This window comes from Podarcis melisellensis, assembly GCF_964234715.1.
Source record: "Podarcis melisellensis genome assembly, chromosome: 2".
Taxonomy (NCBI): domain Eukaryota; kingdom Metazoa; phylum Chordata; class Lepidosauria; order Squamata; family Lacertidae; genus Podarcis; species Podarcis melisellensis.
In genome coordinates, this window is record NC_138529.1 from 6,691,138 (window position 1) to 6,832,744 (window position 141,607).

Genomic DNA, 141,607 nt, shown 5'->3' on the forward strand with positions numbered 1-141,607 from the left:
TTGCAACAGCGATACCGCAGGAGGGAACTATGTCATGGGAAAGAGGAGTCACACCTTCCACAGGTGTGCCCTTTCTTAGCTGCTGAGGTGAAAGGTCCCTGGTTTTCATTTTTGCTTTTAACAGTAATGATGGTTTTTGGATCAATTGAAAGGACCAGCTGGTCGGTAATGGGAAAGACTGTGACTACAGGGAGTCACTGTTGCTTTGAACAGACAATACTCAGAATGCTGGACTAGCTAGGCCTTGGAACTGATCCAGCAGGATGAGAAAACAGGCTGACCTGGGGTATGGCAAAGTTAGCTAGTCCACCACAAGTGTGTACTCAGAAGCTCAGGCTGCAACAACTGAACCTCATCCCATAAAACAGCACTCTGGGAGCCTCCCTATGCCCTGTCCCAACCACGGCATCAAGCTCTGAGTTGAGTGACTTCCTCTCGCACTGCGCTGCAAAATCCATCATAGCAGGCCTCCCAAGATTCTGATATCCCTGCCTGTTCCGCTGGATGGCACTATGTAATGTGGATGTAATGGAATAAGTTTTATATGCTGGCATCACTGCCATACATTAGACTATAAGCTTTAAGCTGTGTTCTGCCAACTTCACTGCAGGACCTGCAGCCAACTGTCATACTTATTTCATTGACCACAGAAAACGAGGGAGCCAGATGGGCTCCACAGTGCTAGAGAAGGGATTTAGGAGCAACTGTGTAGATGACGCCTCTCCATCTTGCAATTCTGCAACAAGACTAGGGCCTTGACAGGTGTGTCAAGTCATGTCAACTGGAATCTCAGAAATGTAAAGTTGGAAGGAGTCCCAAGGGTCATTTAGTCCAACCCCATCTCAGCTAAAGCATCCATGACTGATGGTCATCCAGCCTCTGTTTGAAAACCTCCAATAAAGGAGGGTCCACCACCTTCCGAAGAAGACCATTCCACTGTCAAACAGCTTTTGCTGTCACAAAGTTCTTCCTGGTATTTAGTCAGAATCTCTTTTTGTGTGCGCGTAACTTTAATCTATTGTTTTGGGTCCTACCTTCCAGAGAAAGAGAAACAAGTTTGCTCCAGCTTCCATGTGACAGCACTTTAGATATTTGAAAATGGCTATCATCTCTTAGCTTTGTTTCCAAATCCCTTATCTTGGTCACCCTCCTTCACACATCTTCCAGCTTGTCAATAATCAAAACTGCCCAGAACTGGACACAGCACTCCAGGTGTGGTCTGACCAAGGCAGAATAGAGCAGTACTATTGCTTCCATTGAACACGCCCATCCCAAACATTCAGGAATATTAAACGATCCCCCTAACACCACAAGAGGGAATAACAGCCACTGCAAATCCAAACCTCACCAGGAAACGATACATACATAATGGTGGGGTGACCTGTAGTCCTCACTTATTACCAGATCATTCTCAGCCCTTCCTCCAGTAGCATCTCTAGAAATGTATAGGCCTGGTGGGAAATGTGGAATTCCCCCCCCCCCCAGGCCTGCACATCTCTAACCACCACCAAGACTACCTGCATCAGCTCAGGAAGGAAGGCTGTTGAGCAGCAGAGCAGACTTTACACCAACCAGATCCCTGTTCAGTCTCTGATCTGGTGTCAAGAAAAAACACCCAATTCCAGATTCCAGACACAAGGCTTCCTAGTTAGATAGAATTCCTATGAACGATGGCAACCTGCACCCAGTGATGGGCTTTGGGCTCTCAAATTTATGCTAAAATTGGTTCCCTCCCACCTCTCTCGTGCTCTGTTCTACAGCATTGTTGTGGCACACTGGTCACACTACCCTAAAACTGCCTCTGCACCCCCAGTCTTGGTGCTGCTTCAAGTATCGGGACGGAGGGACGGTGAGCAAACTGGGTCAAATCAAGCCTGCCCAGCCCATCCACACAGGTGATACATGCCAGGTGAGCCACCTCATCTACAATCAAACCGCGGGTGAGAGTTGTTTGCATTTTGGACTGACTTGGCTTCTAGCAACACCAGGTGAGAGATGGCAGGTTGGCATGCCATCCCAAATCTTGTCAGGTGAGGAATGGCCCTGAAGAGGCAACCGCCTTAATACATTGGATACTCCTGCCCTTCACTGACCATCTGCCATCCCCCAGCACTATAACACCCCGTGCCTCTTAGAGGCCCCCAAGTTCTTCCTCCACTCAAACACAACCTCCACAAGCAGAAATGCTTTCTAATGCCAGCCCTTCGACAAGCTGAGAAGCCAGCAAACCTCCAAGAATGAAATTAATCATGGTGGCACACAAGAGTTTGTGGTGTGCCATGTTTTTATTGCTATTTTTTTGCTCTGCTTTATGCTGACAGGCACCTTGTGAATCCTTAAGAGTTTAAAGGGGAAAATATGGGAAAACTTCCAATAAACAAAAAATAAAATAAATTTGAACCCGCCAGTGCCCATAACTTTGATACAGGCTGGGTGCGCCCTCTAATGCCTGCTGCACCAACCTGCAGCTACAAATCAAATTGAACTCACAACCAAAGGTGGCACCTCGGGTTGGCTGGCTATTTCAAACCTTTTAACCTATCATTCCGTATAGTTAAAGCTATAAAGGTCTGTATAGTTAAAGCTATGGTTTTCCCAGTAGTGATGTATGGAAGTGAGAGCAGTACCATAAAGAAGGCTGATCACCGAAGAATTGATGGACTGCAAGAAGATCAAACCTCTCCATTCTGAAGGAAATCAGCCCTGAGTGCTCACTGGAAGGACAGATCCTGAAGCTGAGGCTGAGGCTCCAATACTTTGGCCACCTCATGAGAAGAGAAGACTCCCTGGAAAAGACCCTGATGTTGGGAAAGATGGAGGGCCCAAGGAGAAGGGGACGACAGAGGACGAGATGGTTGGACAGTGTTCTCGAAGCTACAAACATGAGTCTGACCAAACTGCGGGAGGCAGTGGAAGACAGGAGGGTTGGCGTGCTCTGGTCCATGGGGTCACGAAGAGCCTGACATGACTAAATGACTAAACAACAACCTATCATTCAAGTCAATTTCAAACATAATTACGAATTCACAATAAAAATCAAACCAGCACGTAGTCAAAGTGGTGATTCAGGTTTGTTTGGCTTTTGCACTGGCTGGTGGGGTGTTTTATTTGGTGGTAGTTGTGGTTTTGCGGGGGGGAGGAGGCAGGGTTGGCCCCATTTTGGCACCTGCGGGAACCATAAAAGGAAACCCCTTCCTTCCCACCGGGGGAAAAGGGGTGAGCGAAGATCCGCATCAGGAACAACGGTGTGAACGCAGGGCGGCGATGCCTCTGCGGGGAGCCGCTCCAGCCAGTTCCTTCGCCGGAAACCCGTCTCCATTCCCTCGCATGAGGGCACGCCTGAGCGAAGTCCCACGTACCCGGCAGAACAACATTTCCCAGTAGCCACCATGGGGGGAAGGCGGCGTTAATCTTCCGTCAAGATGCGAAACGCCCTCTGGGAATTGTAGTTTTCTTACTTACGTTCCGTTTACAACGCACAGGCTGCGTACCCCGAGAAGCTTATTTGCAGGGCGAACAGAGCGCCTTCCGAGTGCGGTGCATGCTGGGATATTTTTTCCCCTCCCTGCCTCGCGGTTTATATGGGAAATGTAGTTCTAAGCCTGGGCACTGAGGCGGGAGGGATAGCCCGAGTGGACTTGCTTTCCCATGATGCTCCGCGGCAAACCCGCTGTTGTGACCGGAATCAGCTTTAGTAAGATGGCGGCGATGTTGGCGGCGCAGTGAGTTGCTGGTAACGTCAGGAAGGGCTACAGGTGAGGCGCACCCGCTTGTCCCCCGCCACCGTCGGTGTTTCCAGCGACTGCAAGTGGGGAAAGCTATCCAAGAAGAAGGGCTGGAGGCAGAAGGGCTGCCGGCTTCAGGTCAGCGGTAGTTGCGGGCGCCTCACGCCGTCGCTTCTCTCGCCTTGGTTTGTTTCCAGACGCTCAGCCCTGACGGGGATGGTGCCAGAATAAACACAGAGGTCTGTGCACCAGGGTTCGTGGGAGGAAGAGACGTTGTTGTTGTTTGTTTGTTTAATTTGTATCCTACTTTTCCTCCCATTTTATCCTCACAACAACCCTGTGAGGTAGGCTAGGCCGAGAGTGTGTGACTTTGCCCCAGGTCACCCAGTGAGCTTCATCACCAAGTGGGGATTTGAACTCTGGCCTCCTAGGATCCAGTCTGGCACTCTAACCCAGGCACAGGCAAACTCTGGCCCTCCAGATGTTTGGGACTACAGTTCCCATCATCCCTAGCTAACAGGACCAGTGGTCAGGGATGATGGGAATTGTAGTCCCAAACACCTGGAGGGCCGGAGTTTAACTATGCCTGCTCTAACCACTCCCCCACATGGGCTCCCATGCAGAGTGGGGCATTCCTAGCCTGACTTGAGCTCCACTGTCTTACCTTCTACAACACCAAACCCCCTCCAGCCCAAAGATCAAGTATCTCCCTCCAGCTTTAGGGAGTGAGCTGGGTGAAAGAATTTGAGAAGAGTGAAGTCTTGATTGTTCTGTTGAGGTTTGTGCAGAAATAACTGTGATTGTCATTGTGCACCACATGCCACTTTTTCCGACATAAAATTTTATTTTATGCTCTATTTTTATGTTAAAATATGTTTTATTTGTTACATTTTATTATATCCCACTTTTCTTCCAAAGAGCTCATAGTAGTATTTCCCCCCTCTCCCAGCTTTTATCTTCACAACCACTCTGTGCATGACTGAGGGGAGATATGATCCCGGGTCTCCCTTTTCTCAGTCAGACACTTTTGCTCCTATACCATACCTGCAGTCATAGAACCAGCATGTGGGTCATCAGCTTTAAGAACTGCATGTTCATGTGAACATGCAGCATGCACCTGATCATGACTTTTTATCATGCCTATATGCAGAAGAACTACATGTTGTTGGACATGATTTTTGTGTGTGTGTGTGCGTGCATGCTTTTTTCCACTACCAGTCTACAGTATATGAATTCAAAACAATTGCTCATTGGCACACTTTAATTTATTTCAGTCTATGTGACATTTATAAATTTGTCCTGATCAATTTTTGGGCTTCCCCTCGAAAAACAGGCCAGCTGTGTTAAAACTGGTAGCAATAGCCTGTTTAATCAGTATTTATTTATTCTAAGAGGACCATGTTGAGAATGAAGTAGAAGGCAATATGCCAAGACTGCCACCTTCTCAAAATAACCTGCCAGCAAATCCTCTTTCAGAGATGCCATCCCCTCCACGGATTCCTTTTTCGTGTCTGAATCAGTAACTGGGAGGGGTTCAGGTGGCATTTCTCTTGGGAATCGGGGGCTCCAACTGTTGGTCCCTCACCAACTTCCACACCTTGAAAACTTTCTAAGGATTTAAAGAATGACATGATATGGTGTATAATGCGAGGAGTGAGATTTCAGATTCTTAATTAAGCTATATCCACAGACAGTTGGGGCAATTCCATACTGAAGCAGGTCTCCAATCCCCCTTCCTTTTCCCAATAACTTCTGTATATTAATACCATCAACAAAACTTTTTTAATCCAGATGGCTGGGGAAACTGTTGAAAAGAGAGAGAGAGATTCTTCACCCCTCAAGGAAGAGCGGAGACGCTCACGTTCAGCTGAACGAGAGCGAGACAGGAAAAGCTCCCCCATCGCAAAGGACAGGAAAAGGCACCGCTCCCGTGAGAGGAGGAGAGGCAGTCGATCAAGATCCCGATCCAGGTCCAAATCGACTGAGAGGTAAGGCCAGATTATAGGTCAATTTGGTTTGCTGCAAGGATGATGAAGTTTAGTCAGCCTTGAGTGTCTTAAGTAAGCAGGGAGTGCTGTTAGCTCCAGCTGTTTTTATTTGGCTATTAGTAGGATTCAACAATCCAGCACTGAACTAGATTTTGGACTCAAACCAACGATTTACCGAGGTAGCATCCAATTTCTCAGAGCAGTTACCTTCAAATGCTTTGGGGGTGCACTTAGTAACAGAGTCACAATCTATTCCCAACAGGAATGGTTCTTACATAAGTTCAAGGACACCCAGTGCATGTCCTTTGTGGACATACTGTTCTGCATTCCTTGTTACACTAGGGCTAGGTAGTCGGTATTGTTGGTTTTGAAATAAAAAATGGGTACAAAGTTTTCCTATACTACACTGATAGAGCTTGGTTTCTAAGACCTGCAAACCTGCATGCTAAACAGATTACAGTGTATCACTTTACTTCATATAACGCATCTGCTTTCTTTGGGGAAGGGAGCTTTGTGAGACTATGCAAGTTATTGATGCCCAACCAATGAAAGTGTTGCTCTGTCCTAATTCTCTCCTGAATTTGAGCTGTGGCTAATCTTTTTTTTTTCTTTCCATTTTTAAGAAAGAAAATTGAGGTTCTTATGATGCTGAATTCAGTGCTCTGTGCCAAATTCAGCGCTTCAGAGGCACTGTTGCAGAGTTACATCCACTCAGTCTTGAGTACATTTATCATCAATTTCTATGCCTTTCTAGGTCTGCTGTACAGATAAACCACAGCTGTACCCTTTATACAAAGGCTGAGTTGATGAGTGGGAGCAAACCATAAAGGGACTATATCTATAGGAGGATGCTAATTTAATTTGGTGGGATTGAACAGTTCCTACAGTTGGTTGGTTGATTTCTATTGATTCAGGTTTCTACTGTCTGATGGAAGGGGTGGCTTGATCTGTGTGCATTGAAATCATTCGCATGTAAACTATTTGTTTGTAGAGAGCGGCGATATAAAGAGCGGGAGCGAGACAAAGAGCGGGAGCGCAGCAAGAAGGACCGGGATCGTGAGAAAGATGGGCACCGGAGGGACAAGGACCGTAAACGGTCCAGGTAAAACACTGTTTCCTAGACAATGAATGCAGTTACTTCTGAGGTGTTGCAGCTGTTGTGGAATATAGCATTGTTTCATGGGTAGCTGGAGTGGAAACATGATGAAAAAGATACCTACAATTTCACCATTTTAGCTTTATGTTTGAATTTAAAGAGAAGTTTCATCTAAATTCTTGGGTTAACAGTTTACTATTACGGGAATTGGGCTCAAGGTACAATGCCTAGGTTGTTGTTGAAAGGGCAGTAGCATCTACAGTTACTATGAGTGACTGGTGCTGAGGATTTGTTCAATAGATTTATTTAGATTTGGATATATTTAAATATTTATAATGGTGAGTAACATACAAAATATAATAAAACAAAGTAGTCCATAAAAATATGACTGAAAACATCAGTGAAACATCAGCAGATACTAGTTGGTTAAAAAGAGAAATTCATATTTCAAAGGCCTGTCTAAATCATTGAAGACATCTAAAAGAAGGGAGGGAAAGTTCCTGCTGAACCTCTACTAGTAGAGAGTTCCACAGGGCAGGGCTTGCCACACTAAAGGAATGGTCCGTCACTGAGGCCAGCTGAACCTGAGGGACTGAAGCTAGACCCACCCAGGGAAATACAGTAACCCCAACTCCTGACTGTTCTATCCCTCTGGCACAGGAGCTCCTCTCCAAGTCGGAACAAAGACTCCAAATCCAGGAAGAACAGAGATTCTCGCAGAGATGATGATGATGATTCATTGTCAAAGAAGGAGAAGGTAACTGCATGTACCTTCTAGACGTCCAGTGCTTGTCAGAACATGTACAGTTTGGGTGGGTGGGTGGGTTTGAATTCCCCACAGCACCCTGATTCTTTTAATTTGAGACCTCTTTTTATTAAAAATTACAAGTCCATGTATATTTTTCAAAGTGTGTTTCTAGGATGGCATAGATAAGAGCCTTTTGTTGGTTGAAAGGCCCTATACTATAAATCTCTGGTATGTTTCAGTTCTCTACTTCTTTATACAGTATTTCTGGAAAGTGCTTACTATGAGATGAAAGGGCAGCTCTTCTCAATTAATCAGGCTACTTAAAAACAGTTTTCTACATTCTCTTTCAACCTTGCTATTTTGGAACTTTATAGCATAGCACTTTTTCCGTACAGCCAAAAGTATAGCTTCAGTGACAGCAATTCCTACTTTCTGGGTTTCTCTCTCCCACCCCACTCACCTCCACCCCTGATTTTAACGTTTACTTATTTTGTTCACAGGCCCAGCCACTTTCTCTGGAGGAGCTTCTGGCCAAGAAGAAAGCTGAGGAAGAGGCTGAAGCCAAGGTAAGAGCATGGGGCATGCCTCCACTTTCTTTTTCCCCACCTACCAATTCCATTTTTGCCTGGGTGAGACCAGCAGGTGGGTGTATTGGATTACAGCAAGCTGTGCTTCCTGGCATCTTCAGCAATTCTTGATGTGGGAAGTACACAGGGTTTCCTTGCACGCTCAACATCTTGCTCTGATTTCTTGCAGCCGAAGTTCCTTTCCAAGGCAGAACGAGAGGCCGAGGCCTTGAAGCGACGGCAGCAGGAGGTGGAGGAGCGGCAGCGGCTCATAGAAGAGGAGAGGAAAAAGAGAAAACATTTCCAAGAAATGGGGAGGAAGATGCTAGGTAAGGATTACCTCCCAGGAGATCGTCAGGTACAGTGGTACCTCGGAAGTTGAACAGAATCTGTTCGACTTCCAAGACGTTCGGAAACCAAGGCACGGCTTCCGATTGGCTGCAGGAAGCTCCTGCAGCCAATCAGAAGCCACATCGGACATTCGGGTTCCAAGGAACATTCACAAACCTGAACACTCACTTCCAGGTTTGTGGCGTTCAGGTGCCAAAACGTTCGACTTGCAAGGCATTCAGGATCCAAGGTGCAACTGTATTCAGCTTCGGGGGCATGATGTGATTCCCTGCTCTGAGCATGTGTCCTGATGCCACATTTCCTGACATTCTGCCATTTACTACAGAAGACCCCCAGGAGAGGGAGCGGCGTGAGCGGAGAGAGCGCATGGAACGAGAGACCAATGGCAATGAAGATGAGGAAGGGCGGCAAAAAATCCGTGAGGAGAAAGATAAGAGTAAGGAACTTCATGCCATCAAGGTAATGCTAGGCCATTTCATTTTCTCTCTGTAAGAAGTATGGAGATGAAGATTAATGGGTTTGAGCAAGGGGACTGGGATAGGAAAGTGTCTTTGATGTGCATCCAAGTGGCTGAAGTTGAATTCATTGATCAATTTAATGCAATCATACCAGTTTTTTGAGTGAATCATCACAGTTTTCTATGTCCTGAAAAATATATTATTGGTGTGGGTTGATTGTCACAGTAGACCCACTCACAAAATCAACCTGACAGTGCCAACGTACTTTCATTCTCCCCAAAAGCCAGCTTTAGAAAATGGTCCATAAAATTGTTTGATCACTTTTCATCACTCATATCTTGTCCTTTACATGACTTCATAACCTTAAGGCTAGGCTACTGTAATGACTTTTCTTTGGGGGTTCCTGAGTTTTTGAAATGTACACCTGAAGAAGAAAGCAACAGCCCAGTTCTTAACAGAAACACGTCTGCAGACACAGCTGTTTGGAGTTTTCAGCACTGGAATAAAAGGCTTTTTCCCCCTTTGCTGTGGCAAAACTGGGCTGCGGCAAATTCTTCCTGCTTATTCTTCCGGCTTTTTCCTGGGTCTTTGTTCCCAAAGTCCAATGATGATACACATGTTTTCTGGGCTGGGAATGAAAAGGATGATCTGGATATGAGCCCAAGTGAGCAAAAAGCTGATTTGGGAACCAATGCAGAGTCTGAACTGTTAGCGAGGGTGTCCCTAGTTCAAAGTGCACTTCTGTCACTACAGGGCCTTAGGGAAACTCTTGTCTTGTCAGCCTCAGGGACTTACCAGAAATATGAGGAATAATAATACTGACCCACCTTACAGGCCTGTTATATATGAAGCGTCTGGAAAACTTAGTAAGAGCAGCATACGTGTTTTTGTAACTTTGATCCAACCGGTGTGTGTATTGGATTATAGCATGCTTTAAGGCAGCAACAATCCTTGTCTCTTCACGGTCAGACTGAATTCTTGCAAAGGGAGGCACCTAGAGTTTCCTTGCAAAGTTCCTTTGTGTTTCATTGGGAAATGTTGCCTTGTTTTTCCTTTGGAAAAGTCTGAGAGGGTATGAACTGAATAAATACCATGTCCCCTTAGGAGCGGTACTTGGGTGGGGTCAAGAAGCGGAGACGTACTCGGCATCTGAATGACCGCAAATTTGTCTTTGAGTGGGATGCTTCCGAAGACACTTCCATTGACTACAATCCCCTGTGAGTATTGCTGTGGGAGGCGGGTTCCGTATGGGATACTACTTCAGAGTAGAGAGACTGGTGTCCGCAGAGCCACATATCTATCCTTGCTCCTGGGAAGAATCTGAAAATCCCATTTCCTCCTTAGCCGGTATAGCTGACACAAATGAACCAGGAATGTTCCCAGCCCTGTGAGAGGAAGATGACTAGAGGTCTGGGATTTGGGATTTGTAGAAAAACTACATCCTTGTACCCTAAAAATACAAATTCTCACATGGCAGTGAGTTGTGCAAATTAGGTAGGGCTTGTGGAAAAAATTGAGATGGGGTTCTGGGAGTTCCTAACCAGATTCTAACCACCTACAGTTTGGAGTGTATACAGTACCATTTGACATTCTGTTCAACAGGTACAAGGAGCGACATCAGGTTCAGCTGCTGGGACGTGGCTTCATTGCTGGCATTGACTTGAAACAGCAGAAGCGGGAGCAGTCGCGTTTTTATGGAGACCTGATGGAGAAGCGGCGCACGCTGGAGGAGAAAGAGCAAGAGGAGTAAGTTACATCCAGGGAGGGAGGGAGGCTGGTGCTGGTGTTGCAAAGTTTATGATGACATTTCCCCATCTGATGAGGGAACAGTAAACTTTTGTGGTTTGGCTGGATGTTGGTGTTCAGGTGGATATGGGAAGACATTCATCACATGTACAGTGGAACCTCAGGTTAAGTACTTAATTCGTTCCGGAGGTCCGTACGTCACCTGAAACTGTTCTTAACCTGAAGCACCACTTTAGCTAATTGGGCCTCCTGCTGCCGCTGCGCCGCTGGAACCCGATTTCTGTTCTCATCCTGAAGCAAAGTTCTTACCTGAAGCACTATTTCTGGGTTAGCAGAGTCTGTAACCTGAAGCGTATGTAACCCGAGGTACCACTGTACAAGGATTGGTGTGTGGTTTTTTTTGTTTTGTTTTTTCAGTTCAACCAACCAAAAGTCTCTGACAGGGAAAGTCACACTCTAAGAGTTCATTGTGAGGAGTGTAAATCATGAAATTGTTCAAATTATATGCATACACAATTAATAGAACAAATCCATTGTTAGTTTTTTTAGCCACACATGCCATTCAGCATCTACAGAAGTAATGAACTGGTTACTTGAGCCAGTTTGTGCTCACCAGTTTTCTTTCCTGGCTAGAGTTTTGTGCCTTTAGCAGTGGGGCTTGCAAAACCTTGCCACAGTGGCAAAAAGTTCTCCTGGCAGTAGTAGGAGGCGGTGGCAGAAGCTGCGGCAGCCTGCCTCAGTGAGGCCTTGCAGGCCGCCACTACTGCTGCTGCCACTGCAAGACCTTGCAGGCAACCATTACTGCCACTGCCATGACAAGGCCTTGCAGGCTGCCACCACTTCTGCACCCTGGCCTTTGCTGATTCTGCTTCTGCTACTGCTGCTGCCCAGCGGGCATGCTGGCAGTCTGGCACTCCCAGATTATTTGTATTCCCTATGACTCATTGCCATACTGTGGATTGTCCTGGATACCACCATTTGGTAAGGTAAAGGTAAAGGTACTCCTGCCCGTACGGGCCAGTCTTGACAGACTCGGGGGTTGCACGCCCATCTCGCTTAAGAGGCCGGGGGCCAGCGCTGTCCGAAGACACTTCCGGGTCACGTGGCCAGCGTGACAAGCTGCATCTGGCGAGCCAGCGCAGCACACGGAAACGCCGTTTACCTTCCCGCTAGTAAGCGGTCCCTATTTATCTACTTGCACCCGGGGGTGCTTTCGAACTGCTAGGTTGGCAGGCGCTGGGACTGAGCAACGGGAGCGCACCCGCCACGGGGATTCGAACCGCCGACCTGACGATCAGCAAGTCCTAGGCGCTGAGGTTTTACCCACAGCGCCACCCGCATCCCCTACCATTTGGTAGCCAAGCCCAAAACTAAAAATCCTGTTTGGATGCATTTTGCCTTGACTGCTGATTAAAGTGACCATGAGGTGATTGATAATATTGTCATTTATCAGTATTAGACCCCTAAGTGGCAGCAGTTGCCAGGACATTGTCATTTTCACCTTTGCGTAGTTCCATGCTTATTTCAGACATTGTGGTAGATTGTGATGTTTTGCTGGTGATAACATTGCAATGTTTAGCTGGGGATACATTGCGAAGTTGAAAACCAGATGTTGCCTAATCCTTGCACATACTGTGGTTCATTGCCAGGTAAAAAATTATGAAACAGTTATCGTGATGTGAACGTCTAACCGGTTTTGGACAATATCTCAATATATCGCCCGGTCCTATTCCTGGCATAGTTAATAGGTTGCAGTAAGCAAAGTTTTGTGCAAATGTAAGAGCTGCCCTCTTCCAGCTTGCTGGAGTTTTTCTTTGCTTTTGTCTTCTCCCATTTTGGCCTGCCTATTCTGACCCTGTTGGGATCTTCCTTCTTCGTAGGGCACGTCTGCGAAAGCTGCGTAAAAAGGAGGCCAAGCAGCGCTGGGATGACAGGCACTGGTCTCAAAAGAAACTGGATGAGATGACAGACAGGGACTGGCGTATCTTCCGGGAGGACTACAGCATCACCACCAAAGGAGGCAAGATCCCCAACCCTATTCGTTCCTGGAAAGACTCTTCGCTGCCCCCTCACATCTTGGAGGTCATTGACAAATGCGGCTACAAGGTGAGATGCAAGTCACTTCATAAAGATGGATTGGCCCTTCTGTTAACCATTGAAACTTCAGTTTATTTTGAGAGACTGTATAGTGTATATTTTAAATCCTGTTTTAAAATATAAAAGTTTATATTTTAAAATGATCATTTTTTAAAAAAATGATCATTTAGTTTATGGGGGTGGGTGTTGTTGAACAGGAACTGAGCATCATGGCATCTGGAGATCAGCTTTGTTCTTGAAAGGACATACTGTTTTGGATGTTGGGGAGGGCTAAGAGTTAGGATTCCTGGTTCTGTTGCTGACTGCCTGAATTCCCTTTGATTCCTCCCAAGAAGTCTAGTGCTTTCCTGAAGGTTTTATGCCCCGTTTTCCACAGGAACCAACTCCTATTCAGCGCCAAGCCATTCCTATTGGTCTGCAGAACCGTGACATCATTGGCGTGGCAGAAACTGGCAGTGGTAAAACAGCTGCCTTCCTTATCCCATTGCTGGTGTGGATCACAACACTTCCCAAGATTGACAGGTGAGGGAGGGAGTGATGAGTGCTGCGGCAGGTTAGGCCACTTTTCGGGGGTGGGGAATGAAATGGACATATGAGGGTCCTGGTTTGGGTCTGGGTCAATGCTCACATGCAAATGATTCTTCAGCCACCACAGTTTGCACTGGTGCTCTCAACAGCTAGGCATTCTTCTGCGAGGGAGTGATATTTATCTAATATCACACATCAAGTACAGTGGTACCTTGGTTCTTGAACTTAATCCTTTCTGGGAGTCCGTTCAACTCCCAAAAATGTTCGAAAACCAAGGCGTGGCTTCCAATTGGCTGCAGGAGCTTCCTGCACTCAGTTGGATGTTTGGCTTCCCAAAAAAAAATCCACAAACCAGAACACTTACTTCAGGGTTTGTGGTGTTTGCCAATTTGTTTGGGAACCAAGGTACCTCTGTAATCTGTTTGGGAAGCCTTTGTAACCCCCCTAATATTTCAGTAAATTTTGGTGGCAAAGCTCAGAATTGTGCTAGTCACTGCTCACCCCTGTTTTTGTGTGTATGTGAGAATGAGTGAGAGGTGGGGAGATGAGGATTTTTCTCCCATGGTAAAGCCATTGCTTCCAGGTGTGCAGCTTTGAGTGAGCAGGACCACAGTCATGGCCTGATAACAAACATAAGAATTGCTTTGCTCACATTGACAAAAAAAGGTCCATCTTTGTCCAGCAATGCTGTTTCCATCAGTGGCTACCCAGAGACTTCTGGGAAGCTCACAAACTAACCATGCTGGAGATAAGCCAAATCACCATGGATAGAAGGCTCCCCGCCCCCGCCCCCCACTCCTGTGTACACTGCAGGGACCTCCTTGCAGCTTTTGTTGTGCTCAGGCTAAATGGCTGGTGTCAACTTATGAACATAGAAAACTGCCTTGTTCGGAGTCAAACCATTGGTCTGCGTACCTCAGCATTGTCTACACTGACTGGCAGTGGCTCTCCAGGGTTTCGGGCAGGTTCCTCTCCCAGCCCTACCTGGAGATGCCAGGGATCGAACCTGGGACCTTCTGCATGCAAGGCATGTGCTGTACCACTAAGCCGGGGGTAGGCAACCTAAGACCCATGGGCCACAAGCGGCCCACGGGGATCGTTTAACCGGTCCACGAGCCACCCCCAAACCGAGCCACCCACTCGGCGAGTCCCCACATGCAGCCCTAAACTGGCACGGTGCAGCGCAGGGACTCACTTCCGCAGTGGTGAAAATTGTGTCTGCACATGTGCAGGCGCCGAAAATCATGTCTGCACAGACGCAGGCACCAGAAACCTTGCTGACCCCTGCACTAAGCGATGACCCTTCCCCAGAAACTGTGGCTTCTAGGTGAGCTTGAAATAATCTGGTTCAGTTGGAACCCATTTACTTCACTGGGTTGACACTTGGGGGGGGGGGCTTGTTTCCTCTTCTCCAAAATAATCGCTTGGCGCTCACCCTTACTTAATTTTGTTTCAGTGGTAGTCACAAATGTATACATTTCTCACAGTCCAATCTAGCAGGTGGAAACCTGGGGCATTCTTTCGTTGGGATCCTGCCTTTGCTGCAAAGTCTCGTAGGCCAGAGAGGGATGGTTTCACCCTGTCTGCTTCAGCTCAGCAGGTGTTTTTTGTTCCCTGCAGGATTGAGGAGTCGGATCAGGGGCCCTATGCCGTCATCCTGGCTCCCACCCGTGAGCTGGCCCAGCAGATTGAGGAAGAGACCATCAAATTTGGAAAGCCCCTGGGCATCCGCACAGTGGCTGTTATTGGTGGCATCTCGCGTGAGGATCAAGGCTTCCGCCTGCGCATGGGTTGTGAGGTGAGAGGGGCACCCTTCTGCTTTAAAGGTTAGGGTGGGTGGTCTGTAAGGGCCACAGCCAATGCTGCAGCTCTGCTGACACAACCAATTTCTCTCTTTAAAAAAAAAAAAAAATTATTAACAGGCCAATCACATCATATTGTTCAAATCACATTAGTTCCAAATTATACAGCCAGATTTTAAAATTTTTTTGGGGGGATACCCATATATCAAGCTCCACATGAGTCCAAAATTCCGGCTAAGACCAGACTTCACTTATTTTACTGCATTAATTGTCAGTCCTTTCCAGTTCAGTCCAGATAGTTCTTTATATATATTTTCTTCATCTTGTTGTTGTCGTACATTCCTTTCTTTGCGATCTCTGATGATTCTCATAAGCAGACTGAAAACTGGTTTTCCTGTGTAGGTTTAGTCCAGGACAGCCCTGTTCGACACCTCCGTAAACAAAATTAATCTTCATTGTCCTTTATTTTTCCAGGCTAGCCGAATAAATCAAATAGATCAGGGGGCTCTGTCAGGTCAAACTTCAGTTTTGTTAGCACGCGCTAATCGGAATCGGCGTCAGGAAGAGCTGACCTCACTGAGGGCTCGTGCCAAGTGTTCTGCACCCCCATCTCTCAGATCAGGGGGTGCATTATGAACACCGCTGGCCAGGCAGCACCCCACCACATCCTGGTGGGGAGGGAAGGCTGCCTACTTCCCATAGCAGCCCCTAAACTACCTCATGTGGGTCAGAGAGATGTTATTGTTGGCATCTTCCAATGCGCCCCCTGGTGGGCCCCCGACACAACCAATTTCTCATCCTGCAATGGAGCTGCTTCTTCCTCTACTGTACCCCCCCTGCACACCCTCAAAATCAGCTCCAGAGGGTAGGGGGAGATGTTAGAGTAGATTTTAGGGGCACACAGTGGGAGGAGAGGAAATGGAAATCCTGTTGTACCAGCAGAACACTCTTGGCATATTGTTGGCTACAACCCTAAATGTTCACTTTGTGCATTAGCACAGTGCTCCTGTGAGTGATAAATGATGACACCCAATCATAGCTTAATATCCTCTTAACTTCATGGCCTGGCTCACCTTCCTTGCCTGGATAGTACATTGGGAAATGTTGCACTGTTTCTTGAGTTCATCAGGGAAGGATGGGGAAAAGTTGTATGGACACAGGTTGCAAGGGTCATTTCCACCTCCATGTATCTGCTCTCTCTCGCTGAATGCCACAGATTGTGATTGCTACACCGGGCCGTCTGATCGACGTTTTGGAGAACCGTTACCTGGTGCTGAGCCGCTGCACCTATGTAGTACTGGATGAGGCTGACCGCATGATTGACATGGGCTTTGAGCCTGATGTGCAAAAGATCCTGGAGCACATACCTGTCACGAACCAGAAACCAGATACGGACGAGGCTGAAGACCCTGAAAAGATGTTGGCCAACTTCGAGTTGGGCAAGCACAAATATCGGCAGGTTAGTGGGGTTTGGATGCCTTGCTGTCACATCTGGTGTATTAACTTGTGAAAAGTAAAGCACTGGGGTTCAAGGCCACCATTGAGTTCCACCCTTTGACCCAAACACCCTTCCTTTAATCTGACCTGGTTAGCAATGTTTTTAAATTCAAATTTTTTTTGAAGGTATGGAGGGTGTGGTTGGTGGCTGCTTGTGGGCAGGGAGATGCTTTTATCTGAAAGCTGTTTCTTAGGAAACCATGTTCATTCCAGAAGGTGGTAGCCCCTAAACAATGGAGCAATGTGCAATGGAGCTTCCCTGTCTGCTCTTCTCTCCCCATATGCCCCCTGTGTCGGTGCCCTGTAAATTTGTTCTGGGGGTTACCTCTATCCTCCAGAGCTGATTTACAGGGTGTGTGGGACGCGGGTGGCACTTGCTGATCAAAAGGTTGGCGGTTCAAATCCCCACGGCAGGGTGAGCTCCCGTCGTTCGGTCCCAGCTCCTGCCCACCTAGCAGTTCGAAAGCACCCTAAAGTGCAAGTAGATAAATAGGGACCTCTTTCTAGCGGGAAGGTAAACGGCATTTCCGTGTGCGGTGCTGGTGCTGGCTCACCAGATGCAGCTTCGTCACGCTGGCCACGTGACCCAAAAGTGTCTTCGGACGGCGCCGGCTAACGGCCTCTAGAGCGAGATGAGCGCACAACCCTAGAGTCTGTCAAGACTGGCCCTTACGGGCAGGGGTACCTTTACTTTTACCTTAGGGAGAGGAGAGGGCCCTGAGACCTCTGGGTATAGGGCTGTATAATAATAATAATAATAATAATAATAATAATAATAATAATAATAGTCCTTGTGCTAATGGAATTGATCACTTGGGTTCCACCCAGAGTTCAGATTCATAGGCACAAAAGGTGAGGCGGTGAAGAGGGTGGTTAATGTTAGTGGCCATTCCCTTTTCCGTGGAACATACTGAGTGCTTGAAAGTGTGCTTTGAGAGGGAGCGAGGCAGAACAAGGAGAACATTTAAGCTTGGGCACCATTCACAGTAGGAAAACCCAACTTACCAGCCAGAAGTGGTAAAATGGTAGGATTAGATGCCCTTTGCAAGGTGAAGGGATCATTGATTTCCTTTATTTCTAGCTAAAATACCGCAAATGGAAGTGTGGAGACTTGTTTTAGCTATGATTGGCTATGATTGGAGGTAACTTTCTTAATAAAAGAGCTCTCTTTGTACATATTCCCTGCAATGTGACATTTGTGAAAATGCACCCTCCCCTTTTCTGCTTAAATTGGAGGAGTTCCATTATGTGGGAGGAGAGGCAGACTGCCTTGCACTCATGCTCTCTCTTTTCTCTCCCCCCCCCCCCGCAGACTGTGATGTTCACAGCCACCATGCCCCCTGCTGTGGAGCGCCTGGCCCGCAGTTACCTGCGCCGCCCAGCAGTGGTCTACATTGGTTCTGCTGGCAAGCCTCATGAGCGTGTGGAGCAGAAGGTCTTCCTCATGTCAGAGTCGGAGAAGAGGTAACCGCTGGTGTGGGAGGTTGCGTCAAGGGGCTTGGTTTGTCTAGGTCAAACGAGGTCACGGAAGCCTTTGAGGTTTGGGCCCTCAGGTGTTGTAGGCATAGAACATAGAACTGTTGTTTGTTTTGATTGGCACAGGGCTCTGTGCTTAAAAAGAGAACCCTTTGCAGAGGCAATTCACATCCATTTTATGCTTTTATCTTCGCTCCTTCCAAATTGTGGCATAAGCACATTTCTGGCTATGAAGTAAAGCCTCAACCCAAACATGGGGCTTCTGCCGTAATGTAATTTCCAGAGATGGGCTACGTGGAGTGAGCCAGCATTCCTCATGACTTGAACCATGAAACAGTTCCCAGATTCCTCAAGCAGAGTGGGTGGAGGTCCAAAGGAACCATGAACCCTCTTGTCGGGAAACTGAAAATACCAATGACTTGAAACGTGTGGAGAGAAACATGGTCTTGCATTTACTGTGGGGTGGGATCAGTGGGTCAGGATAACGACCAGTGCATCCTTTCCTTGGTGGGAGTGCAGAAAAGAGAATGTGGCATGTGGCTTAGAGTTGCAGAGGGACCCCAGAATATCATTCAGTCCAGCCCACCCCCCATATGCTTACTGTCAGCATCGCCCTTGAGCCAGTGCCATGAACTGGACTCATCCACTTCAGCCCCGACTGGGCTAGGCGAGCTGGGTAGCACTTCCAGAGACCACCTTCTGGACAGGAACAGGTCAAAGTGCTGTGGACTCACAGCTTAGAGTTGTGAGCACCGGATTCACTCCAACAAGAAGACAGTCGTCGCACAGCAGAGTCTAGCAGAGTATATAAATGACTCAGAGAGCAGCTCTGTAGAATATCTTCTTTATTCTATCTACAACTACTATACAACTATATACAGAGCTTAATGGGTTCAGCATAAAGAATGCTACACTACACTGAGTGTCTGCAGCTGCTCTTAGCAGCAACCTTATCTCTACACATGATCTCTAACACTCGGTCTCTCTCTCTCCAACACACACACTGACTGACTGACTTGGTGCTGGAGTAGAATAAGTAGAGAGCAGAACACACCTCCTCCTCTCTGGAGAGTCAGCAGAGATCATCAGGAGATTCTTGGATATGGGAGGGGTGAAATCTCCTCACTTACTTGAATCTGGGTGCACCTTTTAGTTACGTGTTACAAGTTCCAGCCCTCCTTTCTGCCAAGGAGCTCAAGACTGTACACATGGCTACCCTTGCCCAGTGTTATTAGTGTTGTTTCTGGATGTCATGGTACTGAACTGTTCCAAATGATAATACAGAGATGAGGCATTTCTTTGGCATGGACAGTTAGAGATGTGTGCCAGAGGGCAGGGGTACAAGGTAACATTTCTGCTGAACCAATTGCATCTTCAGAGCCCACCATCGTGCCTCACCTGTTTGCTTCTCCTCTCCTTTCCCCTGTACAGAAAGAAACTGCTGAACATTTTGGAGCAGGGCTTTGACCCACCCATCATCATCTTTGTGAACCAGAAGAAGGGCTGTGATGTGCTGGCTAAATCCCTGGAGAAGATGGGGGTAAGTGGCAGTCTCAAGAACTGTAAGTTCAAGAACTGCAGGTCCTGTGTCAAAGTCTTTGAGGCCCATGTGAGGTTAGCCAGTCCATCTTTGAGGCTCCCAGAATTGGCGTCCTTGTGTCCTTTGTCAAACTTTGGGAAGATATGTAGGTGTATTCTCTTACACTATCAGCAAATTATCAGAATAATGTGTTGAGCTGTTCAGCTTATGGCAGCTGGTAAGACATTTTCTGGCTGACTGCTGAGCCCTGAATTGGCAGAGTTCAGTGCTCATTCTTGGTCTAGCAGTTGCCATTCCCCCCCACCCCACAAGCCCCTTGCAAGGTAATCAACATCTCTTGGTAGTCACTAGGAATGTCTGGGAATGATGGAGCACTCTGCCCCGGTGTCTCCTTTTGAAACACTTGGCTGTCTTTCTCTCTGGATGAATTGTTGCTTGTTCATTGCCTTCTTGTTACTGTCCTCCTTGCCCAAACAAACATCTGGCTTAATGTAACCGGTTGCTCTCCCATCTCTGCAGTACAATGCCTGTACCCTTCATGGCGGCAAAGGTCAGGAGCAGCGAGAGTTTGCCCTCTCCAACTTGAAGGCTGGTGCCAAGGATATTCTGGTGGCCACAGATGTGGCTGGACGTGGTATCGACATCCATGATGTGTCCATGGTGGTGAACTACGACATGGCCAAGAACATTGAAGGTGAGCTGTCCAGTGCTCTCTGCCTTTCTATAGAGATCTTCTGGGCACCTCCTGGGTCTTAGAACAGAAACCAGTGTGCCTGTGAGGCATGGCTTCACCAATTTGGGCCACCTAACTGGAGAGGCGGGGTGGACGTGGTTGGCATGCTGTGCTGCTGAAGTCACAAAATTGATGTAGGTCCTTCTAATTTCACGTCTGGGAGTTGGCAGTATGTAGTCACAAAGTGCAGAAGTTAGAAAGTCTGGGTCAAATCTTGTCTCTGCTGCTTTGGGCAAGCCCTTCTGCCTCAGCCTCCTCTGCCATATGGAGTTATTAGTGATGGCCTACCTTTTTCTAGGACTGTTGTAAGGATTAATGCGATGTATGAAGTGTTTTGAACACTGAAATTCTATACTAATACTTCATCTTCATTTTCATCTTTAATGACTTATCTGTAATTGTTAAGGGGTGATAGATTCAGGCAGGTAGTCGTGTTGATCTGATGCAGTAGAAATATATTTTTTAAAAATTAAAATTGTCCAGTAGCACCTTAGAGACCAACTAAGTTTGTTCTTGGTATGAGCTTCCGTGTGCGGAGACACACACACACACACACACACATATATATAAAACTATATATAACTATATATAACTATATATAACTATATATAACTATATATATATATATATAACTATATATATATATAACTATATATATATGCTTTCGTAGATTTTCGTAGATTTTCACGGGTACAGGAATGCAGGTTTTGGTGTCCTCGGGTGTCTTCCCGTGTAAAAGTTGGGGTGTCTAGGCGACGTTTCGACGAGGTCTCACTCGTCACTCGTCATCTTCAGGCTGGTGCTTTCGGCTTCTTGTTACTCTGTTCCAGTAACAAGAAGCCGAAAGCACCAGCCTGAAGATGACGAGTGAGACCTCGTCGAAACGTCGCCTAGACACCCCAACTTTTACACGGGAAGACACCCGAGGACACCAAAACTCTATATATATATATATATATATATATATATATATATATATATATATATATATATATATATATATATTTTTTTTCTGTTAAGGAGTGGTCAGTCTCTGTCCTTGACCCTGTAGTATGAGCCATCATTTAGATTTTTCCATCCAGCACCAAAGGTTAGCCACATTTTAACACCTTCCTTCCTCCTTGCTTACAGATTATATTCACCGCATTGGCCGAACAGGACGAGCTGGCAAGAGTGGTGTGGCCATCTCTTTTGTCACCAAGGAGGACTCTGCTGTCTTCTATGACCTTAAGCAGGCTATCCTTGAGAGTCCGGTGTCTTCATGCCCTCCAGAACTGGCCAACCACCCAGATGCACAGCACAAGCCGGGAACCATCCTTACCAAGAAGCGGCGGGAAGAGACTATCTTTGCCTGAGTCCTGTAGGGTTGCTATTCAAGAGGCCCATCTGTGATTGCAGCCAGGGGACACTCTGGGCCACTGCCTGGAGCCTGGAGCAGGCTGAGAGCCTCCTGGTGAAATGGCTCTTTCTGGCCCACTTGCCTAGACCTTAATGAGGCAGTGGCTTTTAATGTGCTTCCCCCCCCCTTCAAACGTAGTAGGTACACCCCTCGAGCCATTGATGTGACGCCCAGCAAAGAATTCAGGACCAAACAATGAAGACTTCAATCTAAAAAGTTAAACTGTCTCCTTGGGAATCCTGAGCTAGACAATTCTCCCTCCTTCCTTTTCCCTGGAGCCTTGCTTTACATTTGAGTTGGGAAGCTGAGCTAGGCTAGGCCTGCAGACTCACCTTGCTGATTTGTGCCACTTGGTGGCTTTAAGCCTGCCACCTCCTCTACTCCATGATCAAGCGAGACTCTGAGGTTTTGTCCCGACTTTTTTGGGGGAGGGGGGAGTGATACAGCTTGTGGCACACAGGCTGGGATGCTGCAGGGCCCTCCTTTCCTTCTCTGGTGAGAACATCACCCTGTTTCCAGTACCATGTATCAGGGTGGTAATTTCATGAGGAAGGGTGGGGTGAATTTCTTAAGAAAACTTGATTTATTCAGAGGTTAGTACTGGCTACTTTCAGTAGAAGGGGACAGGTGATGTACAGAAAGACACTCATATTTTTCAATGATGTTTCTGTGCTTCTATAAATCCATGTGAAATGTTACTCAGGTCTGTCTCTTCCTTTACCCCTCCCTTTTTACAGATGCAAGTTCAAACTGTGTCTCCTCTGTGGAACTTGTATTCCTCTGTGTCCTGCTTCTGTGCCTTTTAAATGTAGCAATTGCCCTTACAAGCTATTTTTGAGACTATGAGCCAGAAGCAAGATAACCAGTTTTGCACTAGTGATATAGTAAATCTTGTGTGTGTGAGGGCAGTAGCAGCATTTGGAACAAAGCAGTGTTTGAAGCATGACAGCTGGAGGTCTAGAATAAAAGGGCAACTTATTTTCGTTAAAAACAAAATGTGTAGAAATTGTTTGTTCTTTATGTCCCTAACCCAAAAGGTTGATGGCATGTTGGACTTAAAACAAACAAAATATTTCTAGCTCAATATCCTCTACACTGCTCTCCAGGGGTTTCAAACAGAAGCCTTTTCTTGTCCTATCTGAAGATGCCTGGGATAAAACCTGGCATGTCTTGATGTCACTGCTGAATGTCTCAGCAACAGTGTGCACAAGTAGATGTTTGAAGAGAAGTGGGACCTTATGTGTGTTGCTGTAAAAGTGAACCATTTGCAGACACCATGAGGCACATGTATTTTTGCAAGGGAGTAGCTCTATGTCTGGTGAGCTGCAGCCCTACACTCCTGTTGCAACCCAGTGGTGGTCGTTTTTGGCAAGAGTGCCCCAAATGAAATTCAACATACAGTGGTATCTCTGGTTGCGAACGGGATCCGTTCCGGAGCCTCGTTCACAACCTGAGCAGAACGCAACCCCCGTGTGCGCGGGTCGCGATTCACCGCTTCTGCACATGCACATGACATCATTTTGAGCATCTGCGTGAGCAGTGAAACCTGAAAGTAACCCATTCTGGTACTTCCGGGTTGTCGTGGGACACAACCTGAAAAGATTTAACCCGAAGCGTCTTTAACCCGAGATATGACTGTAATGTGACTGGACAGCACCCCATTCAATTTGTGTAGCCCTCCATGCTTTGGGGTGACTTTACCTTTATTTGCTGGCCTGCTCCGGATAAGGCAAGAACTGCATGTTGAAAAGCTCCCTTACTCTGCTGCAACTGGAACAAGTGATGCAATATTGCATAATCTGAAATGTAAATTAAGTGCCCAGGGCAAAGAGTATGGATTTTCCACCAATAAATTTGCATTTCCACCAGGAATTGTGATAATGCAGAGATGAAGACATTTATGGTAGAAAGCTGCAGTACTGAGTTCACTAACTACGGAGTCTGGTTCATTGAAAGCAGGAAGGCCTGTCTTACGGATGCTTAGGACTGTACCACATGGACTTTGAGGACAGTGTGTTATTGGACCATCTTTGTTCTCTGGGACTGGGTAGCCACTTCCACAGCTTCATTTGCTAATCTGCAGACTGAATTCTTCAAATGTGCTCTTTAAAAGAGTCCCCACAGCAGGTGCTGGAGTGCAGAGTCCTGAGTGTGTGCATGGGGGGCTTGCAGGGGTGGGTAGGAGAGAAGGTACTTCATGTGATAGTTTATTGTGAGGGGAACTAAATGCTTACACAAATTCCCCTTTTGCTCCTGGTATACATCTCTGAAAACCAGGACACACATACATTGGAAGCAAAAGTGACATGCAGCCATTCACATACCTTGTTTTGCTTGTTGGAGTATTAACACCTGAAATGCGAAAGGACTCTTGATATGCAGACTCAAACCTTCCTTTTGGCTAAAGTGCCCTTTGTGCTGTGCTTCAGGTAGTGCTGACGGAGGGCAGGGTGTATGCTGCTGAATTGGTAGGCTTCAATTTAAGGCTCGGTGGGAAATGCACATTGAATTATCAGCACACGTGTCAAATGTCAACGGCCTCCCTCACCTGCCCAGCTTTTTCACAAGTGACCATCGCTTAATGTGTGTGTGTGCCCTTGTCAAGTCCAGCTACAGCCAACTGAACTTCTATGGGCTGCAGCTAAGCTCTTGAGATTTTCCATTTGATTTATGTGTTTTTCAATACCACATTAACTGCCATAGATTCCCTTAAGGAATCCTTAGGAACGCTGGTTTTGTGTGGCACAGCAGAGAGCCTTAGTTCCAGGGAGAGGAACACTTTTTGTCCTGAGAGCCACATGCACTTCTGTGCAGGCTTCCTGGGCAGCGTGTTGGTGGTGGATGGTGGGGCTGAAGTAAAAAATGTGTGGAGCAACAGATGCAACTTTTCCCCTTGTATGGCAGGCTATGTTCCTGCTCCACAAAAACCAACAGGTGTGTCTCTATTCAGGCAAGCGAGTGGCATCGTTGCAATTCAAAGACACATTCCAGTCTGGCAATGTCCAGCCTGGCAAAAGCAACTCGGGCTGGGTGCCTAGGGAGAGTCCTGAGGCCTGTGAAAGGCTTGCATTTGCCTCCTGGGTCTGAGGTTTCCCCCAACCCTCTCCTGTCCTAGGCTCTGCCTCAAATGCCTAAACAATGCAGCAAAGAGCTGTTAAGCCTCTTTGAAGGTTTTTGCAAGAAGTATCGCGTTTGTGAGTCAACACTGAACACACCTAACCCAGTTCACAGCAGGTCCTACCCACATTGCCTTTAAGAGTGCATAAACCATACAAAACATATTAATTTCTGCTCACTGATTACCCACTGAGCATCACTGTTCTTTACCCGTCATATTCCATTTAAAAAAAGACAAACCAGCCTTGTTTTATAAACAGCAAACGCTTGTTGTTTCAAACCGCTTACAAGTTGTCAGGGAAATAAGTGCTCTCTACAAAAGAATAGTAACAAAGCTCTTGCCATGGCCGACTGACCGGCAATTGCAGGGACAGAACCCGGATATCCCTGGCCCCTGGAGCCGCCTCAGTTCCTCCGGCCAGCCCAGGGCGTAGGACACACACTCAACAACTCCTGATGGTAGCATGCAGTATTTACAGGCTAATTTCTGATAGGTGTGTACGTGGTTTTAAAGGCAGGGAGCTGCCATCCACTGCCCAGTGAAGTGCTGGAGGAGGCTGGAGCAAGGGGAGGCGGGAGGACTGAAGGCAGGTCAGCTGGGCCTTTGGGGTAGGAAGGGGGCTTGTGCATGAGATAGGAAGCAGGAAATGGTGGGATGGGGTTGGCTCTAGCCCTATGCCTCCCTCCTCAAAACAGAATCTGTGAGTGATGCAGGTGGGCATCACTGCCAAGCAGTAATGCTGGCTGGTACTCGCCCACCCCTCCCAGACAGACTATGGAAGATCAAGGCCTCATGCAATTATAGCAGAGAACTCCAGGGAGGCTGAAGAAGAAGAATAAAAAAATTATCACATTGTGGCTTTACAACTGATTGTTATCCCACCAGCTCCTCGACAGAGGAGGGGTGGATGTGCACTGAAAGGAGACGGAGAGTCTCTGTGAGGGGAAGAGGGGGTCCAATGCAAGCAGACGCCTGGACTGTGGCTCTAAGGAGATGCATTGCTCGTTTGTTACAGGTTTCTCTTCTCTGCCAGGGAAAAAGTTGAATATTATATCCCCTGGTCTCCGGAGGCTGCAACTTTTTCAACAATGGAAGGGTGGAAAGGAGTGCTTCATCTTTTCTCCATTGCCTGTTCCCTACTCAAAATTGTACTCTCCTCCCACCTAAAACATGCTTCCTCCACCTGCCCCCCCTCCACCCATCTCCTGTGGATCTGGAACCCCCATCACTGGAAAAGCAGCTGGGAGAGCATTTTTAGTGCAGCCAATTTGCAAATGTTTGCGCAAACCTGCTGTTCCCTATCCAAAATCATACACTCCCAAATCTGCTTTAAATATATATATCTGAAGTGCAGTAGGATTGCAACTTGCACACATTTAACTTGGACGATTGCAGCTTTATGCGCTTGGCAGCTGGCCAGCTGATATCGTACAAATTAAACGCACAAAAGGCAGAAAATGCTTTTAAGCTCTCAGACTTTCTCATTGGGTTCTGAGAAGGTCTTGTGAGATCCTGGACAGCCCCACAAGATCTCGCACCGTCTCCTGAAGGTAAAATTGCTTGCGTGATGGCGTTTCCAGGGGGTTGTTTTGACACAATTTCGGCTTTATGTGCTACCCCCTGGAAATTAACCCGTGTGCAAGACATGATTTTACTATATCAGGACTTTATTACACATGTTTGTGTAAAATGTGCAGTTTACCTCTCAGGTTCCTAGGAATTAGGAGGGCTGCCACTTCACAGAAGCCAAACTGGGAGAAAAGAAGAGGAAGGAATTTGGGGCAGTTCTTATGGTTACTTTGGAGCACGACTTTGCTCATAGTGGCATCAAATCTCATGGTGCTCACAGGAGCAATGTCAGGCAAAGGCCATGTAGGGCTCTCCTATTGGTCTTAGCCACGCCTGTGAGTGATGATGCTGGAAAAAACAAGCATCCCCCCTTTTCAGGAGAATATCTCCAGGTGGAAAAGCCGCTGTGGGGTGGCCTCTATGACTGCATGTGGATGCTGTCTGACATTTCACAACCCATCATTCACCTCTTGGATTATGCCACATTTTTCCACTGCCATGAATGGAAGGGGAGAAAAAGATGGAAGAACTGTTTCTAGACTGCTACTTTAAGCTACAGGTAAGGGAATCACATTGTTGAATACATATATCTCCCTGCATACAGAAACTAAACATGAAGAAGAAGCATCATAATCTAGCCTTCTCCACACTAATTTTCTATATCAGGGAAATTCCTTTCCAATATGTTTAACTATGCAATTCTTCTACCCCTGCAACTTGAAGTGGTTCAGCCCAGGGGGCAGTTAGACACCCCCCCCCCACTGCTGCATATGGCTGTGTGTGATGCATCAAAGCACCTGCACAGTCGCCAATGCCACAAAGCTCAGGTGTCATGACTTCACCCACTGCAACGGCAAATCTGAAAATCTACTCGCAGACCACACCCATTCCCACAGCAGACATTTGCATTCCTCAGCAACCCCAATCATATTACTTCTGAACTGGCCTACAGCAAAGCATGAGAACGACGCCCAAGTCCTTTCAGCAAAATCCCACAATCTTGTCTTTCTGCTTGTAATCCATCTACTCCATCTTACCAGGAAAACCGATCCTGGTGTTGCTCCCTGCTAAGCCTCCTTTGTCCTAACAGTAGCCCTGCTCACCTGGAGTCAGAAAAAATAGAATCACAGCCCTTTCTCCACCCCCTTTTGTGTGCACACACACGCAATTGCCTCTCTCCTAGAGATGCCCGAAGCCCAAATCTCTCCCCCAAAAACAATGGATCTGGGATGAGAAGCTACCAATGGAATTTACCCTGCAAGGACATTATTGTGGCCCTCATTAACCCAAAGCAGAGGTGAGCGAGAGATTCCACCCGTCCTGGGTGTAGGAATCAGGCAGCTGTGGCTGTGTCTGGGGTTCCATGGATAGCACCTGTATACCAGGGCAGGACCTGTATACTGTGGGGCTGAGCTGGGAGGGGAGGAAGAGAGGAAGGCTTAATACCAGGCAATTGACGTGACTCGGGAGGAGAAGGAGGCCCTATCCCGTTTCCCTGGCTGCCCGGCCCAGGGAGGGTCGGGAGGTGCCCGGCCAGGAGGCCTCAGTAGCTGTCCTTAGCCCAGGGCCGGTTGCGCTGCCAGTTCCTCTCGTTGTGGTTGTGCTCTGTCTCGCGCTCCAGGAGGCGGTCCTGGGAGTCGTGGCCGTTGGTGCTGTGGAGGCCGCTGTTGTGGTTGCGGTGAGGCTGGTACAGGTCAGTGTAGGCATCCGAGTATTCTTCCTCCAGGTGCCGGGAGCTGCGCTGAGAGGCCGCCGTCCAAGTCTTGCGGGAGGCATCGCTCGCCTCGTCCGACTGCATCAGGCTGTCATGCTCCACCGGGGAGCGTTCGTTGCCGCGCTCGCCCAGCGAGGCCTGGTTCTGGAGTGGGGAACCATAAAGCGGGTCACAAAAATCACCCAAGGACACAGCGCCGTCTGGGGGCGCATAGCGCATCTGGGCAGGGCCCATGAGACAGTTACAGTCACTCACACTTAAATCCCATTGAAACATTTCAAACTAAAGAAGATTGGAAGAAGTTTAAAGGCTATCTACAGAAACATTGCAAAATTAAGGAATGTTAGAAGGATGCTGGAATGAAGTAATGTGGTTTTAGCAGTAATGTTATAAAGGAGTATGTAAAAACGGGCTGTCAACAGGTGAGAATGTAAAATCATAACATATTAAGATAAATGATTAAGATAAAAACAAAGATGGAAAGGATTTGCTGAATTAACTAATTGAACTAGAATACAAAAAAAGGAGGTGTGAGGAGGTCAAGGAAATAAGTAAATGAAAGATAAGCTATGGAAAAATTGATTTGTTTTTAACTTTTTTATTTTCCAGTTTTTTGTAATTTTTTCTTTTATTATTTATGTTTGTAATTTTTTGAAATGTTAATAAATATTACTTTTTAAAAAAAGAAGAAACATTTCAAACTAAAAATGGCAATCTTGAGCCAACGTAACAGGAAGCAATTCCCACTGGGTATGGAATTGTGTTGAATCTCGCACAGCTAGTTCCAGTGGCACTTAAGGGTGACTTATTTTATTTGGCCTGCTATAAGGTTGAGGCTTCTGCACTAACCCTTCCCCTCTCAGCAATTTTTCCCATCAGAATCAACAGTCAGAGATTATGGGACTTGCAGTCCCAACACCCGGAGGACCACAGCTCCCCGCCCCTGCCCCAATTGTTAGGTTATTTGTACCTGCAGGCCTGGAATGGCAGTCGAAGGTGTGGTGAGGTTTTGGCCGCCGGCAGCATGCGCAGGATGGTGAGTTGCCCGCCAGTATACTTCCAGGTAGTCTGCCAGGTGTTCACAAGCATCCTCCAGCTGGTTCTCGTCCAGGATCACATCAAATAGTTCCTTGGGGGAAAGGGATAAGGCGCAAGGGTGAAAAGAGGGAGAGAAAGGGATCAGTTCCTCAGAGACCCAGGCACAGAGGGTAGAATATGAGGCTTGTAGTGTTGGGTGGAGAACGTAAGCAAGTACCGGGCGGCCTGGCATGGTGTATAGCAAGGGCACAGAAGTGCCACCTTCAGCTCCAACCTTTAAATGTTCTCCCCCAAATTTGAGGATGGTGGACTGCAATCTTAAGATTGTCTGTTAAATGAGGCGGGAGCACTTCTTAATTTCTAGATGAAAAAGCTCTGCAAAGGAATCTCTGCCACTTGTCCTGGAAGGATGTTCCTGAATTCTAAACACATAAGGCCAGATTCAGGTTGCTCAGGGGCGTGGGAAAGGCGCTCTGCACATGCTCAAAGGCACGTTTTCCCATATGAGATGACTTCACATCAGTTTCTTAAAAGACAGAGTGTGGCCATCGATGGCGAAAGCACTTGCCTGGGGTTCCTTCTGCCATTAAGAGCAGAACCAGGAGATGCCGAGTGGAGGAAGTCAAGTTACAGGAGGCACAGAAGGAAAGTGAAGAGCCAGACAGAGCCCAGGGCAAGACAGAGGCATGTCACACGGAGAGAGACAGACAGACAGACAGACTCACCGGAGGACACTGTACAAGCTTGTCAGCTGCCATCATCTGCACGTTGAGATGCTTCACTTGTGACTTCCCTCTGGACTTGATAAGCCTCTGCAGCACCTTCCAAAAAAATATAAAATTAGAAGAGGACACAGCTACAGAGCTGGAAGTCTCCCAGCAGGCCACCTAAAGCGGGCGGGAGGGGTGCATTGGCTTAGATGACTGAGCTGTGAAGCAGAATTTACTATGAAACTATCACATGGTCTCTCTCTCAGCCTCCTCCCTCCACCTCTGCAGCTCCTAAAACTTATGAAGCCACTGACCAGCAGAACCATGGGGCTAGAAGAGGCAGCAGGGAAGCCCAGGCTTTCAGACAGGGAGATGCGTGGAATTGAACAGGAACCTTCTGCATGCAGAGCAGCTGCTCTCCCACTGAGCTGTGACACTTCCTATAATCCTAAATGGTTTATGGGAGTACCATTAATCCCACACACTCTCATGGGAAGACTGCATGCTACATGGGTCACCTGACACTGACATTTTCAATGGGAAAGTTCCCGCTGTTGCCACGGCCACCCAACAACTGAACCTCATAAGGGGGGAAAACGGAAACACCAGAAAATCCAAGCACACATTTCCCATGTACTATTGCTGCCGTCCCTCACAGCACGAAGCTCGACCTGGGCAACCAGCTTGGTTAAAGAGAAGACCTTCTGTGTATAGTAAAGGTAAAAGGGTTGTGCGCCGGTGTGGAAAGTGAGCCAACCTTGTGTTTTTCTTTGGCCCAGCAGCTGGAATTAGAGTGGCCAGGTCTTCACTCAGAGACCTCCCCTGTATCTTCGAATATCCAGAGTAAGAGAGCAGCAACTTTCTCTCCTCACCTGCCACCAGGAGTGGACTTTGGTAATATGGCGTCCTGTGTGAGGAGAAAATGTGGTGCCCCCACCTCAAGTTTCTTATTTTCACAATAATTCCTTTTGGTACTCTGAGTAGGTACCAGTATTATAAATATAGGTATATTAATGATGATGATAATAATTTTGCACCCCTCCGTTCAACACTCTGTGTGGGGGAACCAGCCACACAGCCTTAAATCAAGTGCTGCTGCTACTTCACTGCCCGGTTCCCCCGCTGGCACCTGTTGGGCAGCACACCTGGATTCCTTCTCAACAACATGCAGAGTCAGAGTTGGGGTTGCAATCTGGCTGCTGTCCTAGCGGAAACGAAACCCTGAGCTGAAATGCTAACTTTGCAAATTGGGGCTTTCAGGGAGGGGGTATATATAACTCTTTTGGTAAGGTTTTAAAACAGGACTGTGGGACCTGCTGCCCTCCAAACATTGCTGGACTTCAGCTCCCATCCAGCATGCCCAATAGTCAGGGATGGGGGGAGCTTAATATTTGACATCTGGGGGGCCCTAAGCTCCTATCCCTGTTCTGAACATGGTCCTGCCCATTCAGGAAAATGTGGGGTGGGCATAAATTAAACTAAGCAGAAACCAGCTTACCTAGTGAGCTGGGGAACAGCCTAGAGACGGGAAGAATCCATCTCCCACTGCAAAACTAGGGGATAGCAGAAAACACAGCTGGGAGAGCTGAAAGGGGCTTCAGAAAAACAGAGAATGATTCAGAGGAATCCCCTTTGTCTCCGAGGAGCCTTTTCCTCCCCTGCTTACCTTTGGGGAAGAGACCTTGACGTAGACGATGATTGGGGCCAGCGAAGTTTTGGCCAGTTGTGCTGGGTGGTTGATGGTGTCGGCATCCAACACAACCAGTTGCAGCGACTTGGCCAGTTCAAAAATTCGCTCGATCTCGCTCTGGACTTCAGCTGTGAAGGAAGCAGAAGGACAGTTGGCTGGACGCCCCTTTGAATAGGTAGGGAAGAAGGCTCTGTCTGCCTCCTGCCTCAGGCATCTCTCTGGCATCCACACACACTTGCCTCCCTTGAGTCTCACCTCCGCAGCTCCTCACCACCTTTGAAACTACAGTTTTTACTCTAGGCTGGAAGAACTACTTATGGTACGCTTCCTTCTTCTTTCTAAAAGGATTTATAATTGCCTGTTCAGGTCTCTAGACCCTAAGTGTCTGGGATGTAGCACTGGTGAAAGTTTCAGTTAGGATAGCAGGATGGCAGGCTAGGTTCAGAGGACACAGCTCTGTCCTCTCATCATTTGGGCATTGTCACAGCAGTATCTACTGCCTCAGCCAGCTTCCTCACTCTGTCCAATGGCAGGGCCCTTCTCTGGGTGCCGCGCAGGGACAGGAGCTTGTGGCCCTCCAGATGATGGGAGTCAATCACATGTAGTCCCATTAAACTCAGCAGGACAAAGCTTCTGAGTAGACAAGTATAGGACTGCCCTGTAAGGGACAGGGGGCTACACTCCGGAACTTCCTTATTTCAAATCCTCCAATTTGCCAAGGACTAATCAGGTGACATTGGGAAGGTTTGCTACTTTCTCACAGCCTTTATCTGCAATTCTATAGACCTATCCTACAGGGGTTTTACAAGGATTACAAGGTAACACATCTGAAGTGTTTTGGGCATTTGAAAGCACTATATAAATGCATGCTTCATTCATTATTATATTGTCCCACTATTGCTTCTAATCAAGCAAATTGTGCAGGTTTTTTTTTATGCCATACAATGCCCTGCAAAACCTGTTTTCCAGAAGTGAAAATGAGATAAATAACTATCCCACTTAGAAACCAGTTTCTAAATGAATAATTGTCCCTTTTCAGACTTGGTGGGTCTTTGAGATTATTATTACCCTTCCCCGTAAGCTTGGGAAATGAGCAAGAACCCATTCTGAAAATGCTGTGAGAGGTATATAAATAACAGCAGTGTGTTGCCTCCTGCAGGAAGCGGTGAAATGCAAGACACAGGGTACATTCAAGGAGAATGAGGAGGCTGCTTCAGGTGAACTGACAGGATCCAGTTTTATAGTACAATGTCAACATAAGGAGGGGAAAAACACCTTTAATTCTGCTAATGTTACTCATTTTTACAGGGTGACACTGAGATGCAGCCACATGACGCTTTCGCGCTGTGTCTGCATTCTGCGCAAGCACATTCCCACATGTGCAACTGTAACTGCACAGATATCGTGCAAGAAAACAGCATTAGGGCACTTCACAGATAATCTAGCTCAGTGCCATCTGCATTGACTGGCAGTGGCTCTCCAGGGTTTCAGACAAGCAGATACCATATTTTTCGCTCTATAGGATGCACCTTTCCCCCTCCAAAAATGAAGGGGAAATGTGTGTGCGTCCTATGGAGCGAATGCAGGCTCCTTGGCTTCAGCGATAGCACCACGAAGCCCCCAAAGCGCAGAGGGAGAGCTCCCCCCGCACTCCAGAGGCTTAGCGTTGCTTTCGCTGAAGCCGCTTGAAGCCCCCGGAGTGCAGGGAACTCCCACTGTGCTCCGGGGGCTTCAGGCAGCTATCCGCAAGCCTTCGGAGCGCAGCAGGAGTTCCCGCCGTGCTTCGAAGGCTTGCAGATAGCCGCCTGAAGCCTGGAGAGTAAGAGGGGTCAGTGCACACCGATCGCTCTTCCTCTCCAGGCTTCGCTTCGCTGGAGAGGCGCTGCACAGTTTTCCCTCTCTGCGCAGCGCCCCTTCAGCGAAGCGGAAGGGAAAATGTAAGGGGCTCCATTTCTCCTGCCGCTTCACTGAAGGGGCGCTGAGCAGAGGGGGGGGATTTTTTTTTCCTGTTCTCCCCCTCCTATGGTCCGGTGCATCCTATAGAGCGAAAAATATGGTAATTCTTAGCCTCACCTGGAGATGCCAGGGGTTGATGCCTGGAGCCTTCTGTGTGCAAAGCAGAGGTTCTCCCACTGAGCTGCAGCCTGTTCCCAGTAGGGATGCATAGAAGGTCTGGTCTCTGCCCAGGAGATTTTAAAACTGTGTTTCCCCTGTTGTGCTCAGACGAGCAATGAGAGCATGACAGCGACATATACACAAACCAAAATGATCTCTCTCCCCCGCCCCCAAGTTTTAAAGTTAATAGTTTCTGCAGGCATTTCTGAATCCTTGAAGAGAGAAGCCTGTATGCTTTCAGAGAGCTTGCACCCAGGGCCTTCTGTGGATTGCGGCCTTTCAAAGCAGGACCCTGAAATCTACTGATGGGTGAGCAGAAAGAAAGAGCAGGAGGTGGCTGTGAAGGAAACAGTGCTGTGAATTCTGCTTAGAAACTTGCACAATTTGCATCCAAGAGTGTCGCTTGAGACCTACCCACACCAAGAGGAAAATCTAGACGACCTTTCTCCCTGGCACACTCATTTTCTATAAGCAGGGAATCTGGGATGCAAGACCAAGGAACGCCATGGCTATGCCAGACAAGCTGCTCGCCTGCCAACTCCCGTTGCCCTTGTGGGACCTGCTGGGACTCACCGATACTGGACCGGGTTGTGGATCGCTCAATGATGGCCCGCTTGCCTGGGTTGTTCAGCACTGAGCGCTTGGCCAGTGACAAGTCAGCTGTGACCCGTGTGATGGAGATTCTGAAAGACAGGATGACAGGCGACAAGACCATTACCCAACACTCGCTAGCGGCACAGGAACCAGGCAACAGGTGGGGGTCGAAATTGCTCTTCATTTCAGAATAGTGCCTTACCTGCCATCGAATCTGTGCTTGAGAAAGTCAAAGAGAGCTTTCTGCATCATGTCTGTCACCTGAAAAGAAAGGACAGAGGGCAAGAGGGCAGCGGTGCTGGTCAAATGACTACCACAGCCAGGAATTTTTGTGTGACATGGGAGCTATTTTGTGCTGGTACCCGCAGCACTTTTAGGAATATACGAGTACTGGCAGCTCGTCTTCCCCCCGCCCCTACCAAAAATGCACTGGCTACAGCCATATTTCAGAATGTGGGTTTGGGGCAGAGTTTTGTCCCTTCCACGTTCCCATACCTCATATCCTTTCAGGGATGGCCCCACCAGCACCACCGGCCTCATGGAGGGCACGACATCGTAAGGTGGGATGTGCTCTGTCTGTAAAAAGGAGGGTGTGTCACAAAACGGCTTTTCCCTTCCTCTGCAGCCCAGAAAGTAGGAGAAAGGAGAGCAGGAATGACAAAGTGGGGGCTCTCTCCATTTCAACCGGAAACGCATATACGCAATCCCAATGGATGGTGAGGTATCAGATACGACCCCTATATCCCTTTTGCTTTGCTACAATATCATATCAGTATCAACACGCTACGAACTCCTTGCGACAGGAAATGGCCTCACCTGCTCAGCCCCAGCTCCTCTTCTCTGCCCTACACTGCCACCTCCTACTGCACCCACAGCAGCCACCCAAACTGATACATGTGGGCATTTCTCTGGGTGGCAGGGAGTAAAACACCGAAAGGGGAGAGCAAGCTAGTTTCTCACCAAAAAATGGGAAGAATAGAACCTGTACTCCCCCCCCCACTCTCTCCCTCTTTTAAATGAAAGCTGGGAATCAAGGAATTATGGCTAAACTAGGGACAGCAATTGTCCCCCCCTTTCTGTGGACACCCGGGCCACCAGCCTTCCCCTCCTCTCATATTTTTATGCTGAGCATGGGGAGGAAGCCCAGTCAAAACCGATTAAAAAGCCTGCTGCCTTTGTATCCTGGTCTACATGGGGCAAAATGCCCCCCAGCGCACATTGAGGTGGCCCTGTAAGGGGGGAAGACCCCCATCACTGCAGGCTGCTCCAGCCAAAGGCAGCAGGTATGTGCAAAGCACATTGGAAGCACATTCCGTGGGAGGCCCTCAAAGAATTCTGGGCACTGTAATTTGTTGAGGATTGCTGGGAATTGTAACTCAGAGGTAAACTACAGTGCCCAGAATTCTCTGAGGGGGGAAATGTGTTTTGAATGTGGTTTAGAGGCATACTGGAAATGCAGCCTTGGACAGGACGGCCTCATAGTTCACCCCATCCTCCGCTTGTAGGACTGGCTAGCAGGGAAAAGACACAGCACAGAAGAGGGTCATCCCAGCATTGAATCCTTACCTGCTTTTGCTTCTGTTTGGCTTGTTGGGGGAAAAAGAAAATACGGGGTTGTCAACAGTGAAGTATCAGCAAATGAACAAGACTACAAGGAGGACAAGGGGCCCTGCAGTTTAAGAGCTTTAATCCCTTGGGAGTTGGAATTGGGGTGGGGGGTGGCTGCCTTCCTGTTACCCCTTCTCCCTGGCCTCACTCTCGCAAGGCATCTCTGGCCTCACTGTTGTGGCGCCGGTTGTGCAACCCTAAAACAACCTCTGATTTGCCAAATCATGTGACAGGGCAGGCACAAAGTAAGCCTAGGCCAGGCACGGCCAAACTTGTCCCTCCAGCTGTTTGGGGACTACAACTCCCATCATCCTAACAGGACCAGTGGTCAGGGATGATGGGAATTGTAGTCCCAAAACAGCTGGAGGGCCAAGTTTGGCCATCACTGGCCTAGGCCAATTTGTCTTAAAGGGATACATTTGAAGTCAGCAGTGGCTTTTGCACATATGACATTAAAAGCATTTAACATTTGGTGCTTAGGGCATTGCATCCAAATTTTGTGCTAAGGAAAGTGAAATCCAGACAAATGGATGCATTGCTTGAGGAGATTTCACCCCTCCCATATCCAAGAATCTCATGATGATCTTTGCTGATTCTCCAGAGAGGAGGGGGCGGTGTTCTGCTCTCTACTTATTCTGCTCCAGCACCACATCAAAAAGTCAGTCAGTCAGTGTGTTGGAGAGAGAGAGAGACTGAGTGTTAGAGATTGTGGGTATAGATAAGGTTGCTGCTAAGAGCAGCTGCAGACACTCAGTGTAGTGCAGCATTCATTTATGCTTAGAACTCATTAAGCTCTGTATATAGCTGTATAATAGTTGTAGATAGAATAAAGAAGATATTCTACAGAGCTGCTCTCCGAGTCGTTTATACTCTGCTATACTCTGCTATACTCTGCTGTGCGACGACTGTCTTCTTGTGGCAGTGAATCCGGTGCTCACAACTCTAAGCTGTGAGTCCACAACACTTTGACCTGTTCCTGTGCAGAAGGTGGTCTCTGGAAGTGCTACCCAGCTCGCCTAGCCCAGTCGGGGCTGAAGTGCATGAGTCCAGTTGGTGGTACTGGCTCAAGGGCGATGCTGACATTGCTGTGTTTCCCTCTTTGACTGCAATTCTCTGTTCTTTCAGCTTCCAGTGTGGTTGGCAACACTATCTATCTTTCCCCGCCTGCACTGAGAATCCGGTGCTCTTGTTTTTCTTAGCTATATTTATTTGTCGCATTTATTCCTCGCTTACTACATGTCTCAAAGCGACTTACAATGATAAAAGCGCACAATAATACAAAAGTCAAAACACACCCAAAAGCTAAAAGAAAATTACGGACTAAAAGAGCCTGTCCTGAAATTGCATAAGGACATCTCCCACTCCACCCTATTAAAAGATAGCACCAGTGCAGGCTAGGGGAATCATCACACTGTATAAGCCCAATTCAAAGCTAAATGTCTGGATGTAGAGGAATTTTATATTTTTTTAATTATTAAATTTGTATACTACCCTTCATCCACAGATCTCAGGGCAGTTCACAACATAAAAATAAAATATAAAAGCAGAAAATGCATGATAAAAACCAGAACAAGAATCAACCAACCAGTAAGTCCCCCTCTTTGCTTGGCACTTAAAAAGCTGATAGTGATGTCGCCTGGTGCATCTCTCTAGGGAGAACATTCTACGGTCAGGGATCCACCACTGAGAAGGACCATTCTCCTGTTGCTCTGAGGGAGGGGGCACACAAATAAGGGCCTAGGCCAGGGGTCAGCAAAAAATTTTAGCCGTGGGTCAGTCCACTGTCCCTCAAACCTTGTGGTGGGCTGTAGAAGCGGCACCGGGGGGTGAGGGATCTGGAAGAAGAGGCGAGGGGGGCAAGTAGTCCTCCTCCCCACCCCCCAACCCCAGCCGCTGCGCTTATCTTCCCAAGGGCTGCCACCACCACCACCATTGCCGCTACTTCTCGGGGGTAGGCAGAAGGAGCTTGTCTGCTCAGCTCTCTGGCCCACAGGAGCACCAGAGCAGCGGCGGAGGGGAGATGAGTGGCGCGAAAGGGCTGGCTCTGGAGAGGGGCTGCTTAAAATGGCGCTCAGCCAGCTCAGCCCAGCTCCCTTCCTCCTCTAGGCAGGGCAGGGAGAAGCCAGGAGGAGGGAGGGAGGGTATGTGTGTGTGAAGGAGAGGGGGCGGGAAGGAATGGCGCTGGGGGGGGGGGAAATGGTGCAGCCCGAACAAACAGAATCCCCATGCCGATCCACGGACAGTCCATGGGCCGGATCCTGAAGGCAATTAGGCCTGATCTGGCCCCTGGGCCTTAGTTTGCCGACCCCTGGCCTAGGCTGACAAATGCAAGGTCTGCGTGGGTTCAGGCAGAGAAAGGCAGTTCTTCCCTTTTGGCCCTGCCTGTCTAACCACCCCTCCAGCAAGATCTTTTTGGTCTCTCTCTGTTTCTCAAGTGAAACTAGCAAGGGGGAGAAAGAGCTGGCATAGGTGAAATGCCTCTTCTACTACAATTCCTTCAAAGAGTGTCTTTGAGCGTATGCAAGGAGCCTTGCCACACGTGAAATTCTCAAGACAATAAAAAAAATCTTTTTTGCTCCAGCAGGTGGTGCAATTTGACACTAGCATCTGGCTTCAGAGCAGTTTATTTTGCCAGAAATTTTACACCTGGCGAGTACCTTCACTTTTTAGTGCCTGCTAAAAACATTCATGTTTAGGCAAGTCTACCCAAATATGTAGAATGCTGATATGTGTTTTAATCTGCTTTTAGCTTATTGCTGATTTTAATTATTTTCTGAATGTTTCAAATACCTGTTTCGAACTGTTTATATTGATAATTTTATTGTTTTGTTCTTTTTGTAAATTTCTTTGAGGGTTTTTTCCCCTTACAAACAAGCAGTATATCAAATTTAAGAAATAAATAAACCAAACCAAACTGGAATTGTTCCAAACAAAAGTGTGGGTGGGTGTTTTTGCTTTGCTTTTCTGTCTGCAAAAACATGCTAAGATTTCACCAGTCATTTTCAAGCGTATCATTGCAGCCGTAAGGGCTAGGATCTTGCTTCTGTGGTTTAATAAAATCTAAGGTTCTCAGGCGGTTGCATTCGGGGCTCCCACAGAAACACAGCAGACACCCAAACCTGTTTAAGGTTTTACCTAGTGACGGGGGAGGCGATCGCCTGTTGCTGATGGCGGGATTACCAGACTGCCTAATTGAGGGAGAAAAGAGAAAGTCAGTGTGGCAACTGGAGAGAAATGGGGAGCTCAAGCTATTGTTCCGAATAGGAAAGCAAAGTCTGGAAGATTCAGCAGCTGCCTAAAGAAAGCACACCCTCCTCCCACAGTCCAGTTTTCTCAATGGAACAAGGGCCAGTGCTGTATACTGAAGGTGGCTCATAGGACCTACCATATTTTTCGTCCCATAGGACGCTCCGTCCCATAGGACGTACCTACTTTTTTGGGGGGGGGAAATAAAGGGGGGAAAAATTCCTTTATTTCCCCCCCCCCCAAAACCAGGTCGGGGAACAGTGGGATGGCGGCGCTGCGCCTCCCCGCTGTCCCCCGAGCTTGTGGGGCTGGCCGATGTCTGCCCGTCGCTAGGGGTGCTCTGCTTCAGGGCGCCACCCGCGCCGGGCGGCAGGCTGCTATCCGTCTGTCCGGCACGCGGGGCGCCCTGCTTCAGGGCGCCCTGCCTGCCGGGCGGCAGGCTGCGGACTCCGGCGCGAAGCACGGGGCATCCTCCGGAGGGCGCCCAGTGCTCCGCGCTGCAAGCTGCCACCCGCAAGCCTTGCGCGCCCGGGGGGAGTTCCCCCCAGTGCGCAAGGCTTGCCGACACCTGCGCGAAGCACGGGGCGTCCTCCAAAGGGCACCCTGTGCTCCGCGCTGCAGGCCGCCACCCGCAAGCCGTGTGCGTCCGGGGGGAGTTCTTCCAGGAGCGCAAGGCTTGCGGAGAGCTTCCTGGAGCCTGGAGAGCGAGAGGTGTCGGTGCGCACCGACGCCTCTCGCTCTCCAGGCTTCAGCAAAAGCCTGCATTCGCCCCATAGGACGCACACACATTTCCCCTTCATTTTTGGAGGGGAAAAAGTGCATCCTATAGGGCGAAAAATACGGTAAGTTAGCATCTCACGTAGCTCTTCATTAATGCTGAACTTAGAAATAGCATCAGTGTCCCTGAACATGTATATTAAAAACCATACACAGTATCACACAGCGGTTTGAGTTTAGCTACCAAAGAAATTAGATTGGGGGGGGGCTGACTGAGCCAGAGTTATGTGCCATCCCACCCACTGAAGGCCCTCTTACCTGGCTTTCTGCTCCTGCTTCAGCCGAATGGCCTCCAGCCGCTGTGGGCTGGGGATGAAAGCGATGTCTCCCCCCTCCTTCACTAGCCGCCCGATCCACCAGTCATTGCTGTATTTCTGTAGAGACATCATGGCAGAGGGTCATGAATTAGACTTAAGTCTTTACAGATCTGTAGGGTCATAGACCCGTTAAAGACACCTTCCTACCATATACAGTGGTACCTCGGGTTAAGAACTTAATTCGTTCTGGAGGTCTGTTCTTAACCTGAAACTGTTCTTAACCTGAAGCACCACTTTAACTAATGGGGCCTCCTGCTGCCGCCGCACCACTGGAGCACAATTTTTGTTCTCATCCTGAAGCAAAGTTCTTAACCCGAGGTAATATTTCTGGGTTAGCAGAGTCTGTAACCTGAAGCATATGTAACCTGAAGCGTATGTAACCCGAGGTAGCAGTATAGAAAAAGAGGGAGGGAATGCGAAGTATCTCTCACTTGTTAAACTACTAATGTAAACAACTGATATATTTTTTACTATTTTGGAATCCTCAAGATAAGTAACAATATGTTAATTTTAAAAAACAAAAAACCAAGCCAACATCTATAAATCTTGCAGTAGCTAAAGATCTGACCCTTCAATACCAGAAGGCTATGACCAGATTTCACGTCACATATCAGACAGAAGAACCACTGGCTGTAGAAATCAGAGAATCAGCAGGATTTACCGTATTTTTCGCTCTATAGGACACACCAGACCACAAGACGCACCTAGTTTTTGGAGGAGGAAAACAAGAAAAAAAATATTCTGAATCCCAGAAGCCAGAACAGCAAGAGGGATCGAAAGCAGCGATCCCACTTGCTGTTCTGGCTTCTGGGATAGCTGCGCAGCCTGCATTCGCTCCATAAGACGCACACACATTTCCCCTTACTTTTTAGGAGGGAAAAAGTGAGTCTTATAGAGCAAAAAATATGGTAATAGATGAGAAGCTAGCACTGTAGAGGACGTGAGGAGCAGATGGAGCTCATTCACCTGGAAAGGCATCTCATCTAGGAGAAGGAAAACTGAAATTAAACCTTCGCTGCCTTGGGGGATATCTCTGGAAGAAGAAGAGTAGTACCCTCCACAAATCCAGAGTGAAGTTTGCTTTCTGTTTGGATATCATTGGGGGGGGGGGGATCCTTGTCATCTGTGCAGCCGAGGACCACCATAACACCACAATATGCACCAGGAAGGTCACTTCGGTGCTATTAATTTCGCCCCCCAGAGGCTCACTCCATTGTCTCCCAAGTCAGATAGATGCCAACAAAAACAGCACTAAATTCAATAATATCCAATCTGGCCCATCTGGTCCAGCACCCTGTTTTCCACAGTGGCCATGTCAACTCTGATTTTGGTGCTAGTACACAATCATCAAGACTCGTAGCCATTATGCTCCACGAATTTGTCAAATTCCTTTTTAAAGCTGTCCAATTTGACAGCCATCACTACATCTTTTGGCAGCAAATTCCATTGTTTATGCGCTGTGTGAATAGTACTGATTTTGTCTGCCCTGAATCTCCCCCGATTCAGCACGTGGCATCGTACCTCCAGGAAAAAGAGGTACTACAATTGCAAGCTGTTGCTGAAAACTCTTCTCCCTATCCCCATCTCCACCCAGGCCCCACCTCTTTGATGTGCAAGAAGTCTTTGGCTTCAAAGTTGATGGCAGAGTCACGCACAGGACATTCCTCATCCAGCGTCCCACAGTAGCTGACATTGGTACGAACAGCAAATGCAACTGGCTTGTTCTGAGGAGGAAAAGAAATCAGAGAGGGAGCCTGTCAGCGCCAGGTCAGATGGGACTTCCCTCTCAAGAACAAATGTGCAGGATCTGTCACTCTCGGGATTATGCCCAGTTCCAAAGGGTAGTTGATGGGCAGTTGATGAGCCAAGGACCATGGAGCCCTCCACTGAGGAAGCTAGACAAGGAAAAGTTCCCCTTAATGAGGTTTGTTAGTTCTCTAGAAAATTCTCTAGACTGAACAAGGTTTGACTTGGCTGTTGGAGTCATCTGAGGAAAGGACTGATGCTCACTCAGTTTGTATATTTCCACACACCTGCTCCTGCTCTCGCTGGTTAGAGAGCCCACTGATGGTCTCTCTTCTTGTAGGTGTTTAAAAGACTTTATATGCAATCCTGGCAACAGCCCTATAAAGTAGAGTCACATGTTGCAGGTGAGGGGAACGTAAGGAGAGGGGGTTGTCTCGTGAGTGTGGGGTGTGAAACACAGAGCAGTCACATACAGCATTCCTAGAGTGGACATGAAAAGAGGGGTGTCTGGACCAGCCAGTAGGAACTTCCTGTTTCCTCCTGGGCTGGGAAACTTCCTCTACATGTGACCAGAGGTGGGCACGACCTCACCTGTGCAGGTAACAAAATAGCACAGGGGATGCAGCCATCTCTCTCTCTGACTCCATTCCTCAAAGAAGCAACATCTCCTTAGCCTGAGATGCCCTCTTGGCTTCCAGACAAGAGAGGACAAAGGAACTATCTCCTTATCGGATAGATTCCACATGTATATATCTTGTAACTTAAGTCTGCCTTCTGGGATCCATCTGTGAACAGAACGTGTGAGTAAACTCTTTTATATTTTTATACAAGACTGTGTCGTATCTATTCCTTTTAAGAGGGAATAAAGGGGAATTACCAGGAAACTTATTTTAGAGGCTGATACAAGCCAGGCAAACCTATCCGCTGTGAAAGTTTAAAAGGGGAATGTTACTCTGCTAAATTGTAGAACTTGTTAACACAAGTTGGGAAGGATATAATCAAACAATATATCCTCTCCTGCCTCCCTGAACATTCCCACAGTGAGTTCATGGCTGCAGCAAGACTTGAACCGAGGGCAACCTATATTGCCATGATATCATACATGTATTACAACTAATGTAATATGGATTATATAGAAAAGTGATTTATGAGGCCAAATCCAGTATTACATTTAACAGTCTTCAGACTCCCATGCTTCCTTTGCGCAAGTGGCAAAAAGAGTTGTGGGAAGCAAATTTGAGCAAGAGAATGGCAGGAGCAGGAAGGCCAAAGCAACCCCTCCCTCCCCCACTCCTCAGATCAAACCCACAGCCTCACACGGTGCTTTTTATCTATTAAAAAAATACACAACAACCACAATCAGGAAACTATTGTCTGAATCTGCTTTGTAATATCTAGTTTGGCCCTTAGTGTAGTCATTAGTTGCAGCAACGGAACACGCAGGGCAGCCCAGATGTGCTCCCTCCCATACTGGATTGTTGCCCGTTTCTCTTTTATTCACTAATAAATGCCACCCCATTGGCTTGTGTGTGTTGTGTATGATGCCTTTGGAACACACGGGTGAGGATTACATCAATTGTGATCTACAGAAAGGAGAAGAAACCGCAGTCATGGAAACCAGTGAGAAGAAGGCCAAAAATTGCTCGCTCCCCTGCTCTCTGTAGTCTTCAGAAGCCAAAATGAAGGGCAGATGTGGGGCCACCAAGAAGTCGTTGAAGAGCAGCCCACCCCCGTCATCATGGATCATTTTGAGGTCACTGTTTGGGGGAGGGCTGAGGTGCTGTTATCCTGAAGGCAGATTGTAAATAGTCCTTTCCAGAATGTTCATGAGAAAGCAGTATGATGTTTACATAAAACATAAAGATTATTTTCTGCTCCTTACAGTCCACCCCTCCTGGCCCAGGGCAGGGCTGGGGAATCTGTGGCTCCTCAGATGTTGTCTTGGACTCCCACTCCCATCAGCCCCAGCCGGCATGGCCAGTGGTTGGAGACAATGGGACTTGTGGTACCAAAATATATGGGAGGCCACAGGTTGCCTCCCTCCGTGCATTCAGAGCTGCTGGGGAAGCTGTTTCATGGACAAAGAGGTCCTCACCCAACATCTGCTTAGCTGAAACCAAGGCTGGCGTACCCTCCCCTGCCAGTACCTTGGCTTTCTCGAGTTGCTGCTGAGCCTGGTTCTCCACTTCGCGCTTCACCCCCTCGCGCTCCTCCTCGAGCGACACGTCGGAGTCCAGCGATGGGCGGCTGGTGTACGAATCAGCGGAGCCCTGAGGAGAAGGTTCAAAGCTCGAGTGAGGTGAGGGATTTGGCCATACTGGAAGTCAGGATGCAGCCTGATTTGAGGAGGCCTGCCAGAGCTTCTCTCTGAGATGGCCGCTGAAAGGAGAGGTCCCTCGGCCGCACAGTTTCACACTGAATTCTGAAAACCTGTGCATTTGGACTCCACGCACTTTTAGGCTGAGAGCCTTGCAAGTTGCTAAGCTCGGCAGGGGTGGATCTGATGTGTCCCTGGATGGGAGACCAGATGGGAAACCACAGGGCATATGTCCTCCAATTCCATGATGGAAGAAAGAGAGGATTAAAAAACATATTAACCTCCCCCCAGCCCCGTGATGTTTGAGGTTTCCCTGGCAGGGTCAATACAGTGGGCCAGTCATATCAGAAGCTACAGTGCTAAACTATAGCGCCTTAAGGCACTATTCTGTTCAAGGTGTAATATAGCCTATAGTCCAGCCTTCGTCAACATGATGCCTAGCAGATGTTTTGGACTAGGACTCCATCAGCCCCAGCCAGCGCAGCCGTGACCCCGTCAGCTCCAGGATCAAATAGTGGGGCTGATGGGAGTCATAGTCCAAAGGATCTGGAAAGTAGCAGGTTGGGGGAAGGCAGATACAATTGGGAACTGCTTTACAACGCCAATGGTGGAGATGTTAAATCAGAATTCTTAAAGCTTGTTCCTCGGCTAACATTTCCTCAGAAGTATATAAGACTGCAGCCTTAATATTCAAATTAGATACCCTCCAACAGCTCTCCGGAAAAAGAGGACACTCTTGTATAATTACACCACCCTTGTCTTTGAACTAAAAATCACTGCCAGAAGGCTACCCGCTTCCCCACACCCCAATACACACACACTATTATACACTGCTGAAGGCTCTTAGCTGTATGCTATATTTATTTCCTGTGCAATCACCTGCTTTGTGCTGGTTTTGGATGAAATCTTATTAGTAAAGCCAAAAGAAAGAAAGAAAGAAATCTCCTTTTTTTAAACAGCAACCTAAACAATATTTTATAGCATTTATTTTCACAAGATATATAGTCAGACTTATGGAACAGCTGCAACTCAGATGCATTCAAGGAAATGTTCACATCATGGCTGAGGTGCAAAGGAAGCTTGTGCACTGTGCAAGAACCCGAACATGGCTTGTGGGGAATTTCTTTAGATCCCCAAATCTCCCCAAAGGCAAAATGCAGGCAGCCAAGGTACCAGGGACAAGTAAATAGGGAAAGCTGGAGCATATAAGGGGAAGTGGTAGAGCATCTGCTTTGTGGGTTCAATCCCATCATCTCCCAGTCGGGATGGCAGATAACCCTGGTGACGTCTTAAAGAGCCACTGCCAGTCAGTGCAGTACTGAGTTGGTGGAATAGGGGTCTTTCTCAGCATAAGGCTGTTTCCTACGTCCCTAAGTCAGAGCAAGTTCTGTTCTAGTATAGAATAGCTCAGTGGTCCGGGTGGCAGCTGTGTTGTTTACTTTGCACCAGGACTGCTCCTATACGTTCACAAGAACTGCTGTGATAGCTCAGTCAGTAGAGCATGAGACTCTTAATCTCAGGATCGTGGGTCTGAGCCCCAGGTTGAGCCAAAGATTCCTTCATTGCAGAAGGTTGTACCAGATGACCCTCAGAGGTCCTGTCCAACTCAATAGGTGAACCTTTTCCCACCATGCACCTTGATCCCAGGAAACCACCAACTCTACATGTTTGGGTATCCGACTGTCCTTAAAGGTACAGGAGCAGGGCCCACCACAAAAAGATGGCAAAAGTCCCTCATTCCTCAGGCCCTTCTCTCCTCAGTCACATATTCACTAAGTCAGCTTTTGCCAACCTAGCGCCCTCCAGACAGGTGAAGCCTGCTCCCCCCCCCAATCTGCAATACGAGGACAATAATACTGGCATCCCCTACAGGGCTGTTATTGTAAGAATTTCTCAGAGAAGCCCTTAGAAACCAAACACATGCTACATAAATGCTAAATTATATAATTGGTGCTGTTGGTATTTATTGGTTTGCCTAAAATCTTATTCCTATGGCAGCCAAGCTCTCCTTTCCCATTTCTCCACTGCACTTCATACCATATCTTTTATCTTCCTTCCTTCAAATCCCTCCTCAAATCCTACTTTCCCCTTAGGAAACCCAGATGAGTCCCCATTTCTAGCTTCAATCACATCAGTTGCCTTTGCCCACATCCCTTCCTTGCTCCCACTGCTCTCTGCCTTGTCTTATCTTCTCCTTGGCTGGTTTTCACGCGCAAATTCCTTGAGGGAAGGGGCCTGCCTATATCAGCTTAACAAATTCTGTGCATACGATACTGAACAAGAAAAGGCTGCCGGAGGTGCTGCTGCCCCACCATCCCGCCAAACAGCTTACAATCTAAGCAAGGTGGGAATTCAGAGAAGAAAACCAGAGGGGCTTCAGGTAAAGAAGGGATGAGGATGCGACCTGGGCGGCCACTGACAACCTGACTGCTTTTTCTTTAAAGGTGGAGATGGGGTTTCTCAGTCTGTCTAACAAGTGACACACCGACAGCAATGTCACTAGGAAAGCATCTGGGAATGCCATCCTATTAGAAGTCAAAAACAGCCGCCACCATTATTAATGCCCAGTATACCTGAAGGAGCATGTCCACCCCCATCATTCTGCCCGGACACCGAGGTCCAGCACCGAGGGCTTTCTGGCAGTTCCCTCACTGCAAGAAGCAAAGCTACAGGGAACCAGACAGAGGGCCTTCTCGGTAGTGGCACCCGCCCTGTGGAACACCCTCCCACCAGATGTCAAAGAGATAAACAACTACCTGACATTTAGAAGACATCTGAAGGCAGCCCTGTTTAGGGAAGTTTTTAATGTGTGACATTTTAATGTATTTTTAATCTTTGTTGGAAGCTGCCCAGAGTGGCTGGGGAAACCCAGCCAGATGGGCGGGGTACAAATAATAAATTATTATTAATACTGCATATTTGAAATGTCCCAACACTTTGTGTACATTATGCCAGCAATCCTCCACAACAGCCCTGTAAGGTGGGCTATAAGTGGAGCATCAGCTCTGGGTATAAAAAGATGGATCAGTTGGCAACTCTGAAAGATCCCAAGAAGGTCTCATCAGCACAGTTCAAAGGGCTACATCGGTGTAGGAAACCTGTGGCCGTCCAATTGCTGTTGGACTCAAGGTTCCCCATTACCTGACTAGACCAAACCTCTCTCAAGTCCCCACCGCCCTCTGCTACATTAAATGTGGTGTGAGAGAGAGAGATGCACTTCTATAACAGTTGCACCAGATAGGGAGAGTTGTGACAAAAGCAGGGAAGCTTCTAGACACAAGATCTACCCACCCGGGAAGAATGGCAGATGAAAGTGATGGACTACATGGAACTGGCGGAAATGACTGGCAGAATCTGAGACCAGGGAGAAGAGTCGGTAGAAGAAGACCGGAAGAAATTTAAAGACTACTTACAGAAACACTGTAAAATTAAGAAATGTTAGAGGGATGCTGGAATGATGTTATGTGGTTTTAGCAGTAATGTTTTAAGGGGTATGTTAAAATGGATTGTTAACATGTGAAAATGTAAAGCCATAATATATTATGATAAAATATTAAGATAAAAGCAAAAAGGGTAAGGACTTGCTGAAATAACTTTTGAACTAGAATACAAAAAAGGGAGGTGTGAGGAGGTCAAGGAAACAAGCAGATGAAAGATAAGGTATGGAAAGATTGATTTGTTTTTTCTATTTTTTAATTGTATCTTTTTTTACTGTTTTTTCTTTTTTCTTTGTCTTTATTTCTGTAATCATTTGAAACCTTAATAAATATTATTATTTTTTTAAAAAAAGACAAAAGCAGGGAAGCTTCTAATAAGTGAAGCTCCATTTCCCAAAATTCTCCTTTTTGCCCAGCAATGTAAGAGATGCAGGAATTCCCCCTCCCTTAAAAAAATGGGAATCTGAAAGTCCTGGCTGCTTCCCCCATTAACTTTAAAAGAAAAGAGGTAGTTCATCATTGGGGTTTGCACTTTTAATCCCCCTTCCGCTTCAGTTTTCACAGATTAATAGTAGGCATGTCTACTCAGAAGCAAACCCTGTGGAATTCAATGGGGCTTACTCCCAGGAAAGTGAAACTAGGGCTGCAACCTAAGCTGCAAGGAAAACATAGCAGCAGCCTATGGCTGGTTTTGGCGCCAACTGCTTCCAGAAGGATACCTTACACCAGGGGTAGGCAACCTAAGGCCCGTGGGCCGGATCCGGCCCAATCACCTTCTCAATCTGGCCTATGGACGGTCTGGGAATCAGCATGTTTTTACATGAGCAGAATGTGTGCTTTTATTTAAAATGCACCTCTAGGTTATTTGTGGGGCATAATAATTTGATCTTCTTTCTTCTTCCAAAATATAGTCTGGCCCCCCACAAGGTCTGAGGGACGGTGGACCAGCCCACGGCTGAAAAAGGTTGCTGACCCCTGCCTTACACACATAAAATGTGTATTTATTATTTTGGTATTTTACAATATTGTAAAATACGCAACTAGACAGCATCTTAAAAAGTAGAGACATCACCTTACCAACAAAGGTCCGTATAGTAAAAGCTATGGTTTTCCCAGTAGTGATGTATGGAAGTGAGAGCTGGACCATAAAGAAGGCTGATCGCTGAAGAATTGATGCTTTTGAATTATGGTGCTGGAGGAGACTCTTGAGAGTCCCATCGACTGCAAGAAGAACAAACCGATCCATTCTTAAGGAAATCAGCCCTGAGTGCTCACTGGAAGGACAGATCGTGAAGCTGAGGCTCCAAGACTTTGGCCACCTCATGAGAAGAGAAGACTCCCTAGAAAAGATCCTGATGTTGGGAAAGATGGAGGGCACAAGGAGAAGGGGACGACAGAGGACGAGATGGTTGGATAGTGTCTTCGAAGCTACAAACATGAGTCTGACCAAACTGCGGGAGGCAGTGGAAGACAGGAGTGCCTGGCGTGCTCTGGTCCATGGGGTCATGAAGAGTCCAACACGACTAAACGACTAAACAACAACAAAAATATGCAATGGGTCAGTGTGTCTGGCTGTAAACCAGAAGGTTGGTGGTTCCAGCCCACCCAGGGATGGCTGTGGGCAGGAATAGATGACTCTTGGAGATCCTTCCAACTTTACAATTCCATAGTTGTATGAACACCTAAGTGTGACTCTCTACGATTCCAGTGGGAGGAGGAGGATGGGTACCCCCTCACCTCACCTCTCCCGAAAGCCATCTTCTCTGCCCTCCCTTCCCACGCCCAACAGCGTGGCACCAAAAATGCCAGGAAAAAACCGCCATGCTGAACCAGCGCAGGGCCAGAACAGCAGCCTCCGATCCTCCCTCGTCTCGACTGCGGGGAAGGTGTCGTCCCTCCCCGGGGAAGGAGCGACAGAGAGAGGCGGAGAGGGAGAAGGGAATTGGGAGCGAGCACCACGGCAACGCGCAACGCCACGGGGAGGTGGCAGCACGCGGGCCTGTGTGAACGCGGGAGAAGAAGCGAAGCGAGGGCGATGGAGGAGGAGTGGGGCACCGTTTTAAAAACACGCCGCGCTGGCTGGCTCAGAGCTGCTGCTGCGCGCCCAGCCCCTTTGGTAAGGATGCGCACGAATCGCCCACGCGTGTCTCTGCCTGTAGATTCCACAGGGAGCTGCCACCACCAGGCGCGGGTCCCCCGTCGCGCGTCCACACGGCCCAAGAGGCACGTGGCAGAAGCCGCGCGCAAGAGGGGCCCGCGACGGAGCTTAGATCTCGCGTGGAAGTGGGCGTCTCTGGTGCAAACGGGAAAGGAGCCTTTGCGTCTAGGCGCCCCCGTGTTCAGACTTCAGACCCTCTCCTCTTCTGCCCGCCCCACACGTGTACGGCGCGTGCGTTTCTGCTGGCTGGAGCTCGGCGGCCCACGGCTCTTCCGCAACGCGGGAGTCTGGAAAGGCGCGCGTGGGTGAGGGAGAAGATGCTTCTTCGCGCATCCTCGATGCCCTTCCTGTTCCCGAGCTTCGCCTTGCAGTGAACCGCCTGCGATGTAGATAAACTGGGGAGGGGAATCGGGCCTGCAAAGCACAGGGGGATCCAAAAGGGCTTCGTTTCCCAGGGTTAATTGACAAAAGGAGACACGCATCTGCCTTGAAATCTTTCCCCAAAAAGCCAAAGGGGGGAAGGGGGGGTTGAAAAGGCATTTGACATTTTGCACATGCGTGTTGGCGCTCTTCTTCCACCCCAGTCCCTACTTTGGAATGGGTTTCCACTTGCTTGAGAATAACGGTGTGGTTAGTGATGTATGGAAGTGAGAGCTGGACCATAAAGAAGGCTGGTGGCCGAAGAATTGATGCTTTCGAATTCTGGTGCTGGAGGAGACTCTTGAGAGTCCCATGGACTGCAAGAAGATCAAACCTCTCCATTCTGAAGGAAATCAGCCCTGAGTGCTCACTGGAAGGACAGATCCTGAAGCTGAGGCTCCAAGACTTTGGCCACCTCATGAGAAGAGAAGACTCCCTGGAAAAGACCCTGATGTTGGGGAAGATGGAGGGCACAAGGAGAAGGGGACGGCAGAGGACGAGATGGTTGGATAGTGTTTTCGAGGTTACCAGCATGAGTTTGACCAAACTGCGGGAGGCAGTGGAAGACAGGAGTGCCTGGCGTGTTCTGGTCCATGGGGTCACGAAGAGTCGGACACGACTAAACGACTAAACAAAAACAACAATAAAACGGTGTGGTGCAAGGACAAAAGGCTGACTTGCAACTCCAGTTGTGCCAAGTTCAGATTTCACCTCTGCTGTGAATTCACTCGGTGGCCTAAGGCAAGCCGCTTCCTCTGGGCTTGACGTCATGGGGATAGTAATCCTGGCCTACCTTACAAGGTTGTTGTGCATTGGGAAGTGAAGCACTTTAAAACACTCTGAAGTGCTCTACGCAGCTAAGCAGGAAACTCAGCACCAGACTTAGGAAACCATGTTAAATTAACATGGGAGAGTGTTGATGAAGGGAAGAAATGGAAATCAGTAATTTAGGTGGGTTTTCTGAAGTACATTCAGGTCAATTACATTTTGGATTATGTTTCTTGTGTACAGTTGGCCAGTTTAAATGGGGGGCGGGGAGAGAGAGAGAAAGAGAGAGAGAGATAACACAAGGTTTTTGAGGGCCTCTTTCATATTCTTGCTTCCTATGAGTAACTTTCTTTTTTTAATAAAAAAAATTATTAAGTATTTAAAGATTACAGAATAAAAAGAAAAAGAATTAAACAATACAATACAATACAGAAACAAAAAGACCACATATACATAACAAAACAAAATAAAAACAATTAAAAACACCCTATGAGTAACTTTCAGAACTGGTGACTGAGTTTGCTTTTTTCATCCTCCCTCTCCCTCCCCTTTTTCTTTTGTGTCGTGTGTTTCACATATTCAGAATATACACTGTTATTTTTTTTATTGCTCTAGGGACCTTTTCAGCTGAAGATCAGGGTCAAAATGATTTAAATAAATAAATTAACACCAAATTAAATGCAAAAGCTTTGACAGCTTCAATCTGCAGAACTGGCATTGTTCTGCACTTGTAAGAAATCCATCTCTGAGTGTGGCAGCACCTGCAACTTGGAACTCCCTGCCTAAGGACACCAGGCAAGTGCCCTCACTTTTCAGCACCTGCTTAAAACGTATTTTGTTTAGGCAAGCCTATCCAGACATGTAAAAGTTACATGTGCTTTATTTCTTTTTCATTACTGTTGGATCTAATCATCTTTTGAATGTTTTAAAATACCTGTGTTTAAGTCAAATTGCCATGCTTTATTTTATATTTTTGTAAACCGCTTCAACATTTTCTTACAGTAAGGCACTATATAATTTTGTAAAATAAAATAAAATAAATGAAATGTCAAATGCATACTATATTGATATGTCACCCTCTGCTAGTACAGTATAATAATTGCATTTTGATTTCTCAATACAGGTTCAAATTCAAGCATCTACAGCATATTTACAACGACTGTCAGACTGGTGCCAGACACTGCTCATTTCAAAAACTCATGAGCAAACCCCCAGTAATCTAGCACTTATTAAACCATTATTGTTCTTTTCTTACCTTTAAGAAGACTGGTTTATGTTATGGATTTCCCTGCCTTTTTATTACATGTCCCAAGACAATATTATTATACTGTATTCAAAAATAGTTTTAGGCCTAAACCCTGACTCAAATTAGAGGATTCAGAGTGTTTTACAGGGCTCACTTGATCACTAGATGGAATCCTTTATCACGGCAAGGAATGAGGCCTAGCATTGCATCTGGGCCATCAACAGACAGAAATACCCTTTTCCCTTCCCAGTTATACCTTGGAACTCGTACCTTTGCCGTTCACTGGCACAAGTCAAGCAAGGCAAGGCAAAGGTGTGGCAAACTCTGTGGTCCTCCAGAAATTGCTGGACCTCAGTTCCCATCAGCCCCAACCAGCGCGGCCAGTGGTCAGGGATGAAGGGAATTGTAGTCCAACACCATCTCTCCACTGTTGGTCTAAAGCCACGTGATGCAGCAACCGCACAGTGAAGCTAAGCAAACCTGGAGCCTGACATGTACAGTGGGCCAGTATGTCTGGATGTTAACCAGAAGGTTGGTGGTTCAAGGCCACCCAGAGATAGCTGTGGGCAGGATAGCGGCAATTGCAGGAATTGGACTAGATGCCATTTGGGGTCTCTTCCAACTCTATGATTCTATGAGACCATCTAGGAACCCCACTTATGCCATCTTGAGCTCCACTCTGGAAGAAAGGTGGAACATAAGTGCAAGGAATAAAATGAAGCAGGGAGTGGGCAAGTTTCCAAAGGGGAGGAGGAAAAGGTAAACAGCATTTGAATGTCCAGGAGGGATCTGGGCAAGATTTGTTCAAAGACAAGGATGCGATGGGGCCCATCAAGGACGCCCAGAAGAGCTGACTAGTGGGGAGCAGGGATGCATATGGCAGCTTGTTGTGATGCTACTGGGATGCACTGCTAAGCAAGAGGAGCTCCAGAAGCGAGTGAGGGAACAGAGCGCAGAGCAAATTTGCATCAGCTAGCTCGGTTAACAAAAGCAGGCCATGGCAGCAGGAACAAAAGCTGTAAATGCACCCTTTCAGATTTAACAAAGAGAGCAGAAAGTCCAAAGTGATCAGATGCTACTGCTAGCGAAAAGGGGTTATTACAACCTGCTCTTCTTCTTGCATTTCATCCACCCTGACACAGAACATTTTGGGCTACAGGAAGACTCCCAAGCCGTGGTCTGTGTTACCCGCTCTGAAGCCCATAAGAGATTATCACGAGCTGAAGGAGTTTCAGATTCAAAGCCCCATTTTGCAGTGGCATCAGATCAGTGATAATAGGACACTGTAATTGCTGTTCCAAGCATCCAGAATGTGATTTTCAGCCTCCAGTAAGGGGGGGGGCTTCAAAATAGGATTGCCTGAGCAGCAAATGCACAGTTGTGTTCAAATGGATACGATGGAGCTCTCAGAGCTTTTGTTCTGCTTCACTAAATTAAAGCAGCTTCAGGTATACCTGAAGGAGTGTCTCCACCCTCATCGCTTAGCCCAGACACTGAGGTCCTTCTTCAAGGGTCTTCTGCTGGTTCCTTCACTGCAAGAAGTGAAGTTACAGGGAACCAGGCAGAGGGGCTTCTCGGCAGTAGCGCCCTCCCTGTGGAACGCCCTCCCTTCAGATGTCAAGGAGATAAACAAATATACTCCTTTTAGAAGGTGTTTTATTATGTTCTTAGATATGCTGTAAGCCACGCAGAGTGGCTGTGGAAACCCAGCCAGATGGGTGGGGTATAAATAACAAAATTATTATTATTATCATAATCATCCCCACTTTTGAGTTGCAGAAACAGTGGTGAGGGGCTGCTTAAGCTGTTCCCCATGTTCCCCTTTACTCCTGGGGTGCATGATTTTGAGCAGGAAAATGACTGTGATGAAAGGGTTAATCAACCCCTCCTGATGCTGTTCTCCCCCCACAAAACTGCAGCTTCCCCAAACCTCATTTCATTTATTTAAAAACTCAGGAAATTGTCACATACATTTGCATGTGCCATGTGCCTGGATAGCTAAAAACCAACAGTTTGGACAGGTATTCAAGGAATACTTTTTGGGCTTCTAGTGTGTTGATGTTTCCTTTGGGACTTTTATCTGCCTGTGTGCTTTATAATGCTTGCTCAACCTAACCGTGCATAAATGCAGCATGATGAAGAGGCTGTTAAGTCTCCAATGCTCTCTCCTCCAATGCACTCTCCTCCAAAGAAAATGGACCTTGTAAAGCCGGGTCCTCCAAATGTTGCTGGACTACAACTCCCATCAACCCCTGCCAGCACAGACAAGGGTCAGAGATGATGGGAACTGTAGTCCAAAGCAAAGCAGAGGGCCGCCAATTCCCTATCCTTGTGCAAAGCTTGCTTTATGGAACTCTGACTGCCTGGGAAATGAGAGGGAGTGGGGGATGTGAAACAAGACATGAAAAACATCTATTATGTTTCGATTCACATTCAGTAAGACTCACTGAAATTAATAACCATGAAAAAGTTGGCTCCATTAATTTCTAGTACAGTCCTCTGAGGAAAACTTAGTTCAACACAACCCAAGGCGTAGAGAATCAAGCCTCCATTCTACTGATATCTGAACCTCTACATTGGCCAGGGAAAGGACAGGATGGAATACCAGAGGGAGAGGAGTGACTCTAGAGCAGCGGTTCTCAACCTGTGGGTCCCCAGATGTTGTTGGACTACAACTCCCATCATCCCTGAGCTCTGGCCTTGCTACCTAGGGGTGATGGGAGTTGTAGTCCAACAACATCTGGGGACCCAAAGGTTAAGAACCACTGCTCTAGAGTCTAGAAACAGCAGGGTGATATTTTGCGCTTCATCAATCACAGCTAAAGCGAAACAAAACAGTTGTGCTAGATCCTAGTCAGAATTCTTGCCCGTTGCCCTGGATGCCAGTCATCCCAATGTCGGGTCAAATGCATCCAAAGTGTATATTTTAATCAGTGGCGAGAGAAAGGCACATTGCATGTGGCTAAGAAACGCGTCTCCTTCATTCACCACTACCTTAAGATCCCCTACCCTGGAGTCCTTGCCCAAAGTAAGCCTTAGAGCGGAGGCTCTGAAATTGTGACCCATGGATCTCTGGTGACCTGCAAGGTCCATTCAGGCAGTCCACAAAAATATTGCAAAACAATCACAAATCTCTCTACTGGCCTCGACCAGGGCCAGAGCCTTTCCAGCCCTGGCCCCAGTCCGGTGGAAACCTCTGTCACAAGAGACCAGGGCCTTGCGGGATTTGACATCTTTCTGCAGGGCCTGCAAGACGGAGCTGTTCCGCCTGGCCTTTGATCCAGGTCCAGTCTGACCCCCTTCTTTCTATGGGACCCTGTATGTACCGTAAGTGGCCTCCATAGCTCTTTCTATCGGCCCATATGGGACCAGCACAGGTGGGCGGGCCTGGTGAACTTTTAATTCCTTACCCCTACGGTTATGATTCGTGGGTTCCCACTTAATTTTATTTTGCTTTTAAATGTGATTCGAATTGTATTTTAAACTAATCCTTTGATTTTGTTTTTTCAATGTATTTTATATATTTGGTGTTAGCCGCCTTGAGCCCAGTCTTGGTCGGGGAGGGTGGGGTATGAATAATTATTTTTATTTTTATTATGTTTGCTCACAGTGGATTTCGCCCCTTAAAACTGACCCATAAAAGTGGCCAAACAATTTGTATAAAGCAGCACTGGTTTTGAAGCAGAGGCTGAATGGGGAGAAAGTTTATGAAGTGATCCAACAGTTTTGAGAACTGTTGCCTAAGAGAGCAAGGGGTGGGCAGCTTGTGCCCCCCTCAAGCCAATGCTGCTGGGCTCCAGCTTCCAGCAGCCCCAGCCAGCATGGCCCAGTGGTCAAGGATGATGGGAGTTGTAGTCCTAAGACTTGGAGGGGCTTCCCACTTTACAGATACCCAAAAGATGAGCGCCTATGTACTCACATGGCATTCTCCAGACAGGCTGAAAGGAACTGGACTTGGAGGAACAAAATGGAAAATCCTTAAAATGTCACCCTCCCTGCTATGGCGGAAGAGAGGCTCTTTCTGGCCCAATCTGTGTTGTCACAGCTGCAACCACAGTCCCCCCCTGAGAGGAGGATGAATCTCGGCCAAAGAGCTTAAGATCCAAGCTGTCAGCGAGCAACAGTCCCTCGCTCCCTCTCCTCTCCTCTCCCCAACGAAAAGCTCCACCACTTCACCCAGCTCCCTTCTCAATCTGCCTCTCCTTTTTGCAGGGGGCGAAAAACCCACCCACCCTGGGAGATCAATGCGAAGGGAGAGGGGTTTCACTGTCAACTTGCTACTCCTACACCCAGGAAGCGCACGGAAAGGCGAGAAGGAAGAGGACCAGTGCAGTGCCTTCCAGATATTGCCAGACTGCAACACCCATCGTGGGGATTATGGGAGTTGGAGTCCAACAACATCCAGAAAGTGCCACAATGACAATCCCTGGTACTCTGCCTCTCAGACACCAGAGCCTTAAACAACCCAGGCCCCCAAAATATCTGAAAGATTTCCTCTTTCCCTACAGACCCTCCCAGGTGTTAAGGTCTGCAGAGGGAACCATCTTGGTAGTTCTCCCTCCCTCGGGAATTGGGGGGGGGTGTCTGTGGCTTGGGATAATGTATTCTCTGTGACAGCCCCTAGGTCAGGGGTCAGCAACCCTTTTCAGCCGTGGGCCGGTCCACCGTCCTTCAGACCATGTGGTGGGCCAGACTATATTTTGAAAAAAAATACAGTGGTACCTCAGGTTAAGTACTTAATTCGCTCCGGAGGTCCATTCTTAACCTGAAACTGTTCTTAACCTGAAGCACCACTTTAGCTAATGGGGCCTCCTGCTGCTGCCGCGCCGCTGGGGCACGATTTCTGTTCTCATCCTGAAGCAAAGTTCTTAACCTGAAGCACTATTTCTGGGTTAGCGGAGTCTGTAACCTGAAGTGTATGTAATCTGAAGCGTATGTAACCCGAGGTACCACTGTATGAACAAATTCCTATGTCCCACAAATAACCCAGAGATGCATTTTACCGTAAATAAAAGCACACATTCTACTCATGTAAAAACACCAGGCAGGCCCCACAAATAATCCAGAGATGCATTTTAAATACAAGGACACATTCTACTCATGTAAAAACACGCTGATTCCCGGACCATCCACGGGCCAGATTTAGAAGGTGATTGGGCTGCATCTGGCGCACGGGCCTTAGGTTGCCTACCCCCTGCCCTAGGTTGTGGCATCCCCCCCCCAGCCCCAGTCTGACTTCCTCACTTTACAGCTTTCAGCGAATGCTGAGTCTGCCCCTCTTCACCCTGGCCTGCGACATCAGAAATGTGTGTTTTCACACCACACCTGATCCTTGTGACGGTAATTTGTTTTTAATTCTGAATTTTAAACTTGAACAATAAATTTGATGATGATGAGCTAAATAAGAAACCAGCCCATCTTTTGCTCCCTTTCCAGATCGTTGAATCAGATTACCATGACAAGGATTGGAGGATTCAGAATAGCCTGAAGACCAAAGCTGGCTATTGTCTGGACCCCCCTTTCTCCTCTCCCTTTGCCGCCAATTCAGCTCCAGTTCAGCCTTGCTGTCCACCCCATTCCTACCTTGCCCTTTGAAAACCAGAGTTAGCATGTTGTGTAGTCATTAAGAGCACCAGTCTGGAACGGGAGATAGGTAAAGGTAAAGGGACCATTAGGTCCAGTCATGGCCGACTCTGGGGTTGCGGCACTCATCTCACTTTATTGGCCGAGGGAGCTGGTGTACAGCTTCCGGGTCATGTGGCCAGCATGACTAAGCCGCTTCTGGCAAACCAGTGCAGCGCACGGAAACACCATTTACCTACCCGCCGGAGAGGTACCTATTTATCTACTTGCACTTCGATGTGCTTTCGAACTGCTAGGTTGGCAGGAGCAGGGACTGAACAACGGAAGCTCACCCCGGTCATGGGGATTCAAACCGCTGACCTTCTGATCAGCAAGTCCTAGGCTCAGTGGTTTAACCCACAGCGCCACCCGCGCTCAAATCACTACTCAGCCACATTGAGATCCCCAGGAAACCTTGGGTTCAGTCACTCTCTCTCAGCCTACCTCACCTCACAGGGTTCTTGTGAGGATGCAATGCAGGGAAGTAGAACCATGTATGCCAACCTGAGCTTGAGAAAGTCAGATTACAAGTGTAACACAGGAACATAGGAAGCAGCATTATACAGAGTCTCTTGGGCAGGGGCTCTCCAGGGTTTCAGACAGGAAACAGTCCTCTCTGGAGATGCCAGGGACTGAACCCACGACCTTTTGCACGCAAAACAGATGCTCTGCCACTGAGCCAAATTTGGTCCCCCGCCCCTGCAAAAATGAATGTAAATAATCCAGCTCCCATAAACCAGGAAGTAAGATTGGAGATGGTACGAACCAGGAGCAAGGATTTCTGGGCACAACTTGATTCTGGTTCCCAGGAATTCGGAATGCGAATGGAAAGTGCGAAGGCCTCTAATAACTCGCAGCCCTAGGCTACCACCCGCAATTCTGCACCTTCACTCTCCTCCCCTCCCTCTGCATATGGAGTGTGATCAACAGACACTGAGAAGAAAAAAATACTTTGCAACAGTCTTTAAAAAGTGCTTTTATGACTTAGGTAAGAGGTGCTAGAAATGGAGGCGGGAGGAGAGGTGAACATCTCGCACTTACAGCTTCCATCGTCTCTCTTCTCTCCCCCCCCCCCCCAGCTCAGGCAGACACTAGGAAATGCCAGCCCCCTCCCCCCTCCAAAGCCCAGTTCCGTCATGTCAGCTGATCATCCACCTCCTCCTGCCGACACCCACCCACACATTTCAAAGCGGAGCAGCTGTGCCTGCTGTGGATGCCTAACCCCAACCAGGTGGGCAGGAAGCCCAAGGACCGGGCATGATAAAAATTGTGCTGGCATCACACAGGGGAGCCCCCACACCTGACTTATAATTGATGGGCTCCTACAGAGGTTGACAAAGAGGCTTGTTCCAGACCTGCTGAACTAGCCTACTGGGTGGAGATTTTCCTAGCCATGTGTCCTCTTCCCTTGTCATCTATCTAGATTATAGCCCCTGTTTGCTTGCACATGTTAGGTGAAGGGCCATTGTCCAGTGGCTAGAGCATCTCTTTTGCATGCAAAAGACTCCAGGTCCCATCCTCAGCATCTCCAGCTAAGAGGAAGATCCCCGCCTGAATTCCTGGAGAGTCTCGCTGCTAGTTAGCGCAGCCAGTAATGAGCTAGGTGGACCCAATGGTCTGGCTCTGTACAAAGCAGGTTCCTTTATGCCCACATCCTCCAGCCAAAGCCCTCCACAAACTCTCCATCCAGGATTTCCGCAACTCCTCTTTTGAGCTCTAATGCCTGGGTGACAACAGCCAGGAAAAGTGCAGAAGAGAAACACCTCCTCCTCTTTCAGGAAGGAGTTATTTTTGGGATCCCACTTGAAGGGAGACATGAGACTTTCTCCACCCCTTACCCAAGCCATGTAGGAGGACCTCCAACCAAGGATCTACCCCAAAACAGGTGCATGGTCTGAGGGACTCTGCACTCGCTCCCGCCGCTCCTGGCTCAGGAATGCACAAGCCCTTCCCAAGAACCAGCTGCTGACAAGGAACACCATGCCAGGGTCCGGCCAATGCCTCTCAATGTGCATCTCTAGGCATGGTTGGGAGAGAGGGAAACCCTGTGCCTGCTAGGGTAGGCAAGACTGAGCTAGATGAAGCAATGGTCTGACTAGGGATGCAAGGAAGCTTCCCATGTTCCTACGTGCTGGATTCACCCACCAGCAGGGGGAGCTGTTAGGGGAAAGAACATCACTTCCCTAGAATGCCAGGGCAACCATCCTACTGCCCGCTTACACCCGGACATATTTAGAGCACCCCATCTATCCAGAACCATGTCCCTCCACTCCTTGGAGAGGACCAAACCTCCAAGTGCCTTCCAGCCCTGAGCCAAACAGAAGCCAAGGAAAGCAACTTACCACCACCCCATAACTAAGGGGTACCCTTAACATGCCCTGGTCCTCTTCCACCAGAGGCGCCCAGTTAAACCCCCATGGAATCTGTGATTGTGCCCTGAGCTCAGTCGCCTACTCCACTGTCTCCCCACTCAAAGCCACAACCCCCCAGCGCCCTCATGGGTCCTCTGCCCCAACTTTCTAACACCTAGTCCATAGCCCCAGAGCTCACCCCACCTTACCCCCTGCCATCCAGCCCTGCACCCAGCGAACCAGGACGATGCCAGGTTCTTGTAAGTGGGCGGTTCCCCTGCTGAAAATAGCCCCTGGCTTCTGCCAGACTCACCACCTCGGAGTCTTCGAATCCATGGAGACAGGAGTCGTCATACATGGGGGATGAAAGAATCGTTCAGGAACCAAGACAGAGGTGGTGGTGGTGGCAGCAGGGTGAAGGGGGGTGAAAAGGGGCAGCTCTTCCAATCGGAGGGATGCCCAGCGCTGTGCCCCCTGCCCCAAGCTGGGTTGGGGGCAGCGGATGGCACGCAATGGCAGAGCTGCTGTCTGCTCCCCGAGAAAGATTCCCCACCCTGGATGCGCTCGCTCGCTCGCTCGCTCTCTCCGCTCAGCAACGACGGCAAAAACAATAGCGCCCACCCACCAGCCCTCCCCTGGGGGCAGGCATTGAGACAGGCAAGCACGGAAGGAAGCGGGGAGGTGGGGGGCGGGCAGAGAGAAGGAGAGAGAGAGAAGAGAGAAGTGGGGCAGGCAGCAGCTCCTGAACTGTCCGGATGCGTCTGCACCCACCTGGGGGCAAGACCAAAGCGGGGTGCCAAGGGGCGCGGTGCAGAGAGCAGAAGGGGACCAACAGGAGGGGAGAGGGAAGACACGACCGGAGGGCATGTGATGTGGGATTTTGGGGGGCAGGGGTCGTTCTCAGTGCATTCTTAGTGCCCACCAAGCTCTGCCCTTATTCTGCCTCCAGAGACAGGGAGGGCAGAGAAGGATGCCTTGCTGGATATTCAGCCAAACAAAAGGGAATTGGCGGTTGGGGAGACACAGCCTTCCTGCTTGGGCCAGGAGAGGTCCGGGCACCGAGACCGGGCAAGCGAAGGAATGTGGGCAGTGAAAGGGTGAGAGGTCCAGGCCACCACCACGGCACGCCGTGCCCCCCACCTGGTTCCTTGAGTGCCCCTGTTTTCCTAGCCCAGGCTGCCTTAACTGCCTGCAGGTTACTGGATAACCAGGGCCAGCTGGGTGCCTCTCCGCGCGACCCCTGGCAATGCCACCCTCTGCCTCCCTCCAGCTTCCCTGATGCAGCGCCTCTCCCTAAGGCATCCATGGGGGTCTCTCCTCCGGCTCTACGCTCCGGATTGCCCACCCAGACGGTCTCACAGCTCCATCCCTAAAGGGCAGATGGGGACGTTCGCCTCCCCCCCTTAACTTCGGGGCAGGTGCTGCTGCTGCTGCTGCCCGCTGATCTGGACTCGGTCCTCCGGCTTTGCCGGAAATGGGGCCCGGTGGGGTTCCCCCTGCCATTCCCCCAAGCTGCGTCTCCAGATGCCTCTCCAAGCCCGGTGCCAGGGGTGCAGGCGCCACTTGGACCCCCACCCCGTCCCACGGAAGTTGGGCAGTCCCTGCAGAAAGAAGCCCCTCCGCCCTTTGCCAACCAGGACGCAGCACCAATCCTGACATCCCAGCCGCGAATCTAGGAAGCGCAACGGGACTGAAGGCGCGGGAGAGAGGGAGGCGAGGAGCCCGGCGAAGGGGCGGGCGAGGCGCGCAGCCGCCCGCCCCTTCTCCCTGGCGGGCTCCCCGGATCCTCCCGGAGTTGCTGTATGGGGGTGGGGAGGGATGTCTGGGGCGCGCGAGGAAGCTGCCGCTTGGCGCGGGAGAGGCGCGCGAGACGGGCATGGCGCCGGGGCGGGCGGGGGGCGGCGGCTGCGCGCTGCCTGGTCGGTTACCTCGTTGAGCAGGAAGGTTGCGCTGGAGTCAGAAAAAGACATAGACGGCGGGGGAGGGAGCCGGCCGGCCGGCGGGCGGGCGGGCCCGGGGTGCGCTGCCCGCTGGGGAGAAGGAAGGAGGAGGGAGGGAGGCGCCCCCCGGCCCCGCTGCGCCGCTTCCGAAGCGCCTGCCCGGCTCTGGCTGCCTGCGCTCGTCCGCTCGCCCGCGCTCTCCTCCTCCTCCTGCCGACGAGCGCGGTGCGCGCCGCCGCGCCTCCCGCCCTCCTCCCGCCGCGCTCCCCGCGCCCTTCCCAGACTGGGCTCGGGGACGTGCCAGGCGCTATATAATCACGGGGGGGGGGGCGGCGAGGATGCGCCCTGCCAAGCAAGAGCCTCTCCGATGGCGCCTTCCCCGCGCGCGCAGCTGGGGGCTTTCGGCGGGCTCCCCTCTCCTCCTCTCGCCCGGGTGGGGCGCTTCTGGGCTGAGCAAGAAGGGGGCCGAGCTGGCGTGCAGGGTGCGCCTCGCTCCAGCCGTCGACAAGCTCCAGATGCTCATCCAGCAGATAGAGAGATCTCCAGCTTCCCGGGGTTTTAAGGCCATCGCTCCCGCTCCCCCGCCCGTCGATGGCGCTGCAAATCCGAGAAGCTGGAGATGGGGGAAGCCGCTCACCCGCCGCCGTTCTCCCCTGCCCCTATACCACGCCTTTCCCCGGGGTTTCAGCCGGCCCTGGCACGGCAGAGGCTCATCCCTGGGGGAAAGGGAACAGTGGAAAGGACCCCAGAGCAAGAGCAGAGTGCCTTTCCGCGGAGTGGCTGCAAATAATTGCCACCGCCGGAGAGTTGTGTCTGAAGGCCCTCCGGCCCTAGCATCGCTTGTGTTACAACTTAAGCTTTGCCATTTCCCGCGGACGTTAAAAAGCAAAGCACATTATTCTCTCTCGGCTGCTCGAGATCCTTCCCGCCCCGCTTCCAGGGATTTCAATGTGGCTGCATCCAGCCCCTTGCCCCAGCTCCTTGGGGCGCCCCCTGGTGGAGATAAGAGGATAATCGGGGTTCGGCTTCCCTTGCTAGAGAATATTTGGTGCGGGTGGGTGTTTAAAACAGGATTAATAAAGCAGATCCCTATTTTAATCTCAGTTTGAGGCTTTTGTCGTCAGGGAATACAGGCCTCTGCCAGGAAGACTGGTGTGCAAATGCCGCTCATAACTAAATAAAACCCCATATTTGTTTACAATATGAAAGAACAGCTGGATTTGAGAAGGGAGGAAGAGGGAAGATCAGCTATGCCACTGGACCCTCTTACTGAGGGTGGGCGATGGGACACCTAGCTCAACCTAGGCAGGACCACCACTCTTAACTTGGGGTGGGAAGGAAGCCCAGGGGGTCAGGAGGGAAAGGAGGGCAAAACAAACTTTGGTGCCACCCTGGTCAGTGCAATGGAAAATTGTTCAGAATAAGCCTGTGAAAATAACATTTTAGAATGGAGCCTTTGTAGTTCCAGCCCTGCAGGGGGCACTATGGATTGAGGGTCAATAGTTTTAGATTTTGTGGAGGGGAAGCTTCTGACTTTGCTGTGTATACGAGGAAAACTGCAGAGAGCACAGATAGAGGAGGAATGTTTTAGTTACTACAGGGGTTAAAGCAGAAAATATTCAGCTGCTGGACTCTTCTGTATGGGGGGGCAGTGCTCCTGCCTTGGTGGTCTTCACTCAGCAGGGGCACTATAGGGCACAGGCCTTGAGTTCAGGGTAAGGGGGGAAAGGGGGCAGCGGATGGCACAGCAGAGCTCAAACACACCCATGAATCGCTGCAGCGGCTGGTGCCATCTGACTACCTGGGAAAACCTAACTCTTCTTGACAGCTCTGGCAAGCCTCTCAACCCACATCTCCTGCATCTGACTCCACTTTCTTGTGCTGCGGTTCTGCCACCCAGGCGGCCCACTCGCCAGGCTGCTCCCTCACCCCCTTCTTACCCGCTCCTCTTTTCCCAGCCCGCCCCCCAAGAGACAAGGATGGCGCCACTTTACCTCGTTGAGCAGGAAGACACTGGAGTTGGAGAGAGACATGCAGAGTGTCTGCTTTGCTGGACTGTAGCTGACTCTGCGTGGCTCACACACCTCCTCTACCTTCCTCTCATGAACCCAGCCCAGCTCACGGGGCAGACAGGAAGCCCTGCCCACAGGGACTCTCTCGTGGGATGGAGAGCCAGCAGCCTGCAAGCTCAGGGGCACGAGCAAATTGTGCAACGCTGCATGAGCATTGCAAGTCCGTCCGTCCCCTCCCCGTGCACACTGATGTCTTGTGGCGCCGTATGCAAGCATCCCATTGGCTCCCAAGCTCTTGTGGGACACTGTGGGTGTGGATGGGTGTGGGAGTGCGCATCACAAAGCCAGCTTTGTGAACCATCATCTTTTAGCACCAAGCACAAACAGCGCACCAGCCGCAGCAATGCATTTAAACATGACGCTGGCTTCAGGCATCAGCTCACAGCTTCTTGTGGGTCCCAACAGGAGCAGTTTCGGTGGCAGCCCATGACTACTGCGGGCCTATAGTGCAAATGGCTTTCTTGACAAAGATTCTCACAGGGTGGAGGCAGTCGCTTGGCAGGATCTCAGCGCCATGGGTCTCTGGGCTGTCAAAAGTGGCTACTGAGAAATGATGCAGTCTAATGATGACTTCTGGATCAATCGTTGAAACTGGTAAGTGAGCCCAATATGACTGCAGTGGAGACAGACCAGAGGAGGCATGACTGATGGGAGGAGCGCAGAGAGAAGAAACGCCATGGTGCATCTGCAACAGCACAATTGGACGCCTTCACCTAGCTGCCCTAGCTGCAACAAAACATGTCTCTCTTGTATTGGTCTCCCTTCCAACAGTTTGACTTTACTCCCAAAGGAGCACTCCTCCACTGTCTCCCAAGATGCCAACAAGTGCCCAATAAAAGCCTAAACCAGGGCTTCCCAAACTTGGGTTATCCTTAGCTAGCAGGACCAGTGTTCAGGGATTATGGGAACTGTAGTCCAAGAATAGCTGGAGACCCAAGTTTGGGAAACCCTGGCCTAAACCTTCCTGAGAGATCCCTCTAAATTGTAAAACTGCTATAAGATGGTACGTCATAAGCATGCCACCCAACTCAGCAGCACCTACGTTGGTCGACATTAGTTCCCCTCACCTTGCTGGAATTTCTCTTCCACCTGTGGCTTCTACCCATCATTGGTGCAGTTTCTAGACCACGGATGGGCTCTCAAATCATCCTCAACTGGACTGATATTTATCTTCAGTACATGTTCAGCAATTAGCATACTGGGAACCCGTCAGATAGAAGGTGAGAGCAAGAGGAGGCTCCCTTGCTCTCTCCACTGCCATTCCTTCCAGGACTCCGGGCCGGCTCCACTGAAGGCTTGCAGCCAAGGGGAGCTTCCGGACTGTTGCTGCTTTGGGCTGGTATTCAATCACACACGGGTTGTAGTGGATTGGGTGGTCTTCCACAACAAACTCGCTTCCCCCAAAAGATCAGAATTTGCAATCTGGAAAGTGAAGGTGGGAAATGCATTCTCTAACATCCCTGCAAACAAATCAGAGAGCATGCTCAGTGAACATCTGGAAGAGCCCAGAGTACTTCTTCCCGGATACCAGCTGTTCCTTGTAACCACCCAACAGAAGATCCAAGTTGCCTTTTATATGAAAGATGAGCAAAAGGCCTTTGGAAATATTGTGGAGAGCGTGAGGGGGAGCTTTCACTCCTGCATCCTTTCAAGGCAACTGCTCTTCTGTGCTTTGCTGGTGAGCCAGAAGCAACTGCATGCTGGTCTGCAACTGAGACTCCCCCCTTTCCCTACAGCACACGAGACCAGAAATACTGAGCCCCCCCCCCGTGGCGTAGTGTGGGTTGTCAGCACCCGGGGCAAGGCACATAATTTGCACCCCCTAACCCGTGGATTTTAGTAGGGGCAGAGAGCTGCGAGTGCAAGCGCGCCCCCCCAGATGTTGCGCCTGGTGTGGCCAGCCCCCCCTGCACCCCCACGCTACGCCACTGCCCCCCCCTCACCATATTCAACAACTTCTGCTTTATTCTGGCTGATTTTGGCCTAAGTAAAGACCCCCGCCCCATTTGGCAGATTGAGCTATTTATTTTCCCAGTGAAATGGTTTTTGAACCACTGAGGGATTGCTGGGAAGCCCTGCAGCTCTTTCATGGGATGGCACCTTACCGAGAAAACCCACGGATTCAGTAATGCAGGCTTTCCCAACCTAGTGCCCTCCAAATGTTTTGGAATAAAACTCCCATCACTTCCCAGCTGGCACTGGAGGGCATCTAGAGGGCACTTGGTGGGTGAAGGTGGTGGTGCTCCAGGCATGAAGGACTCCACCCCAGCAGCAGAAAACTCAGGCCATCTCAGGTGCCTGAGAAAGCCCCCTCCATCTCCTCCTAAGGGACCCTTCCTCTTCTGCCCCAGTGTGACAGCATTGGGGGACTTGGGCTCAGTTATACTCTGAAGGCGTAAAAGGATAAGGAGCCTGGATCTAAATTATTTGCCCCCCCCTTCACACACTGTGAGTCACTCCGCTTAGAAGAGTGGGGGAGGCAGAGCTGGAAGTGTGTGTTGTGTGTGTGGAGAATCCTTCCATTTGGCTGCCTCAGAGCAGCTTCATAAATAAGAAAACACAAAGCCAGGCAGGGCGGGGGAGGGGGCCCTCAGAGTGGCCTGCTAATGGATGCTCTCCTTTGCCAAGGCAGGCCCTGGGGATGCAAGAAGCATCTTCACTTTCCAGGAGAAGAGGGGAAGGGAATGCGGGGAGGAGGGGAGGCGGGGGGGGGCCTTCGCTCCCTCCCGTTGCATTTGGGAAAGGGAGGACAGATCCTGAGATCGCTTTTGTCAGGGATCCATATCGAACCGCGTACACAACCGGTGGCCCCCCAGCCCCCAGCCCTGTTTGTGGACAACCTATACTGGCAGCCCCATTAGGGCTTGGGGTACTTGGCCAAATGGGCCCTACCAAAAATAACCTCTCTGCTGAGAAACACTCAGCCATTCTTTTTAATGTCCTAGTGCTGCCAGATCTTAAGACAGAGATTGTGCTTATTAGGGCCATTTAGGGAGAGTATTTCCCCGCTTTTATTCCAAATTATAGGACTGTTCCTCCTAAGCAGCTGTGTCAGTATCGTTGGTCTTTCAGGACCTGCCCAACACATTTTGCTGCCTGGTACAAGATGGCGCCTTCCTGTTCTATATTATAGAACAGGGGTAGACAACCTAAGGCCTGGGGGCTGGATGTGGCCCAGTTGCCTTCTCAATCCAGCCTGCGGACGGTCCAGGAATCAGCGTGTTTTTACATTAATAGAATGTGTCCTTTTACAGTGGTACCTCGGGTTAAATACTTAATTTGTTCCGGAGGTCTGTTCTTAACCTGAAACCGTCCTTAACCTGAAGCACCAGTTTAGCTAATGGGGCCTCCTGCTGCTGCCATGCCGCCGGGGCACGATTTCTGTTCTCATCCTGAAGCAAAGTTCTTAACCTGAAGCACTATTTCTGGGTTAGCGAAGTCTGTAACCTGACATGCATGTAATCTGAAGCTTATGTAACCCGAGGTACCACTGTATGAACAAATTTTTAGAATATTAATATATAATCATGCAATCTTCACTGTGAATATCTAAAGTGCAGAAATGGCTAACAACTGTGAGGGAATGCTATTAGTCTTAAAATACAGTGGTACCTCGGGTTAAGTACTTAATTCGTTCCGGAGGTCCGTTCTTAACCTGAAACTGTTCTTAACCTGAAGCACCAGTTTAGCTAATGGGGCCTCCTGCTGCTGCCGTGCCGCCGGGGCACGATTTCTGTTCTCATCCTGAAGTTCTTAACCTGAAGCACTATTTCTGGATTAGTGGAGTCTGTAACCTGAAGTGTATGTAACCTGAAGCGTATGTAACCCGAGGTACCACTGTATTTAAAATGCATCTCTGGGTTATTTGTGGAGTATAGGAATTTGTTCATCTTTTTTTCCAAAATATAGTCCGGCCCCCCCACAGGGTCTGAGGGACGGTGGACTGGCCCACGGCTGAAAAAGGTTGCTGACCCCTGTTGTAGAATCAGGCTGGACTGACAGATGAATGCTACTTCTACACAAGCAGTGGTCCATCACACTTGGGGACAGCAGGCTGGCCTAAGGGGAGGAGCAGGGGAGCCAGCATACGGGACTCAAGGGAATGAGAGAGGGGCATTCCCAGTTCTACTTGGAGATGCCAGAAATTGCGCCTAGGACCTCCTGCAGGCCCACCAGATGCTGCCCCCCTAAGCGACAGCCTTTCTCCAGGGTAAATTGTTGTTCTGTGAAGGTGGCCCCTTCTGGATTCAAAGGACACAGTGGTGACATGGACCACTAGAACAAGGAATTCCCAGTTGTGGGATATTGGGGCAGGGGCAGGTTGTAGGCCTGCAAGATCTACTTTCCCCCCTCAATAGAGCCCTGAGATGCATCAAGTGACGCAGAATGCAAAATGGTGGTTCAGGTGGGCAGACGCGAGGCACTTTCAGACTGCTGTTTTGCGGGGTCTTGAACAACAAACCCACTTCCTCAAAGGAACAGGCTTTTTTGTGATAAGGGAAATGATATGGGGCAATGCACTGGAAAGTTTGGACTGGCACTTATTGCAACAGAATGTCATCTAACCTCCCCACAAACACTTAACCCCAAAATTAGTTTTTGGTACCAGGACTGGAGCTTAAACACAAATCCTTTTACCTTTTATACCAATCTTCTCCTGCTTCCCACCAAGGTTTCTTGACTGCACCAGCCTAATTTAGGTGAGGGGAAAGGCTTTTTGTTCCTGCTAACAGTTAAGACATTAGGAGTCTAAAACCCTTGTTGATCTACTTCAAATTACCCAGCAGAACCCGTACACCTTCTTCTCATTCTGGGTTGTATTACAGAGTAAGGCAAGGTTAATTTCCTCTGGCATCCTGGGATTTAGGGGCCCAAAAGACTTAAACCTGATGGGCTGGAGAGCTCTTGCCAGTTAGAATAAGGGGCTAACAGTGCAATCTTATGTATACCTGCACAAAAGCAAAAACACAAAAAACCGCATAAGCAAATCCCATTGATTTCAATGGGACTTACTCCCAGTAAGTGGCGGAGGGATGCAGCTTAGATGGACGGGTGTTCTGACTCAGTCCAAGGCAACTTCTGATGCGTGGTGCAAGGGAGGAAATATCGCTTTAACGTTTCATCAAATGTGCTAAAACAACCCGCAAGAACTCCACCGGTGCTCAGAAGGCACACTGTGACTAAACATTGCAACATGCTCCCCCACCATCACCATCAAATGGCGGCATTTGGATTGTGAACTCGGAGGTTCAGCCTGGGCTCCACACGCACCTCCCTCCTTTGTCTCCAGCTGGGCTGAGCGCAACTGCCCACCTTGTCACCCTGCCAGCTGGTATTTCAGAAGGCTCAGCAGCTCCGGATGCTCTCCTCTGACACAGCATTTGCTAGATATAAAAATAGCAAGACAGATCCAGGCAGCGCTATCTGGCCGGCATACTTCCTGCTGACTCTCACAAGCTTTGACGGATGCCACAAAAGTCCTCCGTGGCTCAGCCATGTGCTTAGCAAAGTCAACGCTGGCCCCTTCCTGGCTGATATTCCAGAGGCCTCACCGTGGTCTCCTTCAGTGTCACCACCACAATGGAGTCTTCGTGGAGGAGCATATTTTGGGGGCGTTTGACTCCAAACAGCTTTAGCAAGTTAAAGAGAGATGAGTGGGAGCTAAGACATTGCTTCTGCTTTTGCAACCTCAGGGATGAGGATCCTCTAACCTTGGCAGAAGTTGCTGGATTACAGTTCCCATGATCCCTGGCTACAGAGCCATGCTAGCTGATGGGAGTCCAAGCACAGCATCTGGACGGTCCCCCACCCACGTCCTAGCATACTGGATATGGAGGGCAGCTGGGAATTAAAGAGTGCATGTAAGAACAGTAGGTGATGGGAGGACACCACAGAGTTTTTTGCCCCTGGAGACTCCAGCAACTTCTGACGTTTCTTCATTATACTGCAGAACAAGGTTAGGAAGAAACTAGAGGCGTGGGGTTTTGTGTGGGGGAGGGAGAGTTGCTGCCAGTTTGGATCATGGCCCAATATTCCCCGTGATCCAAAAAGCAAGAACTGCTGCAAATTCACAATGTCTACCTATTTATTTTTATTTGTTGTTGTTATTTAGTCCAGAGCACGCCAACTGCCTCCCGCAGTTTGGTCAGACTCATGTTTGTAGCTTCGAGAACACTGTCCAACCATCTCCTCCTCTGTCGTCCCCTTCTTTTTGTGCCCTCAATCTTTCCCACCATCAGGGTCTTTTCCAGGGAGTCTTCTCTTCTCATGAGGTGGCCAAAGTCTTGGAGTCTCAGCTTCAGGATCTGTCCTTCCAGTGAGCACTCAGGGCTGATTTCCTCAAGAATGGATACGTTTGATCTTCTTGCAGTCCATGGGACTCTCAAGAGTCTCCTCCAGCACCATAATTCAAAAGCATCAATTCTTCGACGATCAGCCTTCTTTAGGATCCAGCTCTCACTTCCATACATCGCTACTGGGAAAACCATGGCTTTAACTATACGGACCTTTGTTGGCAAGGTGATGTCTCTGCTTTTTAAGATGCTGTCTACGTTTGCCATCGCCTTTCTCCCAAGGAGCAGACGATTTATTTTTATAGAAAACGTTATACTGCTGTATGTACAAGGTATCCAAAGTGGTCCACAACCTTATGAAAACAAAGCAAAGCATAGCAATAAAAATAATTAAAAACTGCATTACCATTCTAGTTATAAAAGCAAACCTTCGCTAGGTGACAGCATGTGCAGCCAATATTAACGACCAGAGGATTCCAGGGCAAACAAGGAGGGCAGTGTGGTTTAGTGGTCAGAGTGTCAGACTGAGACCTAGAGACTAGGGTTCAATCCACACTTGGCCATGAAGCTTGGGTCAGTCACTACCTCTCAGCCTAACCCACCTCACAGGGTTGTTGTGGGGACTCAGTGAGGAGGAGGAGGACCATGTATGTCTCCTTGAGTTCCTTAGAGAAAAAGGTGGGCTGTAAATGCAATAAACAGCTAAAAAAATGTGATGAAAGCACCTCCTGCAACTCTCAACAGAAGATGCTTTAGGAAAGAAAGGCGGGGGGAATCTGCTGAGAAGATGGGTTCTAGTCTGGATACTAGCATCTAAGTGGAGTAGACACAGGAATATCTGCACTAAAGATTTACTTACCCAGTTGCAATCCTAGACTCACGTGAAAGCAAATCCTGTGGAATTCAATGAGGCTAATTTTTGAGTAGAAGAGCTATATAGGCTTGCACTGTGCATCTGGTTTTAATAGTCAATCACTCCCTGCAAGGAACCATTGGAACTGTTTTGTGAAGAGCTCAGCTAGCAGAACATAGGAAACAACCATGTAACATCTACCTCAATACCATCCACACTGACTGGCAGCAGCGCTCCAGGGGTTTTCTCCTTGCCACACTTGGCAATGCCGGGGACTGAAGGCACAAGCTCTGCCACTGAACTACAGTCCTGACCAACAATGACCACTTGCAAAGTTGGCAGCCCTGGTTTAAACCCCTAGCTCAGCTTCAACAGGCCAATAACAGAGCTTCCTCACATTCCAAAATAAATCCCTTCTTTTACTTTCCTTCCACTTTCAGTAGGCCACTGACTAATTGGACATCTGGGGTGAAATATATTTAATTAGACATCCTTCGCACTGTAGAGCTAAATGTTCTGGTTTAAGGTCCATGCAATAAACACACAATCAAGCCCATGGCAGGTCTGTCTAACTCTTGCCCCAAGGCACCAAAGCCCAATGTAGAAATGACAAGCCGTGTGTGTGTGTGTGTGATCATTCCCCTTCTAGTCTCCCTAATATTTCATTGCATTCCAGTGTCTCCTGAATTCTCTCTGTTGTGGTGGGGGGGGGGAGTGGAGAGAGAGAGAGGAAAGGAGTGGGGAGGAGCAGCTCCCCAAGCCAAGACAGTCTCAAAAATTAGGACATCTTGCAAAACAGCTTCGGCAGCATATGAATTATTGAGGACTGTAGAGAGAAAGAAGTCTGCCAGGTGGTTTGGGAAAGAATGCAGGCGGAAGCAGGCTAGGGGGTTGCACAGCAGGGCCGGGGGGGGGGGCAGGGAGAGAATCTGGGCAGAATAGGATGGGTGGGGCACGTTAGGATGCAGCTGGCAGGGCTGAGAAGAGCCCCAATGTGCAGGGCACTCTGCGGCCCGACCACATCAGTCTCTCTTGGTGGCAGAATTCCAGAGACTCTATATATAAATTTTTATATATAATTTTTTATTAATTTACATCAAAACAAAAAACAAAAAAAAATTAGTTTCACATCAAAGTTTTACAACATATTCCTTTTCAGGACTTCCTCCAGCTTATCCGTAAATCATCCGTAGTTATAATTTAAATTACACATTTCTTAATTTTATATTGACATTATTTAGACAATATTTCTTAGTCTTTCACAGTGCTTCTTTAAATCCCATTAGCGTTATCTGGAAAGATCAGATACTTAAGTATCAGGAAAGATCAGATACTTAAGAGACCAAAAGTTCATCGAGGACTGGGGGAAATCTGTGGAATATCTGGAACATATAAGTGAGGGACAGAGACTCTAAAATAATCTGGAAAAGTTCTGCCGGGTAATCACAAGTGATCTCTGCCCCGCTCCGCCCTGCTGCCACTAATCCAGGTCTCTGAAACTACCCAGTCTGAGGTGTGTAGAGACGGTTGTGAGAAAAGGCCCTCCCATTTGGAAGCAATTTTTTTTCTATTTTTAATCTGAAGTTCATATACCTGTTCACTTGTTTTAATTTGCTTCTATGGATGCAGTTGGTTTAATTGACGTTATAGAGGCGATTTGTTTTGTATGTGTATTTATTGTGCAGTGAAATTGTTTTGCGGTGCTTCCTAAGCAGCAATTCCTAAATGAAATTATGGGAAGTGCTATCAGGAAGACCCTTGTAGAAGAAACAGAATTACCTTTCCCACCTCCTCCCACCCTTTGCTAGATAAAACTAGATGTAGGTGCGGAGCAGCAATTTAAAAAAAATAATAATCGATTTTTGCCAACGTCAGCAAAATAGCTTGAGCTAGCCCTGGCTCCAGACTGTCTGTTCTAGAGAAAGGACGGGTGGGAGCTGGTTGAGAGTGTCATAAGACGGGCATTTTGGGTAGTGGTGGAGAGAGCAAGCAGTAGCTGGGAAGTACTGTAGCTGGAAAGCGGACCTGAAAAGCCAAAGTCAAGAGCAGATTTGTCTTGTGGACTAGTGGCCACACAGACTATGGCAGAAGTGACCACAGGGAGGGAAAGGAGACCCGTCTCACAGCATGTGGTTTGTCCAGCGCATTTGTCGTCAGCTTATAGAGACAGCCAATGTTGTGGTCATTGAACTACAACTCCCATCAGGCCCCACTGTGTCCTGGGCTTGTGCCAAATGCAGCAGGACGCCTGCATCTTCCCCTCTATTCTCACAGTATCATCTTGTAACACAGCAACAGCAGCTGCGAGGTGGGATGGTGATGTCATCGCACGGCGAGTTTCCCTGCAGTCAGTTGAATGAAACATGGAGCTGCGAAAGCCAGAGCAGGGTGACATCACAGTGAAGTTTTTGGGATATCGAGATGCTACAGAGAGACTGTAGGGGGCGCTGTGACTTTTAATGGCATGCCAGGCCTGCTCAATCCATCCAGGTGAGTTCTGTAATGTAATAAGATGCACCAGACCACAAGGCGCACCTAGTTTTTGGAGGAGGAAAACAAGAAAAAAAAATCTGAATCTCAGAAGCCAGAACAGCAAGAGGGATCACTGCGCAGTGAAAGCAGCAATCCCTCTTGCTGTTCTGGCTTCTGGGATAGCTGTGCAGCCTGCATTCGCTCCATAAGATGCACACACATTTCCCCTTACTTTTTAGGAGGGAAAAAGTGAGTCTTATAGAGCAAAAAATACGGTTGCTTGCTTCTGGACAACCAGTTTACTGAGCATTCATTCTCACTTGCTTGTGGGTAGGCCAGAGGACGTTGGGTCAAAGCATGTGTGAGCCCACACCCTCCCGCAAATCTTTGCTGCCATTTTTCCTTATCGCAAAAAGTCAGATCTGCTGGGGAAGTGGATTTGTTGCGCATGACACCCCCCCATCAACTCTAACCCTGCACCCTGAGTTTGTCGGCATGTGGGTGAATCTCGCCAGAAAAGAGCCACAATCTGCACACCCCCACAGATACCAAGGAAGGCTATTTGTTCCATCTAGCCGAGTGCAGCCAGTTGGCAAGTAGCAGCTTTGCAGGGTCGTGGCAGAGAAAGACTTTTCTCATCACCGGCTCCTTTGGACTTCCATGCAAAGCATGTGCTTTGTCATTGAGCTGAGGCCTTGCTGAGAAGCAGAAGCAGCTGGCCCTCAAGAAATGGAGGGAGACGAGCCGCTTGTTGTCTTGCAAGCCCAGAGGCGAATTCCAGAAGACTGGCCATGTTAGGGCCAATTTGTACAACTACTCCGCATGTTAGATCCAGATGGTTTGCTTCCTTCCTGGGCTGTGTATCCAGTCAGGATGGGATGGGAGAGAATTTCATTTCAGATTGCAATTTAAAGGCGAATCTACTGGCTTTTCACTTTCAGAAACAATTTGCAAGCAGACACACAGCCTTCCTTTGAGATTCACATGACTCTGAATATTACAATGCAGTTCTCTGGTACAAAAACGTGTCTGCTAAGGTAAAATGTGCACAGAGATGCATCTATTTGTGAACATAACCTATAAGATGCATTATATTAGGGAACAGTGCTTTGTAAAAATGTGCACATTTGGCAAAATTGCATACAAAAATGTGTCCATAGAGGAAAAACCTGTACAAAAATTGCTGGCGACTTTTCATGAGGACTTTAAAAACAAACCACCACCAACTAACATGGAAAAGTGAAGAACTGAACTTAGAAATTGGAAAAATGAGAAGCGGATAGGGACAGAATCACCCACTTGGGCTTCAGCATTCACTCAAATGACACGTTCTTCACCTGTGCAGCGAAGAAGGAGCAACAGCCTTTAACATGTTGTGGCAACAGGCAAGAGGCCACAGCATCGCCCAGAGACTAGCTGGCTCCTTGCTCCATGAGCACAAAGTCACCCTGCTGCCATTGCTGTCCCCAGGGCATCAGAGCGCCAGGCTTCAACTGGCTTGTGCCTCAGGGCAGCTAGAACTCATGGGGTGTCTTCTGCCTCAGACAGAGTATCGGACGAGGACTGAGGAGACCTGGGTTCAAATCTCTGCCTAGCCATGAAGTTCCTTGAGTGAATTCCTTTTTCTCTCAAAACAACCTACTTCACAAGAACCGTCACAAGGATAAAATTGGATCACACATACCATGGGAGGCCAGCCTTGAGGGAAGGGGAGAAGGCGTCCGTGAAAAACAGATATTAATCACCAACAAGTGGTTTTTCACACTTTGTGTCAGGTGAACTCTGGTGTTCCTCAGGACTTTCGTAGAGGCTTCTTTGTCATCATCACTGCAAGGGCTGACACAACTTCCACTGTCGCTAACTATTACCTAGAATCTGTAGCTGCAGAGGAGAACTGAGAGTATTGTATCTAGGTTTCCTGTTTAAAGGAGGGTGGTCACTTATGCTTCACCCAAAATAAATAACTAAATAACTAACTAAACCTGCTTCCTTGGAGGTTTTTAAGCGGAGATTCGATGGTCGCCTGACAGGTATGATCTAGTTGAGATTCCTGCATTGCAGGGGGTTGGACTAAATGACTCTCAGGACCCCAACTCTACAATTCTATGATTCTGTGAAATAAAGGCAACACGCTGCTGAAACTTGCAGATGCTAAGTGTTCTGGTCAGGTGTAAATTTAGAAATAATTACTGTAGTTTAAATAGGAAGACCATGTTGTTTAGTCGTTTAGTCGTGTCCGACTCTTCGTGACCCCATGGACCAGAGCACGCCAAGCACTCCTGTCTTCCACTGCCTCCCGCAGTTTGGTCAAACTCATGTTCGTAGCTTCAAGAACACTGTCCCACCATCTCGTCCTCTGTCGTCCCCTTCTCCTTGTGCCCTCCATCTTTCCCAACATCAGGGTCTTTTCCAGGGAGTCTTCTCTTCTCATGAGGTGGCCAAAGTCTTGGAGCCTCAGCTTCAGGATCTGTCCTTCCAGTGAGCACTCAGGGCTGATTTCCTTCAGAATGGAGAGGTTGGATCTTCTTGCAGTCCACGGGACTCTCAAGAGTCTCCTCCAGCACCATAATTCAAAAGCATCAACTCTTCAGTGATCAGCCTTCTTTATGGTCCAGCTCTCACTTCCATACATCACTACTGGGAAAACCAGAGCTTTAACTATACGGACCTTTGTTGGCAGGTGATGTATCTCCCCATAGGGGTATTGGGGGTGGGAGGCTGTGACCTGGGTGACCCCCTGCCTGAAGCTGCTCAGGCTTCTGCCTAAGCACTCACTGCTGGGGGGCAGCTTCATGGCCCCCTTCCCTGCTCCCTCCTGCTTCTTGACCAGACATGCCTTCAAACAGAGGACCGTCCCCTGTAAAGTAGGATGTGTGGCCACCCTGATTAATAGTGGTCTTGCATTCAACCCCCGTGTGATTGTATCATGTGGTAGGGGGGCAAGCCAGTGTTTCAAATTGACTCTGATATCCAATAGCAACCTAAGGCACAGACATTAGCAGACGAATAAGCAGATAATACGGTAAGTTGTGTGCTGGGAAAAGCTTCACCTTCTGCTTCCTGCAGTTCAGAACCTCTGCTAAAGAGACCGGGGGAGCAAAAATCAGTTGGCATTTCGCTGTGCAGACTAGATCTGGACTCAGATAAATGGTGGAGGATCTGCTAGAACCTCTCCAAGGACTGTTTTCCAGGGGCTCAAGCAAGGTCTGACACCCCATTAAAAGAGAGCTTAGCCAATGAATTGCACAACTGGGTTTTTACTGTTGATGCAGTTAATTAAACTCTTGATTAAATTTGCATAGGGGTAAAAACAATGGCTCTCACAGCAGCAAACTTACTTTCCTCCTCCTCCAAAGCAATAATGGGGGGGGGGGAGAGCAGCAGAGGGGCAGCCTCCACGCACTTACAAGGTTCAACATGGAGCTTAGTTGAATCGTGCTGCCACCAGAAGACACCAGCCTTGACCCTCCTGAGGTGTGTTAGAATAGAGGCCTCATAGCCAACCCCCACTTTGAGCCATATAGGAGGGGAGGGGATGAGGGGTAGGTGGTTTTTTGGGGTGGGTTGCCGCCTCCTCCTCCTCCTCCTCTACCCCACTATGTCTGAGAGAGTTCCTCCCCCCACTCTGTTTGTTATATTTTTATCCTGCTTTTCAGCCAAAAATTGGCTCCCCAAGCAACTCGCAGCAATTATCCAACACAATATGCAGCTGAGGGAGGTTCTCAGCTGGAGCCGAATGCAGGAACAATGGAGGGGCACCTGGCTGCTCCTGCCCCCCCTCCCGATGGCTTCAGAGCAGTTGTTGAACTGTGTGTGCAGGGGGTGAGAATTTGGCCCCAGATCTCCCCCTTCCCCCTTATTGTTTTTTTTTCTCTGAAGGGAAGTAGCTGGAGGAAATTGCCCTTCTCTCCATTTTGCCACAATTTGCAACCATTCACAGCAGAGGGAGCCAATGTTGTGCTCTGCATATGTTGTTAGACTCCAAGGCAAAATGGCCAATCATCAGGGATGGAGGCAGCTGGAGTCCAAGCCATCTGCAGGGCACCACGTTGACTATCCCTGGTCTTATAGGGATGCTGAGGAGAGGTTGGAGGCACCAGCTGGGGAACCCCAAAAGGAATCCCCAGGAGAAGAAGGCTCAGAGCCAGGGGGCTGGTGGTGGGGCGAGAATAAGCGGTCAGAGGGAGAGGAGGCAGCAGACTGGGAGGAGGAGGAGGTGTCAGAAGCTGAAGAGCTAATAGGACTTAGTGAGCAAGAAGAGTCTGTGGCAGAGAGCAGTCCAGAATCAGAGACAGGAGATGGAGATGAGGCAGGCTGCGGAAGATTCTAGGGAGTCTCCTCACCCTTCTGAGACCAGCTCCCCTCTCCCCTGGTCTCCCCAAACATGAAGAGGGCGGAACAATGAGATACGAGGCAATGGAGTTTTAGGTTGCTGTGGAAAGACCCTGGGGGGGAGGATCCTTAGAGCATGGTGGGAAGGTGGGGACCTTCAGGCCTCCTTGCAACAGCCTCATTGGGGCAAGACCTACTGGGAAGGGTTGCTGTGATCACTAGGCCTGCACTGTTTCGGTTTCTTTCAACAAAGAGTTAACTTCACTGACACTGGTCTTCTTTATTGCTGACCTACACCTGACTCTAGGGACGCGGGTGGTGCTGTGGGTAAAACCTCAGTGCCTAGGACTTGCTGATCGTATGGTCGGCGGTTCGAATCCCCGCGGCGGGGTGAGCTCTCGTCATTCGGTCCCAGCTCCTGCCCACCTAGCAGTTCGAAAGCACGTCAAAAGTGCAAATAGATAAATAGGTACCGCTTTATAGTGGGAGGTAAACAGCGTTTCCGTGTGCTGCGCTGGTGCCGGTTCGCCAGATGCAGCTTGTCACGCTGGCCACGTGACCCGGAAGTGTCTTCGGATGGCACCGGCTCACGGCCTATAGAGCGAGATGAGCGCGCAACCCTAGAGTCAGACACGACTAGCCCGTACGGGCAGGGGTACCTTTACCTTTACTGTACACCTGACTCTGGTTCCTGACCAGGTGGTGGGTGCTTTATGCATATGTAGCACCCACCTGCTTGGTTTTCCTTCCTTCTAAAAACAATATAACAATATTTTCCTGTATATACAGAATTGCCACCCACCCACCCTGCCTTTTGTTGTTGTTTTTAGAGCAGTCACCCATTTCACTGATTGACATCAGGCCACTTAGCACGCTAACAGAAGGAACTAGTGAAACCTGCAACAAAATTATTATTATTATTATTATTAGAATTTATATCCAACCCTTCCTCCTGAAGGAGCCCAAGGTGGCTGGCACAACAACAACAACAACAACAGTTGCAATATCACCCAGAAGTGGAGTGTCCCTACAGTTCAACAAAGCCAAACACCCTTTCTGTGATTATACTGGTTGATTATTGATTATTTAATTTATATATGGCTTAATACATTAGAAATATCACTAAGTGGTGTACAAAAAAGAAGCAACAACCGACAACTGAAACAAAACATTACAAAAAAACACAGTTGCATGTAAAAATGTTACATTAATACAAAGTTTTATATATATATATATCAATACGCTTTTCTTCTGACATACCCTCCCTCTCAGCCACCATGTTTTCACCCAGGGTCCAAACCTTCAACGAACCCACAGAAGTCTCACAATAAGAAGAGCTGCTGGAAACAGCGGCAATCACTCTGGTCTCTCATTCTAGACTCACTTTTTATCGACAGGGCCAAGGCGGAGGGCAGTTCCTCAGGCTGCCCACAGCTGCACTCTGCACACCCAGTTCCAGGGGCAGCAGGTTTGTTGAGCTTCCCAGGGGGTCCAAACCATGGGGAAAGGGGGTCTCTCCACTCCCAGCTCTATCTTCACCCTCTGTTCTCTCCTACTCCAGCTCCAGGTGTACAAATACCCAAGAGAGGGGACTCCATTGGGAGCCAAACCACACAGGGTACACAAATGCACATATAACTGCAACATGATGGCCCCTTTTCAGAATGAAAAACCTCTTAGGAGAGAGTGGAGAAACAGCAGGATAGATGTTTGGCAAAAGTTGTGCATACACAAACCAGCAGCAGGAATACTCTGGGAGTGGACAGGAGCAGACCCTCAAAGTGTCCTTATTTTCCAAGGACAGTCCTGGATTTACAGAAGCCGCCCCAGTTTATGATTTGATCCCATAATGTCCCGTTTTTCCGTAGGAAGACCCTATTTTCATTCGAGAAATGTTGGAGGGTATGGAGTTATGCAATCCCCGAGCCAAGGAGATAAGTAACTATGCAACCTTTAGAAGACATCTGAAGCCAGCCCTGTAGAGGGAAGTTTTGTTCACGTTTAATGTTTTATTGTTTTTATATATGTTGGAAGCCGCCTAGAGTGGCTGGGGCAACCCATAAGGTGTGTGGGGTATAAATAGAATAAGAATAGAATAGGATGTCCCTATTTTGACTGTGGTGTAAACCACTGAGCCTTGGGCTTGCCGATCAGAAGGTCGGCAGTTCTAATCCCCGCGGCGGGGTGAGCTCCCGTTGCTCGGTCCCTGCTCCTGCCACCCTAGCAGTTCAAAAGAAATCAAAGTGCAAGTAGATGAATAGGTACCACTCCGGCGGGAAGGTAAACGGCATTTCCGTGTGCTGCTCTGGCTTTGCCAGAAGCGGCTTAGTCATGCCGGCCACATGATCCAGAAAAACTGGCTGCAGACAAACGCCAGCTCCCTCGGCCTGTAAAGCGAGATGAGCGCCAAAACCCCCGAGTCGTCTGCGACTGGACTTAACTGTCAGGGGTCCTTGACCTTTACCTTTTTATTTTCACCAAAGAAATGTTGGAGCTTATGTGGGACTGTGTGTGCATTATCAGTGGCATTTTGGGAAGTTAAAATGGTGACCAGATCCAGCCAGTCAGCCCTACTCAGACCACAGGTGGGGCTGGAGATGTAAAGGGGAGCCCAGGACAGGCAGCAGCAAGACTCCTGCTCAGTGATGCTTGCAGTAGCCCCACAACCACTTTGTCTTAATACAATGCTACTTCTGGGCTCTGAATTATGCTTGTGCTGAGCAACCGGTTTTGTTAAAGCCCTGTAGGATCTCTGGAATGTTCGGGGGAGGATTCCCCAGCTTGGAGTTCAACAGCCAGGAAAAGGAGGGCGGAGGGCGCCCCCGTGTGGGAAAAATGCGTCACTTCATCCAGCACACCAAGCTCTCTTGCCGTCTCTCAGACCCACAGGCTGCAACTGCAATATGCACACCCAAACCTGCATGCATAGGCCCGCAAGCTCTTTTAAAACACAGAAAACAGGGCGTTTCCTTCCTCACGTAACCGATGCGCTCCATCCATTGCTGACACTGTTCCAGGGCTCAAGACGTTTCCAGCCCCGCCTCCCGTGCTTTTAGGAAGCACTGAGTCAATGCACAACTCTTCCACGAGGAGGCGCTGCTGCCTTAGAAGTGTGAAAAGGCGGTTGCTGCTTTGATCCCAACCGGGCAAATTGTCCCCTAAGATCTAACAGCAAAAGCCCAAGTGCCTTTGGATAGCAGGGTTGCTGTCATGGCTCACCTCAGATCACCTGACCTGAGGCAGGAGGGAGGTGGCGGCAGGTGCCTCCAGACAGGACAGCTAAGGAACAATATAGGTAAAGGTAAAGGGACCCCTGACCATTAGGTCCAGTCGTGGCCGACTCTGGGGTTGCGGCGCTCATCTCGCTTTATTGCCCGAGGGAGCTGGCGTACAGCTTCTGGGTCATGTGGCCAGCATGACTAAGCCGCTTCTGGCAAACCAGAGCAGCGCACGGAAACGCTGTTTACCTTCCCGCCAGAGCGGTACCTATTTATCTACTTGCACTTTGACATGCTTTGGAACTGCTAGGTTGGCAGGAGCAGGGACCGAGCAATGGGAGCTCACCCCGTCGTAGGGATTCAAACCGCCGACCTTCTGATCGGCAAGTCCTAGGCTCTGTGGTTTAACCCACAGCGCCACCCTTTTCCCACAAGGAACAATATAGAATCACAGAATTGTAGAGTTGGAAGGGACTCCAGGGGTCATCAAGCCCAACCCCCTGCAATCTGATCTGGATCACACAGAACAGATGGCCATCCAACCTCTGCTTAAAAACCTGCAAGGAAGGAGAGTGTGCCGCCTCTCGTGGGAGTCTCTTCTGCTGTCGAACAGAAAGTTCTTCTTGACACTTAGTCAGAATCTGTAACTATACAGCAGAATACCCCTGTCTCTTACAGTTTGCTATGGGGAAATCCCATGGAAGCCATAATTGGCAGGAGGCCAATTGCTCTCGAAAGACAAGACAGCATGCCCTGCTCTGATGCTCTGAATATTGCTGTGCAGCAGTAAGCTGGTGAAGGTTTTGTTTTGCAGCATGGAAATTAACATTGTTGTTGTCGTTTAGTCGTTTAGTCGTGTCCGACTCTTCTGGTCCCTGGACCAGAGCACGCCAGGCACTCCTGTCTTCCACTGCCTCCCACAGTTTGGTCAGACTCATGTTTGTAGCTTCGAGAGCACTGTCCAACCATCTCGTCCTCTGTCGTCCCCTTCTCCTTGTGCCCTCCATCTTTCCCAACATCAGGGTCTTTTCCAGGGAGTCTTCTCTTCTCATGAGGTGGCCAAAGTCTTGGAGTCTCAGCTTCAGGACCTGTCCTTCCAGTGACCACTCAGGGCTGATTTCCTTCAGAATGGAGAGGTTTGATCTTCTTGCAGTGGGACTCTCAAGAGTCTCCTCCAGCACCATAATTCAAAAGCATCAATTCTTCGGCGATCAGCCTTCTTTATCAGCTCTCACTTCCATACATCACTACTGGGAAAACCATGGCTTTAACTATACAGACCTTTGCTGGCAAGGTGATGTCTCTGCTTTTTAAGATGCTGTCTAGGTTTGTCATTGCTTTTCTTCCAAGAAACAGGCTTCTTTTAACATTACTAACTGCTAATGTGTTCCCAGTGGGTGCAACGGTGCCCTTGAGAGCTTTCCCTCTTCACTCTCTAAATTTCTAAGCTCACCAGACCACCTCCCCTTTGGCCATCAGGTGGTAAGGATGGTGTCCTTTCTTTCTCTTGAAATGTACATCGAGCCAAAGAGGGAAGTTGAAAGAGTGATGCTCTCTCCCACTTCCTTTTTCAGCTCTAGATGCTTGATAAGACTCAGATTAAGCATACATCTGGTTCCAACTGTATCAAACGGAGAAGCAAAATTTGTGTGCACGTGCTTTCTGTCTTTTGGGGGGGTGGAGGAGAGTATTGATCCAGGGGGGAAATTAATCAAAGAGGGTGGTGCCCACAAGTCTGAGGAGGTCAGTAGACCCTGTACAAATGACTGCACACCTAGTTGGAAGAGGCACAGGAGTGGGGAGGGACAATCTTTAAAAAAGTTGGCAACCCTATATGCTGTGAGCGGAAACTTCCACAGCTTCAGATAGGACATGCACACCATATTACACAGGGTCAGGAAGGCCTCTGTTGAGCCACTGCTCTGATGTGGTTGACATAATAATAATAATAATAATAATAATAATAATAATAATAATAATAATAATAATAATTTATTATTTATACCCTGCCCATCTGGCTGGGTTTCCCCAGCCACTCTGGGCGGCTTCCAACAAAATATTAAAATAAAATAGTATGTTAAACATTAAAAGCTTCCCTAAATAGGGCTGCCTTCAGATGTTTTCTAAAAGTCTGGTAGTTGTTGTTCTCTTTGACATCTGATGGGAGGACGTTCCACAGGGCGGGTGCCACAACCGAGAAGGCCCTCTGCCTGGTTCCCTGTAACTTGGCTTCTCACAGTGAGGGAACCACCAGAAGACCCTCGGAGCTAGACCTCAAGTGTCTGGGCAGAACGATGGAGGTGGAGACACTCCTTCAGGTATACTGGACCGAGGCCGTTTAGGGCTTTCAAGATCAGCACCAACACTTTGAATTGTGCTCGGAAACGTATTGGGAGCCAGCGTAGGTCTTTCAAGGCCAGTGTTATGTGTTCTTGGTGGCTGCTCCCAGTCACCAGTCTAGCTGCCACATTCTGGATTGGTTGTAGTTTCTGGGTCACCTTCAAAGGTAGCCCCACATAGAGTGCATTGCAGTAGTCCGAGCAGCTGATAACCAGAGCGTGCACCACTCTGGCGAGACAGTCCGCAGGCAGGTAGGGGACTTTTAGGGTTTTCCTCGCTCACACACCAGGGTTTCTTCAAGCTCATTGTGCAACTTCGCAGCCGCATCTGCCATGTGATGTCTTAATGTGATTAATAGTCACATTCTGTCACAGAGGAAGGGAAGACACTAGAAGGAGCAAGAGGCAATGGGTCACCGAGATGGCATTAATTCATGAATCACAGAATCGTAGAATTACAATGTTGGGTAGGGTCATCTGGTCCACCCCCCTTGCAATGCAGGAACCACCTTATTAACTTGCACACAGCCAGGGTGCCCAGCTGCAAAAAAGAGCAGGGCTCTTGCATCTTCTGATATCTGTGCAGAAGAGGGAATATCAGCAGGTGCATTCCCCTTTTCCATATAACAACGAAAGTGCAAGAGCCCTGCCCTCTCCTGCACCCGGTCACCCTACACTCAGAGGAATCCTTACACCTATCAGACAGAGAGCCCATTCTTACATTCAAATATTCTTGTGCCTATGGTGTGCAGTACTAGATTTTCCCCCAAAGCCTCTCTAATATCGATCCAGAAGGCTACAAATTAGGGGTACCTTCAGATGCTGCTGGAGCACAAATCTCATCACCCCTGACCATTGTCCATGCTGCTGGGGGCTGATGGGAGTTGGAGCCTGAGAACCACATTGCCTACCAGCTCTAAATATTGCGAGAAGTTGCAACACAGCACTGAGCCAATTGCTCCATCAGTGCAAGGATTTCTGCTTCTGCCTGAGGGAACTATCTTCCCTGCCCTCCTCCCCTATGCTGTTCTGGGGGCTCTCCCGACTCCCCCCCACACAGGCAATTTTGGGAGTGCAGGGGACAGTATATCCTACAGCACAGTACGACCTTAAAACAGGCATGGCTGCAAATGAGCATTGATGTTGTCTGGCCATAAATTGCTGGTGACAAGCACTAATGCCCAGGCACCACAGAAATGAGGCTTTAGCTCATCAGGAAAATCACATTTGTGTAAAAGCCTCCATGTTCCACCCCTGGCGCTTCAGGCCCAGTGGTCTGACTCAGTATAAAGGCATCTTCATAGATGTTCCCAGTTTTCCTTGCACCTGTCAGCCCCTGGATCACTTTCACACAGGAGTTGATTGCATTGCTCACCTGCTTAATGTGCTGTGGAGAGGTAGGCGTTCTACCAAGAGTAACACCAAGGTAGCCTGGCAACGGTTCCTGGGCAATTTCATACCACAGTAACATATTTCCATACCTTTGATCTCATCTGCACAACTTGAGATGAAATCCCAAGAGCAGCGTTTTGTTGTGGTTCTCGGAACTATGGCACATACAGTTGAGATCTTCGCACCAAAACTGTTTCTTTCCTTGTGACTCAGTTCCTTCCTCCTGCTAGATGGGTGTTTGCATTGCTTGAAGGGCACCCGCTCTAGCATTGTGGGCACAGCAGAGATGGGGGTGCGCGAGGCTCTTTGAGCCCATGGATCACATTCCCTCTTGGGCAGCTTTCCAGAGGCTGTAATAGCAGGCGGACCAACCAGATGTGACTCTTGTCATATGAACCCGAGAAGAGAGCTGTGCTGGATCAGGCCAATGGTCCATCTACTCCAACATCTTGTTCTCACAGTGGACAACCACTGCAAGCAGGACCAGAGCACATCTTCTCCACTACCCTGACACTCTAACCACTACTCCATACCTCCTGGCTTTCAGTTGAGCTCAATTCTTTGCTCTGTCTTGTGAGTTGCATCAGGAACTGTCCCAGGTCCTAGCCTTAGCTTTCCCAGAGGTGTAGAGGAAGGTGAATGCAAGAGAGCACATCTCCAGGACTGTTTTTCAGAACAGGAATCTTGATGTCATCAGAAGAAGTGACAGGGCCATTGATGGACCCTCTTTGCCCTGGAAAGTGAATGAGGTGATAATGTGGCTTTGAAGTTTGTTTGTGACTGAGCACCATAGAGCAGGCATGGCCAAACTTGGCCCTCCAGCTGTTTTGGTAACACAACTCCCATCATCCCTAGCTAACAGGACCAGTGGTCAGGGATGATGGGAACTGTAGTCCCAAAACAGCTGGTGGGCCAAGTTTGGCCAGGCCTGGCATAGAGGAAGGCAGAAAATTTAAGCCGAAATACCCATTTGCTGGATTGTAGGCATTCCTAATTGAAAGCTAGAGGTTGCATTTGGCAGACCAAGTGTCTTTTGTTAAATGCTGGGGTGGGGAGCCTGTGGCCTTCCAGGGGTTGCTAGACCTCAGTCCCCATCAACCTTGACCACTGGTCAGCCTGTCTGATAGGAATTCCATGAACACCTGGAGAGACACAGTTCCCCCACCCCTTCTCAAATGCGTTTCGTGAGTTGAATCTATGCAGTCAGTAGTAAATACCCCTGGATTTAATGGAGCTTATTTCCCCAGCATGTGAAGACAGGCTCCGGCAGACTGAGCAGATGAGACCAGTCATGGGTCCAACTTGTCAAGAAGGCAGATTCTGCACATGCTGTGAGGGGCAAGTGGGACTCATCCACCTGGGAAGGTAGCCCATCAGGGAGAAGAAGTATGATCCTAAACCTCCACTGCCTTGAGGGAGATCTTCAGGAGAAGAAAAGGCGAAGGAGCAAACCCTACACAAATCCAGAGTGGAGTCCCTCAGATGATTGGATGGCGCCTTGGGCGCCTCCTTCCTGCAACTCCTGCAGCCAAGCTGGTGCCAAATGTATTGCTCTGCTTTCCTTTGGACCACCGCAGTCCAGGACCTCCATACACACTTGCACAGGATTGTGCCCCAGGGAGGTCCCTATGGAACTGCGAATACCACAGCTTGTCTTCATCCTCGGAAGTGCTCTCCATTGCCTCTCAAGACAGACAGAAGCTAACAACACCCAGGAAACCATGTATAGGATTGCAGTCATGATGATCCTATTAAATGGGTATTGTGCTATATACTGCTCCTCTTTGGTGTGTGTGTCGTTTGTCTATGCATGTAATCATAATGGATCAACACAGCTGCCTACACTTTTGGACTCTCGCTGGGGACTTGGCTATTGACTCTTCTCAGGAGGGGGGGAGTGTGGCAAAGCAGGACTGTCAAGAGGAGCACACTTGTGCTACTAGGCCACTGCATCTGTTTAGCTTGGACTCCATACACAAATGCTGCCTCTTTGAATCTTCTCTACTGGTCCAGTTTTTACCAGAAGCACCGAGCTGCCCCAGTCCCCAGGCCTTGGGTGTTGGCCGTGTTCACACTTCTGAGCAATCAAACTGCTCCTACACATTTCGTGAAACTTCAGCAGTTGACCGTTGTCTGCAGAGGGGCTGGATCGGGATCACAGGAACATAGGATGCTGCCTTACACCGATTCAGACCATTGGCTCATCTAGCCTGCCATCGCTCTTCAGGGTTTCATGCAGGGGTCTCCCCGCTCCCTCCAACTAGAGTTGCTGGCAACCTGGGACCTTCTACACCAATAACATCTGCTCTACCACCAGGCACACTCTTATAGCCAAAAGCAACAGTGGTTTTAAAAACGGCAGCCTGAGTTTAGAGGCTCTGGGAGTTTTGCTATCATTGGGCTTATCTGATTGTGCAACTTAACTGGCAAAACTTGAGAAGCTTTTCAGAAGGACCTGGAAGCCGGTCTGAAAAAATGTGTTTGAGGAATGTCTAAGCCAGAGTACACAGGTAAAGGGATTGTTTTCAAATCTAGTGTAAACATCTAAGTCCTTGTGTACCGGCTGTACACAATGGTTATTCAATGGCGAGGAAGTTTCCTTGTGACTTTTAGCAAACTCAGCCACGGAGTCCTGCCTACTTACTGCCTGCTCAGCCCTGTTTGTCATTTACCGAAATATACCCACAATGGCTGGGAAGAAAGCATATATAAATCATTAGCTTATTTGTTTTTATGGCATCCAGTAATGTGATGACTGCACATGTTAATTTTGGGATCAAGCTTTCCTGTGTGTGATTGTTCCCACAGTGCATGGCTATGCTCAGTGGAAAGAATTTCACTTGGCAATGAACAATACCTCCATTTTACAGGCAACTTAATAGGCAGGCTCAGGGCTGGAGTTTCTGACTCAACACAATGTTCGTGCAAAGGTTCCCCGGCAATCAGGTTGCCAACTGATCAGAAAATAATCCTGACAGGCCTGCTCCTGTGTCTGAAAAAGGAAAGACAGCTCAATGGGAAGAAAGAAACAGTGAAGCTAATGTTTGTGCATCGAGCTGTTTTTTGCAAACACAGCTGCAGTGCCCAGGGGGAAAGTTGGCAACATTACATGGCAAAGGGCATGGTGTAGTGGTTAGAGTGCTGGACTGTGACCTGGGAAACCAGGGTTTGAATCCCCACTCAGCCAGGAATGTCACTGGGTGATCTTGGGCCAGTCACTGTTTCTCAGCCTATCCTACCTCACGGGGTTGATATGGGGGTAAAATGAGGAGCGGAGAACCAAGTACTCGACCTTGAGGTCCTTCGTGGAAAAATGGGATAAAAATGCAATAAATGCAATAAGTAAAATGTAGGTTACTGAGCTAAGGCTTACCTGGGCTGGACCACTTCTGGTATTTGATGTGCAAATGTACAAATCCACTTACAAACATGCAGGCACTCCCACACAACCAAATATTCACATATACACACTTGCAAACACCCACAGCAGGATTCAGTAGTTAACTAAAGCGTTTGGTTAGAGCAATAGGTGCACCTGCCGTAGGTGCGACCCAATATGGTGAACATCCAAGATAATACAATATATTGACAGTTATTAAATGAATGCTAAATAATGCGGTGTTCTCTTGCTCGGAGGCTTAGTGAGGGCAACAGACCAGACTGGTTGGCATGTTTCCATTGGCCATGTGCATGCAGTCTAGCCCATAAAAAGACATCCAGCCATTGTTTGGAGAAGTGGGGAGAGACCCTGTACAGTAACAGCTAGGAGGTTTTTTCACCCAAAGGCTTTCCATGCAAGAGCAGTCTATCTGAGCAGCAAGAGCATGGAATTTCAGCAGCAGTATGGCTACACTCCACAGCCCCTCTTCCTGGTCCCTGAACCATTCATCCTGATTCTTCGTTTACAGGTTCCCCACCCCTGGATTAGACCAAGGCTAGCCTCTTTTACCTTCACTCCCATCACCTCCTGAACCCACTGGTGGGTTAGATATAATCCTGCCATAGTCCATTCAAATGTCAACCAAAGACTTCTCCCCATCGTAATCACCCCCATGGACTCCTTTCCCATGGAGTGATAGATGCAAATGTGCAAAAGGCAATGGAGAACACGAGAGGCTCTGTTGCCCCTGAGGGTTTCCACGGACTATTATGATTATTGATTGAATTTGTCTACTGCCCTTCATTCATAGATCTCAGAGTGATCCACATCCAATTGGTTCTCTGCATTTCCATTCTTTCTCCCCCTGTGCTGGGGGGCCTTCAGCCCTTCTTGAAACAAGATGTCCTCCACCAACTTTCACCCCCTCCACCGGTTGCCACAGCAACTTTGTTGACAGCGTAATTTGGATCAATGGAATCCCAAGCCGAGCAGGCAAGGGGCCGGTTGCTAGGCGACAAGAAGCCCTGGATGCCTGTGGATCCTTGGTGCTGGCTCTTCCCTGTCCTCCAAGTTGGGGAGGTTTGCTTTGGGAGCAGGGTCAGCCCCTTCAGGCCTGGTGACTTTGCAGGAGAAGCCAGGAAGCCTTTCCGCAAGTACTTGGGCTGGTGGGCGCCACAAGGGACTGAATTATTAGTCAATCCCGATGGAGGGCACTGTGGTGAACACAGAAACTCTTCACTTTCCACAGTATGCTTTGCCTTCGTGCATTTTGCTTCCTTTGGCCGAACAGGTTTTGTGTATTTGCATATTTTTGAGAAGGTACAAAAATATGCTTTCTGTAGGCAAAAGTGGTACATGCACCAGGAGCACCATCCCTTTTCCAAACTGCCTACAGCTCTCTCTTTAGAAGAAAAATAAAGATAATCTGTCTGCTGTTTAGGCAGTCTGGGAGGTCGTTTGCCTGGGAGCCACAAGTGTATGTGCTTTCTTCTGAAGATACAGTTAATACGTTTTATATACTAAATGATGCTGTGTATCCTTCTCACCTGAAAGGAGCACTTATGGTCCAAGCTTCCAGGCTGCCTTTCCCCTTATAGAGAAACCTTGTTTTCCATTTCAGCTTTCTAACTGAGATGGTTCTGCACTCCATGCTTAGCTCACTGGGCCGTTGGGCAGATTTGATTTGATTTTTAATTCCCTGCATACTTTGGTTCTCATTCTCACGTGCCGACATCTCCCTTCCGTTCCTCCGTGGAGCCAGTTCAGCACTATTTCCGTGGGCTTCTCGCCGCATGAATTTCCAAGGACTTGAGCATAAGAGGAGTAAACTACACCAGCAGTCACTTTTGGTTGGGGGTGAGAGGAGAGACCGTGAATCCTCCTTTCAGTAAAACGCAGGAAAGCGTCTGGCGTGGGAGGAGTGGAGAAGAGAAAGTTTCTTCAAAATCTTAAAATGATTCATCTTTCAAGATTCCAATCAGGGTTGGATTCTCTCTCCCACTCTCCTCCCTCCCCCACCCTCATCCCCTGAAGTCCCCGATGGTTTAAGCCTGGAGAGTTCCGGGTTGGCTCCATCTCTGATTGAAACCCTTGGGGACATGGATTTGCAAAGGGCTATTGTTCAGGCGGCCCGTTTCCTGCTTCAGCTGCTGCTGTTTTAAAGCTTGGCACAAACGCACTGCAAACAAGAGTTGGGAAGAAGTCACTTCTGACCTCTGCTCCTCTACACAGAAGCCATTCAGGGCAGTCAGAAGCCCCCTTAGATCAGATCGCTCAGGGTGGGAATGCAGCGCAGGCCAGCCCAGGGTCAAAGCTGCATTCCATGACTTTTGGTCTCCCTCTAATTCTCTCTAATGGAATGAGAGACTAGCCAGAAGGCTGTGACCTCCGCTCATTGGGGGGGGGGGGAGAATTCAGAGTTGCCCTCTGCCATCAGAAATTTGCAGAAAGCAAGTCCAAGCTGGGTACTGCCTAAATCATGGCAGCTCTCCTAACGCCAACCCTTTCAGGAACCTCAAACGAAAGGCTTTATGGTGTAAAGGCTCGCTGGGTCAGATGAAAGGTCCCTCTCGTCCAGCATTCTGTTCCCGCAGCAGCCAAGCCAGATTTGCCTCTGGGAAGCTTATGAGCTGACCACAAGGACAGCACTCCTTCCCCTTCTGTGTGTCCCCAGCACCCAACATTCACATACGCTCCCTGTTTCTCTTTACCAGGAACAGTCTGTCTTTTCTGGTACATGTCCCAAGTAAGTCACACGCCTTTGTGGGAAGCCCTTTTCAAAATGTTTGCAGCATCTTCAGGCGTGTCCTAGCTGCCCATTCACCACCACCACCACTCACAGCATGTTGCTGATGTGCTTGAACTGCAGTTATCCCATCATAAGTACAACCAGACACATTGTTAGATGAAACAAACCATTTCAGACCCTGTGAAATGAGGCTTTCTTGGTTGACCCAGCATTTGATAGCTGAAAGATACGGTTTCTGGCAACCTGAAATCACTGGCTGAGAATACATTTAACTGTTTTTAGAATGTTTCTAAGTGTATTTACACACACTTATTACTGATGTGTTTTCCACCCTGGGCTCCTTTGGGAGGAAACGGAATAAATAAATTGAATAATATATATTCTGAAGCAGGCATAGGGAAACTCCGGCCTGCCAGATGTTTGGGACTACAATTCCCATCATCCCTGACCACTGGTCCTGTTAGCTAGGGATGATGGGAATTGTAGTCCCAAACATTTGGAGGGCCAGAGTTTGCCTATGCCTGTTCTAAAGGTTTGGGATTTGTTTTTAAAGGGGGGTATTTAACACACATTGTAAGTCAGGCTATAGCAAGGTAAATAAATATGTTATTCAAAAAAGGGCATCTTACAGAATGAAGTGAGGTGTGCCTTATGTTACTTTGGGTGTGGACAGTTTACAAATGTCCGAGTTTTTGCCTAGGAAATGTTGTAGATTTTCCTTGTGTGATGGGACCTTATCTTCTTCTCCTATGTACATTTGCGGGGGGGGGCGCAACCCACCACACTTCTTGGTTTATCACAGAATCACATTGGGGGACCTATTTTTAAAAAGGGGGGAGCGTTTAGGGCTGCCACCTTTATCCCAACCTTATCAACCTACTGCATGTGCACAATCCTGTTCCATATCTAGTACAGGGATGGCTAGATTGTTGTCTGCATTTGAATTGATCCATTGTTCACTGCCTCAGAATTAAAAGTTCCTAGGAAGAGGAAAGGCTATGGAACTGGTTTATGTCTGTAGTGCAGATAGAAGCCCAGGACTTGGCTTCAGCTGTCCATTATTCTCCCATTCTGGAGCACCACTGCATTGTAGAAATGTAAGGGGAAACACGGAGGATGGTTCCACAGATAAACAGCAATGCTTACATGTGATGTGACACATTCATTTAACTCCAGATTCCAGAATTGAGTCTCAGTGTGGAGAATTCCATGTCGGAAGACCTAAATTACAAGGAAGAAAAACAGATGGCTGGAGGCCAGGACCTAAGTGCTGCTAAGGGAGTGGGGGGGGGGAGGAGCATTAAAAATAAGTTGTGGTGTCTGTTCTCTGGTGCTGTAGTGTTCTGAAATGTTCCATCAAGTTGCAATGTTCTGGGGTAATAGGGACAGTCCCTTTAAAAACATGGTGATTCTGGCAAACCTTTCTGTTCCTGTCTTGCCTGATGAATCACTCTGTGACCTTGGGTAACTCTCCCACCCCGTTTTCCCAGCCTCAGTCTCCCTTCCTTGACACAGGAGAATTGGTTCAGCTTGCTTCATCATGGCAGACTGTGGTGTTCAGTTTATGAACATTAAGCCCTCTGAGATGTGTTGGCCGGGTTCTTCTTATCGCTGCTCTGGAATCTCCCAGCAAAAAGAAAGAAACGGAAAGCGGGGGGGGGGGGGGAGCTGTTGTAATAATTAACCTCACCAAGCTCTGCAAACTGAGCTGGCAAATTGCACGTGGCCGTGATTTCCCGGCTCAGGAGTGGGACGCAGGCCTCTCCACAGAGGAGGGGAGAGATGCAGTAGCTGCATAATGCAACAGAGCTACGCCACTGTTTGGAATAGGAGGCGACGGAAGATGGGGAGCGAGCCTGTGTCGCTATGCGTGGCAAGGAAAGATTCCAAAGAAGGACAGTCCCTTGGGTGGCAGATCCTGGTTGCTTGTGCTAGGCAGGGGTCAGCAAACTTACTGCGCCTCGGGCCAGTGTCTCCAGCGCCAATCTCGCGGGAGGCCAGAGGGCGGGGATGCGTGTGCCCATACGAGTGCGCACATGCTATTTCTGGTGAACTTCCGGGTCAGAGGAGTGCACAGGCCTCCTCCAACCCGGATGTGCACCGGAAATAACACTTGCGCATGCACAAATAATGCTTGCGCATGCGCTCATGCTATTTCCAGGGCTCCTCCGACCCGGAAGTGGGCAGCCACACCGTGCGACGCAGCACAGCGCTGGTGAGAGCGGGCAGCAGGGGTTACCGTGCACTGGATAAATGAGTCCCTTGGGCCTTATACGGCCCGCGGGCCTTAGTTTCAGGACCCCTGTGCCTGTGGGAAACCCACAAGGAGCACATGAGTGCAACAGCACACTTGTGATTAAGGTAAAGGTAAAGGGACCCCTGACCATTAGGTCCAGTCGTGACAGACTCTGGGGTTGCTGCGCTCATCTTGCTTTATTGGCCGATGGAGCCGGCGTACAGCTTCCGGGTCATGTGGCCAGCATGGCTAAGCCGCTTCTGGCGGACCAGAGCAGTGCACGGAAACGCCGTTTACCTTCCCGCCGGAGCGATACCTATTTATCTACTTGCACTTTGACATGCTTTCGAACCGCTAGGTTGGCAGGAGCTGGGACCGAGCAATGGGAGCTCACCCCGTCGTGGGGATTTGAAATGCCAACCTTCTGATCGGCAAGTCCTAGGCTCTGTGGTTTAACCCACAGCGCCACCTGCATCCCCCACACTTGTGATTACTAGCTACTATTATACAGAGGCATAGTGCAACTGCTGGCGACTGACCCCAGTATCCTTTTCCCTGCCCAAGGGAAACATACCCAAACTATACATTATGGTGGAGAGCCAGGAGTGCCTCTCCAAAATCACTTTCTCTTTTGAAAAACAGCTGCTCTTTGTGTGTGTACACATGAGAGAGAAGAGAGAGCTTTGGATCAAGGAAGCAAAGTGGAGAAGTTTAACCCTTTCTCCCCTTTCCCCCACATCCGTTCCCTGATGCAAACCCTCCCACCCCACAAGAGCAGCTATTAGCTGAAATGGTGAAAACAGATGCCACATTTTAGCTCAAATTAAGCTCTGTGAAAAGCTTGATTTGAGCCAGGGCTCAGCTTCTGAACATACTATTAGTGCCAGTTCCCACCCCAGAAATATGCAAACAATTCAATCATACTTGATGAACAAATGAACCAGAATTACCAGCCATCATAGGAGGTTTCCTGCTGCATCTCTGCATGAGTTACTATTTAGGGTATGTTTCTTTTTAGTCTTTGCAGATCTAAGAGTGTTGTGTTTCCCTTTTCAATTCAGATAAGATTTTGTGCCTCAGCTATCCAAAGTTTAGGAAACACTGGCCTAGAATCCTCCAATCCACACCTTGCAAGTTCGCTAAACCCGCAGGATGGCACCATAGAATCGACTGAAAAACGAGCAGTATTTCTGTTTGTTGTTTGCACCCTGACATCCCAGTCACAAATATTTTTACTAAGAAAAAGTTCCACTAAGTTCAATGGGAGAAATCTCGGTGGTAGGCCTGATCTCTGCATGTTTAGGGTGCAAGGAGTGCAGTGAGATTGAGCGTTTGTGGGGAACAAGGAGGAGGCTCAGTTAATTTCATTGTACACAGGTTGTACATTGACAATAAAGGTATTATTATTATTATTATTATTATTATTATTATTATTATTATTATTATTATTACTAGATGGAATTAAGTTCCAGTCAGTTCAGTGAAACTACCGTAATTCCCTGGTGACTGAGCAAAGGCTTGCAGCCTTACCTATGTCATTCTGGTGCACTGCATTCTGTATTGGCTCTTAAATTCCCCATTGTGCTTCATCCACTGGCGGAGGAATGGGGGTTCCATCAGAGAGGGGGGTACCAACACAGTCACACCCCCAAACATGCACCGCACCCCCCCACACTGTGCCGGGCCCCACGCCCTTGGGACGCATGCCATGCCCTGTGGGCGATGTGTCACGCCCCTGGGATGCATGCCACCCCCCGCCTGCTCTCCGCCCCCCCCCGCCCATGCCGGAGCATGTAGCTTCGCCACTGGCTTCATCTACAGCAGGGGCAGGGAGCCAAGGGCCGCAATCCCCTGGGCAGCCTTCTGAGGGCCACATGTCAGTGGGGTGGTGGAGCCAGAGACAAAAGTAGGTGGAGCAACAAATGTCAATTTCCCCCTTGTACAGTAGGCTAGTTTCTACTTAGACAAACATGTTGCTGTCCTCCACTCTGGCAAGCAACAGATATCCAGATTCAAGGATGTTTTCCAGCAGGCCATGGCAGCCTAAGGAGAGCTCAGAGGGCTAGCTAGAGAGGCTGCATTTGGCCCTCAGGTCTGACTTTCTTTTCTCCTTCTCAGTGCATGTATCTTTGCCACCCAGCCCAAGACCAGTGGGGCATAATGCTCAAAAAGCATTTGATGCCGCATGCAATCATCTAATGTCAGGATTTGAAAAATCATTTGCAGCAGGCTTGGATTATTCCAGGATCAGGCTCAGGCTGATGCTAAACATTTGGCCTCTGCAGAGCACTCTTCCTGCCATGGTGATTGCTCCCAAAAACTTGCACAGAATTAGAGTGGAAAGCATCTCTTACTTAACACTCCCCCACCTGCTAGTCCTGGGCTTTAAGGGCTCCTTCATCCCCAACCTGTGCAGCTTTGGGGATCTTCCAGACTCCCTGAACAATCACAAACACAAATAATCACAAGCAGGCCTTTGGGGAAGTTATTCTTTAAAGCTGGGGAAATTCCATTATCTTCCCCACTTTCCACTGGAAAGGAAAACTCAGGCACCAAGAGACCAATCCAAGTGAGAGGGCAATCAGAAATTTACAGCTCAATTGGTTACATCTACTCAGATGTAAGCTCCACTGAGTTCATTGGGGTCTACTCCCTAGTAAATGGATATAGCGTAGCAGCCTTACATTACTTCCAGGTGAAAGTTTATTGTGGAATTGTTGCTGTTCACACATGCAAGGTTTTTGCACCGTCCATATGACTGTTCTTACCACCAAAATGGCGACACAAAGTCTCTCTTTCTCTTTTTTTACATTTAATCCATATCTCCTGTAGAAAAGCTGTTCAGTACAAATAACCCATTATATACCTGCAGTGACTACTGGAGCAGAAGCTTGCCAGCAGATGGGGGGCAGGGGGGCTGTTTGTCACATGCATGGTAAATGTTTTAGTAGGTTGTCCCCATTGCCACACTCCTGCTTCTATCTGCTCCTCACCTGAGTACAACTTGGCGATTTTGTTTCCCATGACCCAATTTTATTTTATTTTACATTTTCAAGTTCAGTTTCCCCACCTACTTCCACCGATGACCACATGCTGAAGGCACGTCAAAATTTTCAACAGCCCAGTTTGGAGGAGCTGTTTTCCCAAGATCTCAGTGCATGTGAGGGAGTCCCTTGAGGATTGCAATCACAACACATACATCAGGTCTTTAAAAATAATAATACAAGGTCTTGCACAAGACCTATGCATCAGAATTCCTATATAGCTAAACACAAGCTTTTCACAACTCTTAAATGAACATAAAAAAATAAATAAATGGAACCAGATCTCTCTGCACAGCACAAGCCTTCATTTTGCCCATAGTGAAGCATGATAACGAGAGGTAAAGTTTGCTCTTGTCCTCTACCTGTGATTTTTTTAAAGCTGTCTACGGCCCAGAACAGGATAAGGTGGCATTGGGGTAGGGGGGGGCAGTTGAGGGGAGAAACAAAAAAATATAGCATTCTATCAAGATGGGAAACAGCTGAATAGCTATGAAAAATCTATAATAAAAATAGAGTGTGTTGATGGTTTCATGCCAATCACGTACACACAAAATTCAGATCTGAATTACCTGTTCGTGACAAAACAAAACAAAACAAAAACCTGCCTGGAAGCACGTAGTGTTTAACGTTTTCAAAATTCAAATAAAGACTGTTTTTGAACAATTAAGCACAAAAGATGCATCATGAGATTATACTGGGACATGTGTTACTTTGGGATAACCCCGCTTTTAGAATAGGGAGGTGATGTCCTTGAAGTGGGACAATGATAATGTTTGCAGAACCTGTGTAGGCAGATGCTCATGAATCTTAAGGGTTTCATAAAACCCTGCTTGAAAACACTCTCCTATGACACTCATTGGAGCAGGAGTTGGAAAGCTTGACTCCAAATAACTGCCACCAGCCAGGTGAAAAGGGAACTTGCAAAGAAAACACCATGTCAAATTCACAATCTGGTGGAATTTTCTTCCATACTCGATTATTAGAAAAGGAGTTCAAATGAATCCATATATTTAGAGTAGCCATGTTAGAGCTCCACCAGGAAGAATGGAGATGGTGAAGAAGACAATGGCTGTGTACATAAGACAAGTTTAGAGAGCATGACTTCACACAAAGAATAATGGGAACTGTAGTTTTGCTAAGGGTGCTCTGTGAGGGTTAAGCTACAGTTCCCAGGAGACATAGCGGAAACAATGTGCTTTAAATGCATGATGTGTGCGCAGTCAAAGAAAAGAAAAGAGGCACCAAAGATATGTTAATGTGACGAGTTTCTGCCACATTTTCTGGCTCTTGTTTCTCTGTGTGTCCAGTTACAGTCTGGGAAGGGTTAAGGCCATCACATGACACCCAGTCCTAATCCCCCTGCCATCAACTATGATGCAATGGAACATTCAGGAGAAAGGCTTCGGAATCAATTAATGCCTTTCACACACCCTTCCCCTCTTCCTTGCCTGGGGAGAAGCCGAGCAAGCAGGCCCAGGGGAAGCCCAGACCTTCTTGCGCAGGGGATAATCACTCCCCAATCAGCGCTTTAATAAGTCACTCGGTTAAGGAGATTTGGTGGCATTATTCCATAGCCAAGCCAATCTGCAAAGCAGGGAGAGAGTGGAGGCGGCACAGGGGCAGGTGCCCTGGAAGAACCGCTCCACTGTGCCCTTAACAAAATGCCATCCTTGCCACTGCGGGCACTTCCCTGGCCCCGTGGGTCTCACGGTTAATTAACAATTAAGCTTACCTCTTCGGAGGATTGTGCCACGGGGAGGCCTGCCTTCCCCTTTCTTTCTCCCTCGCTGGCACAAACTAAGGGAGTGGCACGAACAGAAGGATTTAGGGCTTGTCCTCTGCCTGGCACTGTCCCCATGCCAAGGGCAAGCTGCTCACTAACCATTTCCCTTCCTCTGCTTGTATGCTGCTAGCAAGCTTGCGGGGGGAGAGAGAGACTCAAACCAGCCCTGAGAGATTGCCTGGGGTCGGGATCTGGAGCGGAGCAGAGCGGCCTCCAAGTTGGGCAAACAGGCTGGCCAGCCACTTGTTGATGGATGGAGTGTATCTGATGACTGACGCCGTGGGGCATCCAAACGGGTGGACGCTTATACGGCTGGCAGAGGCATGCCTACTCAGAAGTAAATGCCATTGTTTTCAGTAGGGTTGGCTCCCAGGTAAGTCCGCACAGACTTTCAGCCTGATATTTCTGTTGTGCGTTGCGGATAAGCAAAAAACAGAGGGGAGGTGGATTCTCCTGGTTTAAGAGATGGCAACAACAGGTGGTTCCTGAGCAAAACCCAAACGGCATTAAGAGATTTCCCCCTCTAGGCGACAACAGTTTGGCATCCACGAGTGTCCTGGGATTGGGAGATTTTTTAATGCTGGGGTGGGGGGGGGATGTGCGTACGAAGAGGCGAGAGCCTCAGAGACCCTTGTAGCCAAGAGTTGTGCTTTAGGACACCGGGGACTGTCGCCACCCACGGGCGGTAGGTGTTGCGTGTATCTCCCGGCGGGCACGCGTGTGAGCCGAGCGAATCCATCTACCGCAGAGTGGGGAGAGGCGGATTGCACCACTGGGCCCAGCTGCCGCTCTCTGCCCCCCCCCTTGCTCTGCCTGCTTGCAGCAGGTGCCCATGCTTTGGGCAGCCTCCGCCGCCTCTCGTTGCCAAGCGCCCTCGCTGCCTGGAATCACAGCTCCTCTCTCCCTCGGCATCTCTGCTTCCCCCGCGCCAACTGCCCCCGCATCCCCGCGCAACAGGCGAAGGGAAGGCGACAAAAGGGACCTTGTGCCTTTAAGGCCTCCTGCTTGGCGATCCCGGTCAGGAGCGCACGGAGCGGGGCGAGCCTTGTGGATCCGGGCTAGAGGGCGTTTACTCTGGACAACGCGGGGAGGAGGGGACGGGCCCAGAGCGGGCGGGCAGGCGGGCAGGAATGGAGAGGAGGCGAAAGCGGAGAGGGGGGCGCATGGTGTAAACAGATAGCGAGGGGCTGCAGAAGGATCTGCTTGCCAGAGATCGCTGCTTGCTACACCCCCCCCGCCGCCCCCCCCCCGCCGGAGAGGAGGGCCCTGCCGTGCCCAGAGGCGGCCCAGCACCCGGAGGTGAGTGGTAGTGGCGGAGGTGGTGAACGGGAGCAAGCCGGAGAGCGCACGGAAGATCTCTCCGAGGGGGAAATACGCTTTGCGCCCCGGAGGACGCATGGAGCCGGGCGGCGGCGGGGCGCTGGGAGGCTGGCTCTGGGAACCGCCGCGTCCAGAAAGGCCGGGCCTGCCGGGGGTGCGGCGGGGAGAAGCTAGCTGGGGAGGTGGTCCCGAGAGGGATGGCAGCGCAACGAGCAGAAAGGGGTGGCAGCAGTTAGGCCGTCCCCACGGCGACTTGGCGCACGGGAGGAGAGGGGACGCGTTTGGGTGCAAGTGCGCCGGCTGGGGGCGCTCTCTAGGCCCAGAGATCCGCGGCGACTGCGGGGAATGCAAGAGGGCGCGGGGGGGGGAGGGGCGTGGGGACAGGTGCGCACAGCAGTGGGCCGATGCGGGGCCCTTGGGGGGCGCACTTGCCCAGAGCCGGGAAAGTTCCATGGCTGCCCCCCGACTGGAAGACTGGCTATTGAATTAGGTGGGGAGGCAATAGGGTGCCTGCAGAGCGCAGGAGAAAAGGCTAATGATAATGCAAGTCCCAGAGTTGAAAGATTTCACCTTCCTTGTGTTCGTAAGGGCTGAACGCGGTAGGACTTTCTCCCCATTTCTGCTTCCCCCAGGATTGGTTTTCTGGGATCCCTCTGCAGGGATTGGTTGGCTCCCGAATGTGGGCTGGCCTGGGCAGCTTAGCTTCTCAGCCTGGTCAGGTTACATACCTGGAGGAGGAGCAGGTGGGCTTCCCCTAAAGCCTCTGTATTGTGAGCTGTGGACTTATTTATTCTTTGGCAGAGGGAAGGGGGTCTCTGGGCAGAGAGTCTCTGTGGGACTCTGGGCTCTTTTCCCATTGAACTTTGGAACCACCTCTCCCAAGCCCCTGGGACCTGGAGAAGGGGAAAAGGAAGTTGACCTATAACCTGGTGCAAGGCAGAGGGTGCTGTGCTATAGGGAACAGGCTCTTGAGTGAGGGATGTTGGGCTGCAGGGAGTAGGGTAAAAGTGACTATGCGAGGGGGCATGTGTTCTTCCTAGGATGCATAGCTGAACCAAGGAAGAAGATGCTGTTGCTGTTGTATCACTTTGTTATGCTTCGTTATTGCATCACTTACGAATGCGGGGGGGGGGGTTGCGGGGAGGGGGGGAATCCATGCTGGGGGAGCTGAGCTGTAATAAACCTTGCTATTAAGCCAAAGTCCTTCCCCCTCCCTGCATGCTTGAGTTTTCTTTCAGCCCGGCTTCTCCCTAGATGGGTTATGTCCTGCACCCCTTGACCTCCTCCGCTTGCCACAAAGCTGTCCTCATGTGCTGTTGGCTGCTGCTTCCCACAGCCCAGGAGGCTGCGTCAGAGTGCTGCTGGTGTGTGTGAAGCCATTCCTGCTGTGTGTGTGTTGTGTGGGGATTGGAGGGGAGGGGAAGAGGGGTCCAGCTTCTGAAGCCTGCCTGTGTGTTCCTACAGTAAAGGGCAATGATGTCATGACGTTGACGCCATCTCCCTGGATGGATGCAGATAAGAACAGTGTGGGAGGGCACTGGAATCGCTCTCCGAAGGGGTTGGAGCTAAAACAAGCCCTGGTTTGGCTGGCACTCAAGACAAATAGAGTTTGAAAGGGGAAAACTATTCCACTTTGGTTTTCAGTGAATGGGCGAGCTAAGCCAGAGGAAGGACCCAGCTGCCAGAAACTAGCACCGCTGCCCCTCCTGCCCCAAACTTTCCCTGGCCTCTGAAATCTCTCCTGTTGCACATCCTGGGCAAAACTCCACACCGTTTGGAGAAGAGGAAGGGCACATTGCTAAGAGAGCAGCAGAATGGCGAGCTGGAATTAGTGGACAAGTAAACTGAGTTTGGACTGAGCTGTGCCCATATAGTTCCTTTCACCTTGTGTTCTGGATCTTTGATGCGTGGATCAGGTGAGCCAACAAGTGTCGGAGACCAGTGGGGTCTGCATATTGTAGGCTGTGTTCACTGTACGTTTTAAACTTTTGTATCCATATTCTCGTGTGTGTGTGTGTATTCGCTGTGCAGAGATACCATTTTGATGGGCAGTGTGGGAAAAGGACTTGTGTTTTGCAAGGGCTTTGGTGGAGATTGGCGGGTTGCTGTGCGTGTGAACACTCTCTCGGTCCTCTCCCTTTGCCTCTAGTGACAGCCAAGGAGTGTGGTGTTGCCTTGAGATCTCTCTGAATAATTCAGTCCCTTCATCTGCATAACTCCACCTTTGCTTCTGTTTCTTGGGTGCTCTTAAGAGTGTGATGAAATGTTAGGAACCAGGTTTTGCTGCCAGGCTGACACTCGCTAAAGACTCTTCCCACTTCGGGGGAGAGAGAGGGGGGCAGGGCACAGTCGCCTTGCCACCAACATGCCACATGCCTTCTCAACCTGCCAGTTAAGAGTGGCCTAGCTCCACCCGATCCCCTCCAACAGCATTCTGTAAGGCCTTGATCAATGCCAACAATCCCCTCTGTCCCCTTATTGTTGCAATGGGCAGGATGTGTATAGAGAGGGGACCTGTGTATAGCACCCCCTCCCCATGGGATCTATGTTGGTGAGAGCAATGCACAGGGAGATTTTGCTGCAGGCAGCCACTAATTCTCCAGGTGCAGCACTTTCACTTTCTCTCTGGAGGAATTACTGACAGCCGCCCTCTCTCCTGTGGGAAGTAGGGAAAGTGTGCAGGTACACTGTTGGGGGTGGGGCTAATCCCATTCCCTGCTCCCTTCCTTGATCTTGGGGATTAAGAATCAAGCAGGTTTTCCCTTCTGCAACAAACCCCTCCTCATCCGCATAACACCATCCTTTTGGGGTTTTCCCCCCCTTAGTCCTTCTCCAGTGGGTTGGGATGTTAGGAGCCAGCCTTTTTAAAGAAGGAAAGAGAGATTAGCATATTGATCACTGTTCTTTTGTTGGAGCTGACCTTGGTAGGACAACTGTTGCTGCCTGTCCTCCACTTTGCTGCACCAGGGATGCTAAATTGAAGCAAGCCACACACACACACACCCGAGACTCTGTTAGCTGCTTTTTATGCAGGTCGGGCGGGGGGGGGGGGAACATGCACATATTTCTGATTCCCAGTATCAGCAGCAGATGGTTCAGTGACCAAAGTACCTGCAAGTCTCCCTCTGTCAGCACCACGCAACCTGAGGTTACAAAGCGACTTGTTTGAGCTGTCCTTTTGACTCAAGGCAGTTAATGTATTTATTTGTGTTTGTGGGCTGTTAGTTAGAGCACCGTGCTCATACTGTCATCCTTGTTGGAAGGGGAATAAAGGGATAGATATCTTTGCGTCACTCAGCATAAAGTATGCACGGGGGGGGCGGCGTGTCATACCCTGGTGGGAATCTAGTTGCATCTCAGGGGAAGTGTCTGTAATAGAACTTGAAGTCGAAAGAGAATGTGTGAAGGTAACCACAGATTGGCAAGTAGAGAAACATCCAGTCTCAAGTTCCCGAGAGCAGGAGAACGGGATGCAATGGGGGCTTCAGCCTTGGAAGAGCATCGAGGATGAACAACAAGCGTGACTGCTTTCTTTTCTTTGAACAGGTTGCCACTCAATGTTGAAGAGGAAATAAGAGACGCCCCTCACTGCTGCTGCTTTGCCTTCCCTACGGGGATCCATGTCGCCTCCTCGTGTCCAGTTCCCAGTGGCCTTCCAGGTATTGAATCTCCCCATGGCAAAGAGGGCAACCTCTGATGCATTGGCACCGACCCCTAATAAATCTGAACCCTCCCTCTGCAGGCTCTCAAGATGCTCTTTTCCAGAATGTGGATGCTCTTGCTTCCCCTGTCCCACCTCTCTACGTTAGGCACCTCTGGTTTATGTATCTTGCCACACAAGCTTTGCCTCATCCCCTGGCACTGATCCAGCTGCCCTGCTTGAAGAGCATCCTATATGGTGGCTGCCATCCTTGTTACCTAAACTGGAAAGCACCTTGTTACCTAAACTGAAAGCACCTCCTTCTAGGTTCTACGGACCCATGGCAGGAACTGCTCCCTTACTGGGCTGTGTGGGGAACGATGTGGGGTTGGTCCTCTCGGAGAGGCAAGCTCAGCTGACTTTCTCCCTTGCTCTGCCTGTTCTTATTTCTAATGCCCTTTCCCCTTCCCCCACAGTATGTCCTGGTTTAGCGGCATCCTGGTGCCCAAAGTGGACGAGCGGAAGACTGCTTGGGGGGAGCGCAATGGGCCCAAGCGCCACCGCCCAGCGCTCTGTGGCCCTCGCTACATGAGTTGCCTGCAGGACCCGGAGCTGGAGCGCGGAGGCAGCGGGGGACTGGGCCTGAACTGTTCGTGGCAGGAGGACCACTATGGCAAGAAGGCGCCGCCGCCACCCCCGCCTGGCACTGGGGACCTGGGACTCAAAGCCGTGGACCTGGGCTTCGAGGACGGGGGCGGAGAGGCCAAGGGGCTCTCGGCCAGCGACTGTGGCCGGCGCCTGCTGCAAGTGTTCCGCTCCAAGCGCTTCCGTTCGGCCAAGCTGGAGCGGCTCTACCAGCGCTACTTCTTCCAGATGAACCAGAGTTCGTTGACGGTGCTCATGGGAGTCTTGGTGCTGGCTTGTAGCATCATGCTGCTGTTCCACTGCGTGCCTGGCACTCCCCGCGTGCCCTATGCTGCTGCCCTGGCTGTGGCGGCCGCCCTGTTCCTCTCACTCATGGTCCTCTGCAACCGGACTGGCTTCCACCAGGACTGCATGTGGGCCGTGAGCTACTTGGTCATTGGGGCGTTGTGCGGGGTGCAGGCCCTGGGCACTCTCCTGGTCTCTCCACGCAGTGCCTCCGAGGGCGTCTGGTGGAGTGTCTTCTTCATCTACATCATCTACACCCTCCTGCCCGTCCGCATGCGGGTGGCAGTCCTGGCTGGAGCCTTGCTCTCTGTGCTGCACCTGGTAATCTCCTGGCACCAGAACAGGGCGGACTCCTTCCTTTGGAAGCAGGTAAGGGGGAAGGAGTGAGGGCGGAGGAGGCCTGGGATTAATGAATCCCTTGTGGACAAAGAAACACCTTGGAAGCTGAGGAAAGGCACACTTGAAACCGTACACTAATTGGGCAAAGGCCTTGGGTGTGAAGCAAAAAGGCTGCCAAGTCGGGGACTCGTATGGTAATTGCTTCAGGCTTTTGTTGGGGAGCAGTCAAGTGGCCTGCAGCCTAATTCTCCTGTTGAGCTGCGTGGGAACATGAATCTGTGGCCCCTTCCTAAGCTGGTAGGAGCAGCTTTGGGTAGTATAGGAGGAGCCTGCCTGTGGCTCCTCCCCATGCTGTGGGATTGGCCCAGTTTCTGGAAGTGGGCGATTGGGATATTTCATTTCCTGAGTTCCCCAAATAACACGGTTAGCTTGGCTGTTGGCGCTAAAGCCTTGTGTGTGAAAACTTCGTTTTGCTTCTGTCCCGTATCTGTTTGGTTCTTGCCCGCTTTTCATTGCTTGGTGGTGACAGAGGAACGCCTGGGAATCTTGTTTGGCCAGAACTAGCACTGAACATCTTTTCCCAGCACAGAATCTGATGGCACGTCCACAGGATCCTCTACTTAACACAGGAACGTTCTTTGTGGTGGGATGGTTGGATATTTTGGGGCAGTTTTAAGCTGCCCACTTGGACTCCTCAGTCTCCTGCCTCTTGTTGCTGCATGACTAGTAGCCCCTTTTTCCATCATGAGTTTGTCTAACCTCCTTTTAAAGCTATCCAAGTTGGTGGCCACAGCCGTGACAGCCATTTCCATAGCTTAAATATCGCTGGGTGAAGAAGGTTTCTGCCTTGTCTGTCCTGAATCTCCCAGCAACCATTGGATGACCTTGTGGCTCAAGGACAATGAGAGAGAAACCGCTGCCCTCTTTCTCCCCACCTGCATAATTTTATATACCTGTCTGGTGGTCTCTCCTTGCCCTTCCCTGGCCTTACGTGCCTTTTTTTTTAATCCCCTAAGCTAACAAGTCTGGTGTGCTGTTCCTTTTCTCATACAGGAGTTGCTTCAGCTCTTGATAATTTTGGTTGCCCCTTTTCTCTGAATGAATTAGGAAATCAGGCATTTGAAAGTGAATTAGAACAATTTGTATGATAAAGAGTTCTCTGCTGTCCACCAGTTGCATATTATAAATCAGTGCCATGAAAGACAAAGTCTTACCTATTTTGTACCTTAGTGAGTAATGTGCTAATTATGGTCTGCACTCCACAGAGAACCATATCTACACATTATGCCTAAGCATCTCTACCTGCTGTCATCACTGTATCATTAGTGCTACAGTGCTGTGTAGCATCCAGATTTATGGTGACCTTTTTATCAGCCTTCCCCAACTTGGTACCTTCCAGATGTTGTAGACTACCACCATCCCTTGCTATTGTTCATGCTGGCTGGGGCTTGTGGGAGCTGTAGTTTTAAAACATCTGGTGGACATTAGGCTGGATAAAGCTGTTTTTATATGCTTACATTCCAAGCCTTGAATTTACTTCCCTGATGCTCTGTTTGCTGCAGAGATGAAGGCAAAGGTGTAATTTAAATGTCCACATTTATTCAGCTGGTAAATGCAGAAGTTCAGCTAACCATAATTTTAATAGTCAGTTCCATCACCTCTTTTTGTGTTTCCATTTCTCTGGCCCTAGGATGGAGCAGTATAATTTACCCATTTCTTTTGTATTTTTATCCTTTTGAAATCCGTCAATTCAATGTGTCTAAAACTTACATAATTGCATTGCAATTAGGTTTTTGAACTACTACGTAACATACCTCTTAAACACGGGTCATTAAAATTGTGATGTTGAACACTACAGTGGCAATGAGGCATAATTCTAAAATGTGTAATGTTTTGTGTGTGGAGAGGAGAAAATGGGAGGAAAGGAAAGAGGCCACAAGAGGGTGGCCTACATAGAATAATGATCTGGAGCTTGCAGACTCCCTCAGTGATTTATATCTGTGCCCCTTTATTGACATGGTTTTAGAAAAGGGTCTTTAAAACACTCAAATCCGCAAGTTCACTGGTTGTTTCTCCCCCACTGCTCCCCAGATCTCTCCTGTTCTTGCCCTGTCTGTTAGCTCTGGTTAGCCCAACTTTCAGCGTTTCTCTTCTGGGAATAACTAGAAGGATCTGCGTCTGCAAAGTTATCAGAGTGATGAGCGCTGCCACTGGCGACGGAGAGGCAAATGTGGTGGTCAGTTTGCAGCTGCTTCTGCTGTTAGTGTAACCTCACGGCCTGCTTGGGTTTCATCCACGGCTCCATTTGGTTCCCCTTCCTCCTCGGTTCAGCCTTCCAGTGCTCCTTTCCAAAAAAGGATCAAGGATACAGCTGCTCACATCAGCCTTTTCTGTTCAGAAGGAAAGAAATAGCTACTTTCAAGGTTTGGGTTGCTGTGGATTTCTGGGTTTTTTAGAACACACACACACACAAATAGCTCCCCTATGATGCTTGGAATTATTGCTGTATCTTCAACTCATAAACTAAATTAGAGTTAACCCTCAACTATCCAGTGCTGGCAGCAGCAATTGGGGAGTTAGCTTGGAGTCTGGAGGTGTCTATATAAGTGGCCCAGTCACTGTCTGCCATAAGTTAGTGACATCCTAGTGGGCATTCATTTTTGCTACCTTTCAAAACTCTGGTCAGGATTTATTTATTACATGTCCATACCACCCTTCATACAAAGATCAGAAACCAAAGTTTACAATATAAAAACACAAAAATACAATGCTCCCCCCCCCCCAGTTTAAAAGCCCACAGATTGTTTATTAGCCAAAAGCCTGGGAGGAATGCTTTGCCGGTGCCTAAAGATTAATAAGGGGACACGGGTGGCGCTGTGGGTAAAACCTCAGTGCCTAGGACTTGCCGATCGCATGGTTGGTGGTTCGAATCCCCACGGCGGGGTGAGCTCCCATTGTTCGGTCCCAGCTCCTGCCCACCTAGCAGTTCGAAAGCACTCCTAAGTGCAAGTAGATAAATAGGCACCACTTTCTAGCGGGAAGTTAAACGGCGTTTCCGTGTGCTGCTCTGGTGCCGGTTCGCCAGATGCAGCTTGTCACGCTGGCCACGTGACCCGGAAGTGTCTGTGGACAGCGCTGGCTCCCGGCCTATAGAGTGAGATGAGCGCACAACCCTAGAGTCTGTCAAGACTGGCCCGTACGGGCAGGGGTACCTTTACCTTTTACCTTTAAAGATTAATAATAATACATTTCCTATATCCCTCACATCTGGCTGGGTTGCCCCAGCCACTTTGGGTGACTTCCATCAAAAATACAGGGGGGGAAACCAACAACAATGCAGCCAAGGTGCCAGGCAAGCCTCCCTGGGGAGAGCATTTTACAGGCGAGGAGCCACAGCAGAAAAGGCCTGTTCTCGTCTTGCTGCCCTCCAGACCTCTCACGGAGGAGGCACAGATGGTGATCGCAGGGTCTGGGTCACTTCACATGAGGAGAGGCGGTCCTTGAGGATTGGTTGACCTTGGTGAGATGAGATCAGAGCTATCAGACTGTAGTGGCATTGTGGGAAAGAGCCCGCTGTTGACGTTTGTGCTCCAAGACTCATCATGCTGCCAGCATCCCTAGAACCTACCATCAGTGCCCTGCAGTAATAAGCACACCTTTACCTGTGAGCATTCCAGCATTTATAGAGTGGAGGTTTCAGCTGACCCCCAAGCAGATGGGTTAAGATCCTGTTTCCAGTTATCATGGCACTATTAGGTGACCTAGGAAGAAGCCTTAGCTTGTGCATTATTTACATATATATTATTTAGACTCCTCCCATGCTATCTCAATGGCTTAGGGCAGATTACAGATTGGTGTCGCCTATTGACTGCGTTAGAGTAACAACAAATTTACCCAAGCTGCCCAGGAAGCTTACAAAGATACTGAGTGCCTGTCACTGTGACAAACATTGCATGGAGAGAGAGCATGAGCTACTAAGAAAGTCCCGAATGACCAAGGGACAGCAGGTGTGTGTGTGCGCGCGTGCGTGTGCAAAAGTGCCACTGATTAACAAGGCAGCAGATTTTAAAGTTGTATTTCATATTGTATATTAATGCAGCTTCTTACCAAAAAATGCAGGGGAGAAGTGCAATAGATGGTAGGAGTGGTCACAGGCTTTGCAAAGGTTCCAGGTTTAATCTTTGACATCTCCATTTTTCATGGAAAAATGCTGCCACTCTGAGTAGACACTATTGGGCTCAATTGATAAATAGTCTTTCCTGTTGTTATTATAAGGCAGCTTTCTGTGTTTCTTATGTTTGTAAAAGAAGAGTCGTTGTCTCTCCCGTCCACATAACCATGTGCGCACACTCAAGGAAATGCCTCTTCTAAAATAGCACTTGCTTTGCTATCTGCCCAAAAAATGCATCTTGCTTCAGGAACATTGTTTCCCCCTTAATGCCACTGTTTGCAAATGTGCATGCAGACATAATTGATCACACAAACTTAATTAATAGGTTAATCAAATAAGAGTTTCAGCTGATGAATCAGTTGAAATGTCTCTAATTGAGGTTGTTGCCCTGAGAATAGACGTCGGCCATAGACCAAGTCTGACAATTTCTTTTTCATACCTACTTGGTATGGTAGCAATTGCACAAAGATTTCAAGCTGAGGTCTTTCCCAGCCCTGTCACCTAATCTTAGGCCTTCCCCATTCCAAGACCAACTAGAGATCTGTTGACTGGAGGAGCCGGGGATGGCCTGTGGAGCTAATCATCATCATCATCATCATCATCATCATCCACTCATCTGACTGGGTTGATCGAGCCACTCTGGGAAGTTTCTAGCAAAACATAAAATACATGATAAAACACACTCCCAACCAGGTCCTGTCCAGGCCTGCTTGGCTTCAACATGGCGGCTGCATCATGTGCCCATGGACCATGCCCTCAACTTTTCTGAATAAATCTGTGCCTCTGTCAGCTTGTTTGCCCATTCCCTCCCAATCCCTTTCTCCATCATGTCAGCTGGACTGTAAGCTGGTGGGGAGAGGCTAGGGTGTTTTCTTAATATTTGTGCAGTACCTAGAAAACATTAATTAATTAAATGATATCAAGTTAAAGAGCTGAAGTGAGATTTCAGCTGGCAACTTCCTGGCCTGCAGCTCACCCTTTTATCCACAGCACCATCCCAGTTCTCGGCAGCACCTTAGCTCAGTGGCAGGTGAGTCCTGGAGGCAGGGCAGGCCCAAGATGTGTCATTGCCTGAGGCAAAAGACAAGACCGTGCCTCCCTGTTGCACATAACAGAAACCAAGCAGGCTGTTAGATTAATCTTCCTTCAATTATGGCAACAGAAGAGCAGGCTCAGCTTAGGCAGGCCAGGCTATGCGGCTCCCACAAGAGAGTGGAAAGGCCAAGGGGCTGTTGCTTCCTATTACCTCCCCCAGCAGCAGCCACCTGTCAGGTGTGAGGCAGGTGAACACTCGGCTCTGCCAAAAGGGGATTAGCAGGTATTGCTGGTCAGCTGATCAACTGTGCCTGCAAAGCGCTGGACAAGATGGTGCTCTAAAATGGGCTTCTAGGAACAGACAGCCAGCCAATGGTCTATATCCAAAAGCTCCTTTCAAAGTGCTGCACAAGCACTGCCTGTGAGGGGTGTAAGAGTTTGGCCCAGTGGTCAGATTCTGTTCCCTAGCCCTGCCTTAAACCTTAGGGAACTGTGTTTTGCTTGTTTTTCTTCCCACCCTCTGTCTCCCGAAGGCAGAAAATTGGGACCCCTTTTGTATCCTGGCAGCACTGGAGGATGAGACTCCATTATGGGCCAAGAGGGTCTCCTTGGCTTGCCCAAAGCTCCCAATTCATTCTTTAGGGAAGGGAGCAGAGGGTAACGGCACCTCAGGTGGAGGGAAGGTGGTCCACCTCACAAACGTCAGGAACTGGAGTTGACGATGAATGGGCTTTTTAGTAGGTCTAGGTTTCCTGCTGAAAGCTTGCTGGGAAAGAAAACTGCTTGAAGCAGGTAACTTCTTTCCCTGCTCCAGTATGTGTTTCACTTGGGTCCCTCTCTTGCTTGCAGCTTGGAGCCAACATTTTGATATTCCTGTGTACCAACGTCATTGGCATCTGCACCCACTACCCGGCTGAGGTGTCGCAGCGCCAGGCCTTCCAAGAGACCCGGGGCTACATTCAGGCACGGCTACACCTGCAACGTGAAAACCGCCAGCAGGTGAGGAGTCATTGTGGGGGGCCAGGGTTAGGCATTAGGCCGCTTGGGGACGAGAGGGATGCCAGAATTTTGAGAGTCTGGCAATACTGGGGGGATTGTGAATTGGGACAGAAGGAATGTTAAGGTTGGAAGAGAAGGGTGAAGGGAGGATTATCTGTGACAAGGCTGAAACTGGTGCCTTTAATTTCGGTGTGTTGTGTCAACATTCTTGCTCTGAGGGGAGTATTTATGTGGCTTTCTCTCTGGGGTGGTGGGCAGGAGCGGCTCTTGCTTTCAGTGCTGCCCCAGCATGTTGCCATGGAGATGAAGGAGGACATCAACACAAAGAAGGAGGACATGATGTTCCACAAGATCTACATCCAGAAACATGACAATGTCAGGTACCAAGCTATTGGGATATGGGGTGTGTGTTTGCATGTGTGCACCCTGGGAGTGACCAAGGCCTAGGAGTGGCAAGGACGTCAGTGAAGCAAAGGCCGTTCTACTGTAAACATGGAAAACTTAAACTGCAGGGCACTTACTTTTCGACAAGACGTGAGCGGGTGGGTCGCTGGGTGCTCAAGGAGAGAAAATGTTGGCTGGGTTCTGGGTGGGTTTATTAAGACAGATAAGACAGAGACCCCCTTGCAGGTTCCTATGCTCATTTCCTGTCTCTTCTCACCCCAACAGCATTCTGTTTGCTGACATTGAGGGTTTCACTAGCTTGGCGTCCCAGTGCACAGCGCAGGAACTGGTCATGACACTGAACGAGCTTTTTGCCCGTTTTGACAAGCTGGCTGCGGTAAGTGCGTCTAGCAGGATCGGCCAGTGGAAGAGCTGACCTGTGTGGGAATGATGATCTGCCTGTGCTCATTGGAGGAATATGGCCCAGTCGGGGTTCTGGCAAATGTCTGCATGTTTTAAGCATGTGCACCTCCCTTGAGCTTTGTGCTTATTACAGGTGTGCCTGCAGCAAACACAGTTGCCGTGTTAAGAAATCCCCACAAATGTTCAGCTCTGGTACCACCTCCTTCCCTATGTTTGTGGACAAAGCAAGACCCTTTAAGGCACATCCCACAGCACTCTGTTTATTCTTATAAGTTTACTTCCCCTATAGAAGTACAGATTTTGGCTTCTGGAGGGTCTTTTTGTGGAGCAGGGGCAGAGGTATTGAACTGAGGTGAGATAATAACATACAACAATACAAACAACCAAATAAAAGACTTCCTTTATCCTGTATCTGGCCTCCTTATTTACTTCTTATAAGATTTTTCTAATTATAATTTAAATATCCACAGTGTTATGCTCACTGTATGTTATGTTCACGTTTAATGAGGGTGGATTTGTGTATTGGGGGTTTGTGTTTTGTTGTAAATAAAATTCCAATGAAAATTCAAATTCAAAATGAACTGAGGTGAGATGTGCTTGGAAGGGGCATGTTGGAGTTTGGGGTGGTGGTATTTCTGACTTCCTCCTCCTCCCTTTGGCAGGAGAATCACTGTCTCCGCATCAAGATCCTGGGGGACTGCTACTACTGTGTCTCTGGACTTCCAGAACCGCGGGCGGACCATGCCCATTGCTGCGTGGAGATGGGCGTTGACATGATCGAGGCCATTTCGTGAGTGTGAGAGGGGGAAGCAGTTTGGTTTGCGAGGGCTGCATGCGTTCCTTGGTATAGTCAGTGCCTCGCCATATGCATGTAACATGTTCCTTGTGACAGTTTCCAGAAAGGTAACCTTTTTAGCCTGTCACAGCGATCTTTGGGGCACTTTTTAAAGACTAATACATTTTCTACGGCATAAGCTTTAATCAGCTCGGATATCACAAAATTGTGTGTGTGTTTGCTGTTTCGTATTGCACAATGGGCTAGTTTGGATGTCAGTAAACCATGGTTTGTCGTGATGGGAACAAGCACCAGCTAGCCTAGGGTGTTTGTGCTCTCCCCACCTCTAGCGTAGACTGGATGAGGGGACTTGAATAGTCAGATTAATGACAATTTATCAGTATATCCAAATCATAAACTGTGGTTAATCTGAACAGTGGTTTGTTTGAAGGACGCCCACTTCATAAACCCATGGTTTAAAAAAGGTAAAGGGACCCCTGACCATTAGGTCCAGTCGTGACCGACTCTGGGGTTGTGGCGCTCATCTCGCTTTACTGGCTGAGGGAGCCGGCGTACATCTTCTGGGTCATGTGGCCAGCATGACTAAGCTGCTTCTGGCGAACCAGAGCAGCGCATGGAAACGCCGTTTACCTTCCCGCCGGAGTGGTACCTATTTATCGACTTGCCCTTTGATGTGCTTTTGAACTGCTAGGTTAGCAGGAGCAGGGACCCAGCAACAGGAGCTCACCCCGTTGCAGGGATTCGAACCGCCGCCCTAGGCTCTGTGGTTTAACCCACAGCTTATTTCAGATACACTCTGGTTACAATGAATTGTCAAGTTTGGATGGAATGTCAAGCTTGTTAATAACTTTTGGGTGGAATGTCAAGCTTGTTAATAACAAGCTTGCCAAATCTTCCAGTCACCCCCTCATGGCCACTCTGGAGGAGGAATGGAGATTGTCTGACCCTCACAGGTGCAGCCTGTTCCCATCATGATAAACCGCGTTTTATCAGGATATCTGAATCAGCTTACAATGTGTGAGATACACCAGCCATGACTGTGGCAGTTTGCGCATATGCTTGACGCACAACATACAGGTGGCAACATCCTTCTTTATCGCAGTTCACAATACAGAAAGCCAGATTCGTTACTTCTCCATTTATACAGATCACTGAATGGTTTTAAAAACTTAGTATCTCTTTCACACTTGCAGCATTCAGTTGGAACCTGGCTTGATAATAACTTATATGAGATAGCATCACCAGGGCTATGAAGCAGAAATATCTAATCTCAGTTCCTTCAAATGCAAAATTGTGGAACTGAATAAATCATACATGTTGGGGAAGCTTCTGTTATTCTCCCATAATGTTCTTAGTGTTGCTTTGGCTGGCAGGAGGGAGGGAGGTGCCTTGCCCTGCCTTTGCTTCCTGGCCATTCCTCAGCACCCCTCCTCCTCGTCCTCAGAAACTTCATACTTCACCAGGCATTGCCTATGTAATGGCAGGATTATCTTTACAGCCATATGGTCTAGAAACTTCCTTTTTGCAACACCCCCACCCCCCCTAAAAGCCAAAGTCCTCTCAGGGTGTCAGTTCTCTGTGCCAAGCCCTGTGCGATTGTGCCGTGTCACTGAAGGAAAGGAGAAAGGAGAACCCCATGGGGTTATTGATGGACAGCTGTGAAACTGGAGCCCCTTCCAGAGAATCGAAATGCTTTATCTATAGGCCTGTTTTTTGTAAGGCAGAAGCATCTGTGAGGTGAAGAGGTGCGTGATAAAAGCCAGCAATGCCACCAGCTTTGTCCTTGCATCTGAAGTCACGGGTGGCTGTTTTCTGTGCCCCACACTGTACCATCCAAAAGCGGCAGCTGGTGTCAAAGCGGCAAGATGCTTTTTGGTCCCTCAACCCTCTGGAGCAGGAAGTCTGTGGCACAAGCGGAATGGCATCATTGAATACAACCCAGTGGTTTATAATGGTGTCCCACTTCTGTGAAGGCTCACTCAAGTCCTAAGTAGTTGCTATATGTATGTGTAGAGACATTATCCCCCCCCCCAAAAAAAACTAATCTGAACAAAAACACAGAAAATAAAAAGAAGCATACAAAGTCTTCTTTCACAGGTAAATCTTAACTTGACCAACACAAAACCACTGATAAAAGGGTCTAAAGATGTGCTTTGGGTATGGATATGGTGATAAATTAATCTACAGGTGTTTGAGGCTCCATATTCCGTATTTTCCGTACGTTTCCGAGCACAATTAAAGGATTGGCCCTGACCTTTAAAGCCCTAAACGGCCTCGGCCCAGTATACCTGAAGGAGCATCTTCACCCCCATCATTCTGCCCGGACACTGAGGTCCAGCTCCGAGGGTCTTCTGGTGGTTCCCTCACTGCAAGAAGCAAAGCTACAGGGAACCAGGCAGAGGGCCTTCTTGGTAGTGGCACCCGCCCTGTGGAACACCCTCCCACCAGATGTCAAAGAGATAAACAACTACCTGACATTTAGAAGACATCTGAAGGCAGCCCTGTTTAGGGAAGTTTTTAATGTGTGACATTTTAATGTATTTTTAATCTTTGTTGGAAGCCACCCAGAGTGGCTGGGGAAACCCAGCCAGATGGGTGGGGTACAAATAAATAATAATAATATTATTGTATAGCCGAAGCTTGTCTATTGATCCTAGATTATTTTGTTCTCGTACCTCCATCCCCACCCTGGCAACTTGCTTGCAGGAAGTTTCATTGCCCATTTTAACGTCAGTCGTCACCCTTAAGGGCAGTGACCTGTTTTCTTGTACCCTGCATGAATACGACACTTTGTTGATGGTATTATAGTCAGTCTTCCCCTGTACGCAAGACACAGACTGCGTTTCTTACTTCACGCGAGAGAATTCATGGGTGTATGAAGAGGGGGAGGGGTGCTTTGACACTTCTTTTCCTCCTGCTTTTCAGGCTGGTGCGTGAGGTGACGGGGGTGAATGTGAACATGCGTGTCGGGATCCACAGTGGGCGTGTACATTGCGGAGTGCTGGGGCTACGCAAGTGGCAGTTTGACGTCTGGTCCAATGATGTCACCCTGGCCAACCACATGGAGGCTGGTGGCAAAGCTGGGTAAGTCCAGTCCCCATAGCCCTGAATTAAGGCTGGGGCAGTAATGGCCAGTGGTCAGCCATGATAGCAGTAGGGAGTCCTGGAACCTGTGGCTGGAGAGCCACAAAGTCTCTGTCTTTGGAGCAAAAGGAGGGGAAAGTTGGGTTGGTGGAATTACTAAGAGGTGGCTCCATAAAGAGGAATGAGTTGATAGCTGGAACTGTAGGGTTGTGTCTGTTGCCTGAGACAGATCATGTGGAGCTTGTACATGTATTTGTGGGCAGGCAGGAGGAGAATTTGTGAGCTCCCCCTTGGTGGATGTCACAAGCACTGTCCAATAGGCGCCACCTTCCCTGTCCCAAAGGCCCTGCCCTATCCTTGATGCTTGGAAGTGGGGGTTGCTGTTATCCAAAAAATGGGGCAAGGGTTTATTTTTAAACAGCAGCCATTGTCCCACTGCCACAAAGATGCATTTTTGCTGGGGCAACGTTGTCTGACCACCTCAGCCACCTCCACATGGCTCTGCCCACCTCTGTGCCAGGAGAGACCCCATAGTTTGGCATAAACAAGCAGCTTGGTTTGGCCAGGACTTCAGCTTGCTGGTGGTATGAGCAAAGCCAGGCTCTCTAGTTTTGGTGGTCATCGTCTTGACCCAATGGTAGGGAACTGGATCTAAGCTTGCAGGCCAAGCTTGACAGGTGGGTGGGGTGGACCACCCTGACAAGCACCTGATAGCAAGTGGCCCAATTCAGCCCTCATGGTTTGGAGTCAATCCTTGCAGGCAAAGTCACTGCCATCGGCTTATCCCTGGCACTCTTGCAAAGCCCTGTCTCCACTGCTTGGCCTTGCAGGCCACAAATGAGGGCATGTGGGCTGGAGTTTCTCCACTACTGCATGGGCCAGGTGTGGTGAAGGTGACCAAAGACTGGGAAGACTTCCATCTCTTCCCTTGAAACTTCTCCAATGGCTTTTCCCAGTTGCTGCCTGCAGCCTCGTCACACTTCTAGTCCCTTCATTCAACACTCTTGACCCCAACTATCTCCCTTCTCATCTCCCCTTCTTGCACTTCTTAACCCATGTAAAGCCATCTGTCATTGCCTCTCCCAGTCCTGTCTCTGTGGCTTTCAGCCATGCTGTTCCCTGTTCCCGCCTTAGTTCCTGAAGACACACCTTCGAGGCTTTCCCCTGATATTCAGCTTAGTCCACTTTTGTATTCCCTGGAGTCCTATTGCTACCTCCTCCAATTTTACTACCCACCTACTTAACCTTTCTGTTCAATTGCCCATCGAACCTCCCATGAGAGTTGGGAGATTCTCCTTCATTGGAGGTTTTAAAGCAGAGGTTGGATGGCCATCTATCATGTATGATCTAGTTGAGATTCCTGCATTGCAGGGGGTTGGACTAGATGACCCTTGGGGTCCCTTCCAACTCAGCAGTTCTATGATTCCATGATTCGAGCCTCTTGCTCTCCAGCTTCGTGGGCAGAGACCAAACCACTTACATGTTGAACGGTGTTTTCTTCTTCCTCTTGTGCATATTAATGGCAGTTGTAGGTGTGGCTCAGAGGGAGCGGGAGAGGGGGGGCTCCACCAGATGAGTGACAAAAGTTTTGTGCTAGGCGGATCCACATTACGCGAGCTACGCTGCAGTACCTGAATGAGGACTACGAAGTGGAGCCAGGGCACGGGGGCGAGCGCAATGCCTACCTTAAGGAGCACAACATCGACACCTTCTTCATCGTGGGCTGCAGCCAGAAACGAGTGAGTCCTGGAGGGGCTGGGGACTGGGGAAGAATATCACAGTCATTTGCTCTTGTGCAGGGCTCACGAAAGGCTTTCCCACCGTGGCTCTTGGGCAGGTGCCCCCGTTTTCTCTCTCTTTTTAAAGGGAAGTCTCTAGCCCTCCTAGAAAAAGGTCATGGAGCAAAATGTGAATATACCTTCTGAGGTATATTTTTCCTGGTACTGAGATAGGTTCCCTGTTGCTTTTAGACTGCAAATGTTTGTGTGTGTAAGTAGAACCGATACTGTGTGAGCCCTCAGAATCACAGCAGGACATACCTCCCTTCCATTAGTAAGTCTGAGGTGGTCAGGGCTGGTAGTCTCTAAATTTGTGTTATGCCACATTCTCCACGGCAGCCATTGTGTGTTATGCAGTACCACCCCAGTGGCAGCAATTTTGTGACTGGCGCTCCCAGCACACTCTCAAAATGTGTCCCGTGGCCCAAAAAAGTTGCCTCCCCCCCTTCTCTAGGGTGTGGAGGGTTAGAAGACCTACCTGCCAGCCAGCAGGGTGCTGCTTATGCCCTGTAGGTGTGGTTCACGGGGAAGGTGAGCTTTGTGGTATCCAAAGCTGGAGCAGTGGAAGCTGCAACTCTGGCCGGCCAAGATGAGCAGCCTTATTCCAGGGGAGGGTATTGGAAAGGGCCTTCCCCCCCTCCCCATAGCCCCCTTCCCCCCCCCCCAGCTTCTTTGTTTGCACCTCCATGGCCTTGTTTTTCTCTCTGACAGAAAGAGGAGAAGGCCATCTTAGCCAAGCTGCAGAGGGCTCAGGCCAACTCTACCGAAGGACTGGTGCCTCGCTGGGTACCTGAGCGCTCCTTCCCCCGGACGAAGGACTCCAAGGCCTTCCGACAGATGGTGAGTGCCAGCGAGGGACAGAGAGAGGGCTTGCTTTGGGCGCACATCCAGCCAAGAGGGTGGGAGCAAAAAGGCAACTGGGCTTTGATCACGTTACACACCTGCTTGCAGGTCCTGGGTGGGTAATGGTCTGTTGTGTATATTTTACACTATTTATTATCCTTAATAAAATCCTAAATATTGAAGGGATGCGGGTGGCGCTGTGGGTTAAACCACAGAGCCTAGGACTTGCTGATCAGAAGGTCGGCGGTTTGAATCCCCGCGACGGGGTGAGCTCCCGTTGCTCGGTCCCTGCTCCTGCCAATCTAGCAGTTTGAAAGCACATCAAAGTGCAAGTAGATAAATAGGTACCACTCCAGTGGGAAGGTAAATGGCGTTTCCGTGTGCTGCTCTGGTTCGCCAGAAGCGGCTTAGTCATGCTGGCCACATGACCCCGGAAGCTGTATGCTGGCTCCCTCAGCCAATAAAGCAAGATGAGCACCGCAACCCCAAAGTCAGCCACGACTGGACCTAATGGTCAGGGGTCCCTTTACCTTTATTATCCTTAGAGAAAGAGGTGGAAGCCCCCATAAGGGCCTGCTCTCATGAATGTTTGAGCACAGGGGGTTGTAGCCACCTTAAGAGTAGACCTGTTACTCTTCATGGACCTAAGTTAAACCATGTCTTAATTTCAATGGGTCTGCTGTGAGCCAGGCTAGCATTGGCTACAACCCATAGTGACCATGGCAAAAGCCTTGCCTGTGTGGGCTTTTCTGACTGTGTGGCAAGCTGGTCACATGGCAGCATGTGCAGGATCTGGTCTCTTCGCTTCTTATTATTGGCGCAGATGAAGCTGATGTCTCTTATTGAGTCCAGTATTAATCTACTTTGCCCAGATTGATTGGCAAAAGGACTTTGGGTGGGGGTCTTTCCAAGGGCCGCTTATGTGAGCTCCTTTTACCAGAGCGGCTGGGGAATGAGCATGGCGAAATCTACGCATCCAGAGCCTGTCTCCGCTGCCATTTGGGCTGCTTCACACAGGCTCTTGAATGCCAGTCCAAATGGGAAAAGCCTTAAAACATCCTCAGAGTGCTTGAGAAGGGAGCCACCGATAACTTCCCTCTTTGGTGGCCTGGGTGGCGCAGTGAAGAAATCCGTCTTGCTTGAGTCTGCAACTGGCGGTGGAGCAAAGGAGAAAGTATGTGGAATTAAGGGAGAGGATTTCTCTGAGGCTTCTGTGCATTAAGGCTGTTTATAGGTCAGAGCAGCACCTTGACTTGTGCCAAGGAGACAATAGTGAGCCTTGTGTTGGCCCAGAATGAGGGGGGATGGGGATAGGGTGGGAGTAGCTGTTTAAGGCCATAGGCCATAACCATAAAGTTGCTTCCAGTGCAGTTGGATTACCAGCCATAAAACCGAACGTGTCACATGCCAGAGTTACAGTTTTACCCCACTTACAGCAAATTGCATCCATGAGAACCAGGCTGTTACTGATCCTAGCAGCTGAGAAAGCAAATAATGTCCCCACCCTTTATGTGATGTACAGATAATATATTTGATGCACAACAAGCAGGCTGCTTTTCTCTTTTCCTTGTGGCATGAGCCAGTTGGAGGCTTTGGGCTGAATCTGCTCATGTAATTTTTCTAAGATCAAGAGGATGGCATGTGTGTGTGTGTGTGTGTGTATCTACATATATATATATATATATAATGTGGAAGGTCCTCCTCTACCTCCCTCCCAGCTCAACATGAACCTACCCATGTTACAAGAACTTCCTTGGAGACACTGTTCTTCATGAACCCTTTTGCCATTTGAAGTAAATTGAGGGCAGAATTACTTGGGGTACGACCTCCTTGGTGGTGGAATCCAAACTCTGGAAGTCCCTCCCAAGGGATATTCACACTTTCCCTGATCTCTGTTAATTTTTGCTGCTGTTATTGATTTAGGCTGTGCCATCCCAGGCTGCCCTCAAAGTTGGAAGAGAATCTCCCACCTTCTGCTAGCTTTTGGTCATTGTTTATTGCTACTAACTTGATTGATTGATTAGTTCTTGATTATTATTATTTTTTAAAAAAATTAAGCCCCCTCTTGAATTATATTTATTTGGGTTGTTGTTGTTAACCACTGTGTTAAGGGGTGATATGATAGCCATGTTCAAATATATAAAAGGATGTCACATAGAGGAGGGAGAAAGGTTGTTTTCTGCTGCTCCAGAGAAGCGGACACGGAGCAATGGGTCCAAACTACAAGAAAGAAGATTCCACCTAAACATTAGGAAGAACTTCCTGACAGTAAGAGCCGCTCGACAGTGGAATTTGCTGCCAAGGAGTGTGGTGGAGTCTCCTTCTTTGGAGGTCTTTAAGCAGAGGCTTGACAACTATATGTCAGGAGGGCTCTGATGGTGTTTCCTGCTTGGCAGGGGGTTGGACTCGATGGCCCTTGTGGTCTCTTCCAACTATGATTCTAAGATGCTTTGGCTCAAAAAGGCAGGATATAAATTTTCTAATAAATAAAAGCCTAGATCCATATGGAGATATTGAGTAGCACCACTTTTTAATTTTGGAGAGGAACTGGCTTTTGAAATGAGATGTCAGCACACCAGATGTCCAAGAGTCTGCTTGGGTGTTGCAGCAGATGCGAAGAAGCATAGGGAATCTCCTCCATGTGTGTTTTTGAATATGTGTGTGGAATGAAGCCTGCTGTCTTTCTGTCTAGGAACACCCTCCATGAGGTCAGCAGAAGGGTAGATAAGTAGACTACACCACCAGCACAGATCCAGCTATTTACCCTGTCAACCTTTTGGAGGCTAGTTGACCAATGTTAAAAGAAAATCTATTGATACCATGCAGATAGGGAAGATCTGATGAGTTGTGTCAGCACATCATATTTCCCCTTGAGATAATCATCCTGAGAGACAAGCTAATTGGACAAATGAGGTGTCAAATATCCAACAAACAAGAGAACAAAAATACTTTTAGCCTTCTTTTTTGGAAAAAAAAAGTTATGGAAGGAATTGGGGTTAAAGTAGGACAGCATTGGTAGAGCACATATGCTGCATGCAGATGGTTCCTGGCATCAGTCCCTGGCGTCTCCAGTTAAACAGATCAAGTAGAAAAACCTCTATACCAGTGTGGTGTAGTGGTTAAGAGCAGTGGACTCGTAATCTGGTGAACCGGGTTCGATTCCCCGCTCCTCCACATGCAGCTGCTGGGTGACCTTGGGCCAGTCACACTTCTCTGAAGTCTCTCAGCCTCACTCACCTCACAGAGTGTTTGTCGTGGGGGAGGAAGGGAAAGGAGATTGTTAGCTGCTTTGAGACTCCTTAGGGTAGTGATAAAGCGGGATATCAAACCCAAACTCCAACTCCTCCTGTTCTTCTTCTTCTTCTTCTTCTTCTTCTTCTTCTTCTTCTTCTATCTGCCCGAGACCTTGGAAAGAGACTAGAGTTGATAGTGCCAGGCTAGGTGTATAAAGGGACTGAAGGGCAAGTATGGAGTAGCAGTTAAGAGTGTTGGACTAGGGACTGAGAGACCAGGGTTCAAAACCCCACTCAGCCAGGAAGTTCATGGGGTGACCTTGGCTCAGTCACCTTCTCTCAGCCTAACCTATCTCACATGGTTGTTGTGAGGATACAGTGGGATAGGGGGAGAACTGTGCTCACAACCGAGAACTCCTCAGAGCATAGGAAGGATAGAAATGCCAGAAAGTAAATTGACTTTCTTGGTTCCTGAATACCTGGGGCCCAGCTCTCTCGGGGGGGGGGGGGGCACAACAAGGGGCTGAGGGAAGGAAACTCTTTCATGCTTCCGATGAACTGTGTAAGCAGGCAGGAATTGGGTACCATGCCCATGTCACCCCAACCCACCCACCCTGGCTCCATGTTGGCTGAAACAGGACGATATCCAAAATGTCTGGAGACCCAGATGTGGAGCAGAGCTAAAAAGTGCAGCGTTCTACAATTGGAGAATCACAATTGACCGTTTTATCTGAAAACTGAACGGGTGGAGGCATAGTGTGGATTCTTAAAAGTCTGGCCTCAGGTGAAGAAATGTCTAGTTACAATGCGGAATTTGAAGGCGTTGGGACTACATGGCTTTGCCAAATAAATCTGAAGCATTTGGGTTTCTTAGGCTGTTTAAGAAATACAACAGCTATCAGGACAGAAGGTGCTTGCTTCAGGAACTAGGAGGATTATTTTGAAGCATTAGGGCTGAGGGACACATTCACATGTGAAAGAGCATTTATTACAGCCCTCTGGATTGTTTTACCACAGAAGGCAGGAGCAGAGTTGTGGGGAGTTTGTTCCTTCATGTGGAAAACAAGTAGAATAGTTCTTCTCCATATTCTGTGTGTAAAGGGTTTTTGAACTGGTGGCTTTTGTGGGGAGCGGGAGATTGTCTAGATTCTCTTTTTATGGCTTGTTGGGTGGGTGGGTGTGTTGCTAGCAGCCATTCTGAGCTGGTGGATTTTGCCTGGGGCAGTTTCAGTGCAGGTTGTTTCCAATCAGTCACTCACCCGAGCGAGAGGTGAGGTGAGCAGCTAACTAGGAAGAATTTCGTGCCTGAATCACTCTGGACTATCTTGCTTGGGTGGCAAGAATGAGAGTTGCTTGTGTGCTTATTCGGTGGGTAGGGGAACCTCCCAAGGTTTTCTGGGCATTCATGCAGCAAAAGGCTGAGTCCTTTCTGCCCTTAATCCGGTGTTTCCCCAAGTTATCTTCTGATAAGTAGGGCACACCTTTTCCCACCTCCATTTCACCGGAACAGATTTTATTTTGAGAAAATGTGCAAAAGAGGAGGTCTCTTACTTCTCAAAGGAGGTCGCCCCCTAGATTTCTGTGCAAGACCCCGGTGCCAGTGTGCAAACCTGGTTTTGCTACTCAGGCAGAGATGTAACTGTTGCCCTCCTAGTGGGTGAGGAATTCTGCCATGTCTATCTATACATGGAGTGTGTTTACATGCTCCAGTTGCACCCAGCGGAGTGATATAGCAGAATTAATTGCTCCTACTAGAGGCTGCTGTGAAGGGGCAAGGCAAGGTCTATGAGTTTTATTCAGCTAGGTCCTACTCGGTGTAGACCAACTGAAATTAACCAACCTTTGTTAGTCATGGCTGTTAACTTCAGTGGGTCTCCTACTTTGAGTAGGACAAGTATTGTATACCACCCAGTGAAATTGTGCAGAGTAGCAGTGGATGCATTTCCTTTGTTGCCAAGTTTGGTGCGGCTCAAATTACATAAATTGTTGAATTTATTACATGGCACACGGTTTAGGATTTACTGATCTAGCATTGGAAGGAGGTAATTCTTCCCCTCCCTGTTAATCATCCACATCCCCCCCCCCACTGCCCCACCTCCCAGTATATGAAGTTTAGGCTGGGTCTGCCTATGGAGCAGGATGAGGTCTCCAGAGCTGGTACATGTGAGGCTTGCAACAAAATATACAGAGGTACCTCAGGTTAAGTACTTCATTCGTTCCGGAGGTCCGTTCTTAACCTGAAACTGTTCTTAACCTGAAGCACCACTTTAGCTACTGGGGCCTCCCGCTGCTGCCGTGCCGCTGGAGCACAATTTCTGTTCTCATCCTGAAGCAAAGTTCTTAACCTGAAGCACTATTTCTGGGTTAGCGGAGTCTGTAACGTGAAGTGTATGTAACCCGAGGTACCACTGTAGTAGGATTGAGTGTTCCTGTTCAGGATCCCAACCACTTTTGACCTCTTCTGTTCCCACTTCACATTCAACTGGCCAGCATTCTCTGCCCGCTGAACATATTTGGGCTGTTTTGAGGGGGTTTTTTAAAAAAAAAAATTATACTGGCAAACTCTGGGGTTCTTCTGTATGTTTATGTGTGAATGGTGCTATTTTGACTACGCAAGGTGTGGGGTCACTTCTGTATGCCGCCCATGTAATAAAAGAAGCATAGCTGAGAAGAGATCCATTTTAATACCAGCTCCTCACCTACTTTCTCTATGCATGGAGTGCTCTTCTATGGAAAAGCTTTCAAAAACATTTCTTCCCCTCTTGCTTAGAGTCGGTCTGCTCTACTGCCTCCGTTCTGCTGCAGGTGTCGATCACATCTCAAAGAGAGTCTTGGAGGAAGGTCCCCTTCTGGACTCAGTTTCCTTCTCCTGCTATCAGCCACCACAGCCACCAGCTATCTCTCTCTCACCCTTTTCTTCCCACCCGCCAGCACGCCTCACCCTTGGTCTTTCTAGGAGAACTGGAATCTTGCTTCCCCTGAGTCATTCCTACTTCCTTCCTGTGACCTCGGCACAATGCCCTGCTTTTCTAAGTCTCCCTCCTCCCAGCCCTATTTTGCTTCATAAATTGCATGGAGCATTGTTATAGCAACAGTTGTTGCACATTGGGGCAGCTATTGTTCCCAATTTGTGTGTGACAGGGAGGGGGAGATTTCGAAACTATCATAGCTATGACCATTATCTTGATGTGCTGGCTAACTTTAAGACTTTGGAAGCATTTTTTTGTATATAAAAAAATAAGTTACTACATGTTGTTTGCTTTGTGAGATTCTCACAAAAAGCCAAGGTGACAACCTATTTAAATACCGTATTTTTTGCACCATAACACTCACTTTTTTCCCTCCTAGAAAGTAAGGGGAAATGTCTGTGCGTGTTATGGAGGGAATGCCTACAGGTGGCACGCCTACGGATTTTCCTCCTCTAAAAACTACGTGCGTGTTATGGTCGGGTGCATGTTATAGAGCGAAAAATATGGTAGCTGGGATACCTCAGTCGGCAGAGCATAAGAGACTTAATCTCAGGGTTGTGGGTTCAAGTCATGTTGGGCAAAATATTCCTGGTTTTTGCAGGGGGTTAGACTAGATGACCCTTGTTGTCCCTTCCAACTCTACAGTTCTATGAGTCTATGAACTGAGTGAGGCTTTAGCATGAAATCTACCAGCTTCTGCAGAATCCTGAGAGCCTTGGCTTTTATTTTAAACAAAACGAAAGCAAGTTTTTAGCCCCCACAGCTCATGTGTGAATGAGAAAATACAGATGGCTAAGTTTTCGGCTCTCATGGCCAGGGTGTGGCCCACAAGACCCTTTTAGCTGATCACCAATGCTTAAGCAAACTGTGTGACATTTTAATTCTGAGTTTCTGCAGAATGACCTTGGCTGTGCCTCTACACACTTGTTCCACGGCTATGAGGGCCCTTATTGTTAGATGTTGATAACTTTATCACAGAGCCTGACCACATCTGAAGGGATCCGATTGTGCCACAAAATATACTCCCAGCCCACAGACACGTTTCTTGAGAATAGATGGCAGATCCCCCGATACTGAAGCTGCCTTTCCCTGGTTTCAAAACCAAAGAGTGTTGGGTTTTTTTAAGTGAGACTTCATGCATTGCAACAGTTGTTTGTTTTCACTGCACCTTCCTTTTTCTGTGTTGGAAAAATCCCATTTGCCCTGTATAAATAAAACATGGTTGTCTAGGGATTTTGAACACTGTCAGCTCTGCATTGAGGTTGGTTTATTAATGCAATATCTATCCAGACTTCTTAGTCTAAGAAATGATAGGTCATAGAGACTATCTCAATTTCTGGCAATAGAAAACTTCTATGCAGAACTGCTACCCTGATTTCAAAAGTGTAAAGTGTGAATTGAGCTAGATTTTAAGCCAATTTGCATAATTCCAGAGTTTTTAAAAACCCACCACTACCACTTAATGTGCTCTTCTTCATCATATTGTCACAGTTTGCTGGTTGCTAAGGGACAACCCGGGGTCTTGTGTCATTCACTGTGAAGGGTTGCTGTTACTTTGTTGATTGCTCAATTGCAGGTTGTTGCTATGGCACTGGTTGCTCAGTGGGTTTTGTGGTGTGGCATCTGTTGCCATGGCATCCTTTGCATCTTAGGAGGAGCTTCATTAGCATGGGAGGAGGAGCTACTCTGCCAGTGGTGGCAGCCCATTGTCTGACATGGTTTGGTAGTGGCTGATTGGTTGCCACGATACTGGTGGCTGTTGCATGATCTGCCAGTGCCCTTTGCTCCCAGCACCTGTTGTTGTGGTTTAGCTAATTCAATACAGTGGAATGGTTTGTTGGTGATTCTGGTGCCTCAGGAAAGTCTCTGGGCTCAGGCTTTGACTTGTGCTTGGGGCCTAGGAGTGAAGCAGTTTGGGGTCACTTCAGCCCTACATGAATTTCTGAGTTACTTACCTTTTCCTCTAATTATGGTTGGATCACTTCCTGCTCAGTTTAAGCTCTACTTGGCCAAAGGTGTGAGGGCAAAAAACTGTGTTGCGGGCACCAGCAAACACCCTTTCCCCCAATGCCCCACATATCTGCTCCCAGGCTTCTCACATTCAGGTCTGCAAAGAGATTAAAAGTGTATTCAGCTGGATGATGACCAGGAACTCTGCATGTTGGGGATGTCACAAGGCGGGGCCCTTACGAGTTTGACTCAAGTGCCTGAACAGGACTTACGGCTATCCTGTTGAAGAGGAACCTGTTAAGATGGCCTGCTTTCAGAGGCTGCTGGATTCCTGAGGGGCCTTGGGCAGTTTGGGGCTAGTGTTTCTGTCAATGCTTTGCTCCGTGGAACATGGGGGTGACTCAGACAGGTGAAATAATCACTCCCGCTAGAAAGAGTCCGTTTGCTCCTTGGTTTGCTGCACTGGCTAGCATGGTGTTGGCAGTAGCGAATCCAACCAAACGCAGGTAACTGTTCATGATTGCCATTATTGACACAGAGTAGATTCAGTGAAGGAACAACACTTCCCCCTCACCGTTGTAACCTCACAATGCCATCCACTGGAGGGTATGTGACCTTTTCCATCTGAGCCCATATCCAGCTGTTAAAGACTCCCCAGAGGCCAGCTGCGACTTATTTGCTAATAATTTCAAAGGCAGAATTGCTCATATCTCCACTGTGTGGAATGCCTCCTTTACTGCCGTCTCTGTGATCATGTTCAGAACACCACTGAGTCACATTTTGTCGCTGAGGCCTGAGGCCATATGAGGGATGGGGGCAGCTTGCTGCCTGGATGCTCAATCCTTGCCCTTCCTGGCTCATTACATCTGCCTGGGGTAGTTTCATCTGCTGGGTCTAGGGGCTAAAAATGTCTCTTTCTGAGATAAGACTACCTTTTAAAGAAAACCAAGGTATAACCATTTTCCTGCACTGCAGAGGACTAGATAACCCCTGGGGTTCCTTCCAACTTTACAATTCTATGACCATTCTTGATAAAGGGCACTCAAGGATTCCCTCCTCCGCCCCCCAACATTACAAACATTCCATTTTGGGGCAAGGTTCTTGAACTGAAACTCAATCCAGACAGGATGGAGCTACTATGCATGGCTTATCTGACCAAGAAAGAAGTGTGGTTCAGCCTGTTCTGGCTGCGGTTAAGGATTAGATCTGTAGTCTTGGTATGTTATTCGGACTGACGTTATCTTTTGGTGGAGAATCCAGTGGCTTTCTCAGCTTCTGGATCCCTTTTGCCACCTTGGGTGGTACACCAGATGTGATTTCTCCTTGGCCGAGATTCCAAGCTGCAGTTTAGTATGCACTGATAACATCCCATTTTGATTATTGTATTTAGTGTGCTATATGAGGAGCCCCCTTAGAAGCTTCAGGTGGTTTAAAAAACTGAAGATTGCGGCTGGGGATTTGGGGCTTTGATTGTCTCTCACCAGTTTTGAAAACAACTGTGCTGGCTTCCTGTCTGCTTCTAGGCACGATTCAAAGTTCTGGTTTTGACCTTCAGGTCTCTAAATGACTTGGGTGACTTTGGAAGCCCATTTTCAAGTGCTCCCTCCATCTAAGGAGAGGTGGGAGGCGAGCCAAGATGGAACTTTCTCTCTGTTTGCACCCTGCCTTTGAAATGTGTTCCCCAAGAGAGATTTGCCTTGCACTGACTTGGTTTATCGTCTCAGCACCAGGTGAATACCATTCCCTCCCCCCAGGTCTTTTTGCTACTGCTGTGTCCTGATCTTATGTGGTTTTAATAACTGTATGTTATGCTCTGCTGTTTTAATATTTTACGTAGATATTTCTCTATTATTATTATTATTATTATTATTATTATTATTATTATTATTATTATTATTTTATTTTTATCCACCTTTTCTCCAAGGAACTCAAGTTGGTATCGATGGTTCTCCCCCTCCCCATTTTATCCCAGTTTAGGCTGAGAGGTGGTGACTAGCCCAAGGTCCGCCAGTGGGTTTCATGGCTGAGTGGGGATTTGGTCTCCCAGGCACTCTAACCACTATACCACATTAGCAGTATTTTGGTGAAGCAATACTTAGCAGGATTTTAAACAACTCTCCTCCCAACCCACCAGCTGATTGACAGGTGTGTGTGTGTGTGGTTTGGGGGATATGACAACAGAGCCCTAATTGGACCCCCTAATGGACCAATGCGGGTCACAGGTGGCGCTGTGGGTTAAAGCCTCAGCGCCTAGGACTTGCCGATCGAAAGGTCGGCAGTTCGAATCCCTGCGGCGGGGTGCGCTCCCGCTGCTCGGTCCCAGCGCCTGCCAACCTAGCAGTTCGAAAGCACCTCCGGGTGCAAGTAGATAAATAGGGACCGCTTACCAGCGGGAAGGTAAACGGCGTTTCCGTGTGCAGCTCTGGCTCGCCAGAGCAGCAATGTCACGCTGGCCATGTGACCCGGAAGTGTCTCCGGACAGTGCTGGCCCCTGGCCTCTTAAGTGAGATGGGCGCACAACCCCAGAGTCTGTCAAGACTGGCCCGTATGGGCAGGGGTACCTTTACCTTTACTAATGGACCAATGCACTGGAGATTCCCCACCGCTCTCTTAAATAAATAAATAAATATTGCAGGTACAGTGGTACCTCAGGTTACATACCCTTCAGGTTACAGACTCCGTTAACCCAGAAATAGTACCTCGGGTTAAGAACTTTGCTTCAGGATGAGAACAGAAATTGTGCTCCGGCGGCGCGGTGGCAGCAGGAGGCTCCATTAGCTAAAGTGGTGCTTCAGGTTAAGAACAGTTTCAGCTTAAGAACGGACCTCCGGAACGAATTAAGTACTTAACCCGAGGTACCACTGTATTTTAAGACTAATAGCATTCCCTCACAGTTGTTAGCCATTTCTGCACTTTAGACATTCACAGTAAAGATTTCATGATTATATATTAATATTCTAAAAATATCACAAGTTCTACATTTTTTGTGCATGTGTATACAATTTTCTTAAAATCTGCTGTGAACACTTGAACACTTGAATGATATCCACACTGTGGAGAAGTCTTCTAGCAAAGATCTGATGGGCATCCATGCTTTTGACTTTCTGGTGTCTCTTGAATACTGTTTTTAGGCCAACAGGCTTTTGCAGCTGTTTAATTAGCCAGTCACTTGGATGATTTTTTGAATTGTTTTTAATGGCTCTTAATATTTTGTTGCTGCAAACCACCCTGGTATTTTAAGATAAGGTGGTACTAAAATACTTTTATGAATAAATATAAATATCTGTTTCCTCTCTGTGTCTCCCTCTCCTTTCTCAGGGTATTGATGATTCCAGCAAAGACAAGTGAGTATCTTGCCTTGTTCTTGGGACCCTAGCAGCGGGTAGGGAGGCTGTGCCAGTTAGAGCCCCTTGCCTGTGTTGTGACAGTCTGGGAGCTGATTCTGCAACGAGTGGCGAGATGAATATGGGGGAGGGACTTCACCGGCAAGGCTTGCTTTACTGCCACTTGATGCCCCCACAACTAGTCATAAAACTGAGACATCTGCCTCTTGCAGCCGAAGCACGCAGGAGGCCCTGAACCCTGAAGATGAAGTTGATGAGTTTCTGGGCAGAGCCATTGATGCTCGAAGCATTGACCAGCTGCGCAAGGACCATGTCAAACGCTTCCTGCTCACTTTCCAGAAGCCAGAGTTGGAGAAGAAGGTACCTTCCCATTTGCTTCTGGAGTCTTCAGCTTTCAATCTGGGCATGGAAATCCCACACCTCTTTGTTCCAGTTCAGGCAGAACCACCCCCACTCCCCGCTGGTAACTTCCCTTTCTCTTGTCTTTCTACTCTGCAGTATTCCAAAAAGGTGGACACCCGCTTTGGCGGCTACGTGGCTTGCACCGTGCTGGTCTTCTGCTTCATTTGCTGCATCCAGATTGTCATCTTCCCGCAGTGAGTGACACATATGCAAGAGTACGTTCGTCATGTACTCTTTCTGCAAACGTGGTACATATGCATTCATGCCCATGTGTGTGCCTTCATGTGCACACGCAGTGAAGGCACACACTTCACAGGATCCCAGTATGTGCAGTGGGTCTGCATCCTACACTTCTCCATTGCTGCATATGGTAGCCATAGGCGAGGTAAGGTGGCATGTACAGATTCATAATAATAATAATAATTTATTATTTGTACCCCAGCCACTCTGGGCGGCTTCCACAAAGACCAAAAATACACTAAGATGTCACACATTAAAAACTTCCCTGAGCAAGGCTGCCTTAAGATGTCTTCTGAATGTCAGGTAGTTGTTTGTCTCTTTGACATCTGGTGGGAGGGCGTTCCACAGGGCGGGTGCCACTACCAAGAAGGCCCTCTGCCTGGTTCCCTGTAGCTTTGCTTCTCGCAATGAGGGAACCGCCAGAAGGCCCTCGGTGCTGGACCTCAGTGTCTGGGCAGAATGATGGGGGTGGAGATGCTCCTTCAGGTATACTGGGCCGAGGCCGTTTAGGGCTTTAAAGGTCAACACCAACACTTTGAATTGTGCTCGGAAACGTTCTGGTCCTAAGCACACCTAGCTCTCATAAAGGCTTATTATGCACTACTTGCCATCATGTGCCACCAGCAGATGCACAGGACCCTCAAGCCGCTGATTCCCAATAAGGCACACCCTGACACTGTGGAAGAAATTGGGCCGGGGGAATCTCAAAGTCAGCTGCTTTCTACCAATTCCAGCTATTGCCCCCTTCTTGCTCATTATTGTCAGCACCAGCTGGTGGAAGCTCTTCGAGATTTCAGACAGGAGTCTTTCTGATCCCTGCCTGGAGACACCAGGGATTGAGTCCGGGACATCCTGACAAACTGGAACGTGTCCAGAGGAGGGCAACCAAAATGGTCAAAGGCCTGAAAATGATGCCTTATGAGGAACGGCTAAGGGAGCTGGGCATGTTTAGCCTGGAGAAGAGGAGGTTAAGGGGTGATATGATAGCCATGTTCAAATATATAAAAGGATGTCACATAGAGGAGGGAGAAAGGTTGTTTTCTGCTGCTCCAGAGAAGCGGACACGGAGCAATGGATCCGAACTACAAGAAAGAAGATTCCACCTAAACATTAGGAAGAACTTCCTGACAGTAAGAGCTGTTCGACAGTGGAATTTGCTGCCAAGGAGTGTGGTGGAGTCTCCTTCTTTGGAGGTCTTTAAGCAGAGGCTTGACAACCATATGTCAGGAGTGCTCTGATGGTGTTTCCTGCTTGGCAGGGGGTTGGACTCGATGGCCCTTGTGGTCTTTTCCAACTCTATGATTCTATGATTCATCCTGCATGCAAAGCAGGTGTCATACCACTAAACCACAATCCTTCTCTCAACTCCATCTCCTTGTCCACAAGTGTGGAGGAACGCTGCTTGAGCCAATGGGTTTCAATTTCCATTTGGATAACCCAGGATATCCCTCATATATTTAGCCAACTCTGCCTGGATTCCAGTCAGTAAAATTATTTGCTGCCACAAATGTTTTAGGGGAAGAGGAGGGAAGAATTTCAGTTGCAGTTATTAGGGAGCATAGATGTGCTGTCTATCTGTGAGTATATTTACACTTTGAACCACGACACCCAAGTTCCCCCTCTCACCTGTGTTACACACCTGATGCAGAAGGGGTCGGCAGATGCCACGTGACAACATTGTGAGAAAAGGCGATATGCTAGACTGATTAAATGGCTAATTTGGGGATATCACTGAGCGAAGGAGGGGTAAATGGGGAAGTGGGGAGAGCACAGTCTGTGGTTGTGGAGGTTTTTGCTTTGAGGCTGATTCTTAAGCAAAAAGAGGAGGAGAAGTGACTTACCAACACAGCCCAACTGGTCTTGGGAGTCAGGGGTCACCACAAGTGGAAAACCCACACAATACACTATTTTAATTTTTTTTAAATTTAACATTCTGTCTTCCAACAATATGCACAATATTGTTAACTTACGCAGTACTTCTGCCTTCCCCGCACCTAGGGCATGGATCTTGTTGGGACCACAATTCTGTCATCCCTGACCATTGGCCACACTGACAGGGACTGGTGGGAGTTGGAGTCCACAAGCATTTGATGAGTGGTGGAAAGCCACATGCGTTACGGTATTCTCCTGACTGGTGGGGCTGATTCTGCCTTGTCTCCCCGCAGCTCCCCTCTGATGCTTGGCGCCTACATCAGCATCTTTGTCATCCTGGCCACCATCCTTTTCGTCTGTGCCATCTACTCCTGCCTTGGCGTAAGTGATTTTTTCTTCATGTCTTTGTGATTCATGACTATCCCAAGGACTCCCTGACCTTCCCTCTGCCAGTCCTTGGACCCCACCTGGGAACACCCCTTATGCCTTTTGAGGGTGCAGTGTGTGGGTTCAGTTTGGTTCCATGTGCACCTCCTGGGTTTTTGCCACAGTGTGACCCCCCTGCCCCTTGAGCCCTTGATGTGCTGGGCTGAGCAGATGGGCCTGCTGCCCTGGTGTCAGGCTCCTGTCCATTTAAGGGTGAGGAAAGGCAAAGCAAGTCAGCAGCCAGGAGGAGGAGGGTCCCTTAGTTGCTCAGGCCAATGAACAAGTTGGGTCTGGAAGGTTTTACATGGATCTGAGAGTATCTTCTGACCACCTCTGGCCTACTGTAGCTAAGAGGCTTTCTGGCTAATCTCCCTGCAGTTTCCTCCTCAGACCAGTCAGAACACAGGAAGCTAACTTCTATACCAAGCTTTGTTCTCCCGGTGCTGCTCTGGCTGGCAACTGCTCTCTAAGGTCTCTCAAACCTGGTCTGTTCAACTGGTCATGCCAGGGAGTGGGCCTGGGACCTTCTACATACCAAGCAGGAGCTCTGCCCCTGAGTGCGCAAACTAAATCCCCACCTGTTTTCGCCTGGGTTCTGATTCTGGTGTAACCAGGCTGGTGCGGGTGAGGGGGCAGTCAAGGCTTCGACTTTCCTGGAGCCGTCCTTTGTTCTAGCCTCTTGGGCATAACGGGGTGTGTGGTGGTGCCCCCCCCCCATCTAATACAACCTCTCGTGACTCCCTACAGCCTTTTCCAGCGGCCTTGCAGCGTGTCTCCCGCAAGATTATCCAGTCCCGAATGAACAGCACGATTACTGGTGTTGCTGCCATCCTGCTGGTCTTCATCTCTGCTTTTATCAACATGGTATGACGGTTGGGAGTGGTGGGCAGGTCTTGCAGTGAGGCCTTGACAGGTGGGGGGACAGTTGAGAACCAAGGCGATATGGGAGTCAGGAAAGAGCACAGAGGTTGCTCTAGGCTGGAGATACACACGAGAGAGAGAGAGAGAGAGAGAGAGAGAGAGAGAGAGAGAGAGAGAGAGAGAAAGAGAGAGCGAGACTAAAGTGGTTTGAGGGAGCTATGCACACACTTCTCATGTCCTGCTGTTTCCCCGGATCAAGCAGGTGTTTGGAACAGTACAAAATTGTATTTACCAGTGGGCAAAAGTGGGAAGAAAGTATACATTATGAGCAGCAGTCCCACTTCCAACCCTCTCCGAACCTTCAACTCTCCGAAGAACCCTTTGTCTGTCTCCGGCCCCAGAGCCCAGGCATTGGCTCTCCATTATCCTGGTTGCCCTAAGTCTCTGGCATTGGGTGGGATCGGGCAAGCCCAGAGCAAACAAGAGCAGCATTGAGTTCCCTGTCAGCCCTACATAGTCGGCCATTTTTCCCCCCTCAACCCAGTTTGCTTGCAGCCGGCTCCGCCTCCAAGACTGCGCTGCCGGGTTTCTCAACATTACACCAGCCGCCGTGGGGCCCTGCCACCTACATGCCCTCAACTACTCGTTGGCATCAGACACTCTGCCCTGCCAGGGGAATGGTGCTTCTAGCTGCAGCTTCCCTGAGGTATGTGTATTTCAGAAAGATTGGGGGGAGGGTTGCATGAGGTGTAAAGACTTGTGGGTGGGACCTGGGGGTTCAGTCACTGGGCCTGGGGTAAGCATTTACCTCTAAGTCCAAGAATGGTCCCTCCTCCCTTTGTTTACATCCTTGCTCCCACAGAGTGCCTTGATATCTTGTGGGTTTGTGGCTCTGACTGGGCCTTGAAGGTTGCTCAGGTGCAAAATCTGAGGCGGGTGGCATATCTGTGAAGAGAGGAGGAGAATGTAACACAAAAGGATCCTGCTGGATCAGACCAAAGGTCAATTGACTATCCTGTTTCACACAACCCAGGTGCCTGTGGGAACTCCACAAGCAAGGCACGAGGCGACGATCTACCCCGGTTGCTTGTCTGTGGATAGTGGCTGTTGGTAGAACCATCCTCTGTGAACTTATCCAACCTCTCCTTTAAAAATATCTTGTGGCCGCAAACACTATCCAAATTAAGAGGGGGGAGAAGGAGAGGTCACGCTTGTCTCAAGGGAATGAGTGTGGGCTTTGGGGAGCACTTTTAGTTGTTCTAAGGGGCATTCTGACATCTCTATCCTTTCCTCCCTGCAGTACTTCACTTACTCGGTGTTGCTGAGTCTACTGGCTTCCTCTGTTTTCCTGCACATCAATAGCCTTGGGAAGCTGGCGTTGCTGATAGGGATGGAGGTGGTGTACCTGGCTGTGGCCGAGGGCCCCCAGGGGGTGTTGTTCAACAACTACGACCTGCTGGTGGCTGCTAATGCCTTGTAAGAATCCCCCCTCCCCTCTGGGACTGGAACAATCTCAAACCTTCAGCCCTGGGCCCTGAAGTTGTCTGGGTGATTTAAAGTGGGGAGGGTCTTCCAGCTTTCACCCTGCGCTTGTTTTCTTCCATGTTGCCCTCAAATATAACTTTTCCAAACAGCCACAAGTAACTGGGCCCAGCTACAAACCACCACAATAGCAAATAACATCAGAAACAAAGATGATATAGCACCGTCACTTTACACCAGAGGTGGTGGTTTTGTGGCCTTTCAGATATCAGCTGAATTGTGGATTCCCAAAGGTTCTCATTCATGCATAATCTCATGAGAGGGGCTTCTTATTCCTTTGGCACTTTTCCCACTTAAAAACAAAAACCCAGCCAGCTCACAACATAGAAAATCCATAATTGGCGCTGGGAGATAAAACAATATGCTCTACAATAATTGACAGACTTATTCCATTTTAACATACGTCATTCACAATTACAATATTATATAATATGTTCATTTTGCCGCTACTGCATAATCCCGTATCTTATTATGCTGTTCTTTAATCGTCAGGAGCTGTAACCATTCTCCTTTTAGCTGCATGTAAGATCGTAGCAGCTGCTAGCAAGTAATAAATCATATCCTTATGTTCTTCCTTCACTGACCCTTCCGAATAATCCAGCAGGAATATGACCAGATGCAGTGGGACTTTGTATCCAAAAATTCTTTCGGAATGAACTTGAACCCATTCTTCCTGAATATTTCTTGACTTGTTCATATTTCTACCGTGTGTGGAAAAATAAGCCAGCAAGCCATCACTGAGCAAACTGCTTCTGTATTTTCTGTGCCCACCTCCCCCCACCTTGGGTGCCCACATCTTTTTCCCCACCCAGGGAGAGGAGAGAGCAGCTTCCTCAGAAGGAGGGAGTTTTAAAGCAGAAAAATCTATTTCTGGGTGAAAGGAGTAAGAACATCCCTTCCTCTGAGAAAATAATTTGCTTCAAATTATATACGGAAGCAGCTCCGTTAGCTAAGAAGTGAAAGAAAGGGAACAACTGTAACTTAATGTTGCATATTTTTATTAAGCAAAATTTATATACCTCTGGATGGTAATAAAACTTGGAAGTGGTTTACAAAAAATAAACCAGGCATAGGCAAACATGATTTGTAAACAGCTAAATTTGGGGAGCAGAGAAAAAGGAAACCGCGCTGAGCCTGCGGTGTTCTATAAAGCTGCAGAAACCTCTAATTGTGATCCATTCTATCTGGACATGGGTGTACATGGGTGTTAAACTAAAGAGGAAGTGACTCAATCTCTTCCCATTGCAAGATACTTGGGGCAGAATTCAGGTGCATCATCTACTACCAGAATCTTCATTGTCTCCCAGCCCATTTCCCCACTTCTAACTCGCCCTCAATCTCATTTGCCTTGCATTGTGGGAGGTGGCTTGGGGTGTTGGTATTGGGTGACTTGGGCCTCTTGCTATAAAAATTCTTCTCTCCCCCTTCTCACAACAGGCCAGCCTTCAATGAGACCAACAGTAGTCAAGATTGGTGAGTTGGAACCAGAAAGGGAGCCAAATTTGCTGTGGTTGTGGGGAATGGAAGATCGTGGTTATAAAGGCTACCTAGAGGTTTGGTGGCGCTGTGGGTTAAACCACAGAGCCTAGGACTTGCCGATCAGAAGGTCAGCGGTTCAAATCCCCGTGACGGGGTGAGCTCCTGTTACTGGGTCCCAGCTCCTGCCAACTTAGCACTTTGAAAGCACGTCAAAATGCAAGTAGATAAATAGATATAAGTAGATAAATAGGTACTGCTCCAGCGGGAAGGTAAACGGCGTTTCCGTGCCCTGCTCTGGTTTGCCAGAAGCGGCTTAGTCATGCTGGCCACATGACCCAGAAGCTGTACGCCTGCTCCCTTGGCCAATAAAGCAATATGAGTGCCGCAACCCCAGAGTCGGTCACGACTGGACCTAATGGTCAGGGGTCCCTTTACCTTTACCTTAGAGGTTTGGTGAATGTGTTACCAAAGCTTTGGAAAAATTAAGTGTACAGCAAGGGGGTACAGGTGACATCTCCAGATGTTGTTGGACTACAACTCCCACCTTTCCTGACAATAAGCCATACTGATGGGAGTTGCAGTCCAACAATATCTGGAGGATACTAGTTTGGGGGAAACTGTCCCAAGGCTGTTTTTAGGGTTTGGGAGAGTGGTAGATTCTGTTTTTTAGAAGTCTTTTGGATTTGGAAGCATCGGATTGTGCTGTTTTGTTTATATATTGTGATGCTATATCAGTAACAATGTGACAGAAGCACTATATAGGTACCTGCCCTGAGGAGCTTACTGTCCAGGTTTAGAGGGGAGGGGAGAGAACCTAGCAATGGTTAAGCAATGATAGCAAGGGACAAATATACCGGTAAGCAAATGCAGTTACAGTGGTACCTCTGGTTATGTACTTAATTCGTTCCAGAGGTTCGTTCTTAACCTGAAACTGTTCTTAACCTGAAGCACCACTTTAGCTAATGGGGCCTCCCGCTGCCACTGAGCTGCTGCCATGTGATTTCTGTTCTCATCCTGAAGCAAAGTTCTTAACCTGAGGTACTATTTCTGGGTTAACAGAGTCTGTAACCTGAAGTGTATGTAACCTGAGGTACCACTGTATATGTAGTTAGGCTTAAGTGGTATATATACATAAATCATTGAGATGAAATTAAATTTAAGCAAATTATATATGGAATTTGTGTACCACTTAATATAACAATCTCTGAGTGATTTGAATGAAAATGCATTATTCAATGAAAGTTTTTATCCAACTTATACTTGGAGTAGCCCTGTTGAAATTAATGGACCCAAGGTAGTCAAGTCTGCTCTGAGTAGGAATAACTTGGCTACAACCCAAAGCTTCCTAAGGAAAGCTAAATAAAAACAAGACGTAACTGTGTACCACAAATAAAAAAAATTAATAACTGGAGTCACAAATAACAGCTTTTATTTCAGCTTGGGATGGCAGCTAAAGGGAAATGTCAAATGCTTTGTGGAAGCAATGGACTTTATAGAGTAACAACGGTGGTTTAATTTTTCCCCTTTTTGATTTATATTCCACCTTCTGCATGTAGTACCCAAGCCAGATAACAACCATGTAATGACAGTGCATTTGGGTTGTCCCCTTGGTGTCATGGCAGCAAGATACTCCAAGCATAAGGGACAGAGAGGGAGAATGGGCTGAGTTTGGTTTTTAAAGAGCAGGGGGCTTCCCTAGGCTGGGGGAGGAAGCAGAGCAAAGGGGTTGTGTCAGGGCTGTATTGGGCACAGGAGCGCAGAAAGATAACAGCTTGCCTTTACTCTCTTTTCTCCTAGTTCTGCCGAGGGGAAAGTGGCCCTACAGTACATGACACCTGTCATCCTGCTGCTCTTTGCTTTGGCACTCTACCTGCATGCCCAGCAGGTGGAGTCTACGGCCCGGCTGGACTTTCTCTGGAAACAACAGGTAGTGGAGAGTGTGAGGTTTCTGCCAAGGCTGGGATGACTCTGGAGATCTCCTGGTGCCAGTGAATTCCAAAGGATGCTGTTAATTCTTGCTGTTTACTCAGCTCTTTGGCATGCCTTCTTTAATTGGCTCTGAACTAAAGGACTTAGTTTGGTGCTTTTATAAATTCAAAGTTATTTTAAGGGACATTTGCTTTATTTTTGTTTGATTGACTGGGATGCTCCCTCTGAGGGTGTGAGAGTCAAGCCTATGGGGGGCTGTGTCCAGAGACCCTTCTACCCCAGAGTGAGAGGAAGAACTTGATCTCCCCAGGGGAGATAGAGGGAGAAGGTGTTTGTATAGCCCCAAAGGTGAGAGATGGAGATGAAATGATTGGGGGAGGGTTGGCTTTCACCTGTTGGATTCATACGTAATTATGGGTTGTTGAAGGTTTCACTGGAGTGAGAATTGAGAGGATGGTGTGATGTGATGGGTGCAAGGAGAGTGTAATGACAGCATGGTTCTTGAATTCCTGAATTGTATTATTTCGTGTGAGGATCCTTTTATGTAATATTAATGTGATTATATAAAAATGCACGTGCGCGCACACAAACACAATGCTGCATTTTGTTGTGTATTTTGTTGCAATTTTGTGTTGAATGATGATGTAAATGTCTCTGAGATTCATCTAAAAATAAAGCATATACAAGTTAAATAAATAAATGGTAGGAAGGAGAGTGATTGGTACGGCGTCTCTTGACTAGGGGTGTAAGCTTCTGTGGTTTAAGATTATGGCTACTGACAGGGCAACAAGTGATGAAACCTGAAACTGAAGAGTGGATTGAGCAAGATCTTTTGTTAGTAGTGGTGAGTTTTAGTCCCAAACATTGCTCTTTCCCCCTCTCTGTGACTAGCAGGAAAGAATAAATTATGCAGATATGTGCAGTCCTGCTGGATGTACAGAACTTCTACAGGCTGCAGAATTTGTGTCTGGTGTGTGTGGTGCAGGCTGGGCAAAACTGTGACCCTCCAGATGTTGGGACTCCCAACTCCTGTCATCCCTGACCACCAGCCTTGTTTGCTAAGGCTTCTGGGAGTTGGAATCCCAAGAACATCTGGAGGGCCAGTACCTTCAACAGCGGAAGTTCAAAAGGCTTAATGAAATCGCACGTCTTGGATAACTGGTACCCTCCTCATTTCGTTCCTGTGTGGCTCTCCCAGGCTACAGGTGAGAAAGAGGAGATGGAGGAGCTTCAGGCCTACAACCGTCGGCTGTTGCACAACATCTTGCCCAAAGATGTGGCCGCTCACTTCCTGGCCCGCGAGCGCCTCAACGACGAGTTGTACCACCAGTCGTGTGAATGTGTCGCCGTCATGTTTGCCTCGATCAGTAACTTCTCAGAGTTCTACGTGGAGCTGGAAGCCAACAATGAAGGCGTTGAATGTCTGCGGCTACTCAATGAGATAATTGCTGACTTCGATGAGGTAACCGCATGTCTTTTGCCTGCATTGGGTTGGAAAATGGGAGGTACCAAAGACTGGCAGAGGTTGAAAGATGAGTATGTTCCCCCTCCTCCCCAAAACAAAGATGCTGGAGGAGGACATGTTTATTGTTTTGACTTCAGTTTTGAAAGTGCCACGTGGATGAATATTTGATATTTGTTAGTCTTCCTTACTGTTTTGTGGTTTAGTATTGTTTGTATTGTGAATTACACAGGAGGCGTCACCATAGTCTTTTCTGTGCTGCATAGGGCCTCTAGGGATCTGGCTCTGTGCCCACTAGGGGGCCCTGTGCCAGGGTGAGGTTGGTGCTCTCTGCATGGCATTCTTCTGAGGACGGCTCTCACCTAGTGCTGGGCATTTGCACGAGTAGAAGAAGAAGAGTTTGGATTTGATATCCTGCTTTATCACTACCCGAAGGAGTCTCAAAGCGGCTAACATTCTCCTTTCCCTTCCTCCCCCACAACAAACACTCTGTGAGGTGAGTGGGGATGAGAGACTTCAGAGAAGTGTGACTGGCCCAAGGTCACCCAGCAGCTGCATGTGGAGGAGCAGGGAAGCGAACCTGGTTCACCAGATTACGAGTCTATCACTCTTAACCACTACACCACACTGGCTCTCTTTTACAGAGCAGAAATAGGAGAGACTTTTGAGAACCAAGGCAAAATCTCTGCCGCTCGGGAGAAGTGCGGCAGTGGCCGTGGAAGGTTTTAAAACAGTAGAAATATATTTTAAAAAATAAAAAATTGTCCAGTAACACCTTAGAGACCAACTAAGTTTGTTCTTGGTATGAGCTTTCATGTGCATGCACACTTCTTCAGATATACTGAACATAGCTGTCAACTTTTCCCTTTTCTTGCGAGGAATCCTATTCGGAATAAGGGAATTTCCCTTAAAAAAAGGGAAACGTTGACAGCTGTGACACTGAAAGAGAAGTCACCAGACCTTTATATACAGTGAGAGGGTGGGGAGGGGTTTTACTCAGAAGGGTGGTGGGAATGGGTGATTGGCTGATAGGTGTGGTAAACCTGTTGACAACTGTTAACAACTGCAATTGGTCTTACAGGAAAAAGCGAGGGGTGAGATGGCTAAAAATAGCTACATCATGTATAATGAGATAAGAATCCAATGTCTCTATTCAGACCAGGTCTCTCCATGGTTTTAAGTTTGGTAATAAGTTGTAATTCAGCAACTTCTCTTTCCAGTCTATTTCTGAAATTCTTTTGTAATATGACAGTTACTTTGAGATCTTGTACAGAATGTCCTGGGAGATTGAAGTGTTCTCCTACTGGTTTCTCTGTCTTGTGATTCCTGGTGTCAAGATTTATGTCCATTTGGCGTACGGTTTGGCCTGTTTGTCCAATATAGAGAGCTAAAGGGCACTGTTGGCATTTGATAGCATACACAATGTTAGAAGATGAGCAATTAAATAGTCCTGAGATGGTATGTTTGATGTTGTTAGGTCCAGTGATGGTGTTGTCTGGGTGTATGTGGCAGCAAAGTTGGCATCTGGGTTTATTGCAGGCTCTGGTACCAGTGTCCATGTTAAATATGCTTGCTGTATTATTGTGGGTGAGGAGTTATTTAAGATTGGATGGCTGTCTGTAGGCAATGAAAAGTCTTCCTCCCAGAGCTTGGGAAAGAGAACTGTTGTTGCCTAGGAGTGGTTGTAACTCTCTGATGATGCGCTGAACTGTTTTAACTTGGGAGCTGCATGTGTTTTAAAAC

At 48.6% G+C, this 141,607-nt stretch overlaps 3 protein-coding genes across 10 annotated transcripts in view; 2 read left to right on the plus strand and 1 right to left on the minus strand.

Annotated features, from left to right (window-relative positions):
• Positions 1-3,641: 3,641 nt before the first annotated feature.
• DDX23 (DEAD-box helicase 23) lies at positions 3,642-22,448 on the plus strand. Of its 2 annotated transcripts, none has more exons than XM_081900733.1 (17): positions 3,642-3,755; positions 5,517-5,713; positions 6,705-6,815; positions 7,470-7,566; positions 8,058-8,123; positions 8,314-8,452; positions 8,800-8,933; positions 10,037-10,149; positions 10,535-10,678; positions 12,559-12,784; positions 13,152-13,297; positions 14,924-15,101; positions 16,322-16,564; positions 17,915-18,066; positions 19,510-19,618; positions 20,138-20,312; positions 21,483-22,448. In XM_081900733.1, exons 2-17 carry the CDS (start codon positions 5,517-5,519, stop codon positions 21,704-21,706), a joined length of 2,454 nt encoding a protein of 817 aa, XP_081756859.1. In that variant the 5' UTR covers positions 3,642-3,755; the 3' UTR covers positions 21,707-22,448. The 2 variants fall into 2 exon arrangements, with proteins under 2 accessions (XP_081756859.1, XP_081756858.1); XM_081900732.1 differs by having other exon boundaries at positions 3,668-3,964.
• A 1,496-nt stretch (positions 22,449-23,944) lies between these two features.
• Positions 23,945-64,420, minus strand: CACNB3 (calcium voltage-gated channel auxiliary subunit beta 3). Of its 3 annotated transcripts, none has more exons than XM_081900752.1 (13): positions 64,246-64,420; positions 44,140-44,262; positions 41,848-41,970; positions 40,188-40,303; positions 39,042-39,094; positions 35,865-35,884; positions 34,794-34,874; positions 34,501-34,559; positions 34,278-34,387; positions 31,566-31,717; positions 29,915-30,010; positions 29,122-29,280; positions 23,945-28,295 (listed from the first exon to the last, which is right to left on the minus strand). In XM_081900752.1, the coding sequence occupies exons 1-13, from the start codon at positions 64,282-64,284 to the stop codon at positions 27,981-27,983; spliced, it is 1,446 nt and encodes a 481-aa protein (XP_081756878.1). In that variant the 5' UTR covers positions 64,285-64,420; the 3' UTR covers positions 23,945-27,980. The 3 variants fall into 3 exon arrangements, with proteins under 3 accessions (XP_081756878.1, XP_081756877.1, XP_081756876.1); XM_081900751.1 differs by lacking the exon at positions 64,246-64,420 and adding an exon at positions 62,240-62,453; XM_081900750.1 differs by lacking the exon at positions 64,246-64,420 and adding an exon at positions 60,625-61,702.
• A 34,810-nt stretch (positions 64,421-99,230) lies between these two features.
• The window catches only part of ADCY6 (adenylate cyclase 6), a 48,276-nt gene continuing 5,899 nt past the window's right edge, over positions 99,231-141,607 (plus strand). Inside the window, exons 1-21 of one of the 5 annotated variants that reach the window (XM_081900703.1) lie at positions 99,231-99,712; positions 101,378-101,649; positions 103,280-103,392; positions 103,850-104,672; positions 110,698-110,847; positions 111,106-111,227; positions 111,517-111,628; positions 112,317-112,444; positions 115,376-115,534; positions 117,132-117,273; positions 118,024-118,152; positions 129,626-129,651; positions 129,864-130,011; positions 130,150-130,247; positions 132,459-132,546; positions 133,339-133,455; positions 133,997-134,158; positions 134,753-134,928; positions 136,432-136,467; positions 138,271-138,400; positions 139,601-139,864. In XM_081900703.1, coding sequence (XP_081756829.1) covers positions 103,851-104,672; positions 110,698-110,847; positions 111,106-111,227; positions 111,517-111,628; positions 112,317-112,444; positions 115,376-115,534; positions 117,132-117,273; positions 118,024-118,152; positions 129,626-129,651; positions 129,864-130,011; positions 130,150-130,247; positions 132,459-132,546; positions 133,339-133,455; positions 133,997-134,158; positions 134,753-134,928; positions 136,432-136,467; positions 138,271-138,400; positions 139,601-139,864 — 3,009 coding nt within the window. In that variant the 5' untranslated portion in view covers positions 99,231-99,712; positions 101,378-101,649; positions 103,280-103,392; position 103,850. Of the gene's footprint in view, positions 99,713-100,158; positions 100,333-101,154; positions 101,650-101,688; positions 101,707-103,279; positions 103,393-103,849; positions 104,673-110,697; positions 110,848-111,105; positions 111,228-111,516; positions 111,629-112,316; positions 112,445-115,375; positions 115,535-117,131; positions 117,274-118,023; positions 118,153-129,625; positions 129,652-129,863; positions 130,012-130,149; positions 130,248-132,458; positions 132,547-133,338; positions 133,456-133,996; positions 134,159-134,752; positions 134,929-136,431; positions 136,468-138,270; positions 138,401-139,600; positions 139,865-141,607 lie in introns of those variants that run through there. The other 4 variants (XM_081900705.1, XM_081900706.1, XM_081900704.1 and 1 more) reach the window with 4 other exon arrangements.

Excerpts from the sequence above, each read along its gene's own strand:
- DDX23 (XM_081900733.1), top strand. The coding sequence starts at position 5,517 with ATGGCTGGGGAAACTGTTGAAAAGAGAGAGAGAGATTCTTCACCCCTC. Across the intron at positions 5,714-6,704 it reads AGGTCCAAATCGACTGAGAG|AGAGCGGCGATATAAAGAGC; the intron begins GTAAGGCCAGAT and ends ATTTGTTTGTAG. Across the intron at positions 19,619-20,137 it reads AATCCCTGGAGAAGATGGGG|TACAATGCCTGTACCCTTCA; the intron begins GTAAGTGGCAGT and ends CCATCTCTGCAG.
- CACNB3 (XM_081900750.1), bottom strand. The coding sequence starts at position 60,669 with ATGTATGACGACTCCTGTCTCCATGGATTCGAAGACTCCGAGGTG. Across the intron at positions 41,971-44,139 it reads AGCAACTCGAGAAAGCCAAG|AACAAGCCAGTTGCATTTGC; the intron begins GTACTGGCAGGG and ends TTTCCTCCTCAG. Across the intron at positions 34,875-35,864 it reads CCAAACAGAAGCAAAAGCAG|ACAGAGCACATCCCACCTTA; the intron begins GTAAGGATTCAA and ends TCCTTTTTACAG.